Source organism: Pristis pectinata, chromosome 31, assembly GCF_009764475.1.
Source record: "Pristis pectinata isolate sPriPec2 chromosome 31, sPriPec2.1.pri, whole genome shotgun sequence".
In the NCBI taxonomy this organism is placed as follows: domain Eukaryota; kingdom Metazoa; phylum Chordata; class Chondrichthyes; order Rhinopristiformes; family Pristidae; genus Pristis; species Pristis pectinata.
The window spans coordinates 5,008,502-5,148,992 of NC_067435.1; the positions used below are offsets into that span (position 1 = coordinate 5,008,502).

Consider the following 140,491-nt stretch of genomic DNA (forward strand, 5'->3'; position numbering starts at 1 on the left):
ATTCCTATCGATTCCCCCAATACAGTGGCCAAATAACTCACCATCCTTACAGTTTTGGCATGTGGGAGGAAACCAGAGCACCCAGAAAAAAACCACATGGTCACAGGAAGAACATGCAAACTCCACACAGACAGCACCCGAGCTCAGGATTGAACCCAGACTACTGGAACTGTGAGGCGGCAACTTGATCAGCTGTGTCACTCCTTAGCTTCATCATTAGTCTATTTCCCAACAAACCTCTCAACTATCTTCTTTTCCTGCCTACAAAATTTTACCTTATCTCTAAATTCTTACAACTGTTCAGCAAGTTTCAACGTACCCAAGCTTGAGTGGGACCCATGAAAGGTTTCGGTATCCAGTGCATGATAAATGAAGTGCATTACTAAATCATGTTACTGGGATAGTCAAGTGATTGCCAAATCATGTCAGTATCTGATAAGCAGGTAGTAGCAAATACTTCTGTTTGATTGGAATGCAAAGTCTGCCACCAACATCACAGCAAGAAGATATTGTTGTGGTTATATGATTAACCAGCCGGTGCAGTGGATTGTAAATTAGTGAGATTTGAAGGCCTCCATAGGTGCTGACTGGCCCGCTGAGTTCCTCCACTGCTTTGTGTGTTGATCCAGATTCCAGCATCTGCAGTCACTTGTGCCTCTCAGGATTTATACAGAATCAGAGTCAGGTTTATTATCACTGACTTGGATGTTGTGAAATTTATTATTTTGCAGCAGCAGTGCAGTGCAAAGACATAAAAACTACGATAAATTACAAAAATAAATATGTAGTGCAAAAAAAAGGAATAACGAGGTAGTGTTCATGGACCGTTCAGAAATCTGATGGCGGAGGGGAAGGAGCTGTTCCTGAATCATTGAGTGTGGATCTCCAGGCTCCTGTACCTCCTCCCTGATGGTAGTAATCAGAAGAGGGCATGTCCCGGATGGTGAGCGACAACACATGATTAGCTAGAAAAAAGAGCGTAAATCACTTTCCTGGCATGGGAATCTTCCATTTTACCCCATACCTCTGGAGACACCGTTCCAAAGTTTTCCAACATTTCTTGAGATGTACATTTACTTCAGTTCAGTAACACAAAATTCATTCTGTTGCATTTTCCACAGCGTTATTCCTGTTCATTGCATTTTGTTACTTGAATTTAAAAAAATATAAATTTTGGACCTTTATCAGGATGCTCTACAGAAATAGAATGGGTAGCTGATAGGATTTCCTGCTTTCCTTGAGGCAGCTGCAGAAACGTTTTATCACCCACCTCCCATCACATTATCAGATAGTCCACAGTCTCTCTTTCAACTACGGGAAAATATCACAAAGTTGAAGCCGTTCACAACTTCCTCTGCTAGACGTGATGTCCGGTGTGCCACTGGATGGACTTAGCACGTAATTATCAATGGAGACTGACTAAAATAGAGAGTTACCATCAGTTACAGAGAGAACCCCTATGATTGCGCTCTCCCTAGACCACCAACATTCCCACCAACAATAACGTAAAGGGTAGATTAAAATCTCAAACACTGATCAAATAAAAAAAAGCCATGGACTGTTTTTGTATGTCTTGTATATATTTTAAAATAAATTAAGTTTATTTTTGAAATAAAAAAATACTCTCTGATCAGGGTTGTCACCATAGAGGCCTATGCATTTCCTGTCTTTTCTTAATTTCAATTTTGCACTGTTTCATTGTGTTCAATCCTGCTCTTATGACCATTATGTTGGTAAAGTTGAAGGTTTTGAAAGTTGCTCGATTGATCAGGAGGTGTTTCCTTACTGTTCTGTCACTGAATTGATGTGATATTCTACTTAACAGGGTGGGCTGTTTGAAATCTGTCATTTTCCATTCCATATGGATTGACCGATCATAAGACCACAAGATATAGGAGCAGGGTTGGGCATTCAGCCAATCAAGTCTTCTCTGCCATTCAATCATGGCTGATTTAATTTCAACCTCATTCTCCTGCCTTCTCCCTGTAACCCTTAACCCCCTTACCAATCAAGAACCCATCAATCTCTGTCTCAAATATACACAATGAGTTGGTGTCCACAACCCTCTGCGGCAACAAATTCCACAGATTCACTGCCCTCTGGCTCAAGAAATTCCTTCTCATCTCAGTTCTAAAGGGACGTCCATTTATTCTGAGGCTGTTCCCTCAGATCCTCGACTCTCCTGCTGATGGAAACATCCTCTCCATGTCCACTCTATCCAGGCCTTTCAGTATCCGGTAGGATTCAATGAGATTCCCTCTCATCCTTCTGAACTCCAGCGAGTACAAGCCCAGAGACATCAAACACTCCTCACTTTTCAATCCCGGGATCATTCTTGTGAACCTTCTCTGGACCCTCTCCAGGGCCAGCACGCCTTTTGTTAGAAATGGGACCCAAAATTGCTCACAATATTCCAAATACCTTATAAAAACTCAACAGTACATCTTTGAAGACTTATCCCAGACCTCTCTGATCCTTCCAATGCCACCTAACTCACCGGACAGTTTTAAGGAAGCCTTTCCTTCCTCTCATCAATTTCAATTGACCAAAGATACCCAAAAGAAGGAACTCATTCACCAAGCCTCAGAAGCCAAGAAGCATAGGATTCTGTAGATCAGGATCCCAAGTGGACATGGGTGTTCACTTAAAGCAAGAGTGGCTACTCCAGTGAAAGTGGTATCCCAGATCAAACAACAGACCACACCCACAATACAATTTCACTAGCGATATCTTTAAGGTGAGCTCCCTTTCTGTAAAAGGTCATGCAGCGGCACATAAACACAAAAAAGGCACTTGGACAGGTACGTGGATGGGAAGGGTTTGGAGGGATATGGGCCAAATGCGGGCAAATGGGACTGGCTTAGATGGGCATCTTGGTTGGCATGGACCGGTTGGGCCGAAGGGCCTGTTTCCATGCTGTATGACTCTATGACAAACCCAAACTCCATTTACAAATCTTTCTGAAGCCACATGCAAGAAGGTGAGAGAAGATGGCTTGTAGAGTGACTAAGGCAGTGATGGTTGTATATGGGGTACTGGTGGCTCGAAATGCAGAAAGGTAAAGTCACAAAGTAGTTGGAAACAATTCCCCAGAGTCTGACAGTAATATAGCTCTAAAATAGCTTTAGATGGGACACCGTGGAGTCCTGGCCAATTAGGATGTTTGTAGGACATTAGGCATGTGCTGCTCTCATTACTATGTTCATGTGTACGCCTTTAACAAGAAAGGCACATCCTAGAAACGTTCAGGTTTTGAAGAGGAAATGTTCCCACGTTCTATTCAAGGAAGTTCAAACAGACATGGTATTTAAATCAACTGCTTCGGAGGAAGTGACATTGGAGACGATATTTTACAGCCCATGATTGTTTCAGGGTGATTAGAGGATATTCACAACGGCTGAAATCTTCATTTCAAGGCTTTCTACCTTGTACGGCTCTCTCTGCAGGTATTAACAGATTCAGAGTTATTTATCTAGCATCTTGAATTTGGGAAACAAAATGCCAGCAAAATATCAGTGTTCAAAACAAGCCAGTACTTAGTGTGATTGCCTCGTTAAAGTGCCCTGGCTGGTTTCGTGGGCCTCACTCACGACATCATTTACACAGTGGTTGCAATTAGGCCATTTGAGTGCAGGGCTGAAAGAGGGCTGTGTCTTTAAGCAGCAACATCTCTCCTTGACCCAAGCAGCCACAGTCTGCCAACAACAACAAAAAAGAAACACAGCTGGTTCCATTTTCAGCTCCTGCCTCCAAAGAGACGCACAAACACCAGCTGCAGCGAGGAAAGAGGCACACTGAAAAGTAAAAGTGGAAATTTTCCAAATATGGAAATATTTTGCATTGTTCCATCTGGGGTCAATATAGTGGCACAGAGACTTGCTGTGATAACTAACATGACTCAAGCTACAATATGAGATCCATCAAAGGGGTGAATCCTGTTACTTCTGTTACCCTGACAGTTATTAGAGCAGGTGGCAATTGGCCAGTGTTGAGTAGGTCTGATCCCAGAGTGTATATAAGTTGCACGTAATGCAAGGTCAATAATCCAGTTTGTATTATTGTTCAGTCACACATTTTGTATGATAACTAACCTGTGAAGTGCCTTGGAACGTTTTACTAAGTTAAAGGCTCTATCTAAGTAGGAGCTGCTGTTGCTTGCAGCTGATTGATGATTACCAGGTGGGTTTGGGAGATCAATAGCTTATGCTAACCCAACAACAAAGAGACCATTTCTGTTCTGCTTTCCAAATTACATTGCCTATGGCTCTTTACAGAACACAATGGTTGCACCTGTGACTTCTTTAAATCCAATGTCATTATTCTCAGATCTCAGCTAGTAAAATTGAAATTAGCGTCTTTCTCTCCGCCCACCTTGCCTCATTGGCCATCTGCTAACCGCCAATCAGCTGCAATTTTTGACCTTTTTTTAAAGCAACCTGCCCCTGGAAGGTGGGAGAAAGTGACATGCAAGGATTTAAATGCTTGGAGTGTCACAAAGTGGGCTGATACAAAGATGGCAACATAAAATTCAACAGGGTCTGATGCCATTGGATTGTAAGTCATAGCGGTGATATCAGTTTTTCTGAGAGTTAAATAAATCCTTCCCTCAGGCCAAGATAGCTCATTTGGCTGACTGTGGGAGAGACCCTCCTTATCAGACCCTTCCTGTCCTCCCCACCAAAACCTTCCTGCACAGCCAGAGTCTCATCCCTATCATGTCAAGATGGCTCCAGTGCGGACAAGATGATCGTCCGACTCTTCGTGCACTGTGCATTTGCCAAGAAGGTCTGGAGGAGCTTCCAGAGGTCCCTGTTGAGGTCTGTCCGAGCAGCTGTATAACGGAGGGCTCTCTGACCCTGGGACACACACTGAGACAAACATCAACTGCTGCTGGAAGACACACTTTTGTCTGCCTGAAACTTGTTGGTCTCTCAGTGCAAGGATGCTGCCGACCGGCACATTCTAGGCTGCAAGAATACGTGCTGAGAGATAAACTGAAATTTGGTGCAGCCAATGCAAAGTCTCTATGGGGGGGCTACAATCTGGTGTCCTGCCTCTTCTGGGCACAGAGGGCTGGACCCTGTGTGACAGTCTCTCATCTGCCTCACGGGTACATTGTTTAAGGAGGAAACACGAGTGCTGTTGACACATTGTAAGAGAATTCATTGAATAGATTGTACAATGAATTTGCATAGAGTGATATACACAGCTCAGTCCGTCACAGGCTCGTCACTTCCTTCCACACAGTCCACCTTCACCGTACATTGCATCAGAAAGGCTGATGGTATCGTCAAGGATACTGTTGGGGCCATAATTTTAAGGTGATTGGAGGAAGACATAAGGGGGATGTCAGAGGTAAGTTCTTTACACAGAGCGTGGTGGGTGTGTGGAACGCACTGCCAGCAGAGGTTGTGGGGGCAGATACATTAGGGACGTTTAAGAGACTCTTGGAGAGACACATGAATGATAGAGAAATGGCGGGCTATGTGGGAGGGAAGGGTTAGATAGATCTTAGAGCAGGATAAAATGTCAGCACAACATTGTGGGCAGAAGGGCCTGTAATGTGCTGTAATGTTCTATGTTCTTTGTCCTAAGGATACCTGCCACCCTGGCCATTCCTTTTTCTCTCTTCTGCCTTCTGGGAGAAGATACAGGAGCTTGAAAGCCCAGATGTCCATATATAACAACAGCTTCTTCTCCTCTGCTGTCAGACTTCTGAACCAATCACCTCCTTCACCTCCCCTTCCCGGTGGTGATGCCATAATTCTACCTCTTCTGCTATTGTCACTTCAGCATTTCTTTTTGCACAACTTCGGATTGCACTGCAATCTTTGCACCGTTCCGCTGTTTTGCACATGTCGCTGTATTTATTGTTGAATTTATCATTACCATGTACACTGTTTACTCTGTGAGCTTCACACGAGCAAGGAATTTTATTACACCCTGGAGTATATGATAATAATCTGAATCTGAATGTAGAGGAAGATGGTACTAATTGTAGTTACTGTGTATATGTTACAAATAAAATATATTTTTGAAATAAAAAAAATAACTGCCCAGAAACTGCATCACGACTAAACCAGAGCAATGGTGATTCACAGTGGTGCAAGGGGGATTTGATATTTAATCACAATTGTAAGAAAGTCTATATATATACTGACAAGGCAATACATCCTTTCCCCTGCTCGTGGGAGACCTGCAGTGATTGGTGGTTTAGTGCTGTGCAACTGCACTAACTGCTCTCTAGGCTCCAGTCCTTTAAGGATGCCACTAAACCACAGCACGTGAATTTATCCGTGTTGACTGCTGAAGTCATTGACAGGAGTGATTTGGCCCTCGCCTGGGAACAGTGCAGGAAGAAATTTCATGACCTCACCAGCTCTGTCAAGATTGGTGTCCCGAGCCTTGGGACAGGAGCTTAGACTCGAAGCACCTGAAGCAGACACAACTGTGGCTCTCAATCACCTCACAGCTCTACCCATGTACACACACACACCCACACACCAGAGCCTACCCTACCGTGGCAATCATTTCTCCAGCTGCCATGTTACAATCAGAATACCCCAAACCCTTCTGAATTTCAAAGCACACATCATGGTCTCAGGCACACCAATGCAATAATCACTTCATCATAGAACTTGGTTTTCCGCTTCCTTCCCCCACTTTCTTCCTGTGGGATACTGAGTCCATGTCTGGTCACCAGGCTATAGGAAGGATGTGATATGTGCAGAAAAGATTTCTTATTACTGTTCCAGCAACAGGGGACTTCCAGGGTTGAACTGGAGATGCTGGGGTTCTTCTTCTTGGAGCAATGAAAATTGATAGAGGTGACAAGTTCACAGCTGGTTTAGAGAGGAAACTGTTCCCACTAGTGATGGTTCAAAAACCAGGGGAACAGGGATTTTAAAACTCTGGGCAAAAGATACAAGGGGGATGCAAGGGAACATTTGTACTCAGACAATAGTCACGATCGGGACTAATGGCTGTGGGGGGAAACAGAGTCAGTCAGGGCCTTTGGCACTTGAGAGAGAATAATTTGCAGGGCTGAGAGGGAAGAGTGGGGAATGAGACAGACTGTATTGCTCGATGAGAAGATTCAATGGTCCCCTTGTATATCGGGTCAATTTTGTGATAAGGTTGCCCACAGCAGCACATGTCCCAACTGAGTGAAGAGACCCACCTTCAATCCCAAGTACTTTCCAGGCTGCGGGGAAGGGGTCCTCCTCCTTGTGGGCACATCAGCCCATACATCTGACATCCACAGGTCAGCTGGGCTCTCCACACAACCAAGAGTAATACAGAGTAATACAGCACAGAAGCAGGCCCCTCAGCCAAACACATCCATGCTGATCAACGTGCTTACCTAAGCTAGTCCCATTTGCCCGCATTAGGCCCATGTCCCTCTAAACCTTTCCTAACCATGTACTTATCCAAATGTATTTTAAATGTTGTTATTGTACCTGCCTCAACTACTTTCTCTGGCAGCTTGTTCCATATACGCACCACCCTCTGAGTGAAGAAGTTGCCCCTCAGGATCCCTTTTAAATCTTTCCCCTCTCACTTTAAACCTATGCCCTCTTGTTTTTGGTTCCTTTTCCCTGGGAAAAAGACTGCAATTCTGTCTGTTTATTCTCTTCCAATTAAGGCAGAGACCAATTGTATCATTTCAACTGCCATTTGCTAGTATGGCTCTTCGAAGGGTTAACCCTTGTGTTTTCCTTGCATCGTGAAACATGGAGCCTGAACTCAGGACAGTCACTGCCAATATCCAGTAGTTATCTACACTCACAAAACATGGTCACTGGAAAGCCCCACTGATAGGAAAGAATTTCTGGAAATGAATGTCAACATTCAGCTCCCACAGTTTATAATTGGTCTGTTGGAGAAAATACAAGGAAATGTCATGTCCTATCTTAAATTATGTTCAGGCTACTGCCGTCATGATCTCTGCTGCTGTAATCAAATCCTGACTATTTGCAATGGGAAAAAGCTGGGGCCGTAGAGAAAGGTTCACACAAGCAGGAGAATGAGGGGAGATCTTATAAAGGTATACAAAATTATGAGGGGTATAAATAGGGTGAATGCATGCAGGCTTTCCCCCCTCAGGTTGGGTGAAACTAGAACTAGAGGTCATAGGTTTAGGGCAAAAGGTGAAATATTTAAGGGGATTCTGAAAGGAAACTTCTTCACTCAGAGGGTGGTGCGAGTGTGGAACAAGCTGCCAGAGGAAGTGGTAGATGCGGGTTCAATTGTAATACCTAAGAGAAGTTTGGATAGGTACATGGATGGGAAGGGTTTGCAGGGATGTGGTCCAGGTGCAGATGGGACTAGGCAGAAGATCAGGTTGGCATGGACTAGATGGGCTGAAGGGCCTTTTTCTGTGCTGTAGACTCTATGACAATGACTATGACTCTATGACAATGAATGAAACTGGAAAAAAAAGGGAAAAGAATCTTGGTTGTCCCACTATAGGAAGGATGTGGAGGCTTTGGAGATGGTGCAGAAGAGGTTTACCAGGATGCTGCCTGGATTAGAGGGCATGAGCTATAAGGAGAGGTCAAACAAACTTGGGTTGTTTTCTCTGGAGTGGCAGAGGCTGAGGGGAGACCTGATAGAAGTTTATAAGATTATGAGGGGCAGAGATAGAGTAGACAGCCGGTGTCTTTTTCCCAGGGTCAAAATGTCTAATGCTAAGGGCCCGCATTTAAGGTGAGAGGGGGAAGGTTCAAAGGAGATGTGCGGGGCAAGTTTTTTACACAGAGAGGGGTGGGTACCTGGAATGCGCTGCCAGGGGTGGTGGTGGAGGCAGAGGCAGATATGATAGAGGCATTTTAGATAGGCACACGAATTTACAGAGAATGGAGGGATATGGACATTGTGTTGGCAGAAGGGACTAGTTTAGTGGGCTTTTAATTATTCGTTTAATTAGTTTGGTGCAACATCGTGGGCCAAAGGGCCTGTTCCTGTGCTGTGCTGTTCTATGTTGTACGTTCTAAGGAAATCAAAATCTCGCAGATGGTGGAATTATGAAATAAAAACAGAAAATGCTGGAGACACGCAGCAGGTCAGGCAGCATCTGTGGAGAGATAAAGAGAGTTAATGTTTTCGGTTGTTTCTGCTTGACCTGATGAGTGTTTTCAGCATTTTCTGTTTGTACTAAAAATAATAAATATGCCCATTATCAAAAATATTTACAATAAAGTCATCAGACATTTCTAATCAAATTATCGTCATTAAACTGCTCACTTATTGGATGAGTCTTTGCACAGAATTTTCTATGTTTATTTCTATGGTCTTCTAGAATGTTCCTGAGACACTTTCTGGTAAGACTTATGGGAGAACTCAGAACCCACAGAGCAGGGCTGGAAGCAAGTGACCCTGACCCCAAGAGATTACCTGACATGGCGAAGACGCGACTTTTTGGTATTGGTATTGGTATAGGTTTATTATTGTCTCTTGTACCGAGGTACAGTGAAAAATTTGTCTTGCATACCGATCGTACGGATCAATTCATTACACAGTGCATTGAGGTAGTACAGGGTAAAAACAATAACAGAATACAAAGTAAAGTGTCACAGCTACAGGGAAGTGCAGTGCAGGTAGACAATAAGTTGCAAGGTCAAACAAGGTAGATTGTGAGGTCAAGGGTCCATCTCATCGTATAAGGGAACCGTTCAATAGTCTTATCACCGTGGGATAGAAGCTGTCCTTGAGCCTGGTGGTACGTGCCCTCATGGTCCTGTATCCTCTACCTGATGGGAGAGGAGAGAAGAGAGAATGACCCAAGTGGGTGATGTCTTTGATTATGCTGGCTGCTTCACCAAGGCAGCTAGAGGTATAGACAGAGTCCACACAGGGGAGGCTGGTTTTCGTGATGCGCTGGGCTGTGTCCACAACTCTCTGCAGCTTCTTCAATCCTGGGCAGAGCAGTTGCCATACCAAGCTGTGATGAATCCAGTTAGGATGCTTTCTATGGTGCATCGATAAAAGTTGGTGAGTGTCAAAGGGGACATGCCAAATTTCTTTAGCTTCCTGAGGAAGTAGAGGAGCTGGTGAGCTTTCTTGGCTGTGGCTTCTACGTGGTTGGACCAGGACAGGCTATTGGTGATAGGCTTTCGGGACTGAACTTCATTGTTTAATGAACTGAGTTGGCTCATTTGGTGTGCTTGGAATTTCCCTTCATATGGTTCCCAGAAGGAAAACATTCTAATCTGCTGAGAACAATTATTGATTGTCAGCTAACGAAGCAAATGTTGACAGTGGGAGGCATCTGCACTCTTTGCTCAGGTTGAGCAATCAAGTGAAATAGATGCAGTAAAGAGGTGGGAGCCAGGGTGAATGCATCCAATGGGGTGGGTTCCAAATTGCTTAACTTGTGTCTTATTACTACTGTAAGCAGCTTATAGTTATAATTGGAAGAGAAAATTCTCAATTTATCCCAGTTTAATAAAACCAAGGCCATCTTGGCTCATCGAGTGCATTTATGAATGTTTCCTTGATGTTAGATTCTTTTATTTATCTTTTAAAAACTACAAGGCAGAGCATCAGAGGAGAGAATCCACCAGTGTCAAGATTCGAATCCCAACACTTGCTATGGAGTATGGCAAAAAGCAAGGAAGAAAGACGCTCTGTAAGATACAGGGAAAGAAATGAAAAATTAATGTAAAATAAAGTAACAGGGAAGTTTACAACATAAGAAATATAAAAGTGATTTTCAACAGTCCAGTTTGGATACTGAGTAACAAAAGCCATATCCAAACTCACTGCCTGGGAACCTGATGTACTTTCTAGTCAACGTGTTATGTGCAGTGAGGCAGTGAGAGTTACTGTAGGATGCTGTTACCTCCTGAGAACAGATAGGTTCCAGCCCAAGCATTAACCATTCACTGGCTGGACGAGTGTCAGAGACTTAAAGTTGAATATTCCAATTAAAATTCGAGTTGATAAGGCCATGGAAAAATCACCAGAGCAAGGAAAGTAATGTTAGAGAAACAGAAATGAAAAGCCAGAGAAATTAGTCATAAATTCATAGAGACAGGCCATTTGACTACATGAATGCACACCTGCTGAGAATTCACTAATCCAACAGTAATGGAGACACAGGAGGCTGCAGATGCTGGAATCTGGAGCAACAAACTATCTGCTGGAAGAACTCTGCGGGTTGAGCAGCATCTGTGGGAGGAAAGGAATTGTTGATGTTTGCAGTTGAAACTCTGCATAAGTCCTGATGCAGGTTTTGACCCGAAATGTCAATAATTCCTTCCCCTCACCCGACAAATTCTGCTCGACCCGCTGAGTTCCCCTAGCAAATTGCTTGTTGTAATGGTTATTGGAATTGGTTTATTATTGTCACTTGTACTGAGGTACAGTGAAAAACTTGTCTTGCATACTGTTCATACAGATCAATTCATTACACAGTGCACTGAGGTAGTACAAGGGACAACAATAACAAAATACAGAGTAAAGTGTCACAGCTACAGAGAAAGTTCAGTGCAGGTGGCCAATAAGATTCAAGGTCACAGCGAGGTAGACAGGTCAAGAGTCCATCTTATCGTACTAGGGAACTGTTCAATAGTCTTATAACAGCGGGATAGAAGCTGTCCTTGAGCCTGGTGGTACGTGCTTTCAGGCTTTTGTATCTTCCGTTTGATGGGAGGGGGGAGAAGAGAGAATGGCTAGGGTGGGGGGGGTCTTATGATGGCTGCTTTACTGAGGCAGCGAGAAGTGTAGACAGAGTCCATGGAGGGGAGGTTGGTTATGTTACTGTACCAACAGCCAGGTTTCTGAGCCAGTGATCGAGGGACATGAGTTTGAACCCTGCCGGTGGGAATTTAAATCCAAGAATTAAATAAATCAGGAATTTAGCCCAGAAACAATAATCACGTCTGTTCACTGGTGTTCTACAGGGAAGGAAGTCTACCTTCTACCCAGTTGGGACACATGTGACTTGAGAGCCATCAATGTGGTCAACTTATAACTGCCCCTCAAATACTGAGAGATGGGAAGTGGGCTCCCTTGAACAGGAGTGCAAAGAAGATTTCGGAGAATGATGCCAGGACTCGAGGGCCTGAGTTGTAGGGAGAGGTTGGGCAGGCTAGGACTTCATTCCTTGGAGCATAGGAGACTGATGGGTGACTTTATAGAGGTGTAGAAAATCATGAGTGGCACAGATAGGGTGAATGCTTGCTGCCTTTTCCCCAGGGAAAGGGAACCAAAAACTAGAGGGCATAGGTTTAAGGTGAGAGGGGAGAAATTTAAAAGGGACCTGAGGGGCAACTTCTTCATGCAGAGGGTGGTCAGTATATGGAACGAGCTGCCAGAGGAAGTGGTGGAGGCAGGTACAATAACAACATTTAAAAGATACTTAGACAGGTACATGAATAGGAAAGGTTTAGAAGGATTTGGGTCAAATGTGGGCAAATGGGACTAGCTTAGGTGGGCATGGACAAGTTGGGCCAAAGGGCCTGTTTGCGTGCTGTATGTCTCTATGACTCTTAAGAGCGGTTTAGCCAATGGAGCAACGCTGTTGGTGCAAAGGATGAGAACCAAACTTGCCCACCTTTGGTGGGTGATTAATGAAATCTATGGCATCTCTGGAGTCTTTGCCCCTTACCTCCAGGTCACCCAAACCTATGGGTGTGTGGGCCGGTTGGCTACGGACTGAGAGTTCCCTGCAAAGTGTTCCTGGTGGGAATATGTTGGTGAAGGTAGGGAATTGTGTTGGAGATCACTGAAGTAGGTTACCAGAGAGAGTTGGTGGAAGCAACGGTTCCCGAGCAAACAGAAGAAGCCATTGGAGCTTGGTGAAGGTGATGGGGAAGTTGGCCTCGAAATGCCTAATACCAGAGGGCATGCATTTAAGGTGAGAGGGAGAAGTTCAAAGGAGATGTGCGGGGCAAGTTCTTTACGCAGAGAGTGGTGGGTGCCTGGAATGTTCTGCCAGGGCTGGGGGTGGAGGCAGATACGATAGAGGCGTTTAAGAGGCTCTTAGATAGGCACAGAGAATGAAGGGATACGGATCATGTGCAGAGAGGAGGGATTAGTGCAATCAGGTGTCATTGGCTTCATTAGTTTGGCGTGACATCGTGGGCCGAAGGGCCTGTTCCTGTTCTATGTTCTGTGTTCTCATTGTAGGGATGAGTATATAAGGATGGTGCAGGAGACGGAGTGGATGCTCATCAGTATTGGTACTTGGAGGGAGGATGAACAAAAGTGGGTTTAGTTAAAAGTTAACCGAGGGAAGGAGACTGGACGATAAGTCAAGGAATTGGACGTGGTTCCTTAATTATTAGGGGGATGTATCAGGAAATTATTTACGTTACCTTGACACAGTAGAAATAGATTATAGTAATGGTTTAACACTTCTAATGGCAACACTCTTAGCATACGTCTAACTTACTCCTTCCTCTTCGGGATACAGCCTTGATCAGTACAATATGCTGGAGACGGGATCTTTAAACAAAGGAATCATTGTTTGCAAGTCTTTCCCAGGTCAGCTGGGGACAGTTTGTAGCAGTGAGGCTGACAGTTGCACTAAACATTCTCTGGTGCTCTACTGAGTGATGGCGTTACACTGACCCAGTTAAATGAACAGTAGGACACAGTGTTCAGCCCACCCTGGGAGATGCTTCGGTTTACTGACCGGAGAGATATGCATCCTTACCCTTGTTCAAGGCCACAACCAGCTCTGGGATTTGGATTCTTTATCTCAAGCGAGCCAAGTACCTGAGTTATTGGTACTTCTTTCTTTTGCCTTTTGGCCTTTTTTCTCTCAGTTTTCTGCCCCCTACAAGCTGAAGTTTCTCTCCATAGTACAGACTCGTCTCTCTAGAGCCTCATTCAACAAGTATCAACCCCCTCACTGTGATCCCACCTCCCTTGTATACAATCAAGTTAAGTGAAGTCAAGTCGAGTTTATTGTCGTGTGTTTAAGTGCGGTGAGGTACAGGTACAATGAAAAACCTGCTTGCAGCATCATCACAGGCACGTAGGTACAGACAACACACAGAACGTAAAATATACACAAATTATACAAGACAGTGAAGAAAAAGTGTGCAAAACAATATATTAGTGCAAAAAAAACACAAAGACAAGTCCATGGTAGTGCAAGAGGTGGTCCTCAATGTTTCTTGCTGTGGTAGGATTAGAGTTGTACAGGTCAGTTCAGGATTGTGATGGTTGTATGAAAATAGCTGTTCATAGTGTCACTGAGTTATACAACACGGAAAGGGGACATTCGGCCCAGCTCGTCCATGCCCACTAAGTTGTCCACTTTGAGCTAGTCCCATTTCCTGGCTTTTGACCCTCTTTACCTCTTTTTTGATCTGTCTTTACCTCTCATTGTCTTGGTGAAGCAGCCAGAATAATCAAAGACCCCACCCACCCGGGACATTCTCTGTTCTCTCCTCTTCCATTAGGTAGAAGATACAGGAGCCTGAGGGCACGTACCACCAGACTTAAGGACAGCTTCTACCCCACTGTGATAAGACTATTGAACGGTTCCCTTATACAATGACCCCACGATCTACCTTGTTGTGACCTTGCACCTTATTACACTGCACTTTCTCTGTAGCTGTGACACTTTACTCTGTACTGTTATTGTTTTTACCTGTACTACCTCAATGCACTCTGCACTAACTCAATGTAACTGCACTGTGTAATGAATCAACCTGTACGATCGGTTTGCAAGACAAGTTTTTCACTGTACCTCGGTACAAGTGACAATAATAAACCAATACCAATACCCCTCTAAACCTTTCCTAACTGTGTAATTTCAGTCATTAAAGAAACTGGGATTTCTTCTCCTTTCCTTTTGTTTTATCATTCTCAAAGGATGTGACCATGGGGGTTGAAAGGTTGCAGCTGGCATAAAGCACTTCCTGAACCTGGTGGTGTGGCACTTCTGTACCTCCTGCCCAATGGTAGCTGCGAGAAGATGGCCTGGCCCGGATGGTGGGGATCCTTGGTGACAGCTGCTGACTGCCTAAGGCAGCGCCTCATGGAGACACTTTCAATGGTGGGGTGGGCTGGTTCCGTGATGGACTGGGCTGTGTCCACAACTCTCTGCAGCCTCTTGCATCCCTATGCGTTGGAATTGCCATACCAGGCCATGATGCATCCTATCAGGTTCATTTAATTGCAGGTTGAGGAATGACCCATCCCTCGGCCAGAAGCACTGAGGTTAAGATAGCCCCTTGGCGATCTCCTGAGGTGGGATCTACAAGTTTATCACGGACAGGATAGTTTCCTGATTAGTGAGACGGTGATCTTATCCAATGAGATGTCCGGATAGTTAATGTTAATACTATTTAATTCAAAGCACAATGGCCAACTTTGCAAGAAGAGGCGAAAAACTCACCCCATTCTAGCTTTGCACCAGTCAAACCAATTCTGAATTTAGATTCCTCATAACGTCACCCCTGGTTTTCTTGTCCACATACAGCTATTTTCAATATATTTTACCTCTTGAACAGAGTTGGCCCACCAGCATGTCATGGACAAATATCACACGTTGCTGCTGTAACCATTTCCCTTTGTTGCTGTTGGTGGGATATATGAATAGGAGCGTACCTTTAAGAGTTGCGTGTACCATGTGGTGTGACTTTTGGTAGATTGTTGTACCAGCCACTGCAGTTAATTGAGTGGTAACAGCCTTCAATAAAGGCGGTATTGTTGGGAGTTCTCTCCTCGACACTTGCCAATGGGGACAAGCCCACAGACACTGCATTGTTGGATGTTACAGATCAGAGGAGTAATTAAGAGAGAAGTGGTAGACGATTAGGTTCTCTGGAGAGAAGTGGATGCAGGGAATATGTCAGTGAGCTTGAGGGCGTGGGTGGTCTCAGACAATAGCCTTCTATGTGGAATGGCTGGAGGTGTTCCTAGGAGCAAACAATCTCATGGGGAAGAACAGAAAAATGAGCCACGTGCATAAATGATGGATGATATTGCTGCTGGTGGAATGACCAGAGAGGTGAGATGTTGGTGAGATGTTGAGCGCAATGAAGGACAATTTACAAGTCTTAAAGGGACATTTTGAACTGGTGACTTCAGAGATTTCAATATCAGAATATGATTTGTGGTTTGCATGGGTTTGTTACTTTTGTGAAGGGAATACAGTAAAAGTCCAGCTAGCAACATGTCACTGAGGGGCACACTTCAGGAACCAAACCTGGAGTGACCATGAGGGAGGCCAGGAACCCTGCAATATTGCAGTTGAGGCTGTGGGCTAATGATGGTCATTGTGGGACTGGAGGGCTTGAGTTATAAGGAGAGACTGGACAGGCTGGGACTTTTTCCCTTGAAACATAGGAGGCAGAGGGGGTGATCTTATAGAGGTTTATAAAATCATGAGGGGTGTAGATAAGGTGGATGGCCACAGTCTTTTTCCCAGGGTAGGGGAGTCTAAAACTAGGGGGTATAGGTTGAAAGTGAGAGGGGAAAGGGCAGCTGAAGAGCAACTTTTTCACACAGAGGGTGGTGGGTATATGGAACGAGCTGCCAGAGGAAGTGGTAGAGATGGGTACAATTACAATGTTTAAAAGACGTTTCGACAGGTACATGGATAGGAATGGTTTAGAGGGATATGGGCCAAACCCACTCAAATGGGACTAGCTCAGATCGACAACTTGGTCGGCATGGACAAGTTTGGCCAAAGGGTCTGTTTCTATGCTGTATACCTCACACGACTCTATGAGTTCCCTGCGATATGACATCTTTCAAACAACAGCAAGGAGCCAAACTGACAACAACTGATCAGAACCAGCTGTATTGTGTGGTGGGGATATCAGTGCAATTGATGTGCTGTATGGAGGGGTAGCTAACACTCCATAAGCTCCTAATGATCTGACCAATGGACAGATTTACTTGAAGGCTTCCTTCCCTGTGAACCAGCACCAGTGAAGCCGATCAGTGCCTTTGTGTGTGATTAGTAGGGCATGTGATTAATGTCATTTCCCCCCGCATCCAGGACTTTTGTCTTATTAAATGTAAAATTACAGTAAATCATGCAGTTACAGATATAAATAGGATTTTCAATGGGATGTGCCAAATTGTTTGTCTTGCCAATTGTATGAAAGGAATGACTTGTTCAATGAATCCAGTGGGGACATGTAGGGACTGATCTGTTATTTGCACTTTGCCCTATTTACTTTTCTCACTGAGTTTACCAAGACTGATAACAATAGAAAACTATCTGAAGTCAGAATTATAACATCCACTTTTCAAGTCTCCAGGCCGGGAATGTGGAACTCAGCTGGATAAAAATACCAATTTGTAATGGCCCTTGACCTCACATTATTGTTTGCATGTACTCAGTGGGAGATAGTACAGAGCTGCTAACTTTCTCAGTATTTGACAAGAGAGTTGCGGGGGTATGGGGAAAGTATGGAGATTGGGATTGGCTGGAGTGCTCTTGTGTACAGCTAGTACAGACTTGATGGGTCAAATGGCCTCCTTTCCTGCTGTTAATTGTTCGGTGCTTTCAAGACAGAATTGACCCTGAACACTGAGTGGTGGAAATGACAGTAGTGCCTCAACTGGTCATAGTCCTCTCTTATCCTTACAAGTCTCTCCAATGTCCACATCCAGCATCCCTATAGATACCAAGACCTTCATAAACTTTCTATTTAAGTCCCATGCTGCATTTGGCACACTTGCATGGTTCATTGGTGCATAACATCGTGACATTAGCAGGAATAAAAGCAATTCTAACCACACCTAAAAGCTTGCTCCTTAACTACAAGTCCTCCCCAGGTTACGAACACCCATGGACACCCCATACATATGAATGAGCGCTTGGGGGACCAGTGGGATGGATTTGCCAGCTGCTGTGGGACTGCAGCCATCTTCTGCCGGGAGGGAACGGGATGTTTCCCCGCGCCTTCTCTCTCCACTCCCGAGCTGCAACAGTCGGGGGCTGGGTGGAGCCAAGCAGAGCCGGGAGAGCCGAATGGACTCACTCACTCACTGAGTCAGTGAGGCCGGCTGGCGGCCACTCTTCCCGCGCCTCCTTGCTCTCCCTTCACCGCTGTTTCTGTGACCGTCTCCCACACACTGTTCCTGACCTATGAACTGCTCGGTTTATGAACAGTTCTCAGGAATGGAACCCTGTCCTAACCTGGGGACTTCTTGTAATACTATAAGGACAAAAGGAGACCCTTCAGCCCATTGGGCCTCTGATAGCTCCCAGGAAAGCAATCCTATCAGACCCAGTCCTTATTTCCCTGTACTACTGCAACTTGTTCTCCCTCACACACACCCAAGTAATTCCTCTTTGATTTTTTTTACCATTAACCTACACTAAGTGGTAAGATACAGTCACTAGTTAATGCACCAGCACGCTTTTGGGATGTGGGAGGAGCCAGAGCACCTGGGAGAAACCCGCAGTGTGAAAATGTGTAAAGTCCATCCAGACAGCACCTAAGGTCAGAATCGAACCCAGGTCCCTGGAGCAGCACTAACTGCAGCACCACCATTAAACAGACCTCTTGTACAATAAAGATCAACTCTTGACCTCACAATCTACCTCGTCGTGCCCCTTTTGTCTGCCTGCACTGCACTTTCTCTGTAACTGTAACACTATACCCTGCATTCTGTTATTGCTTTTCCCTTGTACTACCTCGATGTACTTATGTTGCGAAATGATCTGTATGAATAGTATGCAAAACAGTTTTTCACTGTATCTTGGTACATGTGACAATAATAAATCAATTATCATTTACCATTTGGTTCCATCTTTTTATGTAAATGATGATTTTATCAGTGATGATTGCTTTCTTCAGTTCATTCACTGACCAACATCTATTACCCATCCCTAATAACCCTTGAAGTAAGTGGTTTCCATGGCTATTTCAGAGGGGTAGGTTTGAGTCACCACATTGGCAGGTCAGGAGCTCCATATTGACCAGACAGAGTAACGACGGTAGATTTCATCTGTTGATAAACACCGGGCTACAGAGGGTTGTAGACTCAGCCAGCTCCATCACAGGCACAACCCTCTCCACTGTCCAGGACATCTTCAAGACAGCGGTACCTTGAGTAGACGGCATCCATTACTAAGGACCCTCACCACCCGGGACATGCCCTCTTCTCATTACTACCATCAGGGAGGAGGTACAGGAGCCTGAAGACCCACACTCAACGATTCAGGAACAGCTTCTTCACCTCCACCATCAGGTTTCTGAACGGTCCATGAACCCATGAACACTACCTCGTTATCCCTTTTTTTTTGCACCATGTATTTATTTTGTAATTTTATGTCTTTGCACTGTACTGCTGCCGCAAAACAACAAATTCCACGATATATAAGTCAGTGGTAATAAACCTGATTCTGATTCTAAACCAGATGGGTGTTTATAACAATCTGTGGCGACTCACCGTCTAGTCGGGCGAACCGGCTCGGCAGTCGGGTCGCGCGGCGTCGGAGCGACGAGGCCCAAGATGGCGGCGGGCCTCGTCTTTCCGAGCGACGGGGAGAACCCGCGCGCGGGAAAGTCCTGATGACGTAGGACTTACGTCATTGCCGGTTTTTTGGGCGGGAGTTTCTCTCCCTTAAAGGGCCCGCACAAGGCGGGAAAATAAACCAGTTCTGTTTGGCAATCCTCCGAGTAGAGTCTTGTTTTATTCCGCGGTAGCAACCGCTACAAATCTGATGATTTCGCATTTTCTGATAGTTTTTTATTCCAGATTTATTTGAAAAAGAGAATTTCACAGCTGTCATGGTAGAATTCACTCTCAAGTATCTGGCTCATTAGTTTAGGCCTGTGAATACTGGTCTGGCAGTTCTGCGTTCTGTGGTACCATGCTTGAATGAATGATCCCAGCTAGAGGCCCACCCTGAGACAAAAACTATTACACCATCCTTTTCCAGAAGATCCCAAGACTAATGAGTCACTCATGAAGTCCGGTCACTTTTGTAATGCAGAAAATGTGGTGGTGGGTTTGCGCACAGCAGGATCCCACAAACACAACACGTGGAAGAATTTAGTGACTTTAGTGAATTGGGTTGAAGGATAAATATCGGCTCAGGGTGTGCAGGATAATTAGCAACAAACATGATGGAGGAACTCAGTGGGTCAGGCAGCATCTGTGGAGGGAAATGGACTGTCGACGTTTTGGGTCGAGACCCTTCATCAGGACTGAAAGATAAGGGGGGGGGGGTGGCCGGTGTATAAAGTTTGGGGGGAGGGGTGGAGCAAGAGCTGGCAGGCGATAGGTTGATCCAGGAGAGGAGGGGTGATGGGCAGATCGAGGAGGGGAGAGCGGAGACAGTGACAGAGGCTGAGAGGTGAGAGGTGGAGGATGGCATCTGATAGAGAGAGAAGGTGAGGCATGGAACGAAGTGAGGGAGGTGGGGAGGGCAGATGGGAACAGTGGGGGGGGGGGGTAACCTAGTGGGAGGAGTGTGTGGGTGACGGGCAGATGGAGTGGGTGGGGAACGGGAAAGAAACAGGGTGATGGGGGCTGCGGGGGGGGTGTAGGAGGAGCTGGGTAGATCAGGAGGTGAAAGGAAAGGGACAGAGGGGGAGCAGTTTGCCTGAAATTGGAGAATTCAACGTTCATGCCATGGGGCTGTAGACCACCCAGGGGGAATATGAGGTGCTGCTCCTCTAGTTTGTGTTTAGCCTCACCCCGCCAGTGGAGGAGGCTGAGGACAGACATGTCGGCGTGGGAATGGGGAGGGGAATTAAAATGGCTGGCAACTGGTAGCTCCAGCCGTGGACCTTTTGCGTCCACCCAACACAGCACTTTATCATCCCATCTTCCAGATGCGATCCCAAATCCCAGATCCGGAGTCCAGATCCCAAACTGTGGCACTTCCTCAGTGCTGACAGCCTAGATTTTTGTGATCAGCTGTTTGGAGAGGAACTGGGATTTGAACCAACAAACTTCACCCTCAAGAACCTGCATTAACCCAATGCTACCTGTGCTTCGCATCAGAACCTCTGCTTCATCATTTACCTTCACATGTTCGCTGGACTGGTCTATGGAAAGATGTTTTAGTTCTTTCCACATTAACTCTAATCCTGAAGGCAGTCATTCTTATAGATTTACCACTGCCAAGTGGCCAATCTTGATAGCAAACATCAGCATACTATTCGAGCCCGGAGCTTCCATGCTGAACCCGATCCTAATCTCAACCAACATCCAAACACGCAAACTTTTCAGCAAGGTTCACTGGCGAGCAATTGCCTGGAAACCCTTGCCAATTTACTCTCTGTAATCCAAGACACCAAAGTCATTGCTATTTTCACAGCATCAAAACACGATCGAGAAACAGCAAGGATAGAATCCACAGTCTTTGAGGCTGAATCATATCAGGCAGTCTCTGGGCTATTAGATGCATGATGCAAGAAACGTCTTTTGAAGAGAATTAAAAACAGATCCCTGGAAAGCTTTCAGGAAATTCTGAACTGGCTAATCCTCTATTGACAATAACTTGTTTCCCAAATTTCTGTTGAAGGTTAATTAAACATGTATTTACATACCTGAATAATCGGACCTGATGTCTCCAGATCAGATCAGAATCAGAATCAGATTTATGATCACTGACATATGTCGTGAATCTGTTTTGCGGCAGCAGTACAGTGCAAAGACTTAAAATTACAATAAATTATAAAACTAAATAAGTAGTGTGCAAAAAAAAGGAATAACGAGGTAGTGTTCATGGGTTCATGGACCTTTCAGAAATCTGACAGCAGAGGGGAGGAAGCTGTTCCAGAATTGTTGAGTGTGGGTCTTCAGGCTCCTGTACCACCTCCCGGATGGTACTAACGAGAAGAGGGCATGTCCCGGATGAGTCTTAATTATCTGAAACTTCTATTGCGCATAGAACTTAGCAGTTCTATAGCAACAGAGCCTTCAGCCCACGATATCTGTGCTGGACCATTCTGCCAACCCAAACTATTTCCCTCTGCCTGTTCACTTGCCTCTTTAATATTGCTATCCTATCTGCCTCCACTACCTCCCGGCAGCACACTCCAGACGCCTATCACTCTCTGTGTAAAAAACTTGCCTTGTAAATCTCCTTTAAACCTCCCCACCCCCTTTCCCCCTCACCATCGGGACATGCCCTCTTCTCTTTACTACCATTGGGGAGGAGGTACAGGAGCCTGAAGACCCACACTCAATGATTCAGGAACAGCTTCTTCCCCTCCGCCATCAGATTTCTGAACGGTCCATGAACCCATGAACACTAATGACCTTGTTATTCCTTTTTTTTTGCACTATTTATTTATTTTTGTAATTCATTGGAATTTTATGTCTTTGCACTGTACTGCTGCCACAAAATGATAAATTTCATGTCATCTAAGTCAGTGAGAGAAATCTGATTCTGATTCAAAGCTGTGTCCTCTATTATTTGACATTTCCACCCTGGGAAAAAGACTGACTATAACTCTCAAACTTTTATATACCTTTATCAGGTTACTCCTCAGACTCTAATGCTCCAGAGGACAGTCCAACCTCTCCTAAAAGCTAATACTCTCTAATCCAGGCAACAGCCTGGTGAACATCTTTTTACACCCTCTCTAAAGCCTCCACATCCTTCCTGAGGGGCAACTTTTTCACACCAAGGATGGTGGGTATAAGGAACAAGCTGCCAGAGGAAGCTGTAGAGGCGGGTACAACTACAATGTTTAAAAGACATTTGGACAGGTTCATGGATCGGAAAGGCTTCGAGGCATATAGGTCAAATGCAGGCAAATGGGACTAGATCAGATAGATATCTTGGCATGGATGAGTTGGGCCGAAGGGCCTGTTTCCCTGCTGTATAACTCTATAACCAAGTGCAAAGTTTGTACAGCCACCCCCTAGTGCAGTATGCTTTACACGTCCTTTCCAATAGGGGCAACTTCCAGTGAGAAGAGGCACTTCAAGCACTTCCGGCACTTAGATGAATTAGGATTCCAACACAAACTCATGAGACAAATATCACAAACAACACCCTGATTGCATCTGGTAGAGCTGCAACAGTATCTAGCTGCCTGGAATTTCACGCCCTTATCTCGTCTCCATCAAGCCTACTTCAAGCAGCCTCATACATGAAAAAGAGAGTAAGCACGTACTTATCCGTGCGTGGCGGTGATCAGGATCTGACTAACGGGTGGCCCACGTTCAGGGCTGTGGATCTGCAGCTCTCCCACACCCGGTCCAATCTCATCGCCGACACCAGGCAGGTGAGGAGAGTAGAACACTGTCACAAAGCACTTGCTTGAGTTCTCACTTGTCATTGCAAATGGTTGAAATGCTCAGCAGGTGGGGCAGCATCTGTGCAGAGAGGAACAGTTAATGTTTCAGGCCCCGATCTCCATTCGACAATCTTAAATAACATTCACTTAACACTGCAGGTTAACAAAAATTGTCATCCTTGTTGGAGGGGGGAGGCCATTGAACTCAGCCCCCTCCAGTCGTTTATTGAGACCTATTATTTTATACTTGCAGTTCCTCTTTCACAGTTAAAGTCACGCAATTTGTATTTAATGAAATAATTACCCATAACTCTCATTTAAGGACTTTGGGGACACGAGAGACCGCAGATGCGGGAACCTGGAGCAACACACAGCGCTGGAGGAACTCAGCGGGTCAGGCAGCATCCGTGGAGGGAGATGGACAATTGACGTTTCGGGTCGAGACCCTTCATCTGGACTGAAAGATAGAGGGGAGATAGAGGTGGGGGGAAGGGGCGGAGCAAGAGCTGGCAGGTGATAGGTGGATCCAGGTGAGGGGGGTGATAAGCAGATGAGGGCAAGAATGATGTCAGAAGCTGGGAGGTGATAGGTGGAGGTGACAAAGGGCTGAAGATGATGGAATCTGATAGGAGAGGAAGGTGGAGCCTGGAATAAAGAGAGGGAGGTGGGACGGGAACCGGTGGGAGGGGTGTGTGGGTGATGGGCAGGTGGAGAGGGGTGGGGCAGGTGGAGAGGGGTGGGGGAGGGGAAAGATGGGGGGGGGCTGGTGGAGCAGGAGGAGAGAGATAAGAAAAAAGGGGGAGAAAGGGACAGAGGGGAGCAGAGGTTTGAGAATTTGAGAATTCATGTCACCAGGTTGGAGAACGCCCAGGTGGAATGTGAGGTGCTGTTCCTCTAATTTGTGTTTAGCTTTTACCTGGCAGTGGAGGAGGCCGTGGACAGACATGTTGGTGTGGGGACGTGAAGTGGAATTAAAATGGCTTAACGCTTTGGGAACTGTCTCTCCGAATCTTCATTATTGAAATTAAATCATCTTCAAGACAAGTCATCTGATTGCAAGATATTTCTTCAGGTCCCTTCTTCATTTTGAGTTTGCAGGTTTGCTGATCTCTCTGCCTGGCCTAGATAAAGACAGAAAACGTATAAATATGTCCAAAATGTATCTGCCTTTTAGCTTGGTGCAGGGAACAGAGTTTCCAGATAAAGGAAAGCTGACTAGGACTGAGATGAGGTGAAGTTTCTTCACCTAGAGGGTGGTGAGCTTATAGATTGGTAAATTGGTTTATTATTGTCATATGTACTGAGGTACAGTGAAAAACTTTTCTTGCACACCGTCCATACAGATCAATTCATTACAACAGTGCATTGAGGTAGTACAAGGTAAAACAATAACAGAATGCAGAATAAAGTGTTACAGCTACAGAGAAAGTGCAGTGCAGGCAGACAATAAGGTGCAAGGTCATGAGGAGGTAGATTGTGAGGTTAAGAATCCATCTTATTGCACAAGAGGTCCATCAATAATCTTATAACAGTGGGATAGAAGCTGTCCTTGAGTCTGGTGGTACGTGCTTTCAGGCTTTTGTATCTTCTGCCCAATGGGAGGGGGGGAGAAGAGAGAATGACCTGGGTGGGAGGGGTCTTTGATTACGTTGGCTGCTTTCCAGAGGCAGCAGGAAGTGTAGACGGAATCAATGGAGGGGAAAAACATGGTGATGCTGGAGGAACTCAGCAGGCCAGGCAGCATCTGTGCAGAAAAGCAGGCGGTCAATGTTTCGGGTCAGGACCCTTCTTCAGGACTGAAGATAGGAAAAGGGGAAGCCCAATATATAGGAGGGAAAAGCAGTGATAGGTGGACAAAAGAGGGGAGGCGGGGTGGGCACAAGGTGGTCATAGGTAGATGCAGGTAAGGGACAGTAATAGATAGGTGCGGGGGAGGAGGGAAGAGCAGATCTACTGGGGATTGGTCAAAGGTAAGGAGGAAAAAAGGTGTAGAGAAAAGAGAGAGAGGCTAGGAAAGGGTAAAAATGAAGAGGCATGGTGGGTGTGTAGGGATTGGGGGTTATTTAAGGGGGAGAATTCAATGGTTACGCCATTAAGTTGCAAAGTTCCAGGACGGAAAATGGGGTGCTGTTCCTCCAGTCTGCGCTTGGAATTCTCTTGGAATTCTGTGACGCCCTGCCACGGGTGGTAGTGGAAGCAGATACAATAGTGGCATTCAAGAGGCTTTTAGATAGGCACATGAATATGCAGGAAATGGAGGGATGTGGACAATCCGCAGGCAGAAGGGATTATTTAGTTTCATTTGGCATCACGGTCGGCACAAACATCATGGGTCAAAGGGCCTGCTCCTGTGCTGTACTGTTCTATGCATCTGTTGTTCTATTTTCTACAATCTGTACTGTTCTATGTTCTAATTCAAGTTTAAGGCTGAAACGATCAACAGATCGAGAAGGGAAGAATTTGAATGAGAATTTTAAAATTCAAACGTTGCCAGAGGGGGAACCCAGGGGGAGGGGTGACTGGGGGATGCCCCGAGTTAGGCTGCAGAAGCCGAGTTTTGGATGAGTTGAAGTTTACGGAGTGTGTTAGGTCAGGGATTGCCCAGGAGGGTATAGCAGTAACCCAGGCTCCGCATGATAAAGGCACAGTCATTCAGAAATGTTCAAGAACAAAACCTATTCTTAAAAAGTAACTATAAGTCACCACTTCCCTTTAATTTAAGGCTGCGATATTTAAAAACACACTTAAAAAGCAGAATAATGTAAAGATCTGAACTAAGCAACAGATTATGTCTCTCTGTGAGGGCCTGGAGTTACTTAGAGACACAAGAGACTGCACATGCATTTATAGAATCATAGAGTACTACAGCACAGAAACAGACCCTTTGGCCCATCTAGTCCATGCTGACCTGATCTTCTGCCTAGTCCCATCTACCTGCACCCGGACTATGTCCATCCAATCCCCTCCCATCCATGCACCTATCCAAACTTCTCTTAAGTGTTACAATTGAACCCGCATCTACCACTTCCGCTGGCAGCTCGCTCCACACTCACACCAGCCTCTGAGTGAAGAAGTTTCCCCTCAGATTCCCCTTAAATATTTCACTTTTCACCCTAAACCTATGTTGTCTAGTTTTAGCCTCTCCCAACCTTAGGGGAAAAAGCCTGTGTGCATTCAACCTATCTATACCCTTCATAATTTTGTATACCTCCATAAGATCTCCCCTCGTTCTCTTGTGCTCCAGGGAATAAAGTCCCAACCTATTCAACCTTTCCCTATAACTCAGGTCCTCATGTCCCAACAACATCCTTGTAAATTTTCTCTGCACTCTTTCAAGCTTATTGATATCTTTCCTGTAGGTAGGTGACCAGAACTGCACACAATACTCTAAATTCGTCCTCACCAATGTCTTGTACAACTTCAACATAACATCCCAACTCCTGTACTCAGTGCTCCAAAGTGCCAAAAGTTCTCTTTATAACCCTATCTACCTGTGACGCCTAAGGAACTATGGATCTATATTCCGAGGTCCCTTTGTTCTACCGCACACTTCAGCGCCCTACCATTCATTGTGTAAGTCTTACCCTGGTTTGTCTTCCCAAAGTGCATCACCTCACACTTGTCTGCATTAAATTCCATCTGCCATTTTTCAGCCCATTTTCCTAGCTGGTCAAGATCACGCTGCAAGCTTTGATAGCCTTCCTCGCAGTCCAATATGCCCCCAATCTTGGTGTCATCCGCAAATTTGCTGATCCAGCTTACCATGTTACCGTTTAAATTATTAATATAGATGATAAGCAACAACGGACCCAGCACCGATCCCTGCGGCACACCACTAGTCACAGGCCTCCAGTCAGAGAGACAACCATCTACTACCACTCTCTGGCTTCTCCCGCTAAGCCAATGTTGACTCCAATTTGTCCCCATCAGAGCTATTTGCCCTCATTCAGAACTTTGAAAGCTAAAATCTATCATGTAAAAGGCAGAAAATTGATACAGGAATTTATTGAAATGTTTTTGCAGATGTTCTGTGGGCATAATAAGACAGTGAACTGTGCATTGGTACTCTAAGATAAATTGTAACCAACAGAAAAATGCAGGCCTGAAATTTCATGTTCAGTCCTAGTAACTGTGCAGTACTTGCACAGAACACCTAACTCTGGTATCCTCATGTCATGTCTAAATTCCTGTATGTAGAGAATAGGATAATCTGTACTGGTTTTGGAGATAGTGTCCATGGAAGAATTGGTTCACAGATTCACACAGTGACATTACACCCAACACAGATTACCACTACTGATAGTGCAGTTATGTATCTCGACATTTTATGTAAACATTTAAACATCTAAACATCTTTAATTACCCTTGTGCTATTTGTGTTGTTTACAGTGAACAAGGAAAACATTCCCCTTTCTGTCATAATGGATATTTATACCAACAGCTGCTTAACCAAGTAAATGTAAATCTCAAGGGATGTTTTTGTTCTATGAGCCCTGACATCCTTGCCAACATCTGAGATGCTTGTTAGTACTTCTTGTAGCCGTTGCTCATCTGATAAACTTTGACCAGCTACTTAATATCTCACTTACATAAAGGGCTGTGTTCTGATCAGGTTAATAGTTACCTAGTGTTTAAATGAAATTCTTGACCTGAGGTGAACTGGGAATGATTTTTGTTAAACAGGTTTATCTTGGTGTTGGTTAGTCTTTACGTAATGTGTCATCTATTATCTTGTTCTCTGGGCAGTAAATGTTACAGACTGGGAGAAGCTAGTGAAGAAGCTTTGTTGATTGCTGCATTGCATCTCCTAATGCCTCAGCGACAGCAACAATGCATCACCAAGGCTGCCACGTTGAACTTGTTGAAGCTGCTGTCATTCACCCACGGGAAGTATTCCATATCACGCAGGATCTATGCTTTGTGGATGGTAGAAAGGCTCTGGGGAGTCGGGAAGTGAGTCGCGCACCTCAGGATACCCAGCCTCTCATCTGCTCTTGTTTGAGGCTGGTTTGGTGAGGTTGCTAGGCATTTGTGATCCCAGGATATTGATCAGGAGAGACTTGGTGATGGTGATACCTCTGAGCGATGGGGAAGTTGGTTTAAGTGTTGTACTGGATAAAGGTCACTGCCAGGTAGTTGTGGTTTTGATTCTCTGGCTGATGGGAACAGTGGACGGAGGGATGAAGCCAACGATTGCGGTTGAATACATTCTCCACAATGTCTCATTTTGAGTCTCCAGATCAGTTCCAACCTGATCTCATTGAACACAGGGGTTAATGCAAGGAAGGGTGTCCTCTGTCTGAAGACAAGACCAAACACAGAGGAGTTGCTTGGCAGCCACACGTACCAATACAGGCCTTAACGGTAAAGGTTACAACAGGTAGCACAGTGGCACAGCTGGTAGAGCTGCTGCCTCACAACACCAGAGGCCCAGGTTCAATCCTGACCTCGGGTACTGTCTGTGTGGAGTTTGCACGTTCTCCCTGTGACCATGTGGTTTTCGCCAGGGTGTTCCTGTTCCCTCCCACATCCCAAAGGAGTGCAGGTAGGTAGGCAGGCTATTTGGTCACTGTAAAGTGCCCCTATTGTGTATATGTGAGGGGTAGAATCTGGGTGGAGTTGATGGGAATGTGGGAGAATAAAATAGGATTAGTGTAGGATTGGTGTATGAGTGGTATGGACTTATTGGGCCAAAGGGCCTGTTTCCGTGCTGTATCTCAGTATGTTAGCTCTCTCACCTTTTTCCTTCAACCAGTCTGGCAGCCACATCTCCCGTGGCCATGATACTGGACCCCTCTTAGTGACAGACATCAAAGCTTCCACTGTCACGTGAGATCACAGAGAACACAAATGCGGAACCCCGGTACGAGACTGGAGTCGAGATGTTTCCTCGTAACCGAACGCAGGCTGCGACCAGAAGGAATCTTGCCTCAGGCTCTTGGACAAGAGTCCCAACACAGAAACAGGACTATCAAGGAGACACAGCTGCTCTAGGGTTGCCAGCTCCAAACAGCCAGGAGATGAAGGATACCCTGAGGTGGACCAATACTCTGGCAACTAGTGCTAGTGAAACCAGGGTACTTATGCTCATCTCCTGATGGGACTCAGGTGTGTGTCATCATGCAATTAGTAGTGCATGGAATCCATGTGCTGCACAACAAGGCACCATCAATGGAGCCGAACTGAGGGCCAGCACTCGGAACCATGACATCCACCCAGGGTATATGGTCCTGCTATCATTCCTGGTTCTTCCCAATGAAAATGGACAAATACTAATTCACCAACCGTGGGAGGGGATCAACAAGAGTTTCTGTCCTGGGTTTGATCAGATACCAGGAAATTTCATACTATCTGGAGTCAACACTAGAGATACCTAAGATGAACTCCTGACCTCACAATCTACCTCGTTATGGCCCTTGCACCTTATTGTCCACATGCACTGCACTTTCTCTGTAACTGTAACACTTTATTCTACATTCTGTATTTGCTTTACCCTGTACTACCTCAATGCACTGTGTAATGAATTGATCTGTACGAACAGTATGCAAGACAAGTTTTTCACTGTATCTCCGTACATGTAAGAATAATAAATCAATTCCAAAATTCCTAAGACCACTCTCTCCTCCAGTCTAGCTGTCGGGGCACCAGGTAGGACAACAGGGACAGAAGTCAAAGAGTAAGACGTTGGCTGAAAGGTCTCATTCCCTGGGTACAGCTGTGTCAGACTGCTGTTGTGTTGTCGATGGGAATGGAGTCACATGTAGACCAGACTGGGTTAAAATGGGAGATTAGCTTCAGTAAAGGACGCTGCTGAAACCAAGAACCACAATCTGATGGTTTCACAGCCCCAGTTATCATTAACTTTTAAATCTCAATATTCGATTTAGGAGCGACGTCCAGGGCACCAGGAAGGGTGAAGCACGAGTGGACCTGGAAAGGAGAAGGCCCAGTGGACCATGTCGGGTGAACAGATGGACAGGGCGAAAGGGCAACTAACCGAGGAATGCGCAACAGTCATTGGCCCAGGGAGAGCGGGGTGATCGGAAGTGGAGCGAAGTGCAGGGAGGTGCGGGGCGGCGAGCCAGCGCACTGGGTGGGGGTGAAGCATGAACCGGCTGGGAAGGCCGAGCGAAGCGAGAGTGACGCTGAGGGACCTGGCATGGAGCAGGCGTGGGGTGGGGTGGGTTGGGGTCTCAGGCGGACCTGGAAGGGAGAAGGTGGCGGGGGGGGCTCAGGCGGACCTGGAAGGGAGAAGGTGGCGGGGGGGGGGGGGCTCAGGCGGACCTGGAAGGGAAACGCTAGGACAGACACGGACCGTGTAGGGTGAACCGGGAGCAGGGATGGACAGAGCGAAGGGGGCGACTGACCAAGGGGCGTGTAGCAGTAATGGGCCGGAGGCTGAAGCTGCGAGAGCGGGGGGTGACTGGAGGTTGACTGGGCAATGTGGCGTGGACACGGCTGGGTGAAGCAGGGAACGACACAGGCAAATGGAATTAGCGTGGAGGGGTACAAGGGCAGCATAGACATGGTGGGCCATTGGCCTGCTTTTGTGCTGTATTACACTGACTAATGGGATTGAAATCCCTCAGTCACCACTTTAGTTGTACGTATCCTGAAGGTGAGCCCCCTGCCCTCTTCAAGAGAGCCATAAACCCCAGGATTCATCTCCATTTGGCAAAATATACCCCAAGGATAAACCAGAATCATTACTGAGACAAAGGAAAAGATTAAAATGTTCTGATTGAATGATGTCATTTTAAAGTTCACCACATAATGCCAGGTAACAAAATTGATAAAGGCTTCATTAAGCAAATAAAATGAGAACAGTGTTACGGACTCAGTGAAAGTCCCTTTAAGATAGAGAGTGTGTGTGTATGTGTGTGTGGGGCGTGCTTACGTTAATAGAAGATAAAAGACGTAATGACGTTGTTGAAGAAGTTAGAAGGAGAGAGAGAGAGAGAGAGAAGGGAGAGAGACACCAGCCTGCTTGTTTTCTCTATCGATGGATGAGAAACAATAACTGTGTTTGCCACTGAAATCCATGCATGGAAGTTGGAAGTAATCCGGTGGAGTTCACTTTGTTGCTGACCTGTAGAAGGAAACAGGTATTTGTGTGTGTGGACGACCACGATTCGGATGCTTTTCGGGGTGAGGAAGTCACTACCGAGTAAACACTGAAGTGTCGCTTGGGTTCCATCATGGAACATTTGGATTTCATATTTACTCTCCCTATGTTCTCTACGTCTACGTCTTATCTTCAGACAACGGTGGTTGTTGAAGAAGCCCTTGCTCATGTTTCACCTTATGGCTTGCGGAACTGAACTTTAAGAACCATTCCGGAACTGGGAGTTTTGAACTTTGCCACACACACACACGAAGAGTTTAGTTTTGGGGTTAACGTTCGAGGTTTAACATTTTTGAATTCTAACATACTAACATTTTTACTTTTATTTTACATATTATCATAAGTAGTGATTAATAAAATAGTTTTTAACACTAAATCATGCTCAGTGTGTTTCTTTTGTTGCTGGTTCGTGACAACAAGTTCCGTTCTGTAAAAGGAAATGAACGGATGAGGTAAGTTCTTGTCCTGAAGGTCTGTGCTGGCAACTTCCTGATTGATTCTACTGTTCCCAGTTATCTCTGAGTTCACCTGAGTGGTGCCAAACAGCAAAACCATCATTCACCTGCCACTGTCTCCCAAATCCACCCCTATCCCCTCCCCTACCTGCACAATCCACCCGTCATCTTCCACCCCTCCTCAGTCCTTCAATCGCCTCAAGACTCCGGCCTCACCACTCCCCTCTCCTCTTTATACTGGCCATCTCCCCTCTCCACTCTCAGTCCTGGTGCAGGGTTTCGATCCAAAATGTCAACAATTCCTTCCTTCCCACAGATGCTGCCCGATCCGTTGAATTCCTCCAGCAGATCGTTTGTTGCAATAGCAACAATGCCAGGTCTCAATCAAAGGATTTCTCCCCAATTCCACACCAAAAGCAGAAGCTGGCAACTTTCTGCGATCTTTCACTGTATAATTGGATCAATGACACTCACTCTGTGTCACCCTGAGGCAGTTTGCACTCATTGCTAGAAATAATAAGGTTTGCTTATTGAAGTAAAACCTTTGATCTTCTTGGCAGTTAGCAACAAAGTGGTTCTGCGGTAACATCTGGGTTATGACAGGGTAAGTAACTGTTCCCACACATCCCTACCGTAGAGTCACACGGTAACTTGGCAACTTACCAAAGGCTTGGAGATCATTGTGTTGGCATCCTTGATGAAGTGCAATCCTAACAGCTGTGTAACCAACTTCCTAAGGATACGGCCACCCAGTGGAGAGTTTCCACCCCATCTCGCTGTCAGCAGTTTGATTTTGATGTCTGGAGTATTGCATTCAATTCTGGTCGCCCCATTACAGGAAGGATGTGGAGGCTTTGGGGAGGGTGCAGAAGAGGTTCACCAGGATGCTGCCTGGATTAGAGGGCATGTGCCATGAGGAAAGGTTGGACAAACTTGGGTTGTTTTCTCTGGAGCGGTGGAGGCTGGAGGGAGACGTGATAAAAGTTTGTAAGATTATGAGAGGCAGAGATAGAGTAGGCAGCCTGTATCTTTTCCCCAGCGTCAAAATGTCTAATACTATAGGGCACACATTTAAGGTTAGAAGGGGCAAGTTCAAAGGAGATGTGTGGGGCAAATTTTTTACACAGAGAGTGGTGGGTGCTTGGAATGTGCTGCCAGGGGTGGTGGTGGTGGAGGCAGATACAAGAGGGGCGTTTAAGAGGCTCAGATAGGTATATGAATGTGCAGAGAATAGAGGGATATGGACATTGTGTAGGCAAAAGTTCAGTTAGGCGTTTAATTACTAGTTTAATTAGTTCGGCACAACATAGTGGGCCGAAGGGCCTGTTCCTGTGCTGTATTGTTCTATGTTTTATTGTTCTGGTATTCACATCCAAGCCGTCACGATGCACTGCAGGTGTGAACCTGGGATTGGTAACGTCATTCATTGGATAATATACGTTCTGTTTTGGGACTAAAATCATTACAATTCTTGCAGCCCTACTTCCATGAATTGCCCTGTTGAGTTCCTCCAGCAGTTTGTTTTTTGCTCCAGATTCCAGCATCTGTAATCTCTTGTGCTTCAATGAATGGTGCTCGATGCCACCTAGCATGCATACTTTCTTAGAAGATTAAGGAGGTTTGACATGTCACTGAACACTCTAACAAACTTCTACAGATGTACCGTTGAAAGTATCCTGACCGGTTGCATCATGGTCTGGTATGGCAATTCGAATATACAGCAAAGAGTAGTGGACAGCCCAATACATCATGGCACATCCCCCTCCCCACCATCGGAAGTATCTATATGAAGCGCTGCCTCAAGAAGGCAACATCCATCGTCAAAGATCCCCACCATCCGGGCCGTGCCATCATGCAGCTATCATTGGGCAGGAGGTACAGAAGCCTGAAGTCCCACACCACCAGGTTCAAGAACAGCTACTTCCCTTCAACCGTTTGGTCCTTAAACCAACTGGCACATCCTTAATCATTACCTCAGTACAGCAACACTGGGACCACTTTGACCACATTGCACTGCAATGGACTTTGATTTTTTTTAGTTCTAATCATGTTCTTTCTTGTATAATGTTGTATAATTTATGTTTTTCTTGTGAATGTTGTGTATCTGATGCTATGTGCCTGTGATGCTGCTGCGAGTAAGTTTTTCATTGCGCCTGTGCACACATGTACTTGTGCATATGACAATGAACTTAACTTTGACCCTTTATTAGGGACTGAAGCAGGATTCGTGGGTCTTTGGGCACTAACCTAGCAACTTAGCACTAGGCTATCTTAACCCCCTCATGAATCCATTTCATTGGCCCCACCACCTTGGAGAAACTTGGATCTAAGTCAATGAGCAGCTGAGTTCCAAATGCTGAAACCAAATTGAACAAAAAAAAACAATGCGGGTCAAGCAGCATCTGTGGAGGCAAAAGGAGAATGTCAATGTTTCGGGTCAAGATCCTCCACAAGTTTGAATAAAGCTGGTTGCATTTGAAACTGTACAGAGGGAGCTGTGGAAGAGCAGTATGCAAGTGAGAAAACACAGACAAACAATTAATCTCTTTGTGATGTCTGTCTTTGAACTTGCCGGCATCCGTTATCAGCACTTAGAACAAGTATGCCAATCTCCCTGAAAGGATAAGAACCCCTGTCCCCTGACAACAGCAATGCTTGATTTCCTTTCAAAGTGAAATTAATGAGGGGTATTCTTCAGTAAGAGAAGTTTACAGTAAAGTACCAGCATCATAGACACGGCCTTCACAGCTTCTGGGAGATAAAAAGATCCTTGATGTTCTAAATCTGACTCCATGATGGGTCCATTTGTTCTTGACAAATGTAAACTTTGTTTAAGAGAGCATTGCTTTCATGATTACCAAGGCAACGTAATCAACACACCTAAAAGCTATGCTAACTAATCATTTTTGGGCTGTCCTGCGGGAACTTTTTATGTAGTGCACGGGCAAAGATTATTTTGTCGGAGAAAAGGAATGGTTTTGACAGCTCCTCAAAGCAAAAGCTGTTGCCTTCAGTGATTACAGGAATATGGGCATGTTTTGTTTGATCACATTGCTGGCTGGGTATGACTTGCTCTGTTTCCTGAGTGGATTCGGAGGGGCGGACAGCTCCAGGAAGGCAAAATCTCCCTTCCTCTGTTCAATCATTGACAAGGATTGAGTGGTGTGAGGGACTTTGCGCAGTGAACAAGGATTGATAGTCTTAGTATTTACAAGAAACCATCCAGAATTGACCACAGATGTCATGGGTGTCTCCGTTGAAAAACAGCTATGGACGTATAGTCAAACTAGACCAGCATTACATACGTGACAATGTTGACTGACTGTAAAGCACTTCGGTTTGTCTGAATTTGTTTTAAAAAAAACTATAATTAATGTAGCTATTGATTTCATTATTATAGCCAAATTCTGCTGTATCATACAGAAAATAATGAACTCTTTTACTGCGCTATAGGCTGGAATATCATTTGACAGGTTCATACACAGAAAGGCAAGTATTGGGAAAAAGTTACAGGCTGCGATCTAATTCAATGGAGAATTACAGCAAACTTGCACTCCATTGCTGGACTCCATGGGCGAGATTGGCCAGTCAACTTGGGACATCAGTGTTCATTCAGGAATGCCTGATACAAAGGCGAGGTGAACACCAACATTTTACACCCAGAGCCAGCTCATTATCTTGTCAATTTGCTTTCTTCCCTTCGCTCATTGCAATGAGATACGGAGCCAGGTCAAGTTGGTTTTGGTGCTATAGAATGGCAGATCAGGATCGAGTACCTGAGTGACCTATTTCTGTTTCTCTGTTACTTTAACCAACTTTCCCAGTGGGAAGCTTAAAAGACCAGATCTGACCTTTGTTCTCTACCTCATTGCATTTATTTTCTACCAAAGTCAACGGGAAGTAAAACTGTGGAGTATAATTTGCAATTGATCTGCACTTATCAGTTCCCCAACAGCTGGGAAGGGTTAAAATTAAACACCATAAATGAGTTGCCAGCTGGAATTTGATTGAACTATTAATATGCAATCGTTGGGAAGGTGGTTTACACTGGAATCCAACTGAGCAGCTCAAGTGGTTTATATATAAAGATATAGATACCCTTAAAGGTTGCATGCTGTACTCTGATGGTACATTGAGATAGATTTGTACATAAATTAACATATCTGGGAAAGTAAAAGGGTGCAGATGTTCAGAATAATAGGCACATAGAAGGGAGCTGTTTGCTGAAATCTGCACAAGGAGTTCAGATCATTTATTTAAAAAATGAAATGCATGGGGTTAGAATCTGGTTTGAATGATCTACACATGCCACAAATAACTAGAAGTTGATTACAAACTAGAATGTGATAGTTGAAGTGGATTCTTAACAGCAAGTCATTCAAGGTTAAATAATTTTGTTTCATAATGAAATCACCTCAGGATATAACAAGCATGTGAGCAGCCTCATTGAGAACTGCTTTGTGTTGGTTGAGTACTTAATGTGAATGGCTGATAATCCCACCCAGATCCTTTTCCTTTTTCCACCTTTGTTAATGGACAACTGTTCATTATGTGCTTGGCTATCAAGTTTCCTGTTCCAATATACATTAGTGCATACTTAGATCAGCCGTACAACTTTTCTACTATTACCAAGCCCATTCAGCTTAATTTGTCCAGATCCCTTGAATCAAGTTCTTCTCTATCACGCAAGCATGTAGCTTGCTGTGATTAGCAACTTCTGCCTGAGGTTGCCTGATCCACATCACTTATCGATTGCAGCCTATGCAGCAAGATCCCAGGGAGCAGCACATCAACCTTTGCAATTGGAATGGGTCAGACGCTGGGTACTCTGTGGTGAGTGGCTCCATGAAGCACTTCCATCAACCACATGGCATAAGCCAGGAACGTGATGGGATACTCTCCACTGCAGCTTCAATGTCTCGAGAAGCTTGACACCATCCAGGACAAAGCCCACTTGATTGACACCTCGTCCACCATCCCAAACTTTCCTTTCTTCCGCCACTGGCGTACGGAGGCTGCAATGTCTACCACTTACAAAAATGCACTGCAGTTCCTCACCCAGGCCATTCCCAAACCCACAACCTCTACCACCGAGGACAAGAGCAGCAGGCACATGGGGACACCACCACCAATGGGTTCCCCTACAACTCATACTCCATCCTGATTTGAAAATACATTGCTGTTCTTTCATCATCACTGGGTCTCCCTCCCCAACAGCACCGTGGGAGCACGTTCAAGGAGCAACTCATCACCACCTTCTCACGGCATTAGGGATGGGTAATTAATTCTAGCCTTGTCACCAAACTCCACTTCCGCCAAACTGAAGAAAATAAATAGTCTCAGTTGATCGATGTGCTCAGTAAATCCAAAAATTCCACCCCCAAGCAATTAAAAAAAATATGCTAACAAACTTTGATGTGCCAGTAACTACTTAACTGCTAATTTACCTTAAAACATAAAAATGGATTTGCAAATCTGAATTCATGGCTAATTGCCTTCCAGTTACCTGCTGATTGATCAACAATGATCCTGCGCAATCCTTTCGTGTTACTTGCGGGCAATGTGACATTGATTGTCCAAATTCCAGTCAGAGGCTCACCTGGTTATTAAAAGTCAGGACGACTTCTGATGAAAGGTCAGCAACCTGAAACGATATCTCTCCACAGATGCTGCCTGACCTGCTGAGTGTTTCCAATATTATCCATTTTCATTTCAGTGTAACGTTTTCTTATTGAAACTGTGACCCATTTCCTTTTTCACCTTTCGCATACATTTCATCTGATCCAGCAAATACTTTAACTCATTTACTACTGATGATGAAAGTCATTTTACATACCTTGCTAACTCTTCCATTTAGAAAAACCTAGATCCTTCATCCTGACTCTGTACTTACCATATTTCAAAAATATTGCATCTGCCAGCTTCACTTTTCCCAGCTTTACTGTGCTTTGATCTGGTTTTAATTGTTCCCCCATGTTCTATATTTAGTCTTTCCTATAATGTTTATGCTCTGGCCAAGAAAACACACCAGCACCTCTACTTCCTCAGAAGGTTGAGGAAAGTCAGCATGTCCTTGATGACCCTCACCAATTTTTCCAGATGCACCATAGAAAGCATCCTATCCAGATGCATCACAGCTCAGTATGGCAACTGCTCTGTCCAAGACGACAAGAAACTGCAGAGAGTTGTGAACACAGCCCAATCCATCACACAAACCAGCCTCCCCCAGAGTCAATCTACACTTCCTGCTGCCTCGGGAAAGCAGCCAACATAATCAAGGACCCCTCCCACCCCAGTCATTCTCTCTTCTCCCCTCTCCCATCGGGCAGAAGATACAAAAGCTTGAGAACACGTACAACCAGGCTCAAGGACAGCCTCTATCCCGCTGTATGAACGAACATCTTATACGATGAAGATAAACTCTTGATCTCTCAATCTACCTCATCAAGGCCCTTGCACTTTATTTGTCTACCTGTACTGCACTTCCTCTGTAACTGTAACCCTATATTCTGCATTCTGTTATTGTTTTCCTTTTGTATTACCTCGATGTACTTATGAATGCAATGCTCTGTCTGGATGGCACACAAACAAAAGTTTTTCCACTGCATCTCAGTACATGTGACAATAATAAACCAATACTGCATCCTAACAAATCGTGGGCATCAGCTCTTTAAGGCTGAAGAGCATCAATTTCTCCATCTTTGTTTCATAATTCAATGCTTGGAAATTGGCATCAGCTTCACAGCTCTTCTTTGGAGAGAAGCACCTCCACTTCTAACCAAAACTGAGGTGGTACATGTGCTCAATCTGCCAAAGCACCACGCAGTTTTGACATAAACTCCTCCTCATTGATTTAGCAATGCTGCTTGACATTCTAAACACTTTGGTTCCGGTTGCACAATGGAAACATGATGTGTGCTGTGTTCTTCAGTGTTTCTTCATGTTTTTCATTTCAGAATACACAAATTACTGGCTTATTTATTGAATAAAATGAGATACTTCCCTCTATTCCTCGGGACATTTTGTTATGAATGCAAGCTGTTGTTGAAGTTCTGTTTTATATATAAAAATAACAACTTAGTTCTTGTTAAAATTGAAATAGGAATTAACTTTTATTTACAATAAAAATTTTTATAGACATATTGAAGCATTTTTTAAGTTTCTCACAAATTATAGTACAAATCAAAAACCTCTGGTAAGGCTGTTGAAGTGTCTACAAAAGTTGCCTGATATAGTTTTTTTAAAAAAATGGATCTAGCAGCACAAAGAAGCAATTCACAATCAGGCCATTTGCACTACCTCACATATCTACAGAATTCACGATCTGCACAGCCAGATGTGGCAGCAATTTAGGAATTAGACTGCCTTTTCACCTCGGTTCATCTTTGCTCAAATTCATCAGTCACTAATGGAACGAGAACCTCTTTCCTCTGGACTGGAAATGTCTCCTGTGAAACAAGACTAGATTTAATCTTAAATCTGGCTGAATTGGCGACACCAATATCCAGTGTAAACCATCCATGGCTGCTTTAGGGTTAGGCTCCAAATATTACATTATGTGAATACATCCATTCCTCTGGTCACTGAATATAATAATATTGAACATATTTGAAAGATTTCTTAACATTTTCATGCAATTGCAAACACTTTGTAAATGTTTGATGAACTTTTCTGTATATAAATTGGTTGCATATAAAGCAGAGACCACACTTCAACAGTGATCCAGTAGATTTAGAAACATTTTGGAATATCCTATCATACAAGGTGCTATTGAAATGCAACTTTCTTTCTTTAGATCCTTTGGCCCATTGAGTTCCACACCCATTTACAGTATATTAATCCTACGATAATCCACTTCTTTAGTGAATTGCAGCTGTTGACAGATTGTGTAACAGCGGCATACAAATGGCTCAAATCTCTCTGAATTATCTAATCTCCATTCATTTGGCAATGTCACAGTGGATGACAGCTGGGGTGAATGAGAACAAGGCTAAGAAAACAACGTTTCAATTCAACTTGAACTTCATCTCCAGTTTTCTGCTCTATTGAGACATTTCTCCCACCCCTGCTCCCTTTGCGGAGATTTAGTGAGGCTCTCTTCCAAGTCTAGATCACATGAGTGAATGTCAGTTCGTCCTTGAGAGGGCCTGAGACAGGAATAGAAAGATCATGGAATCTTAGAATATTCTGAATCCTCAGCCAAACACTAGTGTAAGCCCAGTAACATTTATCATGGTAAATATTTCATAATACCCTTCCTCTTCTATAATAAGTTTACAGTAGTATTTAGAGGACAGTAAAAGTTTCACAGAGCTAGTGGCAACGTTGCAGAGATCAATGCTGGCACCAAGGGTGACTGAAATGCTGCTTTGTGTCCTAGTGTGGTGTTTGCAAAGTGACACAGATACCAGGCTCTGTGCACATCTCAGGGAGAATGTCAGTGGTTTAATGCTATTCTTCTTAAAGCAGATTTGATTGAGGAAAATACCTTGGAAACATTAAAATGATCACAGCATGATCACGAATAGAATAAAATCCACGTTAAGTAGAGCCAGTGAGCACCAACTCAGTATTATACTAAACATTTGTTAAAAAGAGACATTTATTGCAACTTTAACAGCATTGATTGGTATTGTCATACGAATTGAATAAATTATAGTAGGACCTGAATTCTCCTCTTATCCACCTTCCTGATCAGACATCACAATGGTCCCATCCCCTGTGGGGAACTGGTGAGAGTTCCCTGTCTAATGATACTTAAAGGCAGTTGTCACTTGCTACCTTCTTCTGCTCTCCACACCATCTTCCCGTTCAATTACTATCCTTCCCTCTCGCAATTGAATAATCCACGAGTCCCAATCCTCTGGATCATCTCCTTTGATTCAGAGACGCCAGAATGGACTTCCTACTGCATTTCGGTACAAGCTTTCCGTTGGGATGATGAGAATTCTTAGTGCCCATAATACAATGAAAGTTGCTAAATATGGATACAAAATCTTGGAATTAAAATTGTCATTTATATGCACCTCAAACTGTGCTGAACCCTGTAAAGCTGAATCAGATCCTTTATCTGCATTCTGAAACTAGAGTTATCGACAATTGCTTCCAAAGTTCTCTCCATCAGATGATCTGGCCCAATGACAGTCAAAACGCAAAGTTCCGTGACGATGTCTGCAAGCCTCAATCAGCTGCTTTTCAACAAGGAGTGCTGAAAACACTCAGCAGGTCAGGCAGCATCTGTGGACGGAGAAACAGAGTTGATGTTTCAGGTCGAAGCCCTTCGTCAGGACTCTGATGAAGGCTCTTCAACCCGAAACATTGACTGTTTCTCTTTCGGCAGATGCTACCTGATCTGGCTTTAGCATTTTCTTTGCTACAGATTTCCAGCATCTGTAGTTTTTCTTATTAAAAACTTTCAGCTTCTTTTCAATGCATTTTAGCTCACTAAGGCTACTCCGGATTAAACTCACTCCCTTTAGAAACACAGAACAGTGTTTGTCAATGTCACCCTTCATTCAGGAATTTGACAGCTTCCATTTTCTAGCATTTTGTTGAACTTTTTTCGATCTACTTGTCCAGCTCACTTCTTTTGGAGAGAGAAATTGCATTAATTACCCTTTTTCCTGGTTTTGGTCAAAGATTGTTAACTTGCAACATCAACTCTGACCCTCTCCCCACAGATGCTGCCTGACCTGCTGAGCATTTCCAGCTTATTTCAGATTTCCAGTATCTGCCACATTTTGCTTTGAGTCCTCTCTTGCTTGTTCTCCAGTAATAAGCATTTCTCTCTATTTTTGGCTCTTTAACTTAGTTTATATATTCCATTTTGGACAATTTATTTTAATTATACCTAAACAGCTGCCACAGAACATTGTGTATAATCTGTCTAGTGAATGGATACTAGAAGAAGAATCCTTTACACCTTCAATGTTAACTACATTTCTGTCCAATGTGATGTCTCTGACACAAGATCTTCCAAAGTCAATTAACTTTTGGCTCAATTTTGCTCAGTTTTACGAAGTCCAATACCACCCACCTTCAAAAGCAGTGACAAGTTCTGGTTGATCAGTCTCCCAGAGAAAGGAGGACTCATTAATAAAACATGTCATCAAGCTAACTTCTGTCCCTGATTTAGATTCCATTACTTAAAGATATAATAAAAGTGGGTATTTACTTTTGAAAGAAATTAGCTTTTCTTTATCCAAATACTGAATAACTTGTAATATCTTAATTATGGATTTTTTTTGTCACAAGAATACACTTACAAAAGGCTCAACACAGACTGTGATCTATAATATTAATTACTTATGATATTTACAGAATACATTGTTGCTCACAGCATTAAGTTGTTCAGTTTCCGTAGGGTGCGGGGATCTATGATATCAGGCACTTCAAGGCTGCTAAAAAGGTCCAAAATCCGTTGGTCACTGTAGGAGAAACTGAATGAAATAAATCCTTAGGGAGCAACAGAGATACCAGGAAAATTCCAAACAATGGCTGCTGAACTTCCAGTGAACACAGGATCAGGAACGTGTTGGAAAAGAAAATCAGAATGCGGCCGTGTTTGGAGATTATAAAAGTGGAAGGTTCTTTGACCACCGGCTTCTTGCTGTGTTTCTGGTCCAGTACTGGGACGGTGACCTGTTCAGACCACAAACATCTTTTCCCTCGATTACGCTAACATGTTGTATGATTGGTCAGTATGGAATTGTCCGAGCAGACATTCGACTCCTTCGTCACTTTTCTCTTCAACTTGAACATGTCCGATACGTGAAATGCCTGGAAACAAAAACACAGAAACCATCACTTTTCTCGATCCTCTGTACTTATCCACACACAAATCATTCAGATCATGGTCTCTCTGTGGGTCAGCTTAGTCACCAAGTACAAAAGGCACTGTCCCACCCTCCCAAGTCATCAATTCTAGTTCATATCCAAGACACTGTACACTCCCACACTGTGTTTCCATGCAGAAATGGGTTCTGCATGGAGTTAATATTGTATAGGAGGCCACAGGAGATGGAACACCTGTTCTTTCACCTCTTCGCTTCCCACCATCCAGGCGAAGCAGTGATACACTTGCACTTTTTCCAACCTAGTGTACTGTATTCAATGTTCACAACGTGGTTTTGTCTGAGAGACCAAACACAGACTGGATGATTGCTTTGTGGAGCTAGAGGAGTGACCCAGTTGCCTGCAACTCTAATTCACCATCCCACTCTGACCTCTGTCTGTAGTCTTCTGTACAGTTACAATGAAGCTTGAAGAACAATATCTCGTCTCCCGCCTGGGTACGTTGCAGCTTGCAGGACTCAATATCGAGATCTCCAATTTGGGTAACTTACTTTTCTCCTTCTATGAATATAGTCTGGCCTGCTGGCTGTAACCCACAGTCTTGTCAATAGCAACATGTAACACAGACATACAATGGGGCTTCTAACTGCCCTGTCACACTGTATTTGACTTAATCTGTGTTCTCCCATATAAAAAAAAGCTACCAAATAAATGCAATGTTTAAAGATGCTACTTTGCTGTTGTTGGGCATGGTCTACCAACCACAGGTTATACATTGACCTCATCCTGTCTGTCTGTCTATTTTCTTTTTCCTTTAAAAACACCATGGAAATTAATACAAGATTTCAGAATGCAACTAAATTAAAAGTTGGCTAGTTCCAGTCTTTATTATGTTTCGTTTAAACAAACTGTCTTAGGCAAACATTACTAGAGAGGGCCTTGTGAGAGGAGCTGTGCCCCTCTGTTGAACTCACTGTTATTGGCCCCAACAAAGATGTCTTTCCAAAGTATGTTGCAATCTGTTTGCCCTTAAAAGCAATGGAACCCTTTTATCGGTGACCGAAATTACCCTCTTTATATCGACTACAAGCTGTGATAATACATGCTTGCTTTCACACTGTCTCACACAGCCATTTTATTTTATCATGGCAGTCACAGACCTTAGTCTCTGCTCTGTAAAAATAAGTGTGTTGAAAACACACAGAAGTCTGCTACTCTCGAGCACCATCTAACACCTGTGCCAACCTTGGAATCTACATTCCTCCCAGATCTGTAGCCTCATTATTTGCCCTGCTTCAAACTTCTGGACTATAGCCATTTTGGCAGCGTTGGTGGAAAATGGATCACTCTCATGTTACCCAGTGACAACAAATACTCTTGGATATTGTGCTAAATCACACTGGCCGAGAAATTCAAACCTGTTGACCATGTATAGAGGTTTTATTTTTATACAAGCTCTGTGGTTGGATTACAGTGCAAAACTGACTGTGTAATAAGAGCAGAGCTTCCAAGCATGTGTAGGGCGCAATGGGAAACTGAAATGCATGCTTGCCGTGATTACTCAGGGCACACAACAGTGACAACAATCACCTTGCAGTGCACTGCTGTGGCACCAGTCCTTGACTGGAACTTCACAGGAGAGGCGGGCTCTAATGGAAGGTAAAGGTCAGCTGACGTACTTGTTAAAGGGGCAGTCCTTACCCCAGCCGTTGTTCAGGAACGAGTCAGGGTTCGGCCATGGAAGATGACAACAGATCCATTGCTATTTACAGTGAGGACTCCTCTCCAACTCTGGCCAAGCCTCCGCTCATGGGTGTCCACCTCAAGCCGACATAATGGCCGAACAAGCGTCAGAGAAGTGGAGCAGCCAATCCTGTGCCTGTCCCGCCAATCCTACCATCAGCTGACCCAGATCCGGCGCACTACTGCCAGCGGCAAATCCTATTGGGAGTGGCTGTTGTAAGAGCACTTGCAGCAGAGGGGCACCAGGGGGAGGTAGTTCACACTTCCAGGCCATTCAGGGAACGAACGCGCCATTACTGAGCTCTGCAGTGCGAAAGGTCCAGCAAATGCACTGCTCACACACAAAGGCACATGCGCAATGAAATCTCTCCCATCCCCGACAATTCCCAACCCACCATTATCCCATTATAGTCCCTCAGCAATCCCTCAGAAATTATCACGAGTCTTAGACTTCCAATCTAACCACCAGATTCAGGGCTGACCAGGTCTGCAGGGACCACGTTTCTGCAAACCCTTCAAATTCTCTGGAAAGCTATGTGAACCAGGGTCAGTGTCCTTTCCCAGACCAACTTCCCCTGTATTGAGGCCCCAATTACACTCTTCTTAAAAAAAACAGAAAATGCCGGAAACACTCAGCAGGTCAGGCAGCATCTGTGGAGAGAGAGAGAGAGAGAGAGAGAGAGACAGAGTTGGCATCTCACTTTCCACAGATGCTGCTTGACCTGCTGAGTGTTTCCAGCATTTCCCGTTTTTATTTCAGAGTTCCAGCATCTGCAGCTTTTTGCATTTTTCCTAGTTACGCCCAGTTGGCTTGCGAGGCACGTCACATGGCTCGACACCAGACTCCATCAGCTACCATTGGTTAGGAGGTACAGAAACCTTAAGTCCCACACCACCAGGTTCAGGAACAGCTACTTCCCTTCAACCATTTGGTTCTTGAACCAACCGGCACAACCCTAATCACTACAGTTTGCATTAAAGTGGACTTTTTTTTGTTCTAATTGTGTTCTTTCTTGTAAAAATTGTGCATAATTTATGTTTAATTTGTGCTTTTCTTGTGAAAGCTGCTTATCTGATGCTATGTGCCTGTGATGCTGCTGCAGGTAGGTTTTTCATTGCACCTGTGCACACATGGACTTGTGTGTCTGACAATAAACTCGACTTTGATATTCTTGTTGTCTTTGGATGAATTTTACTGGTCTGCTGGATGAAGTCAACAATCTCCATCTCAGGCCAAGAAAATACAGGAAAAGTAAAAAAAAGCGGTGCAAGATTTAAATACTGAGAGATCCTTCTGCACCTTCAAGCTCTGTGATCTCTCACTATTTAAATAATGCACTGCTTTTTTTTATTTTTCCTGTATTTCCTGTATAAATCAGGCACCTGGATTTATCGTGCCTGATTTATCAAAGGTTAGTATGTAGGTATAGCAAGTAATTAGGAAAGTTAACAGAATTTTACCTCAAAACAGAACACTGGAGGAACTCAGCGGGTCAAGCAGCATCTGGGGAGGCAAAAGGTGTAAGTCGACATTTCAGGTCGAGACCCTGCATCGGGAACAGGAAAAATAGCCGTGTGGGGGGATGGGACAGAGGCTGGTAGGTGATAGGTGGAACCAGATGGGGAGGGGGTGGCACAGATGAACAAAGGAAGCAGAAAACTAGGTGAACAGGTGAGTGTGAGAGGATAGCACTGGGGGTGTGGGTTACCTGAAAATGGAAAATTCCATACAAGTGATCCCTGCATTACGGGGGGGGGGGGGGGGGGGGGGGGGGGGGGGGGGGGGTTGTATTCCTAGAAAACAGTCCGTATCACAATTTGCCCTAATGTGAAGCTACGTCAAGAAACACGAGTTGAAAAAAAATGTTGATTTTTAAATCACAGATTCCATGGGAGTGAATTTTATTCAATATCTCAAATTTTTAGGTAGTGATCTGTGAATTCTGTAAGGGCAGAGTCCTGTAACCCCAACAGTCATAACACAGGGGTTGCCTGTATTCATACTATTGTGTTGTAAGCCACCCAAGTGAAATATTAATGAATTTTACTGCTTATTGCTCAAGGAAATTACGACAAGAGGTGTGGCCTTGTGCTTCCGTTATACAGGGCATTGACGAGACCACATCTGGGGAACCGTGTGCAATATTGGTCATCATATTCAAGAAAGGAGGTGAATGTGTTGCAAACAGTTCAGGCCAAGTTTACTTCGAATGGGCTGGCTATCTTATGAGGAAGGATTGGACTAGCCAGGCATGTATCTTCTGGAGCTCAGATGAGCGAGAGGGGACTTGACTGAAATGTATAAGATCCTGAATTTTTTTCTCTTTTCAAGAGTAGCAACTACTTGGAACTCTCTTCTTCAAATAGTGCAGTGGAAGTAGCCTCTTTGAATATTTTAAAAGCAGAAATAGATAGATGATTGTGGGTGAAAGGCCACCACACCTTGATGGGAAAGCGGAGCTAGGGTCATGATCTGATTGAATGGCTGAAGGGCTGGAGGATCTACTCCTAATATATATGACATCAACTCATGACCTACCATAGAATTCCACTGCTGATGGTCCTTAGTCCACCAAGTTTAATCCACATGGATACACCCCTGGACCATCCCATCGCATGGGAATGGTTATATTTACAAGTCGTTTCATCACATAACCCAAGGGAGGGATGCAATCTACAATTGGCCTCAGTACCTAGGGCTATGGAGGATAAAACAATGTAGTGTATTTCTAATGTTGACTGAGGGTGGGATTCAAGTTCAAAGTTTGCTGTTGTCACAGGCATACATACACAGGGTATAAGTGCCATGAGCAGCTCAACAACAGTCAGATGAGACTCTTCCTTAGGGTGGCCCACCTTTAAAGGCTAATTTGCTCCATCTGCAACATTAGAGGAACCATTCATTGAAGGGCTGATACTATAAAAGGGCTTTGCTCAGACGTCACAACAGCTTTACACCGATTGCTGAAATCCTATTTCCCAATCAAGTCTGGTGCACAATAAGGTTAAGTAAAGTTCAGCTTTCAGCAACAATGTGACGGTCTTTCACAGTATTCCTACAGTCAAAAATAGTAATGGGAACCATGACATCTGCAAAAAACCTGAGTCATTTTCTTCCCACATTTGTGGAAGAGATTCATCACATTGTTTGGCATGGTTGCAGAGCAGAAAGAGCTGCTACCTCATTATCTCCAGCGATCCAGGTTTGATTCTGACCTCCGGCACTGTCTATGTGAAGTCTGCACATTCTCCCCGTGATTGTGCGAATTTCCCTCAAATGCTCCAACTTCCTCCCACATCCCAATGACATGGTGATGAGTTAATTAAATTACTACTTACTGTAGGTGAGAGGCAAAAGGAGGGTTGATGTGTGGGGGAATAAGGTAGCAGTGATGCGAGGGGGAATGGAATGGATGGGATTCATTTGCTGGGAGCAGCATTGGGGCCTGTGTTGGAACAAGTAAATCACCTCAGAACCCACAAAACCTAGAGTGGAAGCAAGTCATCCTAAACCCTGTGGAAATGTCTAAGAAGAAAGTCTAGTGATAAGCCTTTCAATTTCAGGCTATATCATCAGCACAGATCAGAAACTCGCTAACACAAGTTTAAGAACAGCTACTTCCCTTCAACCATTCGGTTCTTGAACCAACCAGCACGATCCTAATCCCTACAGTTTAGACCACTTTGATCACTTTGCTCTAAAATGGCCTTTGCTTTTTTTTGTTCTCATTGTATTCTTTCTTGTAAAAATTGCGTATAATTTATGCTGATGGTTTTTCTTGTGAAAATGACTAAATGATGCTCTGTGCCTGTGATGCTGCTGCAAGTAAGTTTTTCACTGCACCTGTGCACACATGGACTTGTGCAGATCACAATAAACCCGACTTTAACGAGGCATAGTGATGCAGCTGGTAGATCTGCTGGTTCACAGCTCCAGCGACCAGGGTTCAACCCTGACTTCCGGTGCTGTCTGTGTGGAGTTTGCACGAACTCCCTCTGACTGCAAGGGTTTCCTCTCACATGTGTGGGTTGGTAGGTTAATCGGTGATTGCAAATTGGCTTAGTGTGTAGGTGTGTGGTAGAATCTGGGGGGAGTTGATATGTGGAGAGAATAAAATTTGGATTAATACAGGATTAATGTAATTGATCAGTGTGGACTTGATGGGCCAGAAGGGCCTGCTTCTGTGCTGTGTGACTCAGTGACTCTGCCAGTAGGATACCCATTCCTTCTGCACTTTTACCATTTGCACATTTATTTGATTTTCCAACTTTATTGAACAAAAACCCCAATAAGTTACTTATTTCATGTCTTTTATCCGTGACAGAAGTGAGAAAGGGGATCAAAGATCTTATTGTCTTTATGTGGCCGGTCGCTGGGGGTGAAGGAAGTCATTGGGAAAGTGTGAATGAATCTGTGCACAAGGGGAAGTGGGAATCATGGTGACCGGCTGTGTGTGTGTGCCTGGGTCAACACACCTGCCCACTCACACTTACCTTTCCCTGATGCGGAGGGCAGGACAAGCAGAACCTCTGCACTCACAAGGTGAAGGGGCTCCTAGCAACTACCAGGCCTCAGATGGCAATCGAGAGGCCTTGTCCCTGGAACACCTCAGTGACTACTGACAAATGATTTTACACGTTTCCAACAGTTTAATGTTTAAAAACTGCCCGAATTGATTTAATTAATTATAAACTTCTATCAGGTCTCCCCTCAGCCTCCGCCGCTCCAGAGAGAACGACCCAAGTTTGTCCAACCTCTCCTTATGGCACATGCCTGTTAATCCAGGTAAACCTCTTCTGAACCCACTCCACATGACAATAATAAACCAATTACTTACAATCCAGTAGGCAATTATTGCTCCCTGCAGAAATCCCACCATGACATCCGACGGGTGGTGCCTGTAATCTGACACACGGGTGAGTCCGGTGTAAATTGCCATCATGACGAGGAGAGCCTGTAGGAGTGGTCTCAGCAGCCTCGCTCCTTTCCAGGTAAATCGAGCTTCCAGGTAAAACTGGAAAAGAGAGAAATCAACCTTCAGCTTGCATTTAATCCTGTGACAACAGCAATAGTTTGAATTCTTTTCCAGTGTAGGTACCCCAGTGCATAACCCAAGGCAAGCATAACCTGTAAATATTGATGTACTCAGGAACGTCTATAAATATTAATGCTTTCTGGGATCACATGCAAGTACTAACACGTTAGGAATCTTCTGTCAATACCATGCACTCCCAGGGATCATCTACAAATATTGACACTCTCTCAGGGAGCCCTGCAAATACTAACATTCTGCTGGAGGAGTTTTGCAAACAGTGCTGGCCATTTATCAACACTCCCTGGGTACTCAGAAAGACCGAAACATTCATGTGGGACCTCCTGTAAATCCGCGTAGGAAACTTCCGAATACAAATATGAAAGATCGTCCACAAAATGATGAAGCATCTTTAAGATTTTCTGAAAATAGTCCACACCTCTAGGGCCCTCCTGAAAATATTGATATAAAGGTCTTAAGTCCTTAATTCTGAAAGACAGTATCAGCTACTTAAAAGGAAGCAATGTAGTCAGAGTCTATATTTTTCACTACGTTATACAGCAAAAGTAATGGTAACAAATAAAGAAAACATGGAGGGGAGGGGCCTGAAGGGATATGGGCCAAACGCAGGAAACTGGGGCTAGCTGGGTGGACAATGTGGTTGGCATGGACTGGTTGGGCCGAAGGGCCTGTATCCGTGCTGTATACCTCTGTGACTCTAAAATATACAGTGTTATAAATGACATTGTTCATCCCAGCTCTCTTCCACACGAACCTCAAATTGGCAGATTTGTAGGAAGTCCTTGTGCTGCCTCTGAGGTGTCAGGATCCCAGGTAGAAAGGTTGAAGCTTAGAAATAGGCAGTCCTGACTTTGGCAGATGTGCGCACACGCACACACACACGCACACACACACCCACACACCCAGAGCAGGATAAAAACCATGTGGAGAATCTGAATCAAGATTCTGAAATCCTATTTTTAGATCTTTTAAAATATTTATGAATTCAGAACAAATGAACACTCATGGATTCTTTCAGGGGGAGGGGGTTTGGGGTGATAGTATTCACATAAGACCTTAGTGAGATAACGCAGTGAAACAGGCCCTTCAGCCCATCGAGTCCATTCCAACCACTGACCACCCATTTACTCTAATCCCATTTTAAGCTCATTTGTTAATTCTCCCCACGTTCTCATCAACTCCCCTCAGATTCTACCGCTCACCTACAAACTAGGGGCAATTTACAGCGGCCAATTAACCTACCAACCCGCACGTCTTTGCGTAGAGTGTTCTGGTGGACAGCCCGCAAGTGTCACCAAGCTTCCAGCGCCAACAATAGCATGCCCGTACGTCTTTGGAATGTGGGAGGAAACCAGAGCACCCGGAGGAAACCCATGCAAACATGGGGAGAACGTACAAACTCCTTACAGACAGCGGCGGAAATTGAACCCGGGTCACTGGTGCTGTAATAGCGTTATGTTAACCGCTACACTACCGTGCTGTGGGAGGAAACCAGAGCACACGGAGAAAATCTACGCAGTCACAGGGAAAATAATGTGGAATCCACACAGACAGCACCCAAGGTCAGGATCAGATACGAGTCCATGAGCTGTGAGACAACGGCACTAACTGCTGTACTACCCATATGAAGTTATTGGGTATGAAAATGCATTTGTTTATGGTCTGAGGAATGGGCTAATAATTTATGTCCACACAAGGAAGGGAATGGGTATGAGCTCCTTTTTGCCCCCCTACCTGCGAGATAGGATGGGGCTCCCACTGATCACCAGTTTATGATACAGGACCGCGTGAAGGAAGACAAACACTATCCTGTCCCACTATATTTTGCATCTGTAAGTTCATCAATAGAACTAGTGGAGCCACTGCCTCACAGCGCCAGAGACCCGGGTTCAATCCTGACCCCTAATACCGTGCGGAGTTTGCACGTTCTCTCTGTGACCAGGTGGGTTTCCCCTGGGTGCTCTGGTTCCCACCCACACCTAAAGACGTGTGGGTCGGTAGGTTAATTGGCTGCTGTAAATTGCCCTGAATGTGTAGGTGAGTGGTAGAATCTGGGGGAGTTGAAGGGGATGTGGGGAGAATAAAAAAATGGGATTAACATAGGATTGGTGTAAATGGATGGCTGCCGATTGGTACAGACTTAATGAGCATGTTTCCGTGCTGTATCACTCTTACCCTTCTTCCTCTATCACACCACGTAGTCTCACTTCCCCCATCGTGCCTACCTGCTAATCTACAAAATATGGAACAAGTATGAAACTGTTCTGCTATTTTAACGAGGCCTTGGAGGAGATGTCATGCAAAAACAGGCAAGACGACAAAGATAATTGAAAAGCAAAAGAACAAAACTGCGGATGTTGGAAATGTGACACTAAGATAGAAAATGAAAATACTCAGCAGGTCAGGCAGCATCTGTGGAGCAAGAAGCAGAGGGAACCTTTCATCTGAGAGGTCACCGGCTTGAAACATTAATTCTGTTCAGAATTAGAATCAGGTTAAGTATCACTGACTTAAATGACATGAAATTTGTTGTTTTGCAGCAGCAGTACAGTGCAAAGACAAAAAAACTATCATAAATTACAAAAATAGATAAGTAGTGCAAAAAAAAAGGTACTGCTCAGGGGTTCATGGTCCATTCAAAAATCTGAGAGTGGAGGGGAAAAAGCTGTTCCTGAAACGTTGAGTGTGGGTCTTCAGGCTCCTGTACCACCTCCCTGATGGTAGTAACGAGAAGAGGGCATGTCCCTGATGGTGAGGGTCCTTAGTGATGGATGCCGCCTTCTTGAGGCACCGCCTCTTGAAGATGTCCTCGATGGTGGGGAGGGTCGTGCCCGTGATGGAGCTGGCCGAGTCTACAACCCTTTGCAGTCTCTTGTGATCCTGTGCACTGGAGCCTCCGTACGAGGCTTTTTCCCTAGGGTGGGGGAATCAAGAACTGAAGGGTAAAGGTTTAAGGTAATGGGAGAGAGATTTAATAGGAACATGAGGGGCAACCTTTTCATCCAGAGGGTGGTCCGTATATGAACTGCCAGAGGAAGCAGTTGAGGCAGGTACATTAACAACATTTAAAAGGCACTTGGACAGGTACATGGATAGGAAAGGTTTAGAGGGATATGGGCCAAATGCGGGCAAATGGGACTAGCTTAGATGGGCATCTTGGTTGGCATGGATGAGTTGGGCCGAAGGGCCTGTTTCCATGCTGTATGACTCTACGTGAGAGACAGAGCCAGTGGAAGATGAATTCCCAGCAGGGGTGAAGCAAATTGAATCGGTAGAAGATTGGACACTGGAATTAGAGCGGAGCAGAAGCTCCAGGCCAGTCAAGCTGGGAGAATGGATTTCAGGCCACAAGGTCGACGTTTACATTCACCTTCAATCCTGGCTCCGTGCTGCCTCAGGGCATCAAACTCCACAGCTGCTTTCTCTTCCCCCACTTCCAGCCCATCCCTTCCGACTTCTGCAGGGCATTCAGTGTCAGGTCAGGACCCTCCTGCGGCTGCAGCTCTGCAGGAAGCCCAGCGCTGGCACGGGGAGCGCAGTACGTGATCGGCAGCGAGCAGGCCCTGACACTCCGAAGTCCTGTCACGCTGGCCCCACCCTCACGCCAGTCTCCCATCCGATGCATTTTTAGCAACGTCTGAGGGGCTCAACTGCGAGAAGAGAGACCGGCCTGGAAAGGTTTGTTTTGTTACGAAGGGGAAGTGCTGCTCTATTTAAAGGGGAACTCGACCCTATTTAAAAAATGACCAAACTTTGACAGTTTCCTCTCCAGCACAATTTTCTGCCAAGTCTTCAGATGGGTGTGTTAGCACACCGTGGCAAAGTTCAGTTAGCGACAATCCACCGTCTTCCTGCTTGTCTAATTACTTCAGGTTTCCCACCGACGACTTCCCTTGTGAGACACACTGGGCTGAGGGCAGGAAAACGCCCTGGGATCACTTTGTGTGAGTTCAATGCTGGATGACAATTCCTCATGTTGACTAGACCACAGCGCTCTAATATAGTAAGAGAAAGCAACCAACAACGCTTCATCCAGGGAAGGATGTCTCAAAGTTTCCAAATTTCACAACTAGCAGACAGATTAGAAAATCCTTGATTGCGAAGGTGCAGTATTCATTCCAACTTCGTGTAAATTTGTAAACTGGATTTAAGTCACTCAGGTTACACTGAGTTTTCTTTATTATATATCATGTGTGGAAAGTGAAGGCTGAAGCACCATCTACCTCCCTCTGCGATTGTTTTATGCTCAGCTTCCTGACAGGAAATTCCAAGTTTCCACAGGAAGAACCAGCCAAAATCCAAATTCAAATTCAAGCTTTTCCGAATACCGATTCCCAGCCTTTAGATGGATTTAAGGTTCCAGTCAGACTTGCTTACTTTTTCTATGTCCACTAGATGTAATTAATAGTTGTAGCTGTGCAGGTACCATTGTGAGTCAGGGAAACAGCAAAATTCTGGTAAAACGAATGTTTAACTCACTCCACTTATGTCCAGAATGCTGGATTATTGCTTAACCTTATTGTCTGCCTGCACTGCACTTTCTCTAACTGTAACACATTTTTCTGCATTCTGTTATTGTTTTCCCTTGTACTACCTCAATGCACTGATGTGATGAAATGATGGTATGCAGAACAAAGTTTATCACTACCTCGGTACATGTGACAATAATAAACCAATTTACCGACTTAGTTTTAATTTACCAAGTGACAAGTTTGAATTCCATGCCAGCCGGCCAATTTATATTCAAGTAAGTAACATAAATTAGTAAGTAAACAAATCACTTAAAGGTAACTACAAAACCACCAGACCGTCATAAAAACATGTGTGGTTCACGGATGCTCTTCAAGGTAGGGGATCTGGAATCCTACCTGGGCTGGGCTGTATGTGACTCCAGGCTCACAAGATGATGCTCGCCTCTTAACTGCTCTCACAAGCCACCATTTCGGGGGTGGACAACAACTCACAAGATCACAAGACGAAGGAGCAGAAGTAGGCCATTCGGCCCATTGAGTCTGCTCCGCCACTTCACCATGAGCCCATCTAGCCCCAATTCCCGGCCTTTTCCCCATATCCTTTGATACCCTGACTAATTAGATACCTATCAATCTCTTCCTTAAACATCGGGCCTCCACAGCTGTATGTGGCAACAAGTTCCACAAATTCACGACCCTCTGGCTAAAGAAATTTCTTCTCATCTCTGTTTTAAATAGGTACCCTCTTATTCTAAAACTGTGCTCTCTTGTCCTAGACTCACCCACCAGGGGAAACAACTTAGCCACATCTACTCTGTCCAATCCTTTCAATATTCGAGATGTTTCTATGAGGTCCCCTCTCATTCTTCTATACTCCAATGAATACAGTCCAAGAGCCGACAAACAATTGCAGGCCTACAGTTCATGAAATAATTCTCAGCAAGGTCGCAGCAATGAGATACAAGCCCTATTTTCTATTACAGCATGAATACTGAAAGACCTGGACAGAATGGATGTGGAGGGGATGTTTCCATCAGTAGGAGAGTCTAGGATCCGAGGGCACAGCTCAGAATAAAGGGACGTCCCTTTAAAACTGAGGTGAGAAGGAATTTCTTCAGCCAGAGGGTGGTGAATCTGTGGAATTCGTTGCCACAGAGGGCTGTGGAAGCCAAGTCATTGGGTGTATTTAAGGCAGAGATTGATAGGTTCTTGATTGGTGAGGGGGTTAAGGGCTATGGGGAGAAGATGGGAGAATGGGGTTGAGAGAAAAAAACAGCCATGATCGAATGGTGGAGCAGACTCGATGGGCCGAATGGCCTAATTCTGCTCCTATATCTTACAGTCTAAACCATGCACACTCAGGGTCTGATGTCGGGAGCACCACCCTGCCAGTCAATGAAGTTAGCGCCTTGGCATCTGCAGGGGGGGGAAAGCCCTGAGATTTAACATCACGTGCCGCAGAAGAATTCTGCATTCAGTGGCTCAAATCCGCAGGTCAAGATTTGAACCCGTGACCTGACCCAGGGGTGAAAGTGCTATCAGTGCTCGGGCTTCTACCAAGCATCTAACACGTTAGAACAGGAATAAAGTAAACAGAATACCAAGCGGCATCGCCTGCTCTTATTTAAACAGGATGGTGGGTTGTTTAGGCTGCAGTTAGCACACAGATACAAAGAAGACACGGAGATGCTGGTCAGGGCCACGTGCAGGTTAAAAGTGACAGAATTAGCTGTGAAGGAGCTGATGACAGGAGCGAAGTCCATCATGAAAACAGAATGGGAGGCTGTAACTGTTGACCTGGATTGGACTTGATATACTTTAGGCCTTTGTGAACTGTATTTATTATGTGGAGACACAAGAGACTACAGATGCTGAGATCTGGAGCAAAAAATATACTCGAGAAACAAGGGGTTGAGCAACACCTGTGGAGGCAAAAGGATGATTGATGTTTCAAGTCAAGACCTTCTATCAGTACTGGCTTAGACTGATGCAGGGTCTCGATTCGAAACATCAACCATCCCTTTGCCTCTGCAGATGCTGCCTGACTTACTGTGTTCTTCAAGCAGTTCGTTATTTGCTCCATATTTACAATGTCAACTTTTGCACCTTGGGTTCCTCTCGTCTCTGGAGGTCGAATACACCACCTACACATAGTGCACTACCTTGGAAACGTCAGGAAGCTCAGGGAATCCCCTAGTGCTGACAATGGACTCATGTTCAAGAGAGAGATTGCGTTCAATTTGGAATTTCCAGTTAATTCTTTCCTGGAAAATGTGAACACGATTGACTGGAATTAATCAAAAGGCTTCAGGAAGTCAGAAGAGAAGAGACTAATATTTCGGCATTACATCACTTGTGAAACCAAGCTCAGAGCGTGTGCTAGAAGAGAGTGCGCTAAAGCTAAGTGGAATGAATTTAATCAAAATCAGATCTAGTGACAGTCCCTTCTGGAGATAAAACGTGCTGCTGTTGAGACTGCTGTAACCTAGAGAGTACTGTAGTTCACTCTCCCAGTGAGCTCGGTGCCCTTGGTAATTATCAACTCTACTCAGTAGGAACAGGCACTGCCCTCAAGTATAATTCACACATTATTTGTACTTAATCACTCACAAGGGAATTAGCTCTTTAAATGTTGATTGCTAGATTGGGCAGAGCTCATTTTGTTACTGTTAAATAATTCAAGTTGAAGCTTGAACCTCCCTGACAAAATAAAGGATAAATCTTACTTTGCCTTGGCAGAGTTGACAATCCTTTCCTAGTTGGAGTTGGGGGGGGGGGGGAGGGAAAGGGGGAAGACAGATTCCCATCAAAACAACCCTCTGAATTTTCACCCTAAACATTCACTCCCAGCACTGAGCAGGCTGTAGTGTGTGCACCATCTACAAAAAAAATTGCAGTTACTCCCTCAGGTCTCTCTCACGTCATCTCCCAAACCTGAGACCTTGACTATTAAGGACAGGGTAACAGGTGAGTGGGACACTACACACCTGCAGCGTTCCTTCCCAGTCAAACACCATCCTGACATGGAAAGTATATCATCGCCACTGGATCTAAATCCTGGAACTCCCTCCCCAACAACACTGTGGGACCACCTTTACCAGAAGGACTACAGTAGTTTAGGGCTGCTGACCCCCATCTTCTGTTTTAAGTAAATGACTCATAGGTCACCAAGACTGGAGAGGAGTGCAAAGCTTTATGAGAATGTTGGCAGGACTCAAGGGCCTGAGTTGTGGCGAGAGGTTGGGTGGGCTGGAACTTTATTCCTTGGAGCGTGGGAGACTGGGGGGGGGGGGGGGTGACCTTATGGAGGTGTGTGAAACCATGAGGGGCAGAGATGGGGTGAATACACAGTCTTTTTCCCAGGGAAAAACTGGAGGGCATAGGTTTAAGGTGAGGGGGGAGGAATTTGAAAAGGACCTGAGGATCAACTTTTTCCACACAGAGGGTGGTGAGTATGTGGAATGAGCTGCCAGAGGAAGTGGTTGAGGCAGGTACATTAACAACATTTAAAAGACAGTTGGATAAGTATGTGGATAGGAAAGGTTGAGAGGGACAAATGGGGCTAGCTTAGGTGGCGCCTTGGACGAGTTGGGCCTAAGGGCCTCTTTCCGTGATGTTCACTCCCAGGAACTTGAAGCTCTCAACCCTCTCAACCTCAGCATCATAGAAAGCATCCTATCTGGATGTATCACGGCTTGGTACGGCAACTGCTCTGCCCAGGACCGCAAGAAACTGAAGAGAGTTGTGACACAGCCCAGCGCATCACGGACACCAGCCTCCCCTCCTTGGACTCTGTCTTTACCTCTTGTTGTCTTGGTGTAGCAGCCAGCATAATCAAAGACCCCACCCACCCAGGACATTCTCTCTTCTCTCCTCTTCAATCAGGTAGAAGATACAGGAGCTGAGGGCACGTACCACCAGACTTAAGGACAGCTTCTACCCCACTGTGATAAGACTACTAAATGGTTCCCTTATACAATGAGATGGACTCTGACCTCACGATCTACCTTGTTGTGACCTTGCACCTTATTACACTGCACTACCTCTGTAGCTGTGACACTTTACTGTTATTGTTTTTACCTGTGTTACCTCAATGCACTCTGTACTAACTCAATGTAACTGCACTGTGTAATGAATTGACCTGTATGATCAGTTTGTAAGACAAGCTTTTCACTGTACCTCGGTACAAGTGACAATAATAAACCAATACCAATACCAATTACTCTATGACTCCAAGAAACAGATTAATGCCCTGACTTTTTTCAACTTTCCATAATCAAACTTAAGTAACCTCTGGTACCATGCTGCAACTGTCTTAGGCAATATTTATTTATAAAAAAATGTCCTATTTTCCCACTTGCATTGCACCTCCTCTGCCGGTCAGTTCATTCCGCAAACTCCCCGGGCTCCAGTGATCAAGCAGCTATTTCTCAAGAGCTACAGATTAAATGAAGCAGACGAGACAGTTATTGATGTGCCCAGTCATTGCTCATTCCTCAGCAAAGGGGTACACTGTCCCTTAGGATAAGCCATTGTATCCTATAAAAAGCCACCTGTAACTTACACTGGTCCCATTCTACATTACTCTAATAGAAAAACTGGTTCATCCAAATAAAAATAAATTGCTGATTGAAGGGAACATTATTTCCCATACAAACTGCTGAGAGTCTTTCAGGCAAAGCTTGCGAAACTCCTTTCATGCTTTGACAACAATGCTTTTCTCTAATCACTTTGATGTAACATTGAAGAAAGAGAGAGTCGCTGTTAAGAAAGCTGGTTTGCCTAACTTCAAGCATTTTTTTTGATCCGGATTTATAATCTAGGATGGTAGCATAGCGGTTAGTGTAACGCTATTACAGCACCAGCAACTCAGGTTCAATTCCAGCCGCTGTCTGTAAGGAGTTTGTATGTTCTCCCTGTGTCTGAGTGGGTTTCCTCCAGGTGCTCTGGGTTCCTCCCACATTCCAAAGGCGTACGGGTTAGGAGGTTGTGGGCATGCTATGTTGGTGCCAGAAGTGTAGCAACACTTGCGGGCTGCCCCCAGAACACTCCACGCAAAAGATGCTTTTCACTACGTGTTTCGATGTACATGTGACTAATAAAGAAATCTTATCAAGAGGCAAGTCACATTTGCAACATTAAAGGAGCCCAATTAAAGGAAGGATGTGGAAGCTTTAGAGAGGTTGCAGAGGAGATTTATCAGGATGCTGCCTGGATTGGACAGCATGTCTTATGAGGATAGGTTGAGTGAGCTAGAGCTTTCCTCTTTGGAGAGAAGGACGATGAGAAATGACGATAGAGGTGCACAAGATGATAAGAGGCATAGATCAGTCAGAAACTTTTTCCCAGGGCGAAAATGGCTAACACAAGGGGGCATAATTTTAAGGTGATTGGAGGAAGGTACAAGGGGGATGTCAGAGGTAAGTTATTTTTTTACACAGAGAGTGGTGGGTGCATGGAATGCACTGCCTGCAGAGGTTGTGGGGGCAGATACATCAGGGACATTTAAGAGACTCCTAGATAGCCACATGAATGATAGAAAAATGGAGGGCCATGTGAGAGGGAAGGGTTAGATAAATCTTAGAGCAGAATAAAGTTACAGCACAGGGGCTGCTCGGTGCTGTAATGTTCTATGTTCTAATGACCAGATGCAGCCCGTGAGAATCTAACGACTTATACTCCATGGTATAATGACTGCCAAACTAACACTGTTGGGGTCACCACTGTCTGGAAACTCAAATGGACCTCGGGCACAAGTGCAGGTTAGAGACAGAGTAAGCTGTGATGAGTAACTCACTTCATGACACCCATTCAGCTTCGTACAAGTCCCAAGGCAGGGGAATGGCAGAACACTCTGCAGCAGTCTGGATGAGTACAGCTCCAACGACACAAAAGGATTGCTACCATTTAGGACAAGGCAGCCTACTTAAGTGGGATCTGATCCACCTCGCTAAATACTCGCTCCCTCTACCAGCATGGTGTCAGTGTGCACCATCTACAAAAACCACGATGGTTACCTCACCTAGGCTACCTCAACAGCACCTCCCAAACCTGCAGTCTCCACACCCACCCGGGTCATTCTCTCTTCTCTCCTCTCCCATTGGGTAGAAGATACAGGAGCCTGAGGGCACGTACCATCAGGCTCAAGGACAGCTTCTACCCCACTGTGATAAGACTATTGAACGGTTCCCTTATACGATGAGATGGACTCTGACCTCACAATCTACCTTGTTGTGACCTTGCACCTTATTGCACTGCACCTTCTCTGTAGCTGTGACACTTTACTCTGCACTGTTATTGTTTTTACCTGTACTACCTCAATGCACTCTGTACTAACTCAATGTAACTGCACTGTGTAATGAATTGACCTGTACGGTCGGTATGCAAGACAAGTTTTTTTACTGTACTTCGGTACGAGTGACAATAATAAACCAATACCAATACATCAAGGTGACCAAGGGCAGCAGGAGAGTGGGTACACCACCATCTACAGGATCCCCTCCAAGTGGAACACCATCCTGATTTGGAAATATGTCACCGGGTCTTCACTGTCACTGGATCCAAATCCTGGAACTCTCTCTCCAGCAGTAAGGGGTTCACCCTTCACCTTTTCAAGGGGGAGCCAAGGATGGGGAACAAAAACTGGCCCTGCCAGTGAACATCGAACACAGACCAGTACAGCACAGGAACAGGCCCTTCGGCCCACCATGTCTGTGCCGAACACGATGCCAAATTAAACTAATCCCTTCTGCCTGCACATGATCCATTTCCCTCCACCCCCTGCATATTCATGTGGCTTTCTAAAAGCATCTTGATGTCCACACCCCAAAAAAATAAATGAATTAAAAGATTATGATTTTCAGGAGAATCATAGCTCAGAACGCAAAATGCAGCTGAAAGTGGTACAATGATCCAAGGATATTTTAGAAACAGAATAAAAAACAAAGTTTGGCAAATGCACCTGTGTTGCCAAAGCACAACCCCAGACACCTCTCAACTTATCATATCCCTCAGTCCCACCTAACCTGTGATACATCCAGTACTCTCTTGAACACATTTGCCCCCAGAACACTCTACGCAAAAGATGCATCTCACTGTGTTTTGATGTACACGTGACTAATAAAGAAATCTTATCTTATCTTAAACAGTTCATTTCAATCTCATCCTGTGTAATTTATTCTAAAAGTCTGTTACATTTTGGTGAGTTCACAGGTTCATCACTCACTGACAGTGGACGTGTTGTACATAACTGGACTCAGTTCAGTGTTTATCACCACAGACTTTGAGTGAAGCTCATGTAACACACCGTGGTGTTAAAACCCAGTGGAGACAGAATGTCTTTTTGTTAACTTCATGTTACTGGAAACTTTCTACTATTAATAAGCCTGGTTACTTATCAATTACACTTAAGACGCTGGGAATATGTAGGCAGAGTGAGTAACTTTCTTCTGCTCAGTCTAAACTCCTCCAAGTTGTATTACCTGTTTCACTGGAGGCCCATGTTAATACAAAGATTCCAGTTCTAATAAACACACACTGCTACCCCCACTTTACTACAAACCAGGGCAACATTTGAAACGACTATGCTACTTTCTCCCACACAGCACTGACAATGGCACAGACCGGAACCTGTTCAGGTGTTGCACAGCTCAACGAAATTTGCTGAATTAAAAACTCACCGCCAGGTAGAGAAGGGTGTACATAGCGAAGGAGGCGTGGCCAGAGTAAAACGACTTCCTGAAAGTGAAAACACAACACCCAAAGTGAGTCACTCAGGTAAAACACATCTGTGCCAGAGAGAAATGACTTTAAAGTAATTCTGTTTTTCACATCTGAAGTTTACACCAGGAAGGTTCAATGGGTGATGACATATCTTGCTTCCAACCTCTTCATACAGGAGTGCACAACAGTGAAAGCTGCCAGTGGGGATTTTGATAGTCACATCTAATCTAACCCGTTTGCTCTCACAAAGAACTTTGTTCTTTTTAAGTCATGGGATCTGGATTCACCAGCATTTACTGCCATCCATAACTGTCTCTTAAAGCGGTGGTAGTGAGCCACATTATTGAACTACTGCAGTCCAGGTGTTGTTGGAACTTCAAGGAAATATATTGTTGGTCCAAGTCAGGATGGTGTGTCTGAACCATTGAAATGACTTCTGAGGCCATTCAGTCTACTGTGTGTCCACACCAGTCAGAAATAGATGTTAGATTAATCCCACTGGTGTGTAAACCCTACAGGGCATGACTCTCCAAGTGCTCATCCAGGTCTTGGTTAAAGGGATTCCTGTCTCTACCAACCTACTAGGCTGTGAAGTCCAGACTCCCACCAGTTGTTGAGTAATATAGCTTCTTTCAATACACAATCCTGTCATGAAGTCTGATAGCTCGTTCACCCTGAACCTTGGCTCAGTATGCAGTGCACTTACACCCCCAAGCCACTGGAAGCCCCAACAGGGTCTAGCCAGCTGTGGAGACACAAGAGAATGCAGATGCTGGAATCTGGAGCAACAAACAATCTGTTGGAGGAGATCAGCGGATCGAGCAGCATCTGTGGGAGGGAAGGAATTTTTGACATTTTGGGTCGAAACAGTGAGATATAACCCTGCACCCGGATGCAGGGATTCGACGCGAAACGTCGACAATTCCTTTCCTCCCACAGATGCTGCTCGACCCGCTGAGTTCTTCCAGTGGATTGTTTGTTGTTCTAACCAGCAGCAGTTAGTTGTAACACCTATCCACTCCATGACCAGGGAGGGAAACAGAATGGCAGTGGGTGGGATTGGCTCACTGGAAAATCAAGATGTGTTCAGCAGAGAGGTTTAAGGACAAAGGTATCTCACCTGCCCTCTGTGACTGTCGAGGCTGTCCCATTGCACACGTAATCCTCGATGTATCCCTTCGAACAGTTAATTTTTGAGAAATCCGGGTTGCAGACATGCAGGAAGTTGGGTCTCAACCTGCCAACTGCAACCTTTGCCAGATCAGTGAGGGACTGGCTAACAGCACAACCAAAGAGGAAACAGCCAACCTGCCTGTATATCACAGATATGTAGGGGTTCGAGATGAAAGACTTTGTTTTCTCATTCAAGAATCGGACCCTATAACTTTCACTGAAGGCAATCTGTGGCGAAACAAAAGAGGAAGAAAAGTTAATCGTGCAACATTGGCTGTTTCAGCTCTCACCCCCTCCCCCCCCCCCCATCCTTATCCTTCCCTTTCTGTCATCTCATTGGGGTCTCAGCTTCTGCTGCTGGGAGTGTGGAACAGATCAGAACATGCACAAGGGTGCAAGGTGAGGGAGAACAGCCGTCAGGACTTTTCCTGCCCTCAAATTCAGTTTTATTCAACATTTTGCCCCAGCCTACACTTCCCACTGCCTTGGACAAGCAGCCAGCACAATCAAAGACCCCTCCTACCCCGGGTATTCACTCTTCTCCCCCTTCCCATCAAAAGCTCGAAAACACGTAGCACCAGGCTCAAGGACAGCTTCTATCCCGCTGTTATGAGGCTACTGAACGGACGTCTTGTATGATAAGGATGGACTCTTGATCTCTCAATCTACCTTGTCACGGCCCTTGCACCTTATGTTTACCTGGACTACACTTTAATTGTAACACTTGATTCTGCATTCTGTTATTGCTTTTCCCTTGTACTACCTCGGTGCACTGATGTTTTGAAATTATCTGTACGGATGGCATGCAAAACTAAGTTTTTCACTGTATCTTGGGAGGTGATGATAATAACTTGATTCCAAATCGTGAACTTTGTTCAATCAAGCAAGAACTATAGTCATTGCAACAGGAATCCAAAATTAACAATGCAAGTGTAAAGGGCCTTGAATGGCCCTAACTCCCCCTCCCTTTGCCAACACAACTGATGCAGACTAAATGCTTCAGAGACACTTGCTGAACTTTGTGCATTGATTTCATTCCGATTAATCCCACAGTTGAAATTCAGTGAAACACAAGCTTCCTGTGGCCACTTCATTCATTGCTCATTTATTACAATTCAAGGTCAGAGTGACAGAGCTATTGTTATTTAAGGCAGTCGGAAACGGACACTGCATTTGCGTAGTTGGTAAATTATTTTACGCTCAAGGTACATGGTAACCTTTTAAGTTTCCTTAAGTAACATCCTCCGCCAAATAAAAGTAGCATAAGATTCTATTTGTGTCCCTGAAACAAGCGGCTTATTGACCTGACCCTGTCCTTCCCATTTGTATCTTCCACTGAGCTGTACGAAGTCAAACTTGTAGCATCCAAGGCAGACTTGACATCTGTGATGTCAGCACAATTCCAATGCCAAGATAAATTCTGTGGCATCTGAGTGAGCAGCAACTCCTTCCCCACATTGTTAATCACACGGGGAGCAGACAGCATGTAAAGGCCTGTTGCAGTTCACATCTAGCGTGTAAATAACTACAGGAATTCCTTTACAGGAATAAACTGCTGACGTAGCAATACGGCTTATTAACCTCATCCAGTCGAGGGAAGGAGTCTTTGCAACACAAACCACACACCCAGGAAACTAGGCAGACAAGGTACAGCAGGAGTGTGGCCAAGTTATTAGACTAGTATCCAGAGACCCTGGAGATATTGTTTCGAATCCTACTGGAACATATGGCTAACACGAGGGGTCATAATTTTAAGGTGATTGGAGGAAGGTATAAGGGGGATGTCAGGGTTAAGTTTTTTTTCACATAGAGAGCGGTGGGTGCATGGAATGCACTGCCTGCAGAGGTTGTGGGGGCATATACATTAGGGACATTTAGGAGACTCTTAGACACATGAATGATAGAGAAATGGGGGGCTATGTGGGAAGGAAGGGTTAGACAGATCTTAGAGCAGGATAAAATGTCAGCAAAACATTGTGGGCCGAAGGGCCTGTACTGTGCTGTAGTGTTCTATGTTCTATAATAATTAAACAAATTTAGATTTAAATAACAACTCAGTGAGGTTACTGATGTATAATCAATAACAAAACTGTTGCATCATCGTATGAATGTGTCCATTCCCTTTTGGGAAGGAAATCTGCCAGCCTTCTTTGATCTGGCCTATGTGTGACTTCAAACCTAGAACAACACGCACTGCTCTCATCAATGGTCTGAAGTGGCTATTCGGCAATTATCATAGGTAATGTACACCAACCCTGCCAGAAACGCCCACATCTACAATGGGGCAACAATGGTTGAGCACCATGAATGTACACCAAATATGTCACTTTTCAAAACTCTGGTTAGGCCACACTTAGAGCACTGTGTTCAGTTCTGGTCGCCTCATTATAGGAAGGATGTGGAGGCGTTGGAGAGGGTGCAGAGGAGATTTACCAGGATGCTGCCTGGATTAGAGAGTATTGAATATGAGAAGAGGCTTAAGGTGCTAGGGCTTTATTCAGTGGAAAGGAGGAGGATGAGAGGAGACATGATAGAGGTATATAAAATATTGAGAGGAATAGATAGAGTAGACAGTCAGTGCCTCCTTCCCAGGGCACCAATGCTCAAGGCGAGAGGGCATGGCTTTAAGGTTATGGGTGGGAGGTTCAGGGGAGATGTCAGGGGGAGGTTTTTCACCCAGAGAGTGGTTGGTGCATGGAGTGCACTGCCTGGGGTGGTGGTGGAGGCAGATACATTGGACAGGTTCAAGAGCTTGTTGGATAGGCATATGGAGGAGTGTGGGATGGGGGTATATGCGGAAGGAAGGGGTTAGGTAGTGTGAGGGTGGTTTGATGGACAGCACAACATGGTGGGCTGAAGGACCTGTTTTGTGCTGTATGGTTCTATGGTTCAATACGTTCCCAAGTTAGCTCTAGACACTGATGGTACTGCTCACTGCTGTTATCCTGGGCTGACTCGTTGTTCAGTGTGCCACATCCCTTATACCAAACCCTGCCCAGATGTTGGATGGCACTCAGCTTTACAAATTTAATTCCGTCATTTTCTTTTCAAATGTGGTTCTTTGACAGACGCAAATGCAAACTACTGACACCTGCCAAGCAATGACTCATGACGAGTCCACGAAAACGACCAATCATGACAGTCCGATCCTTTAGCGGGGTAACATCTAAAGTTCAACCTTTGCCCCATAATCCATTCAATCAACCACCATCTCACACAACTACTTTTTGAGGGTAAAGTGACTTTCAGACATGCTGCATTATCAGTTAATCTGTCCCTGGGTGTTGGTAAATGGATGGCTAGGACACCAGGAGTGATTGGATGTAGTGTGGGCTCTTTACCGCTACGACATCCATAAGAGGAGGGAGTCAAGACTCTGGTGTAACATTGTTGACAACACAGGCCAGCCTGATACACCAGCCCATTATGTTTGAGGTGAAACTGTTCTCTAAGCAGGGTAGACACAAGAGACTGCAGATGCTGGAATCTGGAGCAAAAGGCAAACTGGAGGAACTCAGCGACAGGCAGCATCTGTAGAGGGAAATGGATAGTCAATGCTTCAGGTCGAGACCCTTCATCTGGACTGGACCAGTCTAGATGAAGGGTCTCGAGCTGAAACGCCAACTGTTCATTTCCTTCCACAGATGCTGCCTGACCTGTTGAGTTTCTCCAGCATCTTATTTGTTGCTTGTTCTGAATCTGTCCTGCCTGATCCCCATAACTTGCGACCAAAATCCCCCTTTCCTTGAATTCGCTATGTCTGCCTCCACACCTCTCTGTGATATGGAATTCCAAACATCCACGACCCTCAGAGCAAACATCCCTGCTCATAAATGGACAACCCATTGTCCTGAGACTTTCTCCCTGCTTTCCAGCTTCCTCCGTGACAGGGCACCCCTTCTCAGCATCTACACTGTCAAGACCTCTCCAAGTTTTATGTTTCAATAAGATCTTTCACTCTTCTAACCTCAAATGAGTCTAGCCCCAGTCTACTCAATCATTCTTAATTGGCTGCTGCATCTGTCCACAAAGCAGTGGTTATGCAAGTAATTAATTGACTGAGAATACTTTAAGACATCTTGAAGTTGTGATAAGGTGCTGTGTGAATGCAAACTGCTTAAACACAACAAATGGTTGCGATTAGTGTTGAGAGCAAGGCCTTTAATCATGGGTTTTAGTAGACATCCACAGACTTGTGGTTTATGATGTCATCTGGATCCCTTGATGAAAATCTTGCCCGTTCTTTAGGCCTTTCTCATTCCCCTGTTACCCTCCACTCTGTACACCCCATGTCTGTCAGAGAGCTTGATCATTTTGTCAGATGCTGGAGTAACTTGTCTTACTGCAGAATCCTCCTGAGCTTCATTGAACCGCTATCAGACACAACTGATTCTGTCCGAGCCTGAATTTATTCTTTAGGATCATAAAAAATTTACAATGAGGCCACTCGTCCCCTTGTATCTGTGGCAGTTGATAAAGAGATAGCCAGCCTGACCCCATCTCCCACCACTGGGTCCACAGCCCTGCAGATACTGGCTCTTCAAATGCACATCCAAGCACAGTTTAAATGTGGGGAGGATTCCTCCCTCAACTACCTTTTCAGGCAGTGTGTTCCAATTCCCCGGTGAAAAGACATTTCCTTATCTCCCCTCTCATTCTTCTACCAATTACTTTAAAACTACACACTCTGTTTTTGACTTCTTGCTAAGGAAACACAATGTGTTAATTTTCTCTCCCTGTTATAAGTGCCTACGACCTCGCAAGTTACGGATCATAAGCTCTTGCTCACTCAGGAGTTATCTTTACATTTCACTGGTCCCTTTGTTCCAGATGTTATGGCTATTGTAGGACTTGGCACGACAAAGGATTGTTTGTACGTCGGAATGATTTACCGTACAGGAGTGTGGCCCACACTCAGGAGCATTGCTGTACATTACATAGCCTCTTGACTGACACAGAGAATGAATCAATAAAAGTACACCTCATAATGTGTATGTCTCTGTGATAATTATCTGATGTAAGGTAGAATAAACTGCCTCCTCTAGAAATTGGATGTATAATCCCAATATAAAGAAAATGTATTTTAAAACATGAATAATGTTCATAGTAAAATGGCCAACATATTACATCACCTACACCATGAACCCATGCACAGTTGCCGTGTCACAGAATGCCGCTCTCCCAAAAGCACTTTTTGATCTCTTATTGTGTTTGTGCTTTTGTACCTCTCTCCGGCTGGTTCCCACAGGTATCATTCCAATTTCCTTCAACAGTCACCCAAGTCCAAGTAATTTCCCTATAGGAAATTTTTCTAGTTGCTCACCTTGTTCTAATTTGTAAACTCAATCCTGGAACGTTAATCCAAGTTATACAATGCCCTAACTCCTTGCCTGATTTAGCTCAGTTAAAGATAAACATTGGTGGCACACCCTTTCACCTTCGGTTTGCTAACTACTCAATTACGAGGGCACACTGGAACTATGTCAACCAGCTTTTCGTGATTAATGCATCTACAAATACTGGCAGGTTATTTTACTGGACACTTAGTTACAAAGCATCCACACATCCTCACTGGCTACCAAGGAGACACAAGAGACAGCAGATGCTGGAATGTGCAGCAACAAACAATCTGCTGGTGGAACTCAAACTGGACAAGTAACATCTGGGGCTGGGGGCAGAGGAATTGTCGATATTTCAGGGTGCGGGGTTTCAACCAGAAATGTTGACAATTCCTTTCCTCCCACAGATGCTGCTCAACCTGCTGAGTTCCTCCAGCTTCGTTGTTGCTTCGATTGCTCCCAAGCGAGCTGATTTTCTCACCGCCATGTTGCTGACCAACTGCGCAGAACCCACCACAACCTCATTCAGACACTGAAATTGAGATGAAAACACAAAAGGCTGGAGGAACCGTGTTGTGTGTTTGCTCCAGATTCCAGCATCTGCAGTCTCCTGTGTCTCAACTGAAGTCGGGATGCTTGCATTGAACCCGCCCAGAGCCATTGATGGAACAGTGCTCCAGACATGTCTGTTCACACTGAAACAAAGTGCAGTGGTAATAAGTAGCAGAAAAAACAAATGATGGATGACTGTTCAGTTCCATCTGGACCAGGTTATGTAACCCAGATGAAACAATGGGTGTGAGTCTATGAATCATGCAATATGGGAACTTCCTCATTGCAATGCCAATTCAGGACATCTGACTAAGGTCCCTGACTAATGGTGTCTTGCATCACAAGGGGATGCCAAGATGATCCACAGGATGTTCAAGATACCATAAATAATGAGAGACTTGGTTGTGACCTTCTGTCATGTATCATACATCCCATAACCACACACACTTTCCAAAATGCTGACCCCTTAGAGTGAAAGGTCAGTGTATAACCCCAGCTACAACCAAAAGAAATGCATCAAAACCAGCCTCTTATCACCCCATGCTTTGTATCTGGCTGTTCATGAGCAGTAACTCCACAGAATAAACAGAGAGCAGCCAGCCAGTCCCTTGGTACAAAAATGACTGAGGCGGCTGCAATTAGCCTGAGTAAATGAAGTACCGATCATCTAAAAACTGGAAAACACCAGCTCTCTGGACACTCAAACAGGGTGCCTCAAGCTTGTTCCCTTTGTACAACACAGAGGTGTGAGCATGGAGTCACAAGCCACAAGCACATTTTCCCATTAATCTCAAGCTCTCTGAAGCTGATGGTAGGATGTATCTAACAATGAGGAAATGGGGGAGAAAAAAACTTTACCCAAAGCTTCAACCCAAACAAGACAAATCTCAATAACACACACAGGACTAGGTTACTGGTTTGTAGTGCTAGTTACCAGGGTTGGGACGGCCATATGTTGCGGTCTGGATAACTCCGGCAATATCCCCAATGCCCTATTAAATCAGCAGCACCTGTATAGTGGAAGAGTCGGACCCCTATAGCAGCTGATCACACCCCACCACTTATTGCCCTTCCAAAAGCACAGCCCACAGGATTACAGAAGTTACCAAGTTGAAGGAGGCTGTTCGGCCCATCGAGACCATGCTTGATGTTTAAACTTGAAGTTTGTAAACTGATGTGGGGGTAAAAATATCTTGAAAAGCAACAATAGCAATGTTTAAGAGGTATTTAGAGGCACGTGAACAGGAAGGGAATGGAGGGACACGGACCACGTGCAGGTAGATGGGATTAATTTGGATTGGCATCATGGTCAGCACAGACATGGTGGGCTGAAGGGCCTGTTCCTGTGCTGTACTGTTCTATGTAAAAGCAGACTGATCCTGTGCTTCCTCCCACTGATGCAGTTTATGGTAAACACATGAACCTTGAAGAGCACCTCTCCCCAAATGAAACCACTGAACCAACCTGTCAACCTTAAATTTCAAAAAGGTAGTTAATGTTCTGGACGTTCTTGATGCCCCATGACCCACATTAGGTACTCTTGGCTAAAAATAGCTCCCATTCTGGAGTGCTGGTGATATTTCTCACTTCCATCATGGTGGAATTAGCTACTGTGTGTGGACCGGCTGGCTGGGTTTAGCCACACAAACACCGAGCTGTGATTGTAAACCATGCTCAGTCCCACTGGTGATATTGGTATTGGTTTATTATTGTCACTTGTACCGAGGTACAGTGAAAAACTTGTCTTGCATACCGATTGTACAGGTCAATTCATTACACAGTGCAGTTACATTGAGCTAGTACAGAGTGCATTGAGGTAGTACAGGTAAAGACAATAACAGTACAGAGTAAAGTGTCACAGCTACAGGGAAAGTGCAGTAAAGGTAGATAATAAGGTGCAAGGTCACAAGGTAGATCGTGAGGTCACAGTCCATCTCATCATATAAGGAACCGTTCAACAGTCTTAGCATAGTGGGATAGAAGCTGTCCTTAAGCCTGGTGGTACGTGCCCTCGGGCTCCTGTATCTTCTACCTGATGGAAAAGGAGAGAAGAGAGAATGACCCGAGTGGGTGGGGTCTTTGATTATGCTGGCTGCTTCACCAAGGCAGTGAGAGGTAAAGACAGAGAGGTAAAGAAAGAAGTAATGAGATACCTCATTAAGTAGGTTGTCCTCAGACAAGAAGTGTCTGACACTCATGCAAGTGTCTCCATGCATGCTCTGGCAGATGACCAATATCCCAAATCAGGTGAATCAGCATCACCTCCCAAACCTGTGACCTCTACTATCTCAAAGGATAAAGTTATCAGGTGCTCAGGAGCACAGTCACCTCCAAATCAAACCACTGAACCAATCAGAAGCAACCTTTCAACATTAAGTTTCAAAAGGTAATTAGTGTTCTGGAAATTCTTGCTGCACCATGACCCAGAGACTTACTCTTCCCTTACTGTCACTGGGTTAACCTCTTGGAACTCTAGCACCGGACAATTCTTTAACCAGCCAGTTTAAGATGACGGTTGGCCATCACATCAAGTCAGTCTGGGGTGGACAATGCCAACTTTACCAGAATACATTAAAAATTCTGTTCTAAACTATACTTTAAGAGATATACCAATCCTTTGGCCAATGTTGTCCTAAAATGGCCTCCTTATCTTATTTATTTAAAATGGCCCAATATATGCAAGTGGTTCGACTTCATTATGGTTCTTTGAATAGGGTATCGAGGTGTCACAATGGAACAGCAAGCAGAGCCGCTGCCTCACAGCTTCGGAGACCTGGGTTCGATCCTGACCTTCTGTGTGGAGTTTGGAAGCTCTCCCTGTGACCATGCCAGTTTTGTGTGTGTGCTCCGGCTTTCTCCCTGGGATGTGTGGGTTGGTTGGCTAATTGGCTGCTCTAAATTACCCCTAGTGTGTAGGTGAGTGGTAAAATCTGGGAGTTGGGGGGAAGTTGATGGGAAAGTGGGCAGAATAAAATGGGATTAGTGTAGGATTAGAGTGTGATTAATGGTCGACATGGACTCGGGCTGAAAGGCCTGTTTCCGTGCTATATCTCTCTATGATTCTGCCTTTGACTAGAGTTACAACAAAAGTTTCTGGAGCCAATTGGGTGAAACTGAATAGCTCTCGTTGAAATATTTTAATCTAGTTTAATTGTGAAATAACGACAGAAGCTTTTTATTAACCTGCCCACCATATGTTGCAAGACCATCCATTTAATTAGATCAGGAACTGGGTGATGTGGGAGTAATTATTTTCATTAAGCCAAGTCGCTCTCATATTCTTCATCTCTTCTTCCATTGTCTCACCACCCTCCCTCCACCCCTTCCCCCGCTACTGGTTAAAACAATTAGTTTATCAGCATTTCTCTCAAGGACCTTCTAAGCTTGGGTGACAGCACTAACAGGGTTAACATGGTTGCTGTTAGATGCATTTCCAGCATCTGTTCCTCGTCAAATGACATCTTTATATAACCTTGTGTTAAGGTTAACCTCCAATCAGATTGAACAGATGTTCCCCATTTCCATTTAAGCAGGTCTTGTTAAAGTTTCCATAAATTGTGATGCGTTCTGAAGGGGAATGAGCAGCAAATGTACAGTAGCTTTTGTTAAACTTACTACATTGAGGCTTTCAGAACCTTTTCTTCTTTACCTATTATAATAACTCCCATTTCTGGGACTGACATTTTCTTTGTTTTGGCACCGAGCCAGCCTTTAAAGGTCCCTTTCGCAATGATCTTCCATTAGTGCAACCTATTTCCTACTTGCCTTTTGGTATTACGTAGACATCAACATCTTCCAGCTGAAGCGGCTGACATTACCATCACAGAGCCCCTTCTCAATACAAAGGTACTAATCTTCCCATCCCATCTCCCTGTCTTATCGCTCTTCACTATCCTGGGGTCATCTCACCAGACCAATTTACCCTGTTAAGCCAGCTTCTTCCCACCCAAGTTGTCACGATTCACCAGCCTTAGAGGAGGCCAGTACGAGGAATAATACCAACATGTGTGGCAGTACGTGCACCTGAAATGTGCTACGCCACACTCCCAGATGAACACAAGACTGGTGCCATTACATTCCACCTTCCAAATCCAGAACACCAGGCCTACCAGAAAATGCACCACTGAGTACAAATGATCACTTCTCAACTTCTTCATCAACTTTCCATCCCCGAACACCTCTGCCTGTTTTCCTTCTCTCGCACCAAGGTTTCCTCCATCTCGCGGGGCTCAGTGCTGAATCTCTTGCGACAACCTTTGTCCGTTTCTCTTTAAAGCAGAATGCGAACAACCTGGACACCCTTCTGCCCAGGTGAAGAAGCGAGTTTTGAAGTTTCTCCAAATCTTCCCATTGTGTAAATACACCAGCACCTCGCAGATGTAACATGCCCTGTCCTTAATCACAATGTGTGTGGCTAGGTTGCCCCAAGAGCATCTCCACCGGGAGCGGCAGCAGGAGATACACTACCTGCCTCACCCGCTGTAGGAAAAGATCATGCTCTTTCCCACCTCTTCCTGGTGTGGTTCAACACCAACGGAATTCTCAGTAGATGGCTGGTTGGACCCAAGTCCCTGGAAATGATACCTCAGTGCTTCAATCTGTCGTGCAACTGTGATGCTTTAGTTGGGTGACTGTCCTTACAAGTCTATTCATCACTGATACCTTTGGCCAAGCCCCTCATAACTACCATCATGGACTACATAGCATTATAAATCCTCCGATTTATTTGATTCTTTTTCTCTGTGCAGTGCACAATTCAATATGTGTTCTTTGTAAATAAATCCAATCTGGAACAGAGAAGGCGGCTTGCTCTTAAGTGATACATCAAGTCACGCCTGACCTTGGAGGAACACACAGAACTTTGCCTTGAGTGGGAGTCTGGATCGCAACTGAAGTTAGCAAGACCAGTGTCAGTGAGGGTGCATATTCTGGTTTTACACTTGGGTCGTTAGTGAAGATAACAACATGTTGGGAAACAGCACCCAGGTCGTGAGTACTTGCAGCTTCCCTCAGATATGTCAAAACCTTCTACCCCAGCAAACCATGTTCCCCTGCAATAGCACGTTTGAGATGATTACATTCACGGCATTGGTTGGTCATGCAAGATGGAAAAAGAAATGATAAGCCCTCATGCTTGGGTTTGGATTGGCTATAGTTGGGTTGGGCGTTAATTTTATCCATGAGCAACCGAAGCAAGGTGTGCCATGTAGTTACAACTGCTCTGCCTTCCAAAGTCTGTGGATAGTGTTCCTGACCAGGGATGAATTTGTGGTTAATCGCTTTCCCTTTTAAAGTCACTTCACGTCAAGTAATGACTTGTTCCAAGTATGTAACCACAATGAAATAAGCAACAGAGACTTCTCCTCCACCCGCCTTCCACCTCCTTCCCCACACCCCAGAATAAAATTGTCCTCTAGGATAGGAACAGACAATTTGTGCAGAGATTTGAAAGGACAGAACGTTCTGACTGAAACATTAGCTGTTGTAACCCTGTCGGCCCATGTCCCTGGAAACGTCAGACATACGGAACAAGTGCACAAACTTACAGCAATGACAGTGATTAAAATGCCTGCAGTGCACAGCACAGGGTCGCTGATAGTCTCAGACTCCTTCAGTGGGTAGTTGATACTCTCGTCGTCGCAGTAGAACCCACGGTTATACGGCTTGACAGCATTGAATTCCACCATGAAGAATGGCAGGGAGGCTGCAGGAGACAAGACAACGTAGTGGATGCATGAGATCCTGGAGAAGAAAGGATTGCCGATAGCTTTTATATAAACCACATTCAACCAAATCCAATACAGGTCATTCTGCAGAGGGGACATTGATTTCTTACTCCCTTTAAAAATGCTGCCTGATTCGCTGAGTATTTTCTCTTTATATTCCATTCTTTTGTTCTTCCCTCTTTTCAAACACTGTTCATTTGGTTTAAACCAGTCACATCCAAATTTTATAAGTTTTGGTACATTATCCCAAAACGTTAACTTGGTTCTTCACTCTCTCTTTACAGATGCTGCCTGGCTTGTTGAGTATTTTCTGGTTCAATTAAACAAATGGACTGCCGAGGGACTCATTATAATTGGAATGTGATCAGTTGTTACAGCTTTCACACATCTGTCAGGTCCGAGGAGACAAGCTGTGGACAAACAACCTCAACTGAGTGGCAAGTAGACCTCCTGACAAGACTGGAGGTGCCAGGGAGATCAGTCATCCGAGGTTGAAGTTATTTAACCAAGATCACAGAAGTTCACACCGATTGCAAATCCAGTTTACTTGCACTTTGGGTGAAAGGGATTCCCCTGCATCACAACACTCAGTGAGACAGAGAAGCCACTGATTACTCAGTGTTGTTAAGGTTGCTCCCTTCCACAAATCACCCATTGCTGCTTGGGCTCCATAACTCACCTCTGGGCATCGGAGACGTTTTTTTGCATCAGTGGGGTTGTTATAGAATGGCAACCTGTTGAGGACAAGGCATTGTGAAAATAGAAATGAGGACATTTTATTCCATTTCCCATGAAGTCTAGTTTCCTTTTGGGGACAAGTGCTTCACACAAATGGGAAAACAATCAGAAATGGAAAGTATAACCAATCCTGCCATGATCATTCTCATCTCCATTCTGGAAAAATGAACAACCAGGAGTTCTTTCCTTCAGTTAGCAGCACACTTGGCCACACTTCCAACTCCTTGGAAGCTGCTTTGGAACAGAGGCAAGCTATTCGGCACATCATTACATTATTCCTTAGGCACAGATGATCTTATCCCAGTGTTTGCTGGGTCTATCAGTCATTAACCTAGGAAATTAGGGTATCTGCATGCTGAACTTTGACCCTAGTCATGACCCTACTGAGTGGCAAGTAGCACTCCTGCCAAGACTGATGTCTCAGGGGAGAACGACCATCTCCGAATCACAGTTGGCAGAAGATGCTGCTCCCTTCTGGATCATTGCACCTTCCTGTAAAGTGCCACTTGGAGCACAGGTTATTAAAATTGGGTATTTTGATTGGTTTTATTACTTTTTATGTTATAGGTGCTCCACTCACGCCTGTATGGGAAACTTACCTCCTGGTATTTAACACTAAAGGCACCCTGAGCAGGAAACGTAGCCCAACCTCTCCCCTTCAAGTGCTTAAAACCCAGATTAAACAGGAAATCCATCCCTTCCCCTCACCCAGCCCATACAGGAAATTAGCTCATGTATAACACTGCACCTAGTCCACACAGAGAAGCTTTCCTCACACAGGCGAACCACCTCTACTCAAAAGTACACCATTTTCCCCCAACACACACATAGGAATTTCTTGAACATTAATGCTGCAAATAACACAAAACGTACAATCTCTTTCTAAATGTGAATTAAATAAATTAGGATTGTGGAATCACAATTAGATTTATCATCACTGATTTACATGATGGGAAATTTGTTGGTTTGCGGCAGCAGTACAGTGGAAAGACCAAAAATGACTATAAATTACAGAAATAAATAAACAGTGCATAAAAGAAAGGAATAACGAGGTCATGTTCATGGACCATTCAGAAATCTAATGGTGGAGGGGAAGTAGCTGTTCCTGAAGCGTTGAGTGTGGGTCTTCATGTTTACAACTCCTGGGTTCAAATTTAATCCACTAAATTGGATGAGAATTACATTAGAGGGTTGTTCACTTTTCCATAAAGGATATGAGAAAAAGCATGGCAGGATTGGTAATCTCCGGTTCTAATCATCTTCCAGTTTGTGTGAAGCACTTGTCCCCAAAAGGAATAGGATAAGATGTCCTCATTACAATACCAAAAGATCAGTTCAGGATTTTCCAGTCTTGTGCGCAATGCACTGAAGGGAATATAGCCAGTTCCCTCCCGTAGAAGCAAAGATAACCTCTCTGATAGTGGTGCATATCTGATCTCCAGCCTTTTCACCTCTGCAAACCTGTTTCTAGGTTATCAAGGGAATATTGTATAATGCAGGACGTTAGTGGTGTTGTAGATACAACATAACAGTACTTTCAACACTAGATTGGCTTTAAATCTGTTGAAAAGTGTAAAGCATTAGATCATTTACACCACTTCTGAGGATGACAATGATATTCACAACAGATGGACATCCTTGGTGCAAATCTGTCTGTAGGTGTGACGCTTTATTCTGCATCTTGTTACTGTTTTACCTTGTACTACCTCAATAAATCAATCTGTTACATCTCTGGGGTGGGGAAATGCTCTTCCTGCTCACTCTTGGCTCCAAGCAGGAAAATGACCATGGGACAATGAATGAAACCAACCAGTGATACAATGTCAGGGACTGGGGTACCACATGGAGGACAGAGCACCTCTGATCCTTGCCATATACAGCTGGGGAGTACCTGATGCTGCACAATTTACCTGCACTACACTTTCTCCGTAACTGCTACACAAATATTCTGCATTCTGTTTTCTTTTGTACTACCTCGATGTACTTACGTATGGAATGATCTGCCTGGATGGCACGCAAACAAAAGCTTTTCACTGTATCTTGGTACACATGACAATAATAAACCAATACATCCCTATGTTGCTTGGTGTCTAACTTGGTTTCATGGTACTTGTGTAAAGTGCTTGGGACATTTTATTGAGGTCAAGGCTTTGGAGAAATAACCTTGCCCGGTGTTCTAGTATCTAGGAAATGGAACATTGCTGAGGGTTGAACAGTGGTGAAAGTGGCCGTACAGAAATTGCAACTTTTAACATAGGTTCTGAGGGCAGAGGGTCAAATGACATGTTAATGGAAGGTTAGAAAAAATCTTTGTAAAGACTAGATAAATGTCAAGTCAAGTTTACTGTCATATGCTCAAGTACAGTGAGCTATAGGTACAATGAAAAACTCACAGGCACATAGGTCCAGACAATACACAGAACATCTACAAGTTTGCAGATGAGACCGCCGTAGTGGGCCATATGTCAAATGATGATGAGTCAGAATACAGGAAGGAGGTAGAGAGCTTAGTAACATGGTGTCATGACAACAACCTTTCCCTCAATGTCAGCAAAACAAAAGAGCTGGTCATTGACTTCAGGAAGGGGTGGTGTACATGTTCCTGTCTACATCAACGGCGCTGAGGTCCAGAGGGTTGAGAACTTCAAGTTCCTAAGAGTGAACATCACCAATAGCCTGTCCTGGTCCAACCACGTGGCCAAGAAAGCTCACCAGTGCATCTGCTTCCTCAGGGGGGCTAAAGAAATTTGGCATGTCCCTGTCAACCCTCACCAATTTTTATCGATGCACCATAGAAAGCATCCTATCTGGATGCATCACGGCTTGGTATAGCAACTGCTCTGCCCGAGATCGGAGGAAACTGCAGAGAGTTGTGGACACAGCTCAGCCCATCACGGAACCAGCCTCCCCTCCAGGGACACTGTCTATACTTCTCGCTGCCTCGGTAAAGCAGCCAGCATAATCAAAGACCCCACCCACCCCAGACATTCTCTCTTCTCCCCCCTCCCATTGGGCAAAAGATACAAAAGCCTGAAAGCACATAACACCAGGCTCAAGGACAGCTTCTATCCCACTGTTATAAGACTACTGACGGCTCCCTAGTACGATAAGATGGACTCTTGACCTCACAATCTACCCCGTCATGACCTTGCACCTTATTGTCTGCCTGCACTGCACTTTCTCTGTAGCTGTTACACTTTATTCTGCATTCGGTTATTGTTTTACCTTGTACTACCTCAATGCACTGTGTGATGAATTGATCTATATGAATGGTATGCAAGACAAGCCTCTCACTGTATACCGGTACATGTGACAACAATAAACTAATTCCAATTTAAATGATACATAAACCAATTCCAAGCATTTAAGTCCTGTCTTCAATGTAAAATCACCCACAACACAAGCAAACTGCAGTACAACTTGCATCAGGAACATACACCTAACTGGGAGCATTGGAGGCCTTCCTTATCAGGGAAGTTCCTTTGTTAGTGGCAGTCACGCCCTTCAAACCTAATCCACCTTTCTGTGGTTCCACAAAGCGTGCCTCCCAGAGTTCACATTCCTGGCGATGCCCCTTCCCCAGCTCACAGAAGCTGCCAGATGAAGTGGTGGAGGAAGGTACAGTCACATGCTTAAAAGACATCTGGACAGGTACATGGAGAGGAAACGTTTGGAAGGATATGGACACAATGGAACCAGTTTAGGGAGGCACCTTTGCCAGCATGGATGAGTTGGGCCTAAGGGCCTGTTTCCATGCTGTATAGCTCTATGACTCTAAACCAAAAGAAGTTGCTCTAGTGCAAGACCACGGAATTCCGAGACAAGTTTGGATTTATTTAACTTAACTTAAAAAACAACGCATCTAAAATGCATCGTCTCTCCTATCCCCTTTCCTCTGCCTCCTGTTTTCAGTCCCGACAGCCCGGAAGAGGTTTTATTTCTGGTTACTGGTTTACGGGGCACGCTACAACCAGAAACTAAAATTCCTAGCAGGTTCTGAAACAAAAGTGAATAAAAATTCAACAGAAACATTTTAAGGAAGATACAGAGCAAGGGGTATTTCACTTGGGGCCGATCGAGCCCACTCCTGGTCTACAATTCTCCTCAGAACCTCATCCAACAGGAACTCATCTGCACGTTGCTTCTCTCCTTTATTTCTTGCTAGTTCAGAGTTAATTCACTGTGTTTGCTAGTTCAGAGTTAATTCACTGTGTTTGCTAGTTCAGAGTTAATTCACTGTGTTTGCTAGTTCAGAGTTAATTCACTGTGTTTGCTAGTTCAGAGTTAATTCACTGTGTTTGCTAGTTCAGAGTTAATTCACTGTGTTTGCTAGTTCAGAGTTAATTCACTGTGTTTGCTAGTTCAGAGTTAATTCACTGTGTTTGCTAGTTCAGAGTTAATTCACTGTGTTTGCTAGTTCAGAGTTAATTCACTGTGTTTGCTAGTTCAGAGTTAATTCACTGTGTTTGCTAGTTCAGAGTTAATTCACTGTGTTTGCTGCTGGGCAAGTTTCTTCTGGGAATTTTGCTAGATATATACATTTTTGTAAAACTGAGAAGAACGAGAGAAACAAAGTGTCAAAGGTACAGGGAAGAACGAGCTGTAATGTTCGAAGGTCATGCCTTGGGATGAAATTCAAAGCAGCAATTCTGGTCACTCAGAAGTCAGGAAACGTTAATGTATGGGTGTGCTGGGAAACATCGACACTTCCCTTCCACAACGAAGAAGCGTCTTGGAGCCAGATGGGGAATGATTTACACACAAAGTGATTAGTTTGGAAGCAGCTCAAGGTCTCGAACCAGTGACATCACAGCAAGTCCATTCTGGCCAGCCAGCCCCACACATGCTGACGTCACATTGGGTGACACCGTTTATACTTAAGCTTTTCTCAGAGACAAGAGGTGACTAACGAGGTGTTCCACATAACTTGGAGGAGGTCGATGGAGAAATTCTGGTTTCCTAAGTTTGGTGAGTCAGCAACCAGAGGAAACAGAGTGGAGAACATCAGCTACAAGAGCCTGGAAGAGGTTTTACTTCTGGCTACTGGTTTATGGGGCACGATACAACCAGAAACTAAAATTCCTAACAGGTTCCAAACTGAAATAAAAATTCAAAAAAAAAAATTTTTAAAAAGGTACAGGGTTAGAGGTCTTCCACCCATGACCGAACAAGGCCTCCCTGCTCTAAAATTCTCCTCAGAACCAACCCTGACCCAACAGGAACTCATTTTCAGGTTGCCTTTGCTGCTTTATTTCTTGGCATTTCAGAGTTCATTGACTGTTTGCTGTTGTGTTTTCTGGAAGTCTTGTTAAATATATATTCCCTACAACCATTTGGTTCTTGAACCAACTGGCGAAATCCTAACCACTAGAGTTTAGCAACATTACGACCACTCTGATCGCTTTGCACATGCAAACTCCACACAGACAGCACCGGAGGTCAGGATCGAACCTGGATCTCTGGAGCTGTGAGGCAGCGGATCTACTAGCTGCCTCCCAGAAAATAATTATCAGCTATTTGTAAGGAGGTTCCTTGCCAGTCAAGGTGCTTACAAAGGAGATGGTAGTGAAGAGATGGGGAGATATTATTTCGGTGAAGGATTCTGGCCTGAAGGAGTGGTTGAAAGTTTTAATACCAACAATGTTGATTGACGTCTCAGATCAGAAATGCCCAGGTTTGGTTTGTCTTAAAAGGAAATTTAATATTTTAAAGACAGAAGCTGCTGGATCCAGAAAAGAGTGCTTGCATTTGTCCATAATTTAAGCACAGGAGCGGGACCTTTGAAAAGAGGCGAGTCTCTGCGCCTGTGCTTGTGAGTCTCACTTTGCAAGAGTCTAAACGAGGCACATTTTCAAATTGTTACCGGTTGATTGGCTTATTAACAGCAGCAAATAAAGGGAAGGCAAGTATAAATGGAGCAGCCATTGTGTGAGTGGCCAGTGTTGGAGTGGGGGAGCTGAGGCTTTGGCTCAAGAGGCTTCAGTGAGAAGAGGCAAAGGTAAGTCTTAGGTAAGTTCCTTTCTTTCTTTGCTTTGGTGTTCCCTTTAGTGCCAGGACAGAGTAGTGAGAATGGCTCCAGGGTCAGTGGTGTGTTCAGCTTGTGAGATGTGGGAGTTCTGGGAGACATCCAGTCTCCCTGATAACTACATCTGCATGAGGTGCATCCAGCTGCAGCTCCTTACAGACTGTGTTAGGGAACTGGAGCTGCAACTGGATGACCTTCAGCTCCCACAGGATACTGAGGAGTACATAGACAAGAGCTATAGGGAGGCAATCACTCCTAAGCTGCAGGAGGCAAGTAGCTGGGTGACTGTCAGGAGAAGGACTGAGAATAAGTAGGTAGTGTGGATTACCCCTGTGGCTGTTCCCCTCAATAACAGGTATATTGTTGGGAGGGGAGGTGGGTGGGGAAATGACCTACCGGGGAAAGCTGCAGTGACTAGGTCTCTGACACTGAGCCTGGTTGTGTGGTGCAGAAGGGAGGGGGGGAGAAGAGGAGGGTGGTAGTGATAGGGGATTCCATAGTAAGGGGGGCAGACAGGAGATTCTGTGGATGTGAAAGAGACTCCTGGATATTATGTTGCCTCCCTAGTGCCAGGGTCAGGGATGTCTCTGATCGGGTCCACAGCATTCTGAAGGGGGAGGGTGAACAGCCAGAGGTCGTGGTACATATTGATACCAATGACATGGGTAGGAAAAGAGATGAGGTCCTGAAGAGGGAACATAGGGAGCTGAGTAGGAAGCTGAAAAGCAGGACCTCAAGGGTAGTAATCTCTGGATTGCTGCCTGTGTCATGCACCAGTGAGGGTAAGAATAGGATGACTTTGCAGATGAATATGTGGCTGAGGAATTGGGGCAGGGTTTCAGATTTGCTGATCATTGGATCTCTTCTGGGGAAGGTACCACCTATACCACTTTAGTGTAAAGGGGATAGATGGGGTGGAGTTAGGTGTGTCCAGCAAGGATTCCTGACACAATATGTTGACAGGCTGACGAGAGGAGAGGCCATACTGGACCTGGTACTAGGCAATGAGCCTGATCAGCTTTCAGATCTCTTGGTGTGAGAGCATTTTGGAGATGGTGACCATAACTCCTTGACCTTTACCATAGCCTTGGAGAGGGATACGAGCAGACAATATGGAGAAGTATTTAACTGGGGGAGGGGGAATTATGATGCTATTAGGCAGGAACTTGGGAGTGCAGTTGGGAACAGAAGTGCATAGTGGAAATGTGGAGGTTGTTTTAAGGAAGTATCTGCATGGGGCTCTTGATAGGTTTGTCCCATTGAGGCAGGGTACGGACAGTAGTGAAGGAACCGTGGTTGACACAAGATGTAGAATATTTCTTCAAGAGGAAGAAAGAAGCTTGCCTGATGTTTAGAAAGCATGGATCAGACAGGGCTCCAGAGAGTTACAAGGTAGCCAGGAGAGAGTTTAAGAAGGGGGCATGAGAATTCCTTGGTGAGTAGGATCAAGGAAACCCCCCCCCCCCCCATGGTGTTCTACAAGTATGTGAAGAATAGGAGGATGACTAGATTGAGGGTAAGACTGGTCAGGAATAAAAGTGGAAACATGCCTAGAGTTGGAAGAGGTAGGGAGGTCCTTCAATGAATACTTTGCCTCAGTATTCACCAGAGAGACCTTGATGCTTGTGAGGATGGTGTACGACAGGCTGACATGTGAGGAAAGAGGATGTGCTGGAACTTTTGGATAGATAAGTCACTGGGGCCAGATGGGATATAGCCAAGGTTATTATGGGGAGCAAGGGAAGAGAATTGTTGTGCCTTTGGCAATGATCTTTGCGTTCTCACTAGCCACAGTAGTGCCAGATGATTGGAGGGTGGCAAATCTTGTCCCTTTGTTTAAGAAAGGGAGTAGGGGTAACCCTGGGAATTATAGACCGGTGATTCTTTCTTCAGTGGTGGGCAAGTTACTGGAGAAGATTCTTGGAGATAAAATTTATGGGCATTTGGAGAAGCATAGGCTGATTAGGGACAGTTGGCATAGCTTTGTGAGGGACAGGTTGTGCCTCTCAAGCCTGAGAATTGAGGATGTGGCAAAGCACATTGGAGGCAGAGCAGTGGATGTGGTGTACATGGATTTTAGTAAGGCATTTGATAAGGGTCCTCATGGAAGGCTCATTTCAGAAAGTCAGGAGGCATGGGATCCAGGGAAACTTGGCTGCGTGGATTCAGAATTGGCCCGCTCATAGAAGGCAAAGGGTGGTGGTAGATGGAGCATATTCTGCCTGGAGGTCAGTGACTAGTGTTCTGCAGGGATCTGGTCTGGGACCCTGTACTCTGACTTTTTTTATGAATGACTTGGATGAGGATGTGGAAGGGTGGGTTAGTAAGTTTGCTGATAAAGGTTGGTGTTGTGGATAGTGTAGAAGTTTGCTGTAGATTACAACAGGACATTGATAGGATGCAGAGCTGGGCTGAGAAGTGGCAAATGGAGTTCAACTCATAAGTGCGAAGTGATACACTTTGTGAGATCTCATTTGAAGGCGCAATGTGAGGTTAATGGCAGGACTCTTCTCAGTGTAGAGGGACCTTGGGGTCCACATCATGGATCCTTCAAGGTTGCCATGCAGGTTGATAGGGTTGTTAAGAAGGCATATGGTGTGTTGGCCTTCATTAGTCAGGGGATTGAGTTCGAGCTGTGAGGTGATGTTGCAGCTCTGTAGAACTCTGGTTCGACCACACTTGGCATATTGTGTTCAGTTCTCCTTGCCTCATTATAGGAAGGATGTGGAAGCATTAGTTTGCAGAGGAGACTTACCAGGATGCTGTCTGGATTGGAGAGCATGTCCTATGAGGATAGGTTGAGTGAGCTAGGGATTTTCTCTTTGGAGAGGAGGATGAGAGGTGACTTGATAAAGGTGTACAAGATAAGAGGCATAGATCGAGTGGACAGTCAGACTTTTTCCCAGGGTGACAATGGCTAACATGAGGGGATATAATTAAGATGATTGGAGGAAGGTATAAGGGGATGTCAGGGGTAAGTTTTTTTTTTAGTGGTGGATACATGGTGCGCACACTGCCAGCAGAGGTTGTGGGAGCAGATACATTAGGGACATTTAAGAGACTCTTAGACACATGAATGCTAGAGAAATGGGGGACTATGTAGGAGAGAAGGGTTAGATAGATCTTAGAGCAGGATAAAATGCCAGCATAACATTGTAGGCCAAAGGGCCTGTGCTGTGGTGGTCTGTGTTCTAACATTACATCCCTGTGATGCTGCTGCAAGTTCTTTATTGCACCTTTGCATGTATGTACTTGTGCATGTGACAATAAACTAGACTTTGACTTTGATTTTGACTGATAAGTGGATGATTTTTGCAATATAGTGCAAACTCAATGGGCTGAATGGTCTCCTCCATCAGGAAATATGAATATTGTCTGTGTGGAGTTTGCACATTCTGTCAGAGTGCTTTCCCCAGATGTTCTGGTTTCCTCCCACATGTTGGTAGGTATATTAGCTAATGTAGATTACCCTTCAGTGTAGGTAGTTAGCGATAGAATCGGCACTTGATGGGCAAATTGGAGAATATACATTGCATGGGAACAGGAATGATGGTGGATGCTCTGCTGGGAGTCAGCATGGATTTGTTGGGCAGAATGGCCTGCTGTATTGTAAGTGAGTTAGCTGGTTGCTAGTTGGTAACCTAAGCCCCCAGTTCTAGAGAGCCAGCAGTGGGGCAGCAATAGGGTTGAGTGTTTCAGATCAATAATGTTTCATCAGATCTGTGGAAACAACACAGCAAGTCATCAACCTGAAACCTTTCACCCAGTTTCTCTCTCTCCTTGGTCGCTGCCCAACCTGTTGAACACATCCAGCATTTCCTGTTTTAAGTTCAGATTTACAGCATCTGCGGTCTTTTGCTTTTGAATAAACAGTCTCCTTTATTTAGAGGAAATCTACCCAGTTAAAAGGAATAAACACATGCTTCCTCTGGTTTGCCATGCAGTATTATGAGTCCCTCTCTGTTGTACAGATAATTATGGGATTAAAAGCTTGGTTTGAGTGCCCATAACGGCTGCATTGTGAGCTGGTGTTCACACTTCCTCTGCCACAGTCCCACAGGGCTTTGGGAACAGTTTAGTGCTCAATGCATATTTGCCATTAACTGTATGTCCTAGAACATAGAACACTTCAGCACAGTACAGGCCCACCACTGTGGAAAAAAAAACTTACCCCTGACATCCCCTTATCTTCCTCCAATTACCTTAAAAAAAAAATTATGCCCCCCTCGTTAGCCATTGTCACTGGAAGTCTGACTGTCCAGTCAATCTATGCCTCTTATCTTGTATACCTCTATCAAGTCACCTCTCATCATGCTCCTCTCCAAAGAGAAAAGCCCTAGCTCACTCAACCTATCCTCATAGGACATGCTCTCCAATCCAGGCAACATCCTGGTAAATCTCCTCTGTGCCCTCTGAACCTTCCTATAATGAGGTGACCAGAACTGAACACAATACACCAAGTGTGGTCTAATCAGAGTTCTATAGAGCTGCAACATTACCTCACAGCTCTTGACTAATGAAGGCCAACACAGTGTAATACACTGCCTTAACAACCCTACAACATTCACAGGAAAAACTAATTATACAAGACAACACAATTAGAACAAAAAAAGTCCATGGTAGTGCAAAGTGGTCAGTGTTGCTATATTGAGGTAGTGATTAGAGTTGTACAGTTGGTTCAAGAACCAAATGGTTGAAGGGAAATAGCTGTTCCTGAACCTGGTGGTGTGGGACTTCAGGTTTCTGTACCTCCTGCCTTGTAATCCATTCTTTCTCACATGCCCATCAACTCCCCTCCCCATCCAACCCTTCCCACCCACCCACTCAGGGTAATTCACAGCAGCCAATCCACATGCCTGGGATGTGGGAGGAAACTGGAGCACCTGGAGGAAAGCCATGTGGTCAGAGGGAACACACAAACTCTATGCAGACAGCATTGGAGGTGAGGATTGAACCTGGGTTGCTGCAGTTCTGAGGTGGCAGCTCTACTCTCTGTGCCACTGAACTGCATGGTTACTGGCTCCCAAATTCTATCCCCCTCCTTGTAAAAGTGCAAAAAGACAAAGCAACAGGTTGCATCTTCACTGCCACCAACTCCTGCAAGGTCAGGATTGAACTGGCCTCCCTGGAGCTGTGAGGCAGCAGCACTAACCACTGCAACCATGACCCCTTACCTGACACGTCACCAACCAACCAGGTGCCAAAAATACTGCAAATGCTGGAACTGAAATAAAAAGAGAAAATGCTGAAGATACTCAGCAGGTAAGACAGCATCTGTGGAGAGAGAAACACAGTTGGTGTTTCAAGTCACAGAACTGGAAACATGAGAAAACGAGTGTTTAAGTTGCAGAGGGGGAGGGTTGGAGTCAACCAGAGTAGCAAATGATAGGGTGGGGAGAAGGCTCACCTAGCTACAGGGACTGATTTATTGATCTGTCTGGAGATGGTATAAACAGAGGGAGATAACTGGGCTGTACATTTAAAAGAAAATCAGTGCTAGAATGGCAAGATGCAAAACACTGCAGAAGATGGAAATCTGAGATAAAAGAATACTGGAAATACTACTTGGGTCAGGCAGCATCTGTGGAGGGAGAAGAACTTAGTTAACATTACAGGGGGATGAATTTGCATCAGAACTGTCCACTCCTGACACACACTGGTTAGAGTAGAAGCTCGGTCACCTCTGCAGACTGAAGGGACATGTCCTGCAAACTGCTCACCCAATCTGCATTTTTCTCCAACGTAGAGACAACCAGAGCTGCTTATTGCCCATTTTAATTCTGTCTCACTCCATGCCTGACCTCTCAGCCTTTGACCTCCAGCACTGTTACAAAGAAACCAACACAAGCTAGAGGAACAGCACCTCATCTTGTCTCTGTGGGCTACATTATGCAGAGCTCAACAACGAATTCAACAATTTCAGATAACCAGCCTTTCCAGTTCATGTCAGAAATGGGCAGTTCTGATGCAAGTTCATCCTTCTGTAACATTAACTCAGTTTTTCCTCTCCCCATAGAGGCTACCTCACCTGCAGAATATTTCCAGTGTTCTGCATCTCAACATTACAACATCTTTTTTCTCACTACTGCCCTCATTGACCTCCAGATATTTACACTTCCTCCTACGTAGATCAGCTCTTAACAACCATCCATTATGTGTTCAGATGGTACCAACAGAATTTGTCACTTGGCTATCATCATCTCTCTGCAACATAAAACAGTTCTGTTGAAGAGCCATCCACCTCAAACATTAACTTTCTTTCTCTTTCCACATCAGCAGCCCAACTTGCTGAGGGTCTCCTGCCTTTTCTGATTTTATTTCATTAATCACCCAAGCTTACTGGTAATTGGTAACTGGTTTATTATTGTCACATAAACTGAAATACAGGAAAGCTTTGCTTGCATGCTGTCCCTCTGCCATTCACTCAGACCATGATCTGATCCTTGACTGTACTTGACTCTGTTCCCTTGACCCTCAACTGCCCAATGGTCTAGAAATACCTCTCACCCTTTGACCTGGCCTCCACATCTCAAAAAATATTCCAGAGATTCTGGGAGGAAAAAGTCTTAAAGATGACCCCTTATCCTGAGGCTGTACCCACTTGCTCTAGATTCTCCCCACCAAGGCAAACATCTTCTCAGATGCCACCCTGTCCAAATGCTCCATCCAGTTACACAAAGGGGTTGGGTGGGGGAAGAAGGAAATGCATTTTGTTCTCCCGTGTCTTCCTCTGGTGCCAGACAAGTGGTTTTAACAAAGGGTTTGAGTTGCATTCAAAAGTTTAGAAACAATCAAGCAAAAAGAAATGATAAGAATCCTTCCTGTGCAGTGAGTGGAAGCATTTGGTCCTGACCCACTTGCTGGGCAGCTGATCCTGTTTGAAGGATGAGCTTGAGAACATACCACAAGGAAACCTTCTGTCCTGTTGTAAGACTCTTGAATGGACTTGTATGATAGACATGAACTCCTGATCTCTCAATCTACCTCGTCATGATCCTTGCACTTTATTCGTCTACCTGCGCTTTCTCTAACTGTAGTGATATATTCTGCATTGTTATTTTCCCTTTTGTACTACCTCAGTGTGTATGGACAGATGACATGCAAACAAGCTTCACTATGACATGACAATGACACTGTACACATGACAATAATAAAACAACTAACAATTTTTCCATCACAGTCCAATCATATCTTAATATTGGTCAATCAGATATCACCTTTCCAAGCTAAAATGTAGGCATCTCTCCAGACCTTCCCACAAAGAGAGATCAGTCCTCTGACTCTTCCCTTACCAGGTGGTATCCAGGTGAATGAAATACCGATGTGGTGTGACCAGAGCAGTTTGAACAAGAAGTCTCCCAAAGACCGTGCAGTCTTTGACTAATTCATTGTCATTTATGGTGAACACAAGAGACTGCAGATGTTGGAATCTGGAGCAAAAAAACAAACTGCTGGAGGAACTCAGTGGGTCAGAGAGCATCTGTGGGGAGGGGGAGGGACGGATGGTCAATGTCTCAAAACATTGACTGTCCATTTCCCTCTGATTCTGCCTGACCTGAGTTCCTCCTCAGCAGTTTTTCTCACTCATTTATCATGAGGACAGGAAGATTTTGAACATGCCCAGAACTGACTGTGCTATGTAGGAGAATTATCAGCAAAGTTAACAGAATATTGCACAATTCCAACAGGATGCATAACAGACAAGAATCTCCAGAACTTGATATACAGAGGTGTATAAAATTGCACTGTCTTTTTCCCAGGGTTGGGGAATCGAGAACTAGAGGGCATAGGTCTAAGGGGAGAGATTTAATAGGAACCTGAGGGGCAACTTTTTCACCCAGAGGGTGGTCTGTATATGGAACAACCTGCCAGAGGTTGAGGCAGGTACATTAACAGCATTTAAAACAGACTTGGACAAGTATTGGTTTATTATCATCATTTACCAAGATAGTTTTTAAAAAAAAACTTAGTTTTGCAAGCCATCCATACAGATCACTTTAAAAACTGAGATAGTACTTGGGGGGGGGGGGGGGGGGGGGGAAAGCAATAATAGAATGCAGAATAGCAAAAGTTGAGGGATATGAACCAAACTTGGGCAAATGGGACTAGCTTAGATGGGAATTCTGGCCAGCATAGATCAGTTGGGCCAAATGGCCTGCTGTAGGTCTCCTATGGAGCCTGATGTCTTTAGGTATCAGTTTATGGTGTTGCAGAGAAACTGAACTAAACAGAGCTGCAAAACAAAGCCTATGAAATGTTTTGTATATATATATATATATGCAAACAAGTGTATATGGAGAGACCAGCAGGGCAGTACAATTAATCATTTAATACCTTTATTATGGGGTCAGTTTGAGGAAATACTGATGTGTTTGTTGTCCATTTTCCTTTTAATCCACAAGTACATAAGGCTATCAAAATCCTCTTCCATTAATTGCAAGGCAGTCTTGCCAGTTAATCCTCCACCTGTTACAGGCCATGCCAAAGCAAAGCCCAAATATAAGCCAGCAACTGATTGCTGGGAACAGCTCCACAGTTTTCCTGGAAAAGGAGCTGGAATTCAAGAAGAGCAGTGAGATGGATGGAATAGGACTCCTGGGGGAACTCAAAAAAAACCTCCAAGCCAGCAAACTGCTCTCTGGTGTTCCAGGCCTGACAGGCAAATGACAAAATGTAACTCTGACAGCAGCTGCAGTGTGTGAATGTAAGAAGCTTGGTGAATGAATCCATTGTGCTCTGGATTACTGAGGCAAACAAACGTGGAAGGGCCCAACCTGGCCTGATTTTAGCTGCCTTGCCCACAGCTCTGATGTCACCTGATATATAAAGTGCCTTGTTCTCCTGAACCACAGATACTATACAAATGCAAAGTACCTTTGTTGCTGCTGCTGTCTGGGATTGCCAGAGGGTAAATTTAGGAAGGATTCCACTCAAATACTTCAAAGAGTCCTGCTGGATAAAGTGGACTTGCAGTCGTCTAGATCTGGATTTTTGCTCTAACATTCCTGATCTAGGCTTTGGCATGGATGGTCACTTGGCCAAGGTAGTGTCCTGTGGCCAAGAGATCTTACCTGCACAACAGGAAGGGAGGTGAAGTTCTGGTCAGAAAGGATGTCCCCTACAAACCCAACCTGGTTTGATCAGCAACCAGGTTTCAAGTGTTGAATTTTTGTATGGTGCAGGAAAAGATTACTGGGGCCCAGCCAACTGTTTCTCTGAACTATGGACTTCTGGAAAAGATCACAGGGAGAACTTGTGTAATTTGCATAAGGCATGGTTGGATGCAAAGTCCAAACTGAGCTCAGTCATGTTTTTAAAAAAACACTGTGGAGGTCTGCTGCTGCAAGATGATGGACCTTGGCACTTGTCCTGGTAAGGAATTCTGGTCTGAGTGAGTACAGAACCCCATCTTTCACTGCAGACTCCAACCAGAGCTCTCAGACTTCTGCTCAAGAGTTGTGAACACAGCCCAGCCTATCACAAACACTAACCTCTCCTCCATTGACACCATCCACACTTCCTGCTACCTCAGGAAAGCAGCCAACATAATCAAACACCTCTCCTACCTCGGTCATTCTCTTTTCACCCCTTCCATTGGGCAGAAGATACAAAAGCTTGAACACATACCACCAGGCTCAAGAACAGCTTCTATCCCGCTGTAAGACTCTTAAACCTCAAAGATAAACTCTTGATTTCTCAATCTACCTCATCATAATCCTTGAACTTTGTCTGCCTGCACTGCACTTTCTGTAACTGTAACACTATATTCTGCATTGTTAGTGTTTTCCCTTGTACTACCTCAATGTACTTGTGTATGGAAATGATCTGTCTGGAAGGCGCACAAACAAAACTTTGCTCTACCTCAGTACATGTGACAACAATAAACCAATTACTAATTACTAAGTCAAAGTTTTTAACCCTTTCACATAGAGGGTGGTGAAAGGGAAGATTGGTCCTGGAGAGAAGTGTAGACTGCTTGGTGAAATAAATGGGTGTTGCAAGAAGTTAGCTAAAATACAGAATTAATCTGTACTGCACTAGTCCTTTACAATTAAGTTCCTTATAGTACTCCAAGTGCAACAACCAATCGAGGAGGGAAGACTCTCCTACTTGTTACTCAAAAATTGCTAATACTAAATTCTGAAATAAAATCAAAATACTGGAAACACTCAGTAGGTCAGGAAGGAGGTACAGGAGCCTGAAGACTCAATGATTCAGAGACAAATTCTTTCCTCCACCAGCAGATTTCTGAACAGTCCACGAACCTTGTTATTCTTTTTGTTGCATATTTATTTTTGTAATTTATAGTAATTTTGTCTTTGCACTGTACTGCTGCTGCAAAGCACATTTCACGTCATCCAAGTCAGTGATAATAAACCTGATTCTATGCTAGGATTCCACAGATCCAACTGGGATGGGGATCCACTCCTTACAGCTGGGATAGGATTCCAGTGACCAACAGTTCAGTCGCACCGTAAGGGAGCTTCACCCGTGTCCACAACCAGTGTCCACAACCAATGGCCACGCAGGAAGAGAATCTAACACTGGGCTGACACTGACAGTCACAGTTCCATAATGGCAGGAGGTTGCAAGGACCGCCTGCTGATCTTCCTTGCGTGCTTTGATCCAGTGAACACTCCAGGATATTAGACAGAGCGAGAAGAGAAAAAGGTACATCAGTGGTTGGACATCAGACAGTAGATTTCTCTTCTAATCACTGGCAATAAGCTTTGACAATAACAAGCATGGGGGGGGGGGGGGGGGGGGGAGGAGGAGAGGAGAGGAAGGATAGTCACTGACTGGGAGTGAGCTCCAAGGAACCAGACTGCCTTATACAAGCCAAGACTTTGCCATGATATTAGAACTGGTCAGCACACAGCACAAGTCCCAACCTTTCCTATTGTAAGGCAATTTCATAGGTAGAATGAATGCTTTACAAAGAACCATGATAATTTAATGGCTAATCAATGTGCTGCAGCACAAAACATCACTCTGCTGTCCACAGCTGGATTCTATTTGAACAGCTCAGCCTGACATGCAAAGTTTAGCTTTTGCATTTTTATTTAAAAATAAACAAATGTTTTGTCATCCTCTCTATGAGCTGCTGAATTCTTGGGGCACCATTCTTTGATAGAGAGCCAGCCTTCTTTGTAATCCTGGACAAGTGGTTCAGTGATCTAACCTGGGACCTTGGGGTTTGTGAGCTTCAACCTACACAGGCAGTACCTCAGCCACAAGGGCATTAGGAATTCAGAGAACCTCTTTCATTCTAAGAATTCAGGGTCTCTCAAGAATAAACAACCTGATATGCAAAGAACCATCAACGGTAGAAACCCAAGACGCTGTGAACTTGCAAGTCAATTCAAATTATTCACAAGAATAGATTTTCATAAGTGCACTTAATCAGTCATTAAGCAGTAAAATACTGATATGCTGTCATCCTTGGGCGTTTGGTTGCACCAGACTCACGGATTTTCTAGACTATTGGATACAACACACTCGATAGCTGTCATATAATACATTTCCTAAGGAATCCAGCAAGTTTAAAGGGAGTGTGGGAAATGAGTCCCCAGTAAGTTTAAAAGGACAGTGTGACACAGAACCTGCTGGGCTGTTGTGATTTAAAATCATACACACAAAAAAGGCCCTTCAGCTCACTAAGTCTGTGCTGACCAAGCACTCCTTCACACTAAACCTACACAAATTCCTTCTTATTCTCCCCACAATTTGTCCAACTGCTTCCATATTCTACCCCTCACCTACACCATGGGGTCAATTTACAGCGGCCAATTAACCTACCGACCCGCACGTCTTTGGGACGAGGGAGGAAACTGGAGGAAACCCAGGTGGCCACAGGGAGAAGGTGCAAACTCCACGCAGAGAGTGCTGGAGATCAGGATTGAACCTGGGTCTCTTGTGCCGTGAGGCAGAGGCTCTACAGGCTGCATCACTGCGCTGCCCAGTAGTCTTTCAATCCCTGAACAATCAGATACCAGATTATTGGAGTTTTACCAATGGGATATCAACAAATTCTCTCCGCTGGTGGAATGGACAGTGGTACTGTATGATATGATTGTACATTATGCATAAAGGGAGCCCAGGGTGTCCACACCAGGGATGTCACTTGATCTCAGCCACTGTTGGGAATGGACTTGAACAGTGAAAGAAGCTCCTATCGAGCAGATAAAGTGTTAGGGATTACTGCTGGTGGGCACAACTGGGCTTGACAACAATAACCTGGTTCTAACCGCTGCCAGCGGAATACAAGAAGCGTTTAAGAGGCTCTTAGATAGGCACGTGGATGTGCAGAGAATGGAGGGACATGTCATCCAAGTCAGTGATAATAAACCTGATTCTGATTCTAGGTCGGATTCCACAGTTAAGAGCCAACTGGGATGGAGATCCACTCCTTGCAGCTGGGATAGGATTCCAGTGACCAACAGTTCAGTCACACCACGAGGGAGCTTCACCTGTGTCCGCAGCCAACGGCCACGTGGGAAGAGAATCTAACACTGGGCTGTCACTGATGGTCACAGCTCCGCAACGTCAGGAGGTTGCGAGGACCACCTGCTGATCTTTCTTAATGTTCTAATGACTCTGGAGGCCGAGGAGCGAGGATTCTTCACTGAGAAGCTGCCAACATGTGACAGCCAGGCCCCAAGAGATGGGGGTCAAAGAGTAACATGGACAATGAGCATGGAAAAGGTGCAAGGTAGCAGCACACTCACCTCTATCAGAAGACTGTGTATTCAAGCCCCACTCCAAAGACTTGAGCAGGTCTAGAATAACACCACAGAAAACAGAGGGACTGCTATCCTACGTGGCTTAAAGTCTTCAAGATGAATCAAACTCAGGCATCATCTTCCCTCTGGGGGAAGGGCTTGGGGTTAAACTTGGGGTTAAGCCCTGAACAATATTCTCCTCCTAATCAAATATATGAGCTGCAATGCAAACTGCAATGCAAACTGGTTGCTCTGTTTGAACAGTAAAACTACTTCAAAGGAATCTCATTGCCTTTAAAGCAGTTTCGAACATCTCAAGCTGATGGTTGTTAAATTAATGGATTATCTTTAAATTATACTTTGCAGCAAATTGACATTTCTACTGCAAAGATGCACACATTTCTTGCTTTATAACTCAGAACCAATTACTATTGAATGCAATCAACTCCAGGCATTTCTCCCTGGTATAATCCAGATAATTATTCCATGAAGATTCCTTCTGCATTACTTCTAAACTATGGTTACCTATCGGATAATGGTTTCTGCCTGTACTGCTATTGAGTGCTCAGTCACTGTTGTTAAGTCCTAGTGCTCTGCTATCATACAACTATTCTCTCCTTCCAAATCTCTCCCTCCCTATCTCATCTCCAAATCCTATCCCAGCCCAGTGTCCCAACACTTTCCAACCATTTAACTCTACATCATCCGCACTCCTCGGGGGCATTGAGCATCACCGAGTGAGCTGTACGGTTGCCCTTTGTTAAACCCCACCAATTTTCCTGATCTGACCCCAGTGGCCACCCTTCCAATCCTTCTCTGATTATGATCGCACACAATCCACCTTGGGATATTGGTCAATGTGCCAAATGAATGCAAAACCTTTGATGCTGGTGCCATCTCACAAAATGCTTGCTGCTAGGACATTAAGTGTAGGTTCTGGGAGCTTTGGTGCACTGTTGTAATGAAATGATCTGTATGGATGGCATGCAAAACAAGCTTTTTTTAAGAAATTTTATTTACAGTGTGGTAACAGGCCCTTCTGGCCCAATGAATCTGCGCCGCCCATTTTTTAAACCCAAATTAACCTAACCGTACGTCCTTGGAATGTAGGAGGAAACCGGAGCTCCCAGAGGAAGCCCACGCAGACACGGGAGAACGTACAAACTCCTTACAGACAGTGACGGGAATCGAACCCTGATTGCTGGCGCTGTAATAGTGTCACACTAACTCAGTACACACAAAAATAATAAACCAATTTACCAATTCAGAGTGCCCAAAATTCAACCTTTTCAGTGAAGGGAGAACTGTCCATTGCCCCTACTGTTGAAGCCAATTGCGGGTACAAAGTCACGAGGATGTTGTCAGGACTGGAGAGCTTGAGTTGTGATGGGAGGCTGGGACTTTTGTCCTTGGGAGCGTAGGAGGCTGAGGGGCGACCTTATGGAGGTGTATGAAATCACGAGGGGCATAGTCTTTCCCCAGGGTAGGGGAGTCTAAAACCAGAGGACACAGATTTAAGGTGAGAGGGGAGAGATTTAAAAAGGGACCTGAGGGGTAACTTTTTCCACACAGATGGTGGTGGGTATATGGAACGAGCTGCCAGAGGAAACTGCAGTGGCAGGTACAATAACAATGCTTAAAAAGATATTTAGACAGGTGCATGGATAGAAAAGAGATATGAGCCAAACGCAGGCAAATGCGACTAGCCTGGACAGCTACCTTGGTCGGCATGGACAAGTTGGGCCAAAGGGCCTGCTTTCCATGCTGTATAACTATGATTCTAAGTGGTAGACTGTAGATAAATTGAAGAAAATAGCTGGACGGCAACGTATCCACCTTGCAAGACATTGCCCACTGTACATCTCCTTATGACGTTGCCTTAGAAGTTAAACTCTGGAAGGACTCCATGATATTTCACTGTGTACTTCATAGACATTTCCAAGAATTATTTCACAAGGACAAAGACTACACTATGTAATTACAGTTCCTTAGATTTGGCCCCCGAACTGTTCACCAGATACGACCCTCATCAGCAGCAGTCAACCACAGCGCAAATGCTTAAAATGTATGACCAGCTGTTTCAGACGTGACTTAATTGATTTAACAATTTAGGCAAATAGTTAATTACGTTAAAACTATCCTCCAAAATGCTGTGGATGCTGCCTATGGCTTGATTAAGCCAGACCTTAGTTCTGCTAGGCTTCATTAAAGGACTGACAGCATCAATTAATATCTAGACCCCAAGGGAAGCTTTGGGAAACGGGGCTCTGAGGCTGTTCAAGTGTTAGCTCAGTAGAGTTCCTTGATTTCTTGTCAAACAGCCATTGGGTTAGGTATATCAGCCCTGAACATGAAGATGGGATTTCTTCATAAACGAGGCTCTGTGCAAATATTTCTCGTAAATAAACAAACGGTGAAGTTAAGATATACAGGCTGTCAGAGTCACTTCATCAAGTGTAAATTGGCAAGGTAATTTCTCACCTGATATAAAGGAATTCTGTGGTCCCAGTTTAGTGCGACACTAATAGCTTGGGCCTTGTGGCAAACTTGCTCTTGACATGTGTCTCGTTTGAAAGTTAGTTGCTAGTTTGGGTTCTCCACTGAACCAGGAGTTGGGGATCTGGCCTGGGTAATGAGGGGTGTCAGTGAGGGCTCCTACTCTCAATGCTTTTTTTCTTCTCACAGAGTGATGATCTACCCCAGAAGGTTACAGAGGCTAGATCAATGGAAGAATTTAGGAGGTAGATACATTTTTGAGGTCTATGGGGATTTGGCGCAGAGAAACCCAAGCTGTGGGTCAGATGGGAGACACAAGATGTTGGAAACTGGAGCAAAAAACAAGCTGCTGGAGGAACTCAGCAGGTCGAGCAGCATCTGTGGAGGGAAATGGATAGTTGACGTTTTGGGTCGAGACCCTTCTCCTGGACTGAAAGAGAAGAGGGGAGATAGGGAGTGCTGAGGGGAAGGAGTGGCAGAAACCACCGAGGGGGAGCAGTGAGGGAGGGTCTCACAGAACTCCCGTCAAAGAGAGGAGGAGACCTTCAAGGTGGCCACATCTTGAAGAGACTGCAGTGGAGCAGCAAGAATGGAGACACAAGGAACTGCAGATGCTGGAATCTGAAGCAACAAGCAAAGTGCTGGAGGAACTCAGTGGGTCATCTAGAGCAACAAACAAAATGGTCACGTTGATTGGCAGGGCAAGTTTGACGGGCCTGATGACCTAATCCTACTTTCTGGCGTTAACTCCCTCTAGAAGGTCCACATGGACTCTGGGCAGCACTCGGTCAGGCTCTGCTATGATGTCCCTTGCTACTCAGGAGGAGAGAGAGGGGTAAACCAGGGAGACAACAGCCTTACTGACGAAGAGCCCTCTTTAAGAATCAAGACCCACAACACTGCAGAATCTAAATGTTAACAGGTCAGCTTGTTCCCATTTACTCTGCCAAGCCTGTTCCACAGGGAACCAACATAAATGGTTGCACAATTGATGGTGCAATGGGTGAATATTTCACTTCCAATGAAGTATCCAGAAGGGTCACCCACAATAGAGGGTCACAGCATCTGTAACCAGAGAGACTGGAATGTGCTCTGCTGTAGCACAACATAAGCAAGCAATAAACCCACTGCTCAGAAGGCGCACAACCATAAACACACTGCTCTGGATACAGCAGGGAAAAATGTGCTGCTAAAAGGCACGCTGCAGCAGACAGACACTTCCAACAAAAAATCCCACACACCACAATAAACACAGACAGCAAAATGCTCTGCAAAGCAAACCACTCAAAATGCTAAGGAACAGTCACACTGGTTAGAAACACTGCCATAACTTAACAGCTTGAACATGCGGTGAGACTGCAAGGGGGGCTTCGTTCCTCCTCCCTCACTATTTCAACTGACACCTTTTCAAAGAATTGTTACGTCACCAGGGAGCCCATCGTCTATGCCAGCTCCTCAGAGTAATCCAAACAGACTCATCCATCTTGTGTGCGAGACCCACTCCCCCCAATCTTTCCCAGTAACTTACTCCCACCTCGCTTGTCTAATTCCTTTACAAAGCCATTGAAAGATTTCAGTCTCACAGACGGCAAGTTCCAATTATCACTGTTCTCTGCATAAAAAAGATGTTCCCCACATTCTTTGTCCCTCCCCTGCCTTCAGCCCATCAATTGGCCCGTGCTTTTTCAACCATCTGTGAATGGGAACAGCTTCCTTCCACCCACTTGACTTAAACCGGTCACAGATACCTCAGCTGGGTGGGCAGTTGCCTTTTGCACGGGGAATGATATCGTTCACACTGCTTTTGCATCAGTTTAACAGTTGCAATGGATGTCACACCTGAAGCAGCGCCAGGAATGCTCAACTATTCCCCTCACCTGATAAACTAACAGCAGGGAGTCTACAAGGTAAGGCACAGGAGGAATGCATGCTGGCATCTCCTGTCCTGAGATAACTGATAAGCAGCCAAGCAGGAATGTTTTCCAACATACATGACAAGTTACAGCAACTTTCAAGAATCATTTGTTGTTTGTTCCTGCGACTTCACTCCCTTCCCATTCTGATTCTTTTCTATTTGTGTTGGGTGTAGTCCTGTAAAGTATTTCATTGCTCAGCCTATTCAACTGTCGAAGGTTTCATGATTGCGGAAAAGATTTACAAGGATGCGGCCAGAGTTATAGGGAGAGGTTGGCCAGGCTGGGACTTCATTCCTTAGAGCGTAGGAGACTGCGAGCTGATCTTATCGAGGTGTATAACGTCATGAGGGGCATAGATAGGGTGAATGCACTCAGTCATTTGCCCCCCCAGAGTTGGGGAACCAAGAACTAGAGGGCGTAGGTTGAAGGTGAGGGGAGAGAGTTTGAAGAGGAACATGAGGGGCAACTTTTTGTTTTACACAAAGGGTGGTATGTATGTGGATTGAGCTGCCAGAGGAAGTGATTGAGGTAGGTACAGTAGCAACTTTTAAAAGACAGTTGGACAGGTACGCTGGAAAATGGGACTAGCTTAGATGGGGATTCTTGGTCAGTATGGATCAGTTGAGCTGAAGGGCCTGTTTCCGTGCTGTATGACTCTATGATCCTGAAACCGCCCAACATATTTCAGTACAAGATCGCCTTGGGATCCCAGTATACAACTGCAGCATACGAACTCTAAAGCAATTACTGTCATCTCCTGTTGAAGAGGAACCAGGAGTTCCCCTCCTTTCCCAACCTCCCCTTCACACTCCAACCACCATGGTCTACACCCCTCGTTGCCTCTACAAAGAATATAATTAGATACCCCACCCCGGACATTCTCTCTTCTCCCCTCTCCCATCGAGCAGAAGATACAAAAGCTTGAAAGCATGTACCACCAGGCTCAAGGACAGCTTCTATCCTGCTGTTACAAGACTATTGAACGGACGTCTTGTACGATAAGATGGATTCTTAACCTCACGATCTACCTCGTCATGCCCTTGCACCTTATTGTCTACCTGCACTGCACTTTCTCTGTAACTGTAACACTTTATTCTGCATTCTGTTATTGTTTTCCCTTGTACGACCTCGATGTATTGATGTGGTGAAATTATCTGTATGGATGGCATGCAAAACAAGGTTTTCTACTGTACCTTAGTATATGTGGCAATAATAAACCAATTTACCTTCTCCCTCAACCTACAAGGATTGGGGTGGCCTCTCACAAGCAGTGATCAACTCACACCTGGGAAACAGAGGGAGAGTGTGTCCCCCAAGTGTCTTAGATACCACATTTTCCAAAAACACAGCAAACTGATGACGTCTTTCAGCCTTCAGGCCTTAGCAAATATTTTAGCTTCAATAAAAAGCTGAGGTTTGGAAAGGGAAGCAGTGTTCTTTGTCGACCTTCACCCTGAGTAGCTGTGCTCTAGGGTCAAAAGGGGCAATTTACAGTAGCTAGTTAAACAACAGCTCACCTTTGGGATACAAGGTAAGATTTCTTTATTAGTCACATGTACATCAAAACACACAGGGAAATGCATCTTTTGCGTAGAGTGGAGGCAGCCCACAAGTGTCGCCACTCTTCTGGCGCCAACACAGCATGCCCACAACTCCCTAACCTGTACGTCTTTGGAACGTGGGAGGAAACCAGAGCACCCAGAGGAAACCCACGCAGACACGGAGAACGTACAAACTCCTTACAGACAGCGGCAGGAATTGAACCCAGGTTGATGGCGCTATAATTGCGTTATGCTAAGTGCTACACTACCCAAGAAAGGCCATCAATGTAAATTTTACTGACAATGCTCATCACTGACAAATCATAAAGGCTTGCTTTTTTAAAAAAATCAAAAGATTGAACTACCCAATATGATACCATTTACTAACCCTGCCACACTCTCGACAAGATGAAGAGAGTTAACGCCATAGTAAAAGGGCTTCCCCTCTTCATGTCCTCAGTCCTGAAGAAGGGTCCTGACCCGAAATGTTGACTGCCTGCTTTTCTCCACGGATGCTGCCTGGCCTGCTGAGTTCCTCCAGCATCATCGTGTTTTTCATCTAGATTCTAGCATCTGCAGTCCTTTGTTTCTCTGACGCCATAGTACTGTCCGCATTGTGAATTTACCAACAAAGGTCAACAAAAGTGAGAAGGCTCACATATGCCTCACACTGCTATTCCTCGTCTACGAACAATAGTGAGTGATCTCTCTCTCTCTTGCTCTCTGTCTCTCACATACACACAGGTGCACACATTGAACATTTTCCCTTTAAGACCATGACAACATCAAGGTGAGCCACAAGGCTGGGTTTTACTTTCACTGTGGCCTCTAATCAATAACTTACAATGGAATCTGCTGTTAACGAGCACTGCTTATTCACCATGACAGGGAACTTTCCATCAGCACTCAGTGTGTCAATAGAAATACCAGCAGCAATCTCCAACCATGTTTAACTTTACAGTAATGAATAGCTCGACCTCAAAAGGTCCTCTTCTATCTCATATTCTGTCAACATACAAGGGGGTTGATGAAGGTCAAAAGTTAATGATCAGCATTGGCATTTTATATCCAGCAACAATCCTTACTAGAGGCAAGGCCCCCAGTAGTTCATCTGGTCCAACCAGCAATAGCCAGACCAAGGCAGCTAGTGGACCCTTGCTTGGATCACCAGCCTGGGTTGAAACAGTTGTTCTCGGACCTGGAAAAGGAAGGGCCCTGCAATCAGCTAGTGCACTTCTGAACCAAGAAGGAATAAGAACGTAAATCAGAGGTCCCACTCCCAGTCACAGTGAAGGGAATGCTGTTCAGCATGCACATATTGTTTTCTACACATGCCTACATAACAAGAACCTGTTTGGCCTTGGCTTGGAGATCCCGCAATCAATTTCCTTCTGGTGCTCTCTATCCAGACCCTTGAACCTGTAGCCTTGGCAAAAATCCGTAACTCTCAAGGCAGGCAAGGTGGGAGCACTGGGAGGAGTGGAAGAACACACAAGCCTTTATCATAATACACTATCAAGAGAACTTCCTTAGTGACAAACAATTTGATGCAGGGTTTCAACCTGAAATGTCAAACAGTTCTTCTCCACCGCCACCTCCCCACCCCCCCCCCCCCCCCCACACACACAGGTGCCACTCAAATCGCCACATTCCTCCCGCAGATTGTGTGTTGCTCCAGATTCCTGTATCTGCAGTCTCTTGTGTGTCTCCAACTTCCTCAGTAAGGTAGCAAAGGGGCAGGAACTTGATGGAACATTTAAGTGAACAAATCTTAGTTTAATGTTGGTATTAACCTGCCTAGAATCTAAATGATTTTTCAATTTGTAGCTAAACTAATTAGAAAGACCCACAGATAAAGTGATTGTTGGATTCTGTAGTTTGGGTAAACAAACTTCAGGAAGAGGAATAGTTAGAATTAGTCCATGTCAATTCCTACATACAGAGAACAAAAAGCAAGAGAATTCGATGTAATTCCTCATTCCTGTTCTTTCTGCACATCCCAAAGATCTGACTGTAACATGGATTCTGCCTTACCCATGCAGCTTATCACTGCTACAGCACCAAAGAGATAGAGGCCTCAGCTTCTCCTCCTGAACCCTGGGGTCGATGATGTGATGTTCGAGGACAGCCAGCCAAGCGGGACATTCTCATCAGTTGCATTCCACAGATGACCTTCAAGGGGGCACAGGTTATCAACGCATCCTGTTGAATATCCTCTCACACTCTCTCAAAAGCTTTCAATTTCTCTTTCAAACAGACCCTTTCTTGCACAGAAACAGCAGTACTCTGTTATCAGATGTGTTATAGAGCACAGTTTTTCTGGGGGGAGAACAACACAGTTCCCTGAAGGCTGTGAATGCTACATTTGTGCACCATCGATCTCCAAGTGCAGGCTCGAAAGCCTGTCAGTCATTGTGTTGTCTACATTCCCTATTCTGAAGAAACCTGGGAGACGTTCCAGGCTCACAGAAAGTTCTATTGGAATTGGAATCAGTTTATTCTTGTCAAGTGTACTGAGATATTGAAAAGTTTTTGTCTGCGTGCCATCCAGACAGATCATTCCATACACAAGTACATCGAGGTAGTAAAAAGGAAAACAGAATATAGTGTTATAGGTAGACAAATAAAGTGCACACATTTTTATGTGTCTTGTGAAGCATTTTTACAGCAGTGCCTTGGTAAGCAGCACTCTGCCTTGAAGTCTGAAGGTTCAAGTACAAGCACACAAAAACCTGACACTTGAGTGCAGTACCAAGGAAGTGCAGCATTGTCAGAGGTGTTGTCTTTCAGATGTAATGTTAAGACAAAGTCTGATCTGTTCCCTCAGCTGGATGTGAAAGACCCCACAGCACTATTTTGAAGACAAATCAGTGCAGTTATCTTTGTTATCCAGGTTAACATTAATCCAACACTCAATGTTTACTGAAACAGACTACTCAGTCAATATCATATAATCATTTGTGGGATCCTTCTCTGGTCAGATTGGCTGCCAGAGTTCCCAAATTACAACAGTGACCACACTGCAGCTCATTGGCTGCAAGGTGGTTTGGGATATCCCAAAAAGGATGTGAAAGGTGCTATAAGAAGACAAGTCCATTTCTAAAACATATAGAAGGAAACAATTAGGTTTCCAGAGAACCTCAGTTGCATTTTGATGGCGTTCAGTTCCCTTTCTTGGTTTAAAGCTTGGTTGCAAATCTGGAGTTAGTTCTCTAGTTTTCCTTTGCATTTTTTTTCCTCATTGACTTCTGAAACGTGTACAAAATGGCCTGTGTGGGGGGAAGAGGGATTTGGACTCCTGCTCAGAGCTGAGAAGCTTGCAGTGACTGCTGACTCCTAATTTAATGGTTAACTTTCACACCCACATCCTGTTCCTTTCCACCTTTGATAATGCACATCCATTCATTGTTTGCAGGCTTCACATTTCCTGCTGTGTTATGCATTACCCTGCAATTCACTTTAAACCCATCCGCATTTCCTCAACCATCCACTTAAATCACAATTTCTGCAGTGCCTGGGTGTGTTGGAAAGGATGCTGTAAACGTCACTACCTGCACGACTTTTAAGCAACACAGCAAGAGTGTCGGGCAGCAGCAGAGTTCACAACTCGTACCCTGGGGACATTCACAGCTCCTCCACAATCCACACTGTGTGAGCCACCCTTCCTTCCACACCGTGCTACTTCCACCACACCCATTAAACAAACCCCTCCTTCAAGGGTCAACACTTGGATCACCACCTCTCTCCCAAGTACATTCCTGTTTGCTTTGACTCAATAACACATGATAAGCAGTTTAATACTCAAACTGCATGTAAAATGGATCCAACAATCTGTCAGTTTGCTTCAGTTGGCAACCGATGGGCTGGGTTCACAACAAGTCACCAGCAGTTCCACAATGAGCTAAGTTTCCTGGCATTGACATGGTGGGCCAAAGGCCTGTACGACTTGGAGACTCAGTAAGCTCCGAGACCGCAACACCACCGAGCAGCCCCAACCTTGCAGGGCAAGCTCTGCCGCCTAGCTCCTGGCTGCCGGATTCCCACCCGAGTGGGATCTTGCTGAGCTTGCCCACTTACACGGGGGAATCAGCTCTCAGATCCCGTGATAGATTGCACTCAGCACAGGATCCGTGAACCCAGTCACTTCAATAGGGACTGCAGGGCGCAGTTAAGGCAAGATCCTTTATTTCAATAATAATGTTTTGAAATATTAATTTAAAATTATTTCATTTTTAATAGTTTTTGGAATAGATAAGATATCTTTATAAGTCACATGTACATCAAAACACACAGTGAAATGCATCTTTTGCGTAGTGTTCTGGGGGCAGCCCGCAAGTGTCGCCACGCTTCTGGCGCCAACATAGCATGCCCACAACTTCCTAACTTGTATGTCTTTGGAATGTGAAAGGAAACCGGAGCACCCGGAGGAAACCCATGCAGACACGGGGAGAACGTACAAACTCCTTACAGACAGTGGCCGGATTTGAACCTGGGTCACTGGCGCTGTAAAGTGTTACGCTAACCGCTACACTACCGTGCCTGCACCCGCGCCCCCCCCCATGCCTAGAGTCAGAGTTATACAGCACAGAAACAGGCCCTTCAGCCCAACTTCTCCATACTGACCAAAGTGCCTACCAGACCTAGTTTAATTTGCCCGCGTTTGGCCCATATCCCTCTAAACCTTTCCTATCCACGTACCTGTCCAACTGTCTTTTAAACATTGTAACTGTATTTCAGAATTGTATTTCTGAATATTTGAAAACTATTTAATAACCTCTCATTAAAGTCCAATCACTTCATTCTGCAGTTATCCTTTCAGTAGCACCCCTCCCTCAGGACCTGATCCCTGGACTTTGGGCCACATCACACCCACAGGACAGGTCTCTGTATCCAGTTCAAGTTTGGGACAACAGCTATTGTGGGCAACAAGGCACCCCTGCAAAGTCCTGTGGCTGAGGAGGTGCTACACTGCTGTAAATGCTGTTGTCAGGTGAAGGGTTACACCCAGCTCCTCCCCTCTTCCTCCAAGGGCACGTTACCAAGGGCACGAAAAGAGGGAACACGGGTCAAATCCCATCTTTGAATTAATTGATCATTCATTTCAATTTTGATGATGAGATTCCATCATCAGTGGATTTAGAATCACTGACTTGACAGGTTAACTCTGTTTCCTTCTGGACAGATGCTGCCCGACTTGGAGGATTTTCAGCATTCTCTGTTGTTCGGATTTTCTACACCTGCAGTTTTCTTTTGCTTTCCCACAGTGCTACTGCCTCACAGCTCCAGTGACCCAGGTTCGATCCTGACCTCCAGTGCTGTCTGTGTGGAGTTTGCATGTTCTCCCTGTGACCACATGTGTTTCCCCTGGGATGCTCCGGTTTCCTCCCACATCCCAATGATGTGCAGGTTGGTAGGTTAATTGGCCACTGTAAATTGTCCGTAGTGTGTAGGTCAGTACTAGAATCTAGAGGCATTGATGGGAACATGGGGGGGGGGGGGGGGGGAGTGAAATGGGATTAATGTAAATGGCTGGGTTGATGGGCAGCATGGTCTCGATGAGCCAAAGGGCCTGTTTCCCTGCTTTATCACTCTGTGACGTTATGGAAAGAACTGTGTTGTTTCCCACCCAACAATATTTACTGTGGTCAGACTCCAAAATGCTTCTGAAGGTGTAAAGGGAACTTTGCAACTGCATCTGGTTTTCTTCTGTTTCAGAGAAAAAACAGTTTGTAATCATGAGAGATCAGTGGAACCCTTCCAGCCCAGTCACCAGACAGCTTTCAATCATTTTTGGATGCACAATCCTGTTTACTGTTGATGAAATATTGCAAATCAGCACTGGGAGGTGTATTTTTTATTTAACCTAAAGTTTAATAAGGAAAGTACCTCTCGTGGGAAAATACTTTGAATGAACAATACTTGCTCTGGTATCTGTATCCTGCAGTTTACGTGACATTGCTGGCAATCCCTGAATTACAGGCAGTCCATGATCCCTCAGGCAGGCGCCAGAAACACTGGACAGGTTCACTACAGCGAGAGTATCTACAAGCTTTAAACCAACTGATTTTTTCCTCTTCTTTACTCTTTTACTTTTCCCCCTTAGTGTGTTTGAAGAACTTCAGTAATGTTTATAAAAGAATACAGATTGGACAATTCATCTGGTAAACTCACTGCTGGAAGCTTGAATGCTTCCTACTGGGGGGGGGGAAGTGGTCTCTGTTGAGCAGTCACTGAGATGCAGCTACAGCCAAGAAAGCACACCAGTGCTTCTACTTCCTCAAAAAGCTAAGGAAATTCAGCATGTCCCCGATGACCCACACCAGTTTTTATAGATGCACCATAGAAAGCCTCCTATCTAGATGCATCTCAGCTTGGTATGGCAACTGCTCTGCCCAGGACCACAAGAAATTGCAGAGAGTTGTGAACGTAGCCCAGTCTATCATGAAAACTAACCTCCCCTCCATTGACTCTTGTCTACACTTCCCATTGCCTCAGGAAAACAGGCAACATAATCAGGGTCTGCACCCACCCTGGACATTCTCTCTTCTGCCACCTTCCATCAGGCGGAAGGTACAAAAGCTTGAGACCATGTACCGCCAGGCTCAAGGACAGCTTCTGTCCCGCTGTTAAGACTCTTGAACAGACCTCTTATATGATAAAGAGGAACTCTTAATCTCTCATTCTACCTCACCATGGCCCTTGCACTTTTTCTGTAGCTGTAACACTACATTCTGTTTTTCCTTTCGTACTACCTCGATGCACTTACGTATGGAACGATCTGCCTGGATGGCACGCAAACAAAAGCTTTTCACTGCAGCTTGGTACATGTGACAATAATTAATCAATTACCAATATCATTCACGTAGAGGAATGGAGGTGGGGGAGGAGATGTTCAACAGGATTCCTGCTTTAACCACCAGAACTGGTCAGGCAAGGACAGGATTTAGCTTGTCTGAAACAGGAGATAAGGTTTGTCAGGACTTGGACATGAATGGCTAATTGAGCGAGGTAGGGCAGGGGAGATGGAGCCAATGAATGTACCCTCCAGCAGGAGTGGGGAGGGGACTGGATAGTCGGCATGATGTCTTGTGATAAAGATCTGCAAAACACTCTACGACAGCTGGTCTTTGGAGTCACATCACCAAGTTCTTGTTACCCTACCTGTTACTCTACCTGTTACTGCCAGCAGCCCCCGAGGAGCCAAAGCTGTACAGAACTCAACATGCCCCTAGTCTCCACGCCGGTGTGCTATCCATTAGATGGAACAAAGACGTAGAATAACGACCTTTGCTTTTCAGAGTGTGTTGCTAGATGTGGTTTAATGATTTCTCAGTTCAAAAGACAACACCAGGTGTGAGGATACGTAGAAAGCGTTTCCAGGTCTCCTGTCTGGGAATGTGGGGCAAGGTGGGTGGTGGGAGAAGGTCAAGAATCATAGAGCGGTTTTAAATTGGTAAATTGGTTTATTACTGTCACATGTACCAACTTTGTTTTGCACGCCATCCATACAGATCATTTCATTACATCAGTGCATTGAGGTAGTACAAGGGAAAAGCAATATCAGAATGCAGAATAAAGTGTTACAGTTACAGAGAAAGTGCAGTGCAGGCAGACAGACAATAAGGTGCAAGGCCATACCAAGGTTGATTGTGAGGTCAAGAGTTCATCTTATTGTACTAGGGAACCGTTCAATAGTCTTATAACAGCGGGATAGAAGCTGTTCTTGAGCCTGGTGTTACGTGCTTTCAGGCTTTTGTATCTTCTGCTCAATGGGAGGAGGGGAGAAGAGAGAATGTCCGGGGTGGGAGGGATCTTTGATTATGTTTACCAAGGCAACAAGAAGCGTAGACAGAGTCCGTGGAGGGGAGGCTGGTTTCTGTGATGTGCTGGGCTGTGTCCACAACTCGGCAGTTTCTTGTGGTCTTGGGCAGAGCAGTTGTCGTACCAAGCCGTGATGCATCTGGATAGGATGCTTTCTATGGTGCATCTACTAAAATTAGTGAAGGTCAAAGGGGACATGCCAAATTTCTTTAGCCTCTTGAGGAAGCAAAGGCGCTGTTGAGCTTTCTTGGCCATGGCATCGACGTGGTTGGAACAGGACGGGCTATTGGTGATGTTTCTTTGCAGTTACAGCAAAAGAGGAAACTATTTGGCCCATCATATCCACACTGACTCTTCATAAGAGCAACTCTCCAGTTCCAACCCCAACCCTTTTCTGCATAGCCTTGCAATTTTTCTCCCCAGCCTCAGTAAATTGACTCAGTACCCTTGAAGGGAACAAATGGAACCTGTTTTTGAAGGGTTGTCCAAACTTAAGAGCTGTCATTTTAAGTTACTTTTAGCAGGTAAACTTCATCAATGTCTGAAAATGTTAACACTGTTACTTGAATTTTCAGTGAATAGAATAGAAACGGTATAAAAACGAAGTGCTGGAAACACTCAGAAGGTCAGACAGCATCCATGGGGAGAGAAAGAGAACTAATGTTTCACATCAAAGATTTCCAGCAACTGCAGAGTTTTGATTTTCAAATTTTGTGCAGTCTTTGGACAACCACGTGTGGTGTTCCTACCATCAGTTGAGACTGCAGACGCTGGAATCTAGAACAAAGACATAACGCTGAAAGAACTCAGTGAGTCAATCAGCATCCGTGAAGGCAAAAGGTGTAAGGTGACAAGTTGACAAGTTGACATTTCAGGTCAAGACCCTGCATCAGGATTGAGAGGGGAGGGAAAAGATTGCCAGTATATGGCAGTGATGGGAGGAGCAGAGTGGGCGTGCAGGGGAGAGGCTGGTAGGTGATAGGTGGAACGAGATGGGGAAGGGATGATGGGCAGGCAGAACCAGGTGAGGGAAGGGGATGGGAAAGGAGAACAAAGGGAGTGTGGGTTACCTGATATTGGAAAATTCAATGTTCATACCATTGGGCTGTAAGTATCAGTTGTACTCTGGTGTGAGAGTGCCCTACCTGTGAAGACCTACATTTCCATGCGCCTCACTGACTGTTGTACAAGATCCACTGGAACTGAACACCCAGGGGTCAAATTCCACCTTGTTCTCTGATACATTCACAGTGCCGCTGGCCTCAGTTCTGTGGCAGGAATAAAGTTGAAAGGGAAAGGTGGATATCTACAGGGCTGCTGGTCTCCATTAGGCTGGATACAACCTATGGACAGTCATTCAATCCACAACAGAAGACCAAAACATTAATCAGATCCTTAAAACACTGTCACACATCCACCCGTCACTTTTGGGACTATGTACGCAGCAACGTTTCATTAGTTGAGATGTTAATCACCGTCTCTTCTTTCCTTATTTTGCTTTGCATCAAGTGTAAATTACAAGACAGACATTTTGACAGGTCCATGGATTGACAAAGATTAGAGGGATATGGGCCAAACGCAGGCAAATGGGACTAGCTCAGGAAGGCACCTTGGTCAGCATGGATGAGTTGGGCTGAAGGGCCTGTTTCCCTGCTGTATAACTCTATGACTGTGACACGAATGTGTGTTCCCTGAAACAGGGAACAAACTCAGCAACAAGAAACCTACAGCCCAGAGTTGACTGACAGCCAGAGGTCAACTGGTACAGCCAGTGCAGCTGCTGCCTCACAGCTCCGGTGACCCAGGTTCAATCCCGACCTCGGATACCGTCTGCATGGAGTTTGCACATCATCCCCATGATCTCCGGGTGCTCCGGTTTCCTTCCACACTGCAAAGATGTACAGGTTGGTAGGTCAGTTGGCCACTGTAAATTGCCCCCAGCGCGTAGGTGAGGGGTAGAATCTGGGGGGAGTTGATGGGAATGTGGGGAGAATAAAATGGGATTAGCGGAAGTGGGTGCACGTTGGTTGGCGCCAACTCGGTCGGCCAAAAGGGCAGTTTCTGTGCCGTATGAATCGCCATACCAGGAGATCAGCACCTGAAGCTTGCCATCTCCATCCTCTACTGACAGCTGGTGTGCGGATGCCTTCCCCTGAAGCATCTAACCCAAGAGGCCACTTGAAGAAGGAACAGTGCAGGACAGCACGTGGTGATTAAACACTCAGGAAAGTGGGGGGATAACTAGGGAGAAGAGAGCGAAATTGTCATTTCCCATCTAGTGGGGCTGAGAGTGCTTAATAAACATGAGTCTTTAATATAAATGGGGATCAACAGTACTGCTATTCACTCACTTAAGCACAGCTTCATGATCTGGATAGTTTGATGGAAATATGACAAAATGACAAGCAGGATTAAACGTTGTGCGTTTTTCCTCGTGCCAAGGACTAGTCTGAACTCGGAAAAATCTAACAAATCTCAAATTTACGAATGTCAGCTGTGAATTTAACTTTCAAGGATATTAATCTACAGAGTCCACAGACATAAAATGCTGTTTCACCCGACCCACGCGTCTACGAAAAGTTCCAAAAGGAAATTCAGAATTCAGGAGGCTCTAGGGGGAGTCTGCACTTAAATGTCAAAGTGATGCCATCAATTTAACAAGACCCTGGCTGATCCTATTTTAAAACAGCACTTCAGTGATAAACTGATTTCTATCAGCCTGTCTGAACAAGGAGCATTCACTTTACACAGCCTTTGATTCTCATTTCTATTGAATGATTCGGCTGGTATTTTTCAACCAAAAAGGGTAGGGGTTGTGTGTGTGTGCATGTGTGGAGTGCTTGCAAATGGAAGTAACTCTTGCTACCAGATGAAGAAATATTATTGTTTGAGATCCAATGCAATCTGTCAATCATTTCCCAGAGCACAGAGCATTAAACTCTCCCTTTGCTTCCCTCCTCGTAATACTCTGCACATGTTCAAAAATTATAGGTAGCCCTATCTCTATAATGATAGTATTTGATTTGAGTCAGAGATGCACTCACCAATGGCCTGACAAGCCCTTGCAATCACATCTCTTGCTGCCTACAATCTGTATAACAGAAACACTTTGTTGAGTGCTCCCCTTTGAGAGTTACCGCTACTTGTAATCTGTGCAACCACGTGTACATATCCAAATACATCCACTCAACCTGTTCTTCTGTATGGAATGCTTTCGAGCAATGGCAAAGGGAACCTTGAGCATCACACCCAAAGGTCAAGGTCAAGAGTCAAATTGCTCAGATGCTATCGAGACCCAACCAGCTCAGGATATGTACAACGCACTGCTACTGTGTGGGTTATCCCCGTCTAAGGCTCTGCTAAAGTCAGAAATTTCAGTCCAAAGGATGAGGAACCAACAGAAGGGTCGACACTCCCTGCCAGGAGTGTTCACATCTCGCCTAAGAAACCAGAGGTCCAACCGCCTGCAGTGAGATGAGGCGGTGACCTTCAGTTCTCGATGAGTCATTTTTAAACTGCTCGGTGGCACATAGACACCAGTCCCTGACTCGATGCAGGGTTTTGATCCGAAACATCGACACTTGCTACACCCCCCCTCACAGTCTCTGCTCAACCCGCTGAGTTCCTCCAGCAGATTGATCGTATGCCCAATTCTGCTGGGGAATACATCACCTGTGAAAACGTCAGGGGCATGAAACATTCCCAGACATTCTTCATTTAGTTAGGAGAAAAAGGGAATGAAAATTCATGGCAAAAACAGAAAATAATGGGAATACTCAGCAGGTCAGACCGTGTCTGTGGGAAATGAAACAAGAGTCAACATTTCAGGTTGGAGACCCTTCGCCAGAACTGAAAAGGAGACAAAAGAACCTCGTTAAGCTGCAGGGAGGTGTCTGCTAAGAGTAGAACCGGGGTGACCATGGGGATAAGCTGTAAACAAGGTTCTCTGGTCAACCAGTGAATGGGAGCAGTTTTGAGTGAGAGTGCAGGCAGAAGAACGTGGGAGCTGCAAAATGCAGAATGGGAGGACAAGCCCAGCAGGTTGGGCTGGGAATGTCATTCCCTCCCAGAGACAGGAAAAAAGGCGGAAAAGAGAATGAAAACCCAAGCGACACACGTTGAATCTTGTCTATTGGAATCGAAGCCAATGAACAATCAATTTGTGTCTTGCAGGCACTTGCAACGTTCTCTACGATTTCAAACCACATTGAGTGTGCGCCAACACACATACGTTTATGGCGACTTGAGCTGGAGGCTCCCATTCACATGATGTCCCTGGAAATCAGCTTCTTTTGGAATTTATCCCCTACTCCCCTGCAAGTCTGAGCTGACTTCTGTATGTGGCAGCCGTGCTCAGTGCATTCTTAGCAACACAAGAATGTGGTCAGGAGCCAGAGTCAGACACTGGGCTACTCCTGCCTGCTCCGCTGTTCAAAGTCATGGCTGACCTTTTTCCTCAGTGCCACTTTCCTCTCTCTTAATATCCAGAAATCTATGGAAAATACCCAAGACTCCACAGCCTTGCAGGAGAGGGAACTCCAAAGATTACCGCGCTCTTAGGTGAAGAAATTTCTCCTCAGGAGTTCTATGGTCTACCACTTCTTTGGAGACTGTGATCCCTGGTCCTAGACTCCTCAGCCCCACATCCAGTCTGTCGAGCCCTGTGAGAGTGTCATAAGTTTCGAGGAGATCTCCTCTCATTCCTCGAAACTCTGGAGAACAGAGTCCCAGTCACCAGCTCCCCACCCCCACCATTCCAGGAACCAGTCTGGTGAACCTTTGGTTTAGAGTCAGATTCAGGGAGTCCCTCAGCACAGAAACAGGCCCTTCGGCCCACTGAGTCCTTGCTGACCATCAATCACCCATTATCACTAATCCCAAACTTGTCCAATTTTCTCCCCAAAATCCCATCAACTCTCCGCAGCTTCTACCCCTCACCTACACACTAGGGGCAATTAACAGCAGCCAATTAACCCATCGACCTGCACGTCTTTGGGATGTGGGGGGAAACCGGAGCACCCAGAGGAAACCTACAACCACCAGGTTCTTGAACCAACCTGCACAACCCTAACCCTACCTCAGCAATGGAACGCCACAGACCACCTCTTGCACTACCATGTCTGTGTGTTGTCTGTATCTATGTGCCTGTGATGCTGGTGCAAGCAAAATTTTCAACGTACCTGCACCTCACTGTACTCGTGCACGTGACAATAAACTCAACTTGACTTGACTAAGTCACAGGGAGAACGTGCAAACTCCACACAGACAGCCCCACAGGTCAGGATTGAACCCAGGATCTCTAGAGCTGTTGCTCTCCCTCTATGGCAAGTATATCCTTTCCTTTTTGAAGGGAAGGACACAATACTCTAGGTGCGGTCTCACCAAGGTTCTTCATAAATGCAGTAAGACGTCATTATTACGAGAGGATATGAGTAAAAGCCAACATACTGTTTGCCTTCCTAGTCCCAAACTGTACCTGTATGTTAGCCGTTAGTGACTCTTGTACAAGGACACTCGGGTCCCACTGAACATCAACATCTCCCAAACTGTCACCATTAAACAACACTCTGCTTTTCTGTTTGGTACACCAGTTGATGACCTTGCATTTTATTCCAGCTGCTATGTTCTCACCCATTTACATTTGCACTGTACTGCTGCCGCAAAACAACTAATTTCACGTCATACAAGTCAGTGATTCGGATTCACTCATCTGGTCTATATCCACTTGAAGCCTCTTCACATCCTCCTCCCTACCCACAACCCCACCTAGGTTAGTATTGTCAGCAAACTTTGAAATATGACATTTGATCTTCTCCACCAAAATCTTTGGTATAGATTGTAGAGAGCCCAAGTAACAATCCCTGCCAAATGCCACCCATCACAGCCTGACAACTTGAGAAAGATCACTTCTTCCCACACTTTGTTTTTTGTCTGTTAACCAATTCTCAACCCATGACAGTATATCACCCCTAATTTCACTTCAGTCAAGACAACGTGAAATGGGTTACTGGAGCATCGCTGGAAATGGAATGGAACAGAACAGCTACAAGAGAAAAACACACACACACACACTCTCTTATCCCTTCTCAAGGCCAGGGTCAACCAAAGTGCTTGTTATATCAGCTGATAACATTGACTGAACACTGGTAACTTCAAACAACCCAGCACCTCAACGTACAATATGGATGCAGTCACCTTCCATAGCAATGTGTATCACAGCACTACACATTGTTATAAAAATCAACAATATTTGACATTTAGCTTGGTAGAATGCCCAGAGGAATTCAATCAATCAATCAGATCTGACATTAAGCCAATGAACGAGACTTTCAGACAGGTTAGCCAGAGGTAAATACTGAACAAAATCTTCGAAAGCAAATGAACTGCTCAAAGGAAATCCTGACACAAGAGATTCTGCAGATGCTGGAACAACACTCACAAAATGCCCTGATGAAGGGTCTCGACCTGAAACGCCGACTGTTTATTTCCCTCCATAGACGCTGCCCGACCTGCTGAGTTCCTCCAGCACTTTGTGTGTGTTGTTGCAAAGGAAATGCTGTTGTGCAGCAGTGCGTGTAACTTCACCTCGAGCCTGTAGGCAGGTGGCAGTGATAACACTGCTCTCAAGTTGTTGTCTGGCTGAACCTATTGGGGTCGTTTGCTGGTCAGACCTATCCAACTGCACCAAATACCTGGCTCACCAGGCAGAGTATTATCCCTTCGGACACTGCAAAGGTAACGGGGAGTACAACAACCTGCAGAATCTTAAATTAATGTTAATTTCCTCTGACTTGGTTGCTGTTCTCAACAACAAAACAGATCAGAAAATAACAGAATAAGACTCATAAGTAAACTGCACTTTAAGAAAACCACCCTGTTATTACATGGGCTGCACTGCAGAATGTAATTAAGATGCATAATCAGTCAAGGTATTATTTATCAAATCGAGTTGCAGGCAGGTACCTTCACACCACTAGGGTTATGTACCTGCACCCTGTCCCAAACCCAGAGTGTTTAATTCCTCCCACCCCCAAGGATAGCTCACACTCGTCCCTCTTCCCTCCATGGCCTCTGAGCAGAAAATTGAGAACAGCAGCTACATTGATACATCTATTTCCATCTGCCTCATGTCACTTTTAAATAAAAGTGAAAAAGACATGCAGTTTCTCACTGATGTTCTTGATCCGGTTGACCGGAGAATTGGCCATGGGCCAGTACCAGGAATATCTAGCCAGCTACCACTCCAGGGGAATTTTTCTCAGCAATTAGCCATAAATCCCAACCAACAGAACCTTGGCATGAAAGGTCAGGGTAGCACGGCCTCCACCTCGATAACTTCTTTGAGAATTTACTTATTTGGGATCTGTGCATTGCCGAAAAGGCCAGCATATTGCCCATCCAAACTGCCCTGGAGAAGGTGGTGGTGAAGGTGAGCAGCTCCCATGGTGCTGTTGGGATGGGAGTTCTCGGATTTAGACCCAGTGACGAAGGACTGATGGAGTGACCTGGGTGAGTAACTGCAGCGAATCACGGTACACACTGCAGCTGACGGTGGGGGAAACGAAGGCTTAGGGTGTTGAGACGCTACTCAGTGGGCTGAGCTTCTTGAGAACTACAGGGCCTGCACCCCTCCAGGCAGGTGACCAGTGACCTGTGCAGCAGACAGCTGAACAACAGCACCCTGCTCCAGACTGTCCTGCGAACACCTTCGGACGTGTTGGGGCAAAGCCCGGAAGTCAGCGCAGCAAATCCCCTCAAGGGATTTGGAAACTGTTCCAGCTCCAATCTTTGCCCTTGACCAGACTCCTGCTGGTGACTCCCTCCCACAACAACTGGTTATAATGGTTCAATGACAAACAACTATCTAGGTGTCCCTCCTCACTACACACATCAGGAATGAGTTACCAAATATTGGACTCTTTTCTGCTCACAGAATCATAGAGACTACCGTGGGCAGGCACGGTGGTGTAGCGGTCAGTGTAACGCTATTACAGCGCCAGCAATCTAGGTTCAATTCTGGCCGCTGTCTGTAAGGGGTTTGTACGTTCTCCCCGTGTCTGCGTGGGTTTCCTCCGGGTGCTCCGGTTTCCTCCCACATTCCAAAGACGTACAGGTTAGGAAGTTGTCCGCATGCTACATTGGCGCCGGAAGCGTGGCGACACTTGCAGGCTGCCCCCAGAACACTCTACGCAAAAGATGCATTTCAGTGTGTTTCAATGTACATGTGACTAATACAGATATCTTATCTTAGCTGTACAGCACAGAACTAGAGACACAAGAGAGTCTGCAGATGCAGGAAGGGGCTCTTTCACCTGTTCCGTGCCAACCACAGTGACTATCTATGCCAAGCAGTTGCAACATGACATCCCAACTCTTGTACTCGATGCCTCAGCCTCTGAAAGCCAGCATACCACCTTCTCCTCCATCCTATCCACCCGGGTCACCACACAGGATTGACGGGCACGTACCTAAATCCAAAATTATGAACCAATCCCACCTTAAGAAATTTGAAAATTTATTGATGTTTTATGGCATTTATAATAGATTAAAGTATGGGCTTTAAGCTCAAATCTGTCCACAGGTCTGACACACAACTGGTGTATGGTTCCATGTACTGACCACCACATATAATGCACTAGTCACAAGTGTGTTGGAATACTCTCTACTTGCCTGGATGAGCACAGCTCCCTTGACAATCAAGAAGCTCGACACCTTCCTGGACAAAACAAGCTGCTTGACTGGCATCTGATCCATCACCCTAAGCATCCATACCCACCTAGCACCATGGCTACAGTGTACACCATCTACAAACTGTCCTGCAGTTACTTGCCTGGTCTATTCCAACATCACCTTCTCAACCTGCTACCTCCATCAATCAGGGCAGCAGGGGTACAAAACCACCCGAGGCATACACCAACCGGACTGGAAATATATTGATGGGTCTAAATCTTGGAACCTTTATCCCCAGGGTACAAATGTTGACTACTAGAGGGCATAGCTTTAGGGTGAGAGGGGGAAAGTTTAAGGGAGATGTGTGGGGCAAGTTTTCTTTAGAAACACAGAGTGGTGGGTATCTGGAATGTGCTGCCAGGGGTACTGGTGGAAGCAGGTATGACAGTGGTGTTCAAGAGGCTTTTAAAAAGGCACATGAATGTGCAGGGAATGAAGGGATGAGTTTAATTTGGCCTCATGCTCGACACAGACATCGTGGGCCAAAGGGCCTACTCCTGTGCTGTACTGTTCTATGTCCTACGTAACCCCCAGCAATAACATGGAGACAAAGGAATGCAAAAGGTTCAAGGACACTCATCCCAAGGAAGAGGCCTTGCTAGCAACGTCCACATCCCATAAGCCAAAAAAAAAAGCTACACCATCAGAAAATTACCCACAAACAGGCAGGAAACTTGCAATGAAATCCTTAACTTCAAGGTGTACACTGAAGCACCAGACACAGATGGTTTCAAGAGCATCCACTATCTTATTCAAGAACCTGGTTGGTATTGGCACGCTATTTAGCTTAGGGGAGCTTTATTGTAGCTCCTCATTTCACACCCTTGAGCAGAGAGTCTTGCTGATTCCCTTTTTCAAATCCAAACCACCAAATACAAGAGCAAAATCTCAGCTGCTGCTCACTTAACTCACATTTGTTGAGTATTTGAGTGCACTTGTACTCCGAAACAAACACTCTCAACATTTAATGAAATCAAAAAAGAAACTGGAGATGCTTGAAATCTAAAATAAAACTGCAAATACTGAAAACACTCAGGCAGCATCTGTGGAGAGAGAAACATTTAACATTCCAAGTCCAGGGTTTCTGGTGAAGGGTCCCAGACCTGAAACATTAACCGTTTCTCCCTCCACAGATGCTGCTTGACCCGCTGAGTGTTTCCAGCAATCTTCTGTTTTCACTCCCAATGCCTACTTTCATCAGAAGAAGCAACATGTTATTACCTCACTGTTCAAGTGCAATGGGATTGTGCACTGAAAGGCAAACCCATCCCAACTAGCAACTAGGGAGAAAGAGTCTAATATATCCCTGCTGTCTGAGTTTGAATTCAACAACCAATTAAGCTCAGGCAAGTGACAGAACGTCCAGCGAAATCCAGGCACATGGAGCCAGAGTGTATTTATTGAAATCTGCACTTAATTTTTTTTAAACAGAGACTAGTCTTTTCTTGTTCATCATAAACATTACAGGAGGAATCTCGAAGGGGCAATGATCCCAAAACATTCTGCCATACGTTTCCATTTCACAGGAGTGTGCATTGACTAGTTGCAATGAAAGTGAAGGCTGGGGCTCAGCGAATGGTTATAGCAGATGATCAGTAGAGAACGCTGCTGTTTTTTTTAAACTTTTTAAATGGTTTAGTACTGGGCACTTTGAATCAGATACAAATCAAAACTGAAAACTCTGAACACTGCAGCAGATGGTTCTGCTGAGAGAAGACAGGTCAGGTGGAAATCTGATAAAGGGTTGTCACCCTAATCATTAACCCGACACTGCTCTTTAGAGATGTGCTGGTGAACTGCCAGCAGATTTTTTTTTCATTTCACCAGTTTCTCTGTAATCTCTCACCTTGCATCAAAGTTTGGCACAAGGTGACTTAATTCTGCTGTGTTTGCAGCGACGCAGCTGGCGAGCAACTGGGAAAAGGTACCAAAACATTAAACATCAAGAATCAGGTCCTCATCAATAATCTCTCAACTGAGGAAGGGCTGGTGAGAGAGGTGCAGATCCCCATTCAAATATGCATGTGTGTAAGCACTGTCAATGCAGTGAGATATTCTGGGTCACTCTCCAAACCATTAGCAAAATTTGACATTGAGCCACTTAGGATATCAGAACAGGATGGGTGGTACCTCAGCTACTCACTGCTCTCAGCTCCGGTGACCCAGGTTCACTCCCAACCTCTGGCGCTACTTGTGTGGAGTTTGCACGTTCTCCCTGTGACCGTGTGGGTCTCCCTTGGGCGCTCTGCTTTCCTCTCAGAACCCAAAGAAATACGGGTTGGTAGATGAGATTGGTGGTGGGAATTGCCCCTAGTGCGTGGGTGAGTGGTGGGATCTGGGGGACGGGAGTGGCAGGAGAAAACATTATGGTCAAAGATTAGTGGGGGAAATGGGATCGTTCTGTGAGTCAGCATAGACTGAAACCGCCAGCTTCTAGGACATAAAGAAATATGGAATATACAACAGAGGCACAAAGGCTAGCAAAGGAACATATAAGCCAGAGATGGAAAAGGTTTAAAGGGGGGGATGCTTGAGCTAAGGGTCCATAGTTGGCAGAGTGCAGGAAATTTGCCAGACTTGGAGCTCAGAGACTCCAGCGGTGATTATGCCAAATGAGTTTACGGAGATCAGGAGGGCTGGACCACAGAGAGATCTAAAAACCAACAAATGGGACTGGAAATTGGGAAGGGAAAGTAACATCTGAAGTTCTTCCTCACAGACCCAGGTGAGTGATGTACCTACCACCCTGAACATGCACATTGGCACGGCGTTTGCAGAGGAGATCTGGCAATGGATATCTCCCAGATATCATGGTGCCAGATCAGGGCAAGACAGTTCAGTGAAATTCCCAAGAGCAGGAGCAGTGCGGGTACACAGTGACGCAGAGGGAAGGAGGGGTGTGGAGAGGCAGAGGCTGCAGCGAAGATTCACCAGGCTGCTTCTTGGAACTGAGAGGCTCTCAAATGTGTGGAGATTGAGTAGACAAGACCTCTATTTTTCTTAAGCGTTTGATAGAATGAGAGGTGACCCTCATTGGAAAACACAAAATCCTTCGAGGGCTTGACAGGGTAGTCAACGAGAACATATTTCCCCTGGTTGAGGAGTCTGGAACTACGGGTCACAGCCTTGGGATAAGGACTGAGATGAGAAGAGGCACATTCCCTGAGACTGGTGACTCCATGGAACACCCTACCCTGGAGGGCTGTGTTATTTCAGTCATTGATTGCATTAAGAGATGGATAGATTTATGGACAACTCAGGTTGGAGCCAAGGGAAATTATCCATAATTGATGAATAGTAGGGCAAACCCAATGGGTCAAATGCCCATTTCTTATATTCTAATAAACTGTAAATCAAACAGGGGTTACGGGACCAGGTTAAATCACTGTGCAGAACAGTATATGGGAGAAATTATACTTGGACAATAATATCTGAGCGAATGATGTGTTGCCTGTGGTGTAACCCTGGGCCTGAGTGGACACTTGCTGCCATTACATAAACCCCATGATACCAGAATACCCCCACTCTTACCCAGAATAATACAGATCATATCCAGAAAGACCAGCATACGTCTCCCCCGCGGGGCATCTCGTTCTCTGGGACCTTCCTCACCAACCTCCGGCTCCGAATCGCACGCATCCCCGTTGTCCGGAATCCGCACTATGGCTGCAGTGGGAGTATAACTTCGGTCCGCTTTGCACTTGGACATGGCCAGGCTGCTTGATCGCCGGTCTCCGGTTCCTCTGTCACTCACAGTCTCGGGCCGGTCACCTCTCCGTTAGTTCAGGCGCCGCTCTAAAGATGTCCCCAACTTCTCAAAAAGAAAACAAACTTGCCAAAAGAATTTACACCGACACTCCTCCGCCTCAATATTTTCCAAAAAAAAAACACTCTCTAATTCTCAGTTAAAATACTACAAAGTCCATATTTTCAACAACTGCAGAAACTTTTTTAAAAAGTTTGGAAAACTTTGGAAGTTCTTTCTCGGGAGCTGCTACTGTTTCAGAGCACTTGCAATCCCAGCGACACTGCCGACTGCCCTCCCTCGGCTCTCTCTCTCTCTCTCTCTCCCTCCCTCTCCCCCCGTGGTCGTTACTTCACTACCTGGCGACTATGAGGCGGGGTCTCTGCTGGGAGATCGAGTCCCGGAGTCGGGTAAAAGACCTCTGCTGATTGACAGCTCCAACATTGACAGGGGGACGAGCTGCTGAAATGAGTTCACACCCGCGCCGATTGCTCTGAACTTTCAAACGCCAGCCTCCAGCTCAGAGTTTTGAACTCGGGCACGGCGCAACTGCAGAATTGGTCATTACACCCACAGGAATGTAATTGGAACTTTGCAGGGAAAGAGCTGAGAATCGGTGTGACCTAGGGTGTGCGCACACACACACACACACACAGAAGGGACCGAGCTTTAGAATCATAGAATAGTACAGCACAAAAGAGGCCCTTCGGCCCACAATGTTGTGCCGACCTTTAAACCTCGCCTAAGACTATCTAACCCCTTCCTCCCACATATCCCCCATTCTAAATTCCTTCGTATGCTTATCTAGCAATCTCTTGAATTTGACCAATGTACCTGCCTCCACCACCGCCCCCAGGCAGCGCATTCCATGCCCCAACCACTCTTTGGGTAAAAAACCTTCCTCTGATAACGCCCTTGAACTTCCCACCCATTACTTTAAAGCCATGCCCTCTTTTGTATTGAGCATTGGTGCCCTGGGAAAGAGGCGCTGGCTGTCCACTCTATCTATTCCTCGTAATAGAGGAATTAGTTCCTCTTTAGCCTAAGGAACTACAAAAGTTGTCCTCAAAGTATTTTTATTTTAATTCTGGTTATTCCTGTTTGAGTTTTATGGTCCTGGAGATTGGGGAACAACTGCCTACAGTTGTTGTGATTGCTGGGAAGCTCTTTATACTGAGCACCAATAGCAGATGGCAGTGTGAGGTCTCCAGGTCAATAGGAACAGACATTGGAACTGCAGTTGTGTTACAGGTCTCCTTGGAAGACACCCAGATTGCGTAGAGTTTTTTTTAGCAGAAGGTGGTGAATCTCTGGAATTCTCTGGCCCCCTGAGGGTTGTGGAGGGCGGATTGTTATAAATATTTAAGGTGGAGATATGCCCAGTCCATCACAGGCACAGCCCTTCCCACCACTGACAGCATCTAAAGGAGGTGCCGCCTTAAGAAGGTGGAATCTATCATCAGTGATAGATCCTCACCATCCGGGTCATGCCCTCTTCTTGCTGCTACCATCGGGCAGGAGGTACAGAAGCCTGAAGTCTCACACCACCAGGTTCAGGAACAGATACTTATTGTGTACAGTTCTGGTCGCTTCATTATAGGAAGGATGTGGAAGCTTTAGAGGTGGTGCAGGGGAGATTTACCAGGATGCTGCTTGGATTGGGGAGCATGTCTTATGAGGATAGGTTATGCAAGCTCGGGCTTTTCTCTTTGGAGAGGAGGAGGATGAGAGGTGACTTGATAGAGGTGTACAAGATGATAAGAGGCATAGATCGAGTGGACAGTCTCAGACTTTTTCCCGGGTGACAATGGCTAACACGAGGGGAGATAATTTTAAGGTGATTGGTGGAAGGTAGAAGGGGGATGTCAGGGTTAAGTTTTTTTTCACGGAGAGTGGTGGGTGCAGATACATTAGGGACATTTAAGAGACTCTTAGATAGCCACATGAATGATAGAGAAATATGATATGACATGATTTCTTTATTAGTCACATGTACATTGAAACACACAGTGAAATGCATCTTTTGCGTAGAGTGTTCTGGGGGGCAGCCCGCAAGTGTCACCATGCATCCGGTGCCAACATAGCATGCCCACAACTTCCTAATTCGTACGTCTTTGGAATGTGGGAGGAAACCGGAACACCCGGAGGAAACCCATACAGTCACGGGGAGAACGTACAAACTCCTTACAGACAGCAGCCAGAATTGAACCCGGGTCACTGGCACTGTAATAGTGTCATGCTAACCGCTACACTGAATTGGAGGGCTATGTGTGAGGGAAGGGTTAGGTAGATATTAGAGTAGGATAAAATGTCGGCACAACATCGTGGGCCAAAGGGCTTGTGCTGTGTTGTAATGTTCTATGTTCAACCATCAGGTTCTTGAACCGACCTGCATAACCCTAACCCTACCTCAGCAATGGAACACTACAGACCACCTCTTGCACACTGTGGACTTGTCTCTGATTGAGTTTTTGCACTATTGCCTTGTTTTCCAGTCTTTTTCTTCACTGTCTTGTATGATTTATGTAAAATTTATATTCCGTGTGTTGTCTGAAGCTACGTCCCTGTGATGCTGCTGTAAGTAAGTTTTTCACTGTACCTGTACCTCACCGTACAGGTGCACATGACAATAAACTCGACTTGAGTGATTGCTGTCTGACTGGTTACTGTCACCTGCCCCAAAGTGGATGATCTCACATCTTTCCATGGTATATTCCATCTGCCTTGTTCTTGCCCACTCACTCAGCTTTTTCATTTCCTCAAGAAACCTTTCACCGTCCTCCACCATACTCAGTTGATTTCCTGAGATTACCACAGAGTCATGGAAGCAGCACTTGAATTGTCAAGGCATTGAAGGCTGGTAAACAGGGGTAGTATTGATGGGTACAGCATGGACATGGTGGGCCGAAGGGCCTGTGCTGTGTGATTCTATGACTATAACAGGCACTTTGGCTCAACGAGTCTACATCAACCATCAAGCACCCATTTACTCTGATCCTTTTCTGTTCCCACTTTACTCTCCCCACACTCCCATCACCTCTCCCCAGATACTGACACTCACCCACACACCAGGGACAATTTACAGTGGCCACTTAACCTACCGACCCGCACGTCTTTGGGACGAAGGAGGAAACTGGAGCACTGGAGGAAACCCATGCGGTTACAGGGAGAACATGCAAACTCCACCTGAGGTCTGGATTGAATACAGGTCACTGGAGCTGTGAGGCAGCAGGTCTACCAGCTGCGCTGCTGTGTCAGGATGCAGATGGAGACTCCAGTATGTTGAGAAGAGCACATGAAATTGGGGGGCAATATCCTGAACTGGATTGAGAATTAGTTATCAGGCATAATTCAAAGAGTGGGAATAAATACAAATTTCTACAGATGTACAGTGGAGAGCATTCTGACTGGTTGCATCACCAACTGGTATGGAGGCTCCAATGTGCAGGATCAAAAGAGGCTGCAGAAGGTTGTAGACTCAGCCAGCTCCGTCATGGGCACAACACTCCCCTCCATCGAGGATATCTTCAAGAGGCGGTGCCTCAAGGAGGTGACGTCCATCATTAAGGACCCTCACCACCCGGGACATGCCCTCTTCTCGTTACCATCATCAGGGAGGAGGTACAGGAGCCTGAAGACCCACACTCAATGTTTTAGGAACAGCTTCTTCCCCTCCATGAACGGTCCATGAACCCATGAACACTACCTCGTTATTCCTCTTTTGCACTATTTTTTGTAACTTATGGTAATTTGTCTGTCTTGCACTGTACTGCTGCCGCAAAACAACAAATCTCACGACATATGTCAGCGATAATAAACCTGGATCGTTCTCGGACAGGGTGGGGTTTGGCAGGTATTGTGGTCAGGCCCAGCTGCATCAGTCATTTGTCTGTGGGGCCAAATGCCACACTTCCAATATTGCTGGTGACGGTGAGCTCGGTGGGTACGGTGGAGGACAGTGAAAGGTTTCTTGAGGAAATGGAAAAGCTGAGTGAGTGGGCAAGAACAAGGCAGATGGAATATACCGTGGGAAGATGTGAGATCATCCATTTTGGGGCAGGTGACAGTAACCAGTCAGACAGCAATCACTCAAGTCGAGTTTATTGTCATGTGCACTAGTACGGTGAGGTACAGGTACAGTGAAAAACTTACAGCAGCATCACAGGCATATAGGTACAAACAACACACGGAATATAAATTATACATAAATCATACAAGACAATGAGGAAAAAGATTGGAAAACAAGGCAATAGTGCAAAAACACAATTAGAACAAGTCCGTGGTAGTGCAAGAGGTGGCCCGTAGCCTTCCGTTGCTGAGGTAGGGTTAGGGTTATGCAAGTCAGTTCAAGAACTTGATGGCTGTAAGAAAGTAGCTGTTCCTGAACCTGGTGGTGTGGGACTTCAGGCTTCTGTACCTCCTGCCTGACAGTAGCAGTGAGAAGAGGGCATGGCCCAGATGGCGGGGATCCTTGTTGATATATGCTGCCTTCTTGAGGCAGCACCTCCTGTAGATGCTGTTAATGTTGAGGGATTGGGTGGTGTTGATGTTCAAAGGGATCTTGGTGTGCTTGTACACAAGTCACTGAAGGCCAACCTACAGGTACAACAAGTGAGCAGGAAGACAACTAGTACATTACAAGAGGTAACTGCAAGAACACCTGCGCTCCGTCCGTAACCGCGACCTGCATCTCCCCGTTGCCAGTCACCAACTCCCCCTCCCACACTATCACTGATATGTCAGTCCTCGGCCTCCTCCACTGCCAGGAGAATTCCAAGCATAAACTGGATGAACAGCCCCTCATTTTCCGTCTTGGAACCTTGCAGCCTGACTGCACGAACATTGAATTCTCCTACTTTAGGTAATTCCACCCCCCTCTTCCCCACAACATCCCCCCCACCAGGCTTCTTCTCTTCTTCCCTTTCCTGGCCTCTTTTTTTCTACCTTTCTTTCCCCCTCTCTCCTTACCTTTGACGCATCCCCCGGTGGATCTGCTCTCCCCTCCTCCCCCACACCTGCCTATCACAGTCTCTTACCTGCATCTACCTATCACCACCTTGTGCCCACCCCGCCTCCCCTCTTTTGTCCACCCATCACTGCTCTACTTTTCCCTCCTAGATATTGGGCTTCCCCTTTTCCTATCTTCAGTCCTGAAGAAGGGTCCTGACCCGAAACGTTGACCGCCTGCTTTTCTCCACGGATGCTGCCTGGCCTGCTGAGTTCCTCCAGCATCATCGTGTTTTTCATTACAAGAGGGAATGGGTACAGGAGTACAGAGGTCTTATTGCAGTGGCTGCAGGCACCTAGATATTGTGGAACAGTCTTGGTCTCCTTACTTAAGAGTGAATAGACTTGCCATAGATTAGACTAGTTCCAGGGATGGTGGGTCTGCTGTGTGAGGAGAGATTGAATAGACTGAGACTGTATTCTCCAGAGTTCAGAAAAATGAGAGCAGATCTAATTGAAGCATTTTTAAAGGGTTTGACAGATTGGATGGAGGGTGGTTATTTCCCCCGACTGGGGCACCTGGGACCGTGGGCGCTGGATAAGGGGGAGGCCACGATGGGCTGAGCTGTAAAGGGATTACTTCACTCCGAGGGTCACACTCCGAGGAGGCTGTGAAGATGCTGGTCGTTGTGCTCATTCAAAACATAGAACAGTACAGCATAGGAACAGGCCCTTCCGCCCACAATGTCTGTGCTGACCATGAGGTCGAATGAAGCTAATCCCACATGACGATAAAATGGACTCTTGACCTCACTACCTCGTTATGACCTTGCACCTTCTTGTCTGCCTGCACTACACTTCCTCTGTAACTGTAATGCTTTATACTGCATTTCACTGTGTGTTTCGATGTCTATGTGACTAATAAAGATATCTTATATCTTATCTTATGCACCACGTCGGCTCTGTTTCTCCTTCCACGGATGCTGCCTGACCCTCTGAACATTCTCAGCATGTTCCATTTGATGCCGGGCTACCAGTTGCTGGTTTCACCTGAGTGTCGCTGGTGGGGTTCATTGCTTTCAGTTATCTCTCTCCTTCCCCAGATACTTCCCCTCATCCAAGCCAGTGACTTCCCTGACTAGCAGAGCTGATTCAGCTCCGAGCTTCCTCTGCCTCTGTCTTCCAGTAACAGCCTAAACAGCAACAGGAGTCACTCCTCCATTCGATAGAGTCATACAGCATGGAAAGAGGCCCTTCAGCCCAACTGGTCCATGATGCCCATCTAAGCTAGTCCCATTTGCCTGCATTTGGCCCATATCCCTCTAAACCTTTCCTATCCGTGGACCTGTCCAAGTATCTTTTAAATGTTGTTATTGTACCTGCCTCAACCACTTCCTTGCAGCTCGTTCCATATACGGATCACCCTCTGTGTGAAGAAGTTGCTCCTCAAGTCCCTTTTAAATCTTTCCCCACTCACCCTGAACCTATGCCCTCTAGTTCTTGATTCCCCTTCCGTGGGAAAAAGACCGAGTGTATTCACCCTATCTGTGCCCCTCATGATTTTATACACCTCTGTATATAAGATCACTGCTGCTCTGATCTTCACCTCAGATCTACTTTCCTGCCTTCGTCCCAGAACCCTTGACACCCCTATGCTCCAAAAATCTACCTCGATTTTGAACATATTCAATAATTCAGCTTCCACCATGCTCTGGGGTGGAGAGTTCCGAGAGTCGTCACCCTCTGGGGTAGAAATTCCTCCTCATGAAATGGGTGACACCTTATTCTGAAACTTTGCCCCCTTGTTCTGGATCGTCCCACAACAGGAAACCTCCTCTCAGCTTCTGCCTGGTGTTGTTCCTCCTCAGAATCTCATGTCCCTCAAATGGGACCTATTTACTGAGGCTGTGCACAACCAGCACACTGGGGTACTGGCAGTGCTCGGACTTAGTAAAACCTTCCCCAAGCGGTCAATCCAGTTTGCACTGAGAGAAGCCTACACTGTTGGCTGTGCTGTCCGTCAGGTGTCCTGTTGAACTTAAGCTCCGCTCTTCACTCTTAACAGATGTAGACTATTCCATGTACTGCTTTCGAAAAGATCAGGAGAGTTCCAGGCAACATTATCCCTCAAAGGATGTAACTTCTCACCCAAGTCCTTAACTCCTTCCATAGACTAGCTCTTCCTGATCCCTGTAACCTAAACCACAATGTCGTTCTAATTCTAGCCCACATCTTCCACTTCCTTGTCCTGTTGTAATAGCTACAAGATTAGACAAGATAAGATAAGATAAGATAATTACCTTTATTAGTTGCATGTACATCGAAACGCACAGGGAAATGCATCTTTTGCGCAGAGTGTTCTGGGCGTAGGAACTTTCCCTTGCAGAGGGTGATTAAAATGTCTGGAATTCTTTACCCCGGGGCAGTCGTGGGGGCTAATTCATTGGGGGTATATAGAGAGGAAGCATATTTCTGAAAGATTGGGGAATTGAGGGCGATGGGGTACTGAAACAGGAGGTGAGACCTGGGGCAGATCAGCCATGATCATATTGAATGGCAGGGCAGGCTTGAGAGGCCAGGCAGCCTCCTCCTGCTCCCATTATATTCTTATGCACTATTGCTGGACTTGTCTTAAGTTGCCTGGATCCTAAGCCTTGAAATTCCCTCCCTAAATGCTTCCAATTCTCCACCTCTCCGAACTTACAGCCTACCTCTGAATCAGCTTTAGAAAGTTGAACACAAATGCCCAGAGTGAAGTTTCAGGGAGTGCTGCTCTGCTGGGGGGGTGGGGGTGGGGGGGTGTATACTTCAGATTGAACGGAGACCTTGTCTGCTCTCAATGCTCCCATGCCCTGTTTGAAAGAAAAATAGCGATTTGTCCATTTGGCCAACATTTTTCCTTCAACTAACTACACCACGGAGATTACCAGCACATGATCACACTGCTGTTTGTAGGAGTTTGTTCTGTACAAATAACCCTCTCGAGCACCCCCCTCCCTCCCCACTGTCAAAACCCTGGGGGTCACCACTGACCAGAAGCTCAACTGGACCTGCAAGTAAATAAGGCGGCTACAGGAGTCGGTCAGAGGCTGGGTAATCCCGCAGTGAATGACTCACCTCCCAACACCCCAGCAGCTTTACTGCAAGACACTTCAGGAGGATGATGGAACACACTCTGTTGTTAGTGTAGGTCTAACAAAACTCAAGAAGCCCAACACCATCCAGGACAAAGCAGTCCACTCGTTTGGCATCCCATCCACACTTTAGATATTCATTCCCCCTACCTCTGCTGAACTGTGGCTGCAGTGCAGACTATCGGTAAAATACACTGCAGTCACTCAGCTGAGCTGCTTTGACAGCACAATGAGATGGACTCTGACCTCACGATCTACCTTGTTGTGACCTTGCACCTTATTGTCTACCTGCACTGCACTTTCTCTGTAACTGTACACCTTGTACTACCTCAATGCACTCTGTACTAACTCAATGTAACTGCACTGTGTAATGAATTGACCTGTACGATCGGTGTGCAAGACAAGTTTTTCACTGCACCTCGGTACAAGTGACAATAATAAACCGACTCCAAGACCAAAATGCATGGCCTCCAGTTCCAAAGGGGCAAGGACGGCAGATGGAGGGGAACATCGCCACCTGCAGGTTCCCCTCCAAGTCGCTTGACTTGGAAATATGTCGCCATTCCTTCATTGTCACTGGGTCGAAGTTCTGGAACACCCACCAGCACCACCACAGACTCTTCCTCTTCCTGATCCACATTATAAGAGATCTCCATCCCGTCCTCACAATGGCCTCTCCATCCCATAACCTGCTGCACTTCCAATAAAATTCAACACAAGCTCATGAAACTTCACAACCTTTACACCCCCATGATGCGTGGGCAGAGTGTTTGCTAATGGCTCTGTTACCACCATCTATGTCTCCTCAAGGGGTAATACTTATTGACTATCCTGTTGTTACCCTGCTCTTTCCTCATATCATCCCCTTTCTCACTTTTACCCTCTCTCGCTGATTGCTCCCCCACCTCCCCTTGCTTTCCCTTATCCCCTTTCTCCCTGTTCCTGGAGTTGCTTATAAATCTCTTCCAATTCCAATTCTAACGGAGAGCTCTTGACCTGACCAGTGAGCTCTGATCTGCAGAGAGTTTCTGGGGTCGGACTATTTTGAAGATAGACCTCGTGATGTATTGAAGGCTTGCAGGAAATACAGTTTAACGCTCCATCGTTAAGGACACTCTCACAGGCTGTCTGTGCAGATCAGGACCGGAAGAAAATGAGCTCCCAATGAACAACGTTATGATAGAGTCATAGAGTTGTACAGCATGAAAACTGTACTCTTCACAGTTCCCTGTAAAGTGTCAAGTGGTCCATACTGACCAAGATGCCCCATCCAAGCTAGTCCCAATTGCCCGTGATTGGGCCATAACCTTCTACACCATTCCTATCCATGTACAATTCCAACTGTCTTTTAAATGTTGTTATTGTACCTGCCTCAACCACCTCCTCTGGCTGCTCATTCCATATACTGACCACCTTCTGTGTGATAAAAGTTGACCCTTTAAATATTTCCCCTCTCACCAGCATTTTTCATCCTGAGGCTGGAGATTTATGGGTTAAAACCCAATTCACAGATAAGTTCTCTGCTGACACTTCAATGTGGTGCTGAACGGAGTGCCACACTGCCAGAGATGCCCTTTGTCAGCTGAGCCCCTAAACCCAGGGCAGAGCTGCCCACTGGAAAGAGTGCAAAGAAGATTTACAAGGATGTTGCCAGGACTCGAGGGCCTGAGTTATAGGGAGAGGTTGAGCAGGCTAGGACTTTATTCCTTGGAACGTAGGAAACTGAGGGGTGACCGTATAAAGGTGTATAAAATCATGAGGGCGTAGATAGGGTGAATGCACATGGCCTTTTTCAACCTTCACTAATAACTACTGAGCAGACAAGCCTGTTCCTCTTATTACTGTGTCTGACCCTTTGGTTGGTGTGTTTTACTGCAATGGTCACTACATCTCCAAACTAACTCATGGATGCAAAATCCTGGGGTTGCAAAAGGGAAAAGTTTATTGCTTTTCCAATTGGTTTTCTTGTCCTCCAGAACCCATCCAGCTCCCCGGCACACATCTGCTCTGGAAAACCTTCCAATACTTGCATGTGTATCGCACTCTGATCAAGTGTCAGCTGCCTTTTGGCTTTAAAATTACTAGCTTATTAATTAGATTTTAAAGAGTTTGGTGATTGGACCAAATTGTATAAAATCATGAGGGGCATTGATAGGAGAAAGGAGAAACATTTTCTTGCAGTGTGTTGGCATAATCCGGTGGGGCAGTAGATTCACTTGTCACCCTCAGCGGAGAATTGGATGGTGGAGAGACAAGAAAATGGGGAAGGATCTGGGGGATGGATTTCTCTTGCAGAGAGCCAGCAGGCGGTTGATGGGTCATATGGCCTCCTCCCGTGCTGTGAGCGTTCTGTGCTTCTACTCTGGAAGTTATATTAATGTCTGGCTTTACTTACGTTCACGTCGCTGACTAGAGGACATCTCAGCAAGCACTTCTGTAGAGGCAGTCCCCCAGCTCAGCCCCTCCCTGAAACCACAGGCACACTTCTTCAGCCACAGCCCGCGACCACACAATGTGGAGCAGCCTCATCTGAAAGCTGTGTAAGCAACCAATGCAGAGAGAGTCCAACACGGAGCCACAGCAACCTCATGCTAACCCCTTGCCTAAAACTGATTTGCAACCTCTGTGTTTAAAGAGTGTACAGTTTGTAACACCTGCCTCAATCCGCACATGGCGCATCCATGCGCCGACAACCCCAACATCATTCACCTTTCTACCGTGTGCTTGGGATTCACTAATTCACTCTTGTTAATAATTATATTTCTAAGCTCACACACTCACATGCACGTGCACACACACACACACACACACACACACACACACACACACACAGAGTCACACACACATACACACACACAAGTACACACAACCACTCACACATACAAAGGCACATACACACACACTCAAACAGACACATACTCTCTCTCACACACATGCACATAAACACATCAATGCATACAGGTACACATGCATGCACACATACACACACATGCACACTCACAGTTACACACATGCGTGCACACTCACACCCACTCACTCACACACAAAGGCACATTTACATCTACGCTCAGACACTCTCTCACAGATATACATACACGCACATCAATGCATACTCATACACATTGCATTCACACATACACACACTAACACACACACAAACACACACAAACTAACACACACACACACACCTTTCTTCTTGGACAGTCCATTGGAATCGAGGATGACTTATGACTTGCTTCCACTCAGTTCTGTGGGGCAGGGGGTGGGTGATGGTGTGGGAGGGTGGTGTTCCGCAGCTTGGAACTGATGCACTCCTCCCATTACTTACACTGCACTTGGGTGTGCTCCCAGTGCACGGACTGAAGTGTCTCAGCGCCATCCTGAGTGCTTAGCACCATTTTCCTGCATCAACCCCATATCCCTTGATCCCCTTAATATCCAAATATCCCTCTGGCTTGGGTACACTGAATGCTTGAGTTCTGCAGCCACTTGGGCAGAGAATTCCAAAGGTTCACCACGCTCATTCCTGAATGACTGACCCCTGATTCTGAAACTCTGACCTCTGATTCTGGACACTTGCATCAGTCAACAAGATCATGGTTGATATTCTACCTCAGTCTACTTTCCCACTCAATCCCAATATCCCTACATTCCCTTAGTATCCAAAATTTGTTGATCTCCCTCTACAATGTACTGTGACTGAGCCTCCACTGCCCCCTAGGGTGAACTCCCATGAACTACCGTGCCTGAGAAATGGCCCATGCATCCCCCGGTCTAGATTAGATTAGATTATTGTCAAATACACCAGGGTGCAATGAAATTCCTTGCTCGCATGAAGCTCACAGAGTAAACAGTGTACATGGTAATGATAAATTCAACAATAAACACAGTGACAAGCGCAAAACAGCAGAATGGAGCAAAGATTGCAGTCCAATCTGAAGTAATGGAAAAAGAAATGCTGAAGTAACAGTAACAGAATAATCAAGAGAGGTGGAATAAAGAGTCTGAGAAGGTGGCAGCACCACCAGGAAGGGGATGTGAGAGAGGTGATTGCTTCAGGAGTCTGACAGCTGTGGGGAGGAAGCTGTTCTTAAATCTGGTCGTCTGGGCTTTCGAGCTCCTGTATCTTCTCCCAGAGGGTGGAAGAGAGAAAAGGGAATGGCCAGGGGGGCAAGTGTCCGTGACGATACCGTCAGCCTTCCTGAAGCAATGCACAGTGAAGATGGACTGCATGGGAGGAAGTGATGACCCTGTGATGGACTGGGCCGTGTTTACCGCTCCACGTAGATTCTGTTGGTCCAGAGCAGAGCGGTTACCATACAAGGCTGAGATGCAACCCGTCAGGATACTTTCTATAGCATAACTGTAGAGGTTCGAGGGAACACTCAAGGACAAGCCGAAAGCATGTCCATGAAAGCAGATACACTCAGCTGTCTCTACCGTCTGTACCCCAAGATCCTGCCCCTGGCTTTCAGGACTCACACATTCATTTAGTCATATAAACACATGTCTGCACACACACACACACACACACACACACACACACACACACACACAGGAGCACACACAACACCCCCACAAAACACACATGCACACACAAAACACACGTGCAAATGAGACCCATACAAAACACACACACAGGCACACACACAAAACATACATGCACACAAAACACACATGTACACATAACACACCTATACAAAACACACACATGCACACACACAAAACACATGCACACACACAAAATGCATGCACAATACACACACACAAAACACACACACTAAACATACACATAAAACACACACAAAACATACACATGCACACATACACACAGGCACACACCCAGCACACATACACGCACACAGATGCACACAAATGCTCAGACATGGACACACACAACAGAGCAGCAACACCTGGACACGTCTGTGAATGTGGGGCTGAGGTTAATGGAGTGGTAAGGACACAGCTACCAGTCATCTGTGCATCCAGAGAGGGAGTGGATGATAAAATGGCTTCTGTGACCTTAATCATCTCCTGATATAATTCATTAAAAGAAAAAAGGAAGTAAAGACAAGTTCAAGAAATGAAAGAATGTGTGGAATCATTTCTTCCCTCTCTCCTGGTGACCCTGTTCTGTTTTTTTTCACCCAGCCACAGCTCAGTGAATACATATCACGTATGTCACACAGCACGCATGACATGCAGCCTGTAGAACACACAGTACGTGTAGCGTACAGCATACATAGCACTGAACTGCCCAGCTTGTGTAGCACGAATAGAACACAGCACATAGCACACAGCAAGTGTAACATGTATAGGACATAGGTAGAGCATGTAGAACACACAATACAAATATCACATAACGTATTTAGTGCACAGCATGTGTAACACATACAGGGCATAGGAGGTACAGCACTCAGCACATATGACATACAACACGTAGCACACCACATGTGCAAGATATAGAGCACGCGTGTTAAAGTCAAAGTTGAGTTTACTGTCATATGCACAGGTATATGTATGCACAGGTGCAATGAGCACTTATTTTCAGCAGCATCACAGGCACAGAGCATCAGAGACACAACATTCACATGAAAAAAATAAATTAAACATCAATTATACACAATTTTTACAACAAGGAACACAATTAGAACAAAACAACCCACAAAGTTCATTTTAGTGCAAAGTAGTCATTGTGTTGCTAAACTGTAGTGATTAGGGTTGTGGTGGTTGGTTCAGGAACCAAACGGTTGAAAGGAAGTAACCGTTCCTGAACCAGGTGGTGTGGGACTTCAGGCTTCTGTACCTAGACTATTGAACGGTTCCCTCATACGATGAGATAAGACTCTGACCTCACGATCTACCTTGTTGTGACCTTGCACCTTATTGCGCTGCACTTTCTCTGTAGCTGTGACACTTTACTCTGTACTGTTATTGTTTTTACCTGTACTACCTCAATGCACTCTGTACTAACTCAATGTAACTGCACTGTGTAATGAATTGACCTGTACGATCAGTATGCAAGACAAGTTTTTCACTGTACCTCAGTACAAGTGACAATAATAAACCAACCAATACCAATCCTGTACCTTCAGGATGTACCATACACTGAATGTAATGCATATGGTAGAAAACATGTGGAGCAGAGAGCACGTTTAGTGCACGGGGTGTTTAGCACTGAGTCACACAGACCAGGGGTCACTGCACCTACAACAACGTGAACTTATACTGAAAGTGACAACCATCGGGAAGGAAAGGCTGTGGTCAGCTCCTGTTTTCAGTTTTATATTGGCGTACTGGCTCCATCTACTGGAACTAGTGAGTCAGTGCATGTGGGATCGCAGTTTGCCTCAGTACCAATCTCTGCAGATTATTTTAAAAAACTGTTGCTTGTTGTGGTTTCAGGAGATTCGATCACTGATCTATGCCGTGTGGCCTGATCTTAATCATCTCCGTGTTCCAGGACTATGTGTGAGGATACATGCATCCATATATCAAGTTCAAGTCTCAAGTTTATTGTCACGGGCAAACATACCCAGGGTATAAATGCCATGAAAATTAGTTTTTTATTGCAGCAGCAGCTCAGTACGTTACAAACATGACAACATAAATTACATAACAAATTAACATTAACATAAGACAAGATATCTTTATTAGTCACATGTACATCGAAACACACAGTGAAATGCATCTTTTGCGTAGAGTGTTCTGGGGGCAGCCCACAAGTGTCGCCACGTTTCCGGCGCCAACATAGCATGCCCACAACTTCCTAACCTGTATGTCTTTGGGATGTGGGAGGAAACCGGAGCACCCGGAGGAAACCCACGCAGACATGGGGAGAACGTACAAACTCCTTACAGACAGCGGCCGGATTTGAACCCGGGTCGCTGGCGCTGTAAATATTGCATGTGTGTGTGTGTGTGTGTGTGTATGTGCACACATGTATGCAGGCTTGCGAGACTGTTTGCACATGTTTATGTGTGCAGATGCATGCACCCCTCTGCACAATTGCATGGAATTTTGTGCAGAGACATATTTAATATGTCATGTTTGTGCACAGGTGCAGGTCTGAATGCGGGTGGAGTTTTGCACAATCTCATGTCTTGCTGCAGGGAACATGTGGCTGCACCAGTGTTCCCTGGTTCTTGAACACAAGTGACTGATGGCAGATTGCAAGTGGGACAGTGTGCCATCGAAGGAAATTCCCTGCGGTTATGATCAGGGGTTTGTGAACTCAGTCCCAGATTTGTGTATGACCTGTCCCGGGCCCAGCACATAGATGCAATCATGCCAGTTGTGGTGAAGGGCCTGTGTCCATGCTGTGTGACCCTATGAGAAGTCACGCCAGCACCTCTACTTCCTTAGAAGCTTAAGGAGATTTGGCATATCACCAAATACTCTGATAAACTTCTACAGAGGCACTGTTGAAAGCATCCTGACCGCAATTCCAATGCACAGGAACGCAAGAGGTTGCAGAGAGTAGTGGACACAGCCCGGTCCGTCACAGGCACAGCCCTCCCCACCACTGACAGCATCTGTAGGGGGCACTGCCTCAAGGAGGTGACATCCATCATCAAAGATCCCCACCATCCGGGTCATGCCTCTTCTTGCTGCTACTGTCAGGCAGGAGGTACAGAAGCCTGAGGTCCCACACCACCAGGTTCAGGAACAGCTACTTTCCGACAACCATCAGGTTCTTGAACTGACATGCACAACCCTAACCCTACCTCAGCAATGGAAACCTATGGACCACCTCTTGCACTGCCGTGGACTCGTCACTGATTGTGTCATTTTTTTGCACTAAGCTCTTGTTTCTGAAGTCTTTTCTTCACTGTCTTTTAATTTATGTATAATTTATGTTCTGTGTTGTCTGTACCTACATGCCTGTGATGCTGCTGCGTTTTTCATTGTACCTGTACCTCACCGTACTTGTGCACGTGACAATAAACTCGACTTGACTTGAACCCCCATATCCCTGCCCCAGTGAAACATCCTCCTCACATCCATTCTTTGAGCTCTGTCAGAATCTTGTACATTTCTATGAGATCTTTACTCATCCTTCAAAAGTCCAGTGAATACACCCCTTGTTGACCTAATCTTTCCTCATACAACAGATTCAGATTAGTTTATTATCATATGTACCAGGGTGCAATGAAATTCCTTGCTCGTGTGAAGCTCACAGAATAAACGGTGTACGTGGTAATGATAAATTCAACAATAAATACAGTGACACGTGCAAAACAACAGAGTGGTGCAGCCGTACCAGGGAGGAAACAAAAAGGTTGCGGTTATAATATTTTAATTTAGGTGCCAGGCTGCAGTGAGCTAACTGTCACTAATTGCAATGCTGTGATCAAGCTTCCTTGTTCTTATGTACAACCAGCTTTACATGAAGCTGTGAGTCTAGAGATTTAATAAGACCATAAGACAAAGGAGCAGAAGTCGGCTATTCGGCCCATCAAGTCTGCTCCGCCATTCTATCATGAGCTGATCCATTCTCCCATTTAGCCCCACTCCCCCACCTTCTCACCATAGCCTTTGATGCCCTGGCTACTCAGATACCTATCAATCTCTGCCTTAAATACACCCAATGACTTTGCCTCCACAGCTGCCAGTGGCAACAAATTCCACAGATTCACCACTCTCTGGCTAAAGAAATTTCTCCACATCTCTGTTCTGAATGGGCGCCCTTCAATCCTGAAGTCGTGCCCTCTTGTACTAAACTCCCCTACCGTGGGAAACAATCTTGCCACATCTACTCTGTCCAGGCCTTTTAACATTCAATATGTTTCTATGAAACACCCCCCCCCCCCCCCCATTCTTCTGAACTCTAAGGAGTACAGCCCAAGAGCCGTCAAACGTTCCTCATATGTTAACCCCTTCAGTCCTGGAATCATTCTAGTGAATCTTCTCTTATCATTATCAATGATAAGAGGGTAATGATAAGAGCTGGCTCATAACTTCCCCTTCCCTTCAACTGAAGGCTTAAGAGCAACTATGACAAAAAATTTGCATTTATGTAGTGCCTCAGATGTGGCAAATCATCTCAAGATGCTTCACAGGAATGTAATCCGGTGTAAGTTTATACTGAGCCCTAAAATGGAGACTACAGTTCAGGTGACAAAGATGGAGTATGTCCGATGGGCCTCGATGCACAAGTCTCAGGAGAATGGGGGGAAAAGTCAACATCGTGTGATGGCCACCTTTGTGTGTGGCTGTATCAGGCTGTGCATGGAACTGTAGTACGCAGGCACCATGTGTCACTGCACACTGAGGTTCTACCTGTCGCGGGTGTTGTGAAGGATGGGCCTGGCCTCATCGCTGTGCACAGTTCCACTCAGTTGGACTTTGCCCCAATACCTGTCCTTTGCGGAAAAGCTCTTTCAGAAAACATCTCTGACCACGTCCATCAGGCAGTGGTCAGCAAGGAGCACCCTGCAAGCCCTGCGGGAGCAGAACATGATGGATCTTGTGGGGTGGTTCCCTGAGTAGACTGTCCAAACCATTTGGCAGAACGTCTCATTGCCAGAACTTGCCGACAAGCATCAAGACCTTGCTTGGCTGACAGTGAGAGGGGCCCTCCCCCTCAGATCATCCCTGTATGATCAAAGTCTCACCAGCAGCACCACTGCCCTTGAGAAAACTGCAGTGAAGATGGGACAATTCCCCACCTCTTTGTGGACTGTGGATTTGCAAAGAAGGTCTGGAAAAGAATGCAAGGGTCCTTGTTGAGGTTCCTGCTGAGCAGCTGTGTAACAGGGGACACTCTGGTCTATGGACTGTTCTCAGGAACACATACTGACACAAAAATCAAGCATTGCTGGAAGATCATCAACTCAGTGAAAGACATTCTTTGGTCTACCTTAAACTTGTAGGTCTTCCAGTACAACAAGATGTCCATAACGGAATGCCGCTGACTGGCACATTTGAGGCCGCAGGAGTTTGCGCTGAGGGATTCACTGAAACTTTGTGCAGCTACTGCAAAGGCTTTGTGGGGAAGGACTACAGTCTAAAATCCTGTCATCACTAGACATTGAGGAGCTAAACCCTATGTAAAAAGCCTCTCAAACATTTGAAGTTTGTATCATTCAAAGAGCCACATGAGTTGCAATGGTGTCTTACATGTAGAATGTGCCAACAGCACGAGATGCAGTCCAGATGAAGGGTCTCGACCCGAAACGTCAACTGTCCATTTCCCTCCATAGATGCTGCCTGATCCGCTGACTTCCTCCAGTAACTTGTTTTTACATAGACCTGATAACACTATGAATGTACAGGCGAAACAACACTGTAAATATAAAGGAAGCCATGCAGTATATTTCTTGCATATACTTTTTTATGAATGAAGTTTACTTTTGAAATAATAATAATAAAAAAGATTCTCACTGGGGAGACACTGGAAAGGCAGGGAGAATTCAGAGGTATGTAATGTGGGAAATGGAAAAGAGCCAAATTGGAAGAGTTTAAGGAGCTCGGAGAATGGAAGGACTGGAGGATGTAAGGTCATCGACCTGAAACATTAATTCTGTTTCCATCTCCGCAGATGCTGCCTGACCAGCTGAGGATTTCCAGGATTTTCTGTTTTACAGGGATGGAGATACAGGGATCTCTATCTCAGTTACTGGGAGAAGAAAGGGGCACAAGGATCTTCCAAGTCGTAAAGTCATAAGAGAAATACAGCATGGAAACAGGCACATCAGCCCAAGACTCTGCCCAATCCATCCCTCCCCACCATTGGTAGTATCTACCCACCATTGGGAGTATCTACAGGAGATGCTGCCTCAAGAAGGCAACATCCATCATTAAAGATCCCCACCATCCGGGCCGTGCCATCTTCTCGCAGCTACCATCAGGCAGGAGGTACAGAAGCCTGAAGTCCCACACCAGCCGGTTCAGGAACAGCTACTTCCCTTCAACCATTCGGTTCTTGAACCAACCGGCACAACCCTAATCACTGCAGTTTAGCAACACTTTGACCACTTTTGCTCAAAAATTGACTTTCTTTGTCCTATTTTTGTTCTTTCTTGTAAAAATTGTGTATAATTTATGTTTAATTTTGTTTTTCTTGTGAATGCTGCTTATCTGATGCTCTGTGCCTGTGATGCTGCTGCAAGTAAGTTTTTCACTGCACCTGTGCACACACGGACTTGTGCAGATGACAATAACTTTGAGTCTGCACCAACCATCAACCACCCCTTTTACGCAGGTTAACCCCATTGTTTTTTATTCTCTCCACTTTTCCAACAACTCTCTCTGGATTCTACCACTCACCTACACACTAGAGGCAATTTACAGCAGCAATTAACCTACTGTTACGGACTCAGTGAATTTCCCTTTAAGATAGAGAGTGTGTGTGTGTGTGTGTGTGTGGCGTGCTTACGTCAATAGAAGATAAAGGACGTAATGACGTTGTAGAAGAAGAAGAAGAGAGAGAGAGAAGGGAGAGAGACACCAGCCTGCTAGTTTTCTCTATCAATGGATGAGAAACAATAACTGTGTCTGCCACTGAAATCCATGTATGGAAGTTGGAAGTAATCCGGTGGAGTTCACTTTGTTGCTGACCTGTAGAAGGAAACAGGTATTTGTGTGTGTGGACGACCACGATTTGGATGCTTTTCGGGGTGAGGAAGTCCCTACCGAGTAAACACTGAAGTGTCGTTTGGGTTCCATCATGGAACATTTGGATTTCGTATTTACTCTCCCTATGTTTCTCTACGTCTACGTCTTATCTTCAGACAACGGTGGTTGTTGAAGAAGCCCTTGCTCATGTTTCACCTTATGGCTTGCGGAATTGAACTTTAAGAACTATTCCTGAACTTGGAGTTTGGGACTTTGTCACACACACACGAAGAGTTTAGTTTTGGGGTTAACGTTCAAGGTTTAACATTTTTGAATTCTAACATACTAACATTTTTACTTTTATTTTACGTATTATCATAAGTAGTGATTAATAAAATAGTTTTTAACACTGAATCATGCTCAGTGTGTTTCTGTTGTTGTTGGTTCATGACACTACCAACTCATTTGGTATGTTGGGAGGAAATCAGAGCACCCGGGGGAAACCTATACAGTCACAGGAAGAACTTGCCAATTCCATTCAGACAATACCCCGAGGTCAGGATTGAACCCAGGTCTCTGGCTCTGTAAGGCAGCAGTTCTACTCACTGCGCCACTATGCTGTGCTGTCTTTGAGCCAATTGTGATGGGTGAACGGAGGGGTGCTGGGTGAATGGATCTGGTTCAGGTTAAGATGGGACTGGCTAAACCCCAGCCCAGCTTTGCTAACTGTTATGGGATTCAAAGTTTTTAAGTGACATTCAAAGACATCAAAA

General features: G+C 45.2%; 1 protein-coding gene across 3 annotated transcripts; it reads right to left on the bottom strand.

Annotated features, from left to right (window-relative positions):
- Positions 1-38,850: 38,850 nt before the first annotated feature.
- Positions 38,851-120,621, bottom strand: LOC127584967 (phospholipid phosphatase 3-like). 3 transcript variants are annotated; one of them, XM_052042045.1, is made up of 7 exons: positions 119,865-120,621; positions 74,165-74,322; positions 62,675-62,955; positions 61,512-61,569; positions 49,145-49,321; positions 45,768-45,810; positions 38,851-42,548 (listed from the first exon to the last, which is right to left on the bottom strand). In XM_052042045.1, the coding sequence occupies exons 1-6, from the start codon at positions 120,040-120,042 to the stop codon at positions 45,769-45,771; spliced, it is 894 nt and encodes a 297-aa protein (XP_051898005.1). In that variant the 5' UTR covers positions 120,043-120,621; the 3' UTR covers positions 38,851-42,548; position 45,768. The 3 variants fall into 3 exon arrangements, with proteins under 3 accessions (XP_051898005.1, XP_051898006.1, XP_051898004.1); XM_052042046.1 differs by lacking the exon at positions 45,768-45,810 and adding an exon at positions 75,024-75,078 and having other exon boundaries at positions 119,865-119,924; XM_052042044.1 differs by lacking the exon at positions 45,768-45,810 and having other exon boundaries at positions 119,865-120,616.
- Positions 120,622-140,491: the final 19,870 nt, after the last annotated feature.

Coding starts and splice junctions, on each gene's coding strand:
- LOC127584967 (XM_052042044.1), bottom strand. CDS start 120,042: ATGTCCAAGTGCAAAGCGGACCGAAGTTATACTCCCACTGCAGCCATA. Junction 62,956..74,164: donor TTTTAATCACTGTCATTGCT/GTAAGTTTGTGC, acceptor GTTTCGCCACAG/ATTGCCTTCAGTGAAAGTTA. Junction 42,549..49,144: donor CAATAATTGCCTACTGGATT/GTAAGTAATTGG, acceptor TTTTGTTTCCAG/GCATTTCACGTATCGGACAT.